Consider the following 144,179-nt stretch of genomic DNA (forward strand, 5'->3'; position numbering starts at 1 on the left):
GGACCAGAGAAAGCAAAGGAGAGAGCTGTCTGAGGAGATCAGAAAGAAAATAATAGACAAGCATGGTAAAGGTAAAGGCTACAAGACCATCTCCAAGCAGCTTGATGTTCCTGTGACAACAGTTGCAAATATTATTAAGAAGTTTAAGGTCCATGGAACTGTAGCCAACCTCCCTGGGCGCGGCCGCAAGAGGAAAATCGACCCCAAATTGAACAGAAGGATAGTGCGAATGGTAGAAAAAGAACCAAGGATAACTGCCAAAGAGATACAAGCTGAACTCCAAGGTGAAGGTACGTCAGTTTCTGATCGCACCATCCGTCGCTTTTTGAGCGAAAGTGGGCTCCATGGAAGAAGACCCAGGAGGACTCCACTTTTGAAAGAAAAACATAAAAAAGCCAGACTGGAATTTGCTAAAATGCATATTGACAAGCCACAATCCTTCTGGGAGAATGTCCTTTGGACAGATGAGTCAAAACTGGAGCTTTTTGGCAAGTCACATCAGCTCTATGTTCACAGACGAAAAAATGAAGCTTTCAAAGAAAAGAACACCATACCTACAGTGAAACATGGAGGAGGCTCGGTTATGTTTTGGGGCTGCTTTGCTGCGCCTGGCACAGGGTGCCTTGAATCTGTGCAGGGCACAATGAAATCTAAAGACTATCAAGGCATTCTGGAGCGAAACGTACTGCCCAGTGTCAGAAAGCTCTGTCTCAGTCGCAGGTCATGGGTCCTCCAACAGGATAATGACCCAAAACACACAGCTAAAAGCACCCAAGAATGGATAAGAACAAAACATTGGACTATTCTGAAGTGGCCTTCTATGAGTCCTGATCTGAATCCTATTGAACATCTGTGGAAAGAGCTGAAACTTGCAGTCTGGAGAAGGCACCCATCAAACCTGAGACAGCTGGAGCAGTTTGCTCAGGAAGAGTGGGCCAAACTACCTGTTAACAGGTGCAGAAGTCTCATTGAGAGCTACAGAAAACGTTTGATTGCAGTGATTGCCTCTAAAGGTTGTGCAACAAAATATTAGGTTAGCGGTCCCATCATTTTTGTCCATGCCATTTTCATTTGTTTTCTTATTTACAATATTATGTTGAATAAAAAATCAAAAGCAAAGTCTGATTTCTATTAAATATGGAATAAACAATGGTGGATGCCAATTACTTTTGTCAGTTTCAAGTTATTTCAGAGAAAATTGTGCATTCTTCGTTTTTTGTGGAGGGGTACCAACAAATTAGAGCACGTCTGTGTATATATATATATATATATATATATATATATATATATATATATATATATAGAGAGAGAGAGAGAGAGAGAGAGAGAGAGAGAGAGAGAGAGAGAGAGAGAGAGAGAGAGAGAGAGAGAGAGAGAGAGAGAGAGAGGAGAGAGAGAGAGAGAGAGAGAGAGAGAGAGAGAGAGAGAGAGAGAGAGAGAGAGAGACACACAGAGTACTGGTACAAATTATGGCAACACCAAATGATTTACAGCAGGGTGGGGATTGTTTTGCGTATCTTTCCTCACTCAGCCCATTTACTTACTAAATATCTTGGTATCCCTGGAGATAATCGTCTCTTCTTTAAAAATAGAAGTTGTACTGCTTGACCAGAAAAAGGAGAACATTTCGGGGTACCATTTTACTTGTAAAATGTCTTCCATTAAAATATGTAGCATATTTTCAAAAAGGAGACGATTATCTATTCAGGAGATACCAAGGTATTTAGTAAGGGGCCTGAGTGAGGAAAAATGGGCAATACAATCCCCACCCCTAGTCTTGCAGCAAATAATTTGTTGTTTCCATAATTTCTGTCAGTGTATATGTAACGGTAAAAGTCAGAATATTGGCAAATCTTAAGATTTGTTCAACATGAATGTTTGTTTTGTTAATTGACAATTTATATGCAGGAATAAATAAATTATTCTATGATATACCTGCATTTACCAATAAGCTTAGGTAAATCATAAGATTAACCAGTAAATATCTGAAAAGCAATCAATTTCTTCATAATTTCTGACATTTACCACCTTATTTGGTAACTGTTGACATTTACCTGTAAAATTTAAGATTGACCAGATTCTTTACCGTAACATACATACATACACATAGATAGATAGATAGATAGATAGATAGATAGATAGATAGATAGATAGATAGATAGACAGATAGACAGATAGCTAATTTTTCTATTATAACACATATATTAATAAAGATCTCGTCAAAACAGTTTTATTCACTACAGCTATATTCATAGATCTATAACAATAGACTTCTGAAATTACAAAATTATATTTTTTGTTATTGTCTTTAATTTTTTTAATTTTTTTTTTACTGAAGCTCTGTAGTAAACTACCACAACAACAAACAACGCTGCTATTTCTGAATGAGGTCTGCATGGCTCTGGATTTAAAACACATTATTTTAACATTCTATTTAAAACCATGGTTTACTGTGACAGCTTTTTTTACTACAAATGTTTCCAAGCCTTTCATTAATATTCCAAGTTTGAAAACAAAAAACTCAAACCAACTACAGTAAAACCTACAAATGATTTACACACCCAAGAACATGATTAACTTTGCCCATTCCAAAGGCTTAGTTTATTTATCTCTTCCCAGTCTCCAATATCGATTTCAGAGGTACAAATAATATAAAAAGAGGCAATAAAAACAGAACATCCCCAAAACCATATGCTGCACACTGCAGGAAGGCAAAAATGACAATAAACACTCACCAGAGCAGCATATTAATGAACAGCATCTGCTCCCACTCTGGCTATCTGCAATCTCCCGAAGCTTACACTATATGTATACACAGAATACTGACACCCTGATTTACTGCACTGGCTGTCTGAACAATGAAAGAGCTACCCTGCCCCTTCCACAGCGCCACCAAAATACATTCAAGTCTCCCTGAGAGAAAGGCAAGCCTTCGCCTCAAGATCTCACTCCCAGTCTCCCTTGTGTTGTGTGCTGACAGTGTACCGGACCACCTAGTGCCCCCTTTCTGCTGCTTCACCTCTCTTGCACGCTCTGAGCATGCTCGGTTGCCAATGGTGTCCTTGTGCATCAGCTGCTTCACATCAATTTGTCAGATCCTCAGAGGTCAGCGTTGCTCACAGAATGATTTGCTGCGACTCCATCCCTGCAGCCTCCCCTCCCCCTATACTCCCTTCCCCCGAGGGAGCCCGCAGGTTGAAATTAACACGATGACAACTCTCGCTTGCCTGCTCTCCGTCGCTTCTTCTCTCCCTTCTGAGTCTGCTGGCCCGGGCTGTGTAAGTTGCACCAGCAAGACATGCTTCCTTTTAGCTCACCTCACAGCCTAGCAGCAACGCTTTTAGCTACAAATGCGCTCATGCCAAAAGCTTTACATTCTGCAACAGGCAATCCACTTGCATCTTATAGAATTAAACAGGGCCTGTGCTTTTTTTATGGTGTATTGTTTTGTGTTTTATATAAAATTCTAAGTCACTATTCAAGTTTATAAAGTATTGTACAATACTGATCCTAGAATTTAAACCAATGTAATGCTAACAAACTCATGAATTATGAATTGAATAGTGGATGGTACAGAGAAGACACCAGGACTATGTACCATACCATCATAATGCATCATTTATTTCTCAAACTGTGGGTGGCACTGAATAATCTAGCTTTTTTTGTACCCATTATGTTTTTTTCCTGTCACTTTTGAAATTGCACAAGTGTTTATAGATGTAAGGCTCCCTCCTACTGCACTCCAACACTGTGCCATACTGTGTTGATTTTCTGCACTCCAGGGACCCGAATTGGAATCGGCATGGGGGACTAATACTTGAGTTGATAATTAAACAGCACAAGCTGCTAAATCAGGAGTAGCCAGAGATAGAAGATGCTGTTGCTGAACAAGCAGCCAGAACTATCTGCAAAAAAATATACATCTTAGTTAGTTAGTGCAGCAAGGAACAATAGTGCATAATACCCCTTTCTTTACAAGAGTATTCTTTTTACATTTTACAATGAACAAAAAACTAAGATTTCTGTAGTTAAAATAAATATAAAAAGAAATGTGCTGTTTGTTTATATTTTGTTTATAACTCCAAAATCTTTGGGTAAAACTACAAGTCACTTAAATACATATCTACCCTAAAATATGAATGATCCAACCATAAATGGTTACAAAAAGCTATCACAAGTCCATGTACGAAATATTTTATGGGAAGCAATCCTGGATACCACAGTCACTCGGTTTGGAGTCTCTGTGGTAGCTTCAGGCATGTTCTTTATGTAATTTAGGAAGCATGTTGTAAAAATACTTTCTGTGCATTCTACACTGGGTGGTTCGTAACGCAGAGGCCTTGCTACACAAGGGGAGCTGGGTATGACCACATTATAAAATGAAGGAACATAACAGGTTAATAGGATTCAGCATATAGGTCTAGAGGCAGATGGCATAGTCTCTATGACAACCAGAAAGATTATTTTTTGTGTTTTAAACTTATTTTCAATTGTACTGAATCTGCACAATTGTTATAAGAGGTAAAAGGGAGTGAGCCTAGCTCGGTAACCATAACTACACCGATAAGTGAGGCCCACAGGCTCAACCAAGTTTGACTCCCTAGAATTGCCAGGTGTTGCGGCTAATTCAATATAGTTATTGTGAGCAATGACAGATATTGTAAGTTTGGAAAAATTTAAGGGCAGCCAAAAGGCTGTGTGTTAGAGTGAGTTTGTACAGTCAGTCAGAGAAAGGAAAGAGCAATGCTACTTTTAACATCAAGCAAGCAAAGTCAGAAAAAAGGAGCTTGCATATATAATATCTTTAACCAACAGCTCCAAACATGAATGAATAAGTCAGAGAAAAGGGATTTTAATAACTGGATGGCAAGCTCTGAAGAACACCTAGAAATAATTAATAAACTTGAAGACTCAAAGATTGTTTAAATGACATTGAAATACAAATAACTTCACTACCTGGGATTGCCATTAAATAAGAGGACAACTAATGATTTAATGGACTGAATTGACCTACCAGGAATGGTCAATTTTACTGGAAGAATTTATGTTTTGTTAAACAAAGACTCTACAAGACGTCACGCATGCTCAACACTGCATCAACTCTGCGGAACAAACTGTGTATTCCCAATTAAACTAAAGAACAGAAAGGGTTACTCACCATGCAGCCACCCAAGAGCTACAGCTTGGAGGACAACGTAGCTCTCAGGCAGCTTACAGGCAAGCCCGCAGGCGCCCAGCCAAACTACAGGGGTCACTGGTGCGCGGTGAGCCGAGGACACCCTGGCCAACCTAACCCTCTCTCCCCCCGGGCGGCGCTCGGCAAATTGTGCACCGCCCCCTGGAAGCTCCCGTCCTCGGTCGGCAAAGGAATAGCCTGGACTCTAACTCGTGAGGTCCAGACTATAGGGCACATCCTACACTCCACACGGAGCGCCTTTACTGGATGCGCCACTAGGGAGCCCAGGGATTTGCTATATTTTATACTGCACATAATGATATGGTTTTGAAAATGCTACTTACCAAAACCGTGACTGCACGTGAACTGTATTATAATTGCCTTTATTCTGATTCCAGGGGTCTTTTCTCAATGCAAGATATATTGTAGGCATATACAGTGCTGTATAAAATCACATACACTTTATATATATATATTTTTTTATCATGCCGTAGGCTACTTTTTTTTTTTTTTTTTTTTAAATCAATGATGTGGTTTTTGTTTCACAAATCTACTGCACTTTGTCTATAAACTGTACTCTAGTACACAGAAGTACACATTTCTCCCATTCACATGCTAGGTCACTCCATATCTCCAAACATCAGAGAGATATTTTGTCTATCAAATAGATAGTTTACAGCGGATGAATTTCACAGTATTTTTAAGCACAAATATAACAGCCTACACTTCAACAGTCACTGCCGAAGCTGATTACTTATTCTTCCAGAAGTAATGGTCGGGTTTAACAGGGATACAAGGTTATATTTGCGCTGGGCCATGTTGTTAACAAGCCTGATGTTGTCGTCCAGGCTTTCCTGTGAAACTGACTGTAACCAGGGAGGTCTACTAGACTGGAGAATAATGGCACGTGGGTTTAATTATGAAAACAGTAGTGTAAACAAACAAGTAAAAAAGATTAGCCTGTCGTCAGACATGTCATGTTAATACAAAATGCATTCATTTACTGCGTATTGGTATTGTGTCTGGTCTGGGAAGGGGGACACATGGGTGTGTTAAGAGAAATTCGGCGGGACATGTTTTATTTCAGGGGCGCAATGGCGCGGCCTAGCGTGAACACTGAAGAGTGCTAAACTAATTGAAACCATTACACATTAATTATCTTCATTGGATATCTAAACACCCAATCTCCCCTACACTCTCTATCTATCTGTATATACACACACACACACACACACACACACACACATACACAGTGCTCCAGATAAGGTTTTTGGTCATTGACTGACCTACTCTTTCAATAAATACTGTACATACTTCAATACTAAATTATGGGGTATATATTAAATACAGCTTTACATTTTATCTGTAATTTTACTGTAAAAAAATGTCGCCTTACAATACAAACAAAAACAACAATTATTATTATTTGCTGCATATTAACACTGGATATGGAATATACAGTATTTAACAAAAAGACCTGCATGCACATAGTATATTTTTATTTATAAAGAAATGCCTTGCTATAGCAATATAAAGCATCCTGACTCTCCAAAAACAGAATATTGTATTTATTGTATAGACTAACCTTCCAAAAATTAAGTTGACAGAGAGGTAAACTGGTAAGTTAGGTTGACTAAGATGACACTGAGCATCAATAATCCAGTCGTTTATTCACCAGTCAGAAATACGCACTACAAGTGAGTGGACAAGTCCTCAAGAGCCCAATATGTTCATAATGTAATTAAACAGTTTAAACTATGAAGCACAGCTGGATATGTACAGTACCCTGCATTCAGCCCTGTTTCACAGAACTACCTTGAGATTTTTTTATGAAAATAATTAGGTGCCAGCAATATCTGCTCTAAACTGGTGAATATAAATTGTTCTTCCTTCCAGGTTATTGCCTGGATCCAACCCAGCAGGACCACAGACTTGTGAAATTTAATTTAAAGTTACATTAGAAAAACTGTAGATAGTAACCTTCCGACCCTTCATTAGCTTTAGTACTTTTTAGTGTTTTTTAAACATTACAAGTCCACAACAATATAGAAAGGGTTATATATAGAGTATGTCAATTCACCTTCTCCTAATCATTTTGAGATTATTTTTTTTAGACTTTTAGATTGTTATATTAAACATTTATAATAATAAAAAAGCACTGAAGGAGCATGTCCAAAGGGAAAACAAAACAAAGCTGCATTGTCAGTGAAACAAGAGTTTAATTCCAGTTTATTGAGCTTAAGAAAACCTGGAAGTGTACAGTCAGTACTTCTCCATTTCCCATACATTTCTCAAAAAAAAGAGAGATTATATGAAGTGCTGGGACAAATATCAGAATATTACAACGAATATTTTTTTTACATATATTCGGATACGAAAATCAGATGTTCATATTTGCTAGAAATGACAAAAATACATTGCACTTATTTACCGCCTCACCAGAAGTTGCGCGACAGTTTAAAAAATGGAAAATGAAAAACAGCTCCATGTGATATGCAAGATTAATATATTTAAACAAACAAAACAAACAAAAAAAACAGGATCAACACAGCAGCTCGAGCCTTTATTTAAGTTTTAGACAACAAAAAGTAAACAAATCAGATTATGCGCATGCATGCACAGTGATCTCTATGGAGGCCATCTGGATCAAAAAAGCGCTGTGCTGCTTTAGAGCGAGTCAGAATCTCATGGGACACAAAAAAGGCAAGCACGTCATTCTGAAATGCCTCACTTAAACAGTGCCCAGCTTGCTGAATATGATTTTTATATAGATTGTATATATTATCTATTTTTTGTTGCGACTTTGTTATGTGGAATGTAATAAACAAAAACCAAAATGGTGAGTTTTTTCCCCTTCGTTTTACAATGCCATTTCCACTTTTTATTTGAAGTGTTTTTTCATTTGCTTGTTCAGCTACAAAAGGGCACAAGTAAACCTTATGTTAGTATTAAATAAAAAAAACCTGTCTATGGCCACTGTTTACTGTGAAGAAACAGCAATGGCAAGGAAGGAAAAAAAAAAGTAAAAATTAAATAAAATGCTTTATGCTAAAATGCTTTTCAACTTTATGTACTATTTATTTCAAGAATAAACAAAACAATGTTCAACTTGAACTGCTTTTTGGCATCCTTTGTTTTGTAATTAATTCACTGGGGAAAAGTAAGGCATACACAATGTATTCTTTACTCCTGGGATATTTTTTTACTTTAACATGTTACATAGTGTAACGTCTTGCTGTAAAATAAAGGCACACACACACACAGGGGCCCCCTGGCCCTGCTTCTATGCTGTCTCTACCTGCGTTCTGAGCAATAATGCCTTTTATTACTTTTTGAAAACAAACGAATATCCGAACGAATATCCGAACATGAAAATCCTGTGTTCGTCCCAGCACTAATTATATATATATATATATAGTAATTGCATGTAATCATTGAAAGGGTGCACTGCATGGTTAATTTAATCTCACTGTATGTTTGCAAGAACAGAAAAATGAAACGAAATAACAAAAGAGGGTAAGGTGTTATCTGCATTCAAAAGGCGCTGCAGATCGATAGACCTTATTTGACTTTCTGATGCACAAGTCAGATAAGCTTACAAACTGTGGCACTTTCAAAGTGCTATGCTACTGAATGGAACGTAAAAGGCTCTTCAGTAATTTATCTCCCACTGTAAAACAATCAGACATGGAAAACCATACTTTAGAGTAGGCAGCATGAGAAAGTGGTATTGCCAAATGAATCCCTGTCTCATCCCCTGAAATACAGCAGCCTATTGTTTCTAGAGCCGCCTGTCAAAACAGAAGAAAAGCACTCATACCTGCACATAAAAGTGGTGCTGATGCCTAAATTACCCGTGACCCAATGAGCAGAATGACTACATTGAGTGACTTGTAAAAGCCAGTCTTCTACCGTACAGTATTAAAAGCCTTGGCTTCCCTGTATATATACGGTGGAAGTAATGGAACCTATAGCAAATGTTCTTACGGTGTTAACAGCTGACACCCCAATTTTCATTTATTTAAAGCAAATTTATTATACTGATATTGTAAAACTAGTAAGAATCACATTAGGTGGGCTTAAGGATCCTTGAATCAGTGTGCAGTATGTCAACCTGTCCAAGGCAGCAGGTTTCCAGTAATTATTGTACTTCCGGAGTAATGGCAGGAAGCAAAGCCTAGGACCAATCATGATTTAAATAGAATAAAGTATTTTCAATTTGAAGATAATTCATTTCTGGTATTTTTTTCCTTCTTGTTTTGTTTTCTACAGTACAGGTACCAGGATGCAGCAGCTTATATATAGTGTTAGAAAAATATCCTCATAATAAGAGGAAGGTCAGCAATACACTTAATGAGAGATAAGAAAGGGATAACGCTCGGTTAGTATCCCTTCAACCACCAGGCAACAGTCACAGTGATTACATAGTGGTAAACTTCATGTTACTACAGTTCAGTATCTCAATCGGATTATGCAGTGTCCCATGTATTATTGCTTTGCTTTCCTCAAGTCTGCAACACCATGCTTATTATTAGAAACAATACTATATTGTGAATAGATCTAATGCTATTATACAGGCTATTGCAATATTTACAGTATGTATCCCCACTGTTTCTAGACAAGCTGTTCTCAAGCTGGAAGGTTTAGAGTAGCTTTAGGATCTTACAACCATCATGCCAACTGTTAAGTCCTTAGGAAGACGGTGCCATCTAGTGACAATTCTGCCAAGTATCTGCTTTACACATAAATCAAACCCTGGTACTCGGTGGGATTTCCATCTGTCTCTGTCACCCTCACATGTTTTCATTTATTAGGAGAATCACTTGTCAAATTGTGATCAAGTATGTCATTGCTACACTATGTGCCACACAATTCTGGTTACACTGTTCATATAGTGATTAACTGTTTCGTCCTACTGATAACTAGGTGTATATGTTACTAACAAACTTGTTATTTTGTTGTATTTAAGCATACTTCGTAAATCTATAACAGCATGATATGATTTTTTTTCTTTTCATGAAAACTACTATGTAGATATTGCGCAAATCTATTTACTTATTTATTTTTGTTTATCATCAGGAGCCTTTGGACACCATACAGTCGCAGACAAAAGTATTAGCACCCTACCCTTATACCATAATTCACAATTTTACAAATGGCAAAATCATAGACGAAGAAAAAAAAATAGCAAATATATTAAATGATTACTTTTCACAAGTTTTTACAAAGGAGGATGCGGACAACATACCCCATATGTCAACCTATTCCTATCCAGTTTTAAATAACTTTAGCATAACAGAGGCTGAAGTGTTAAAGGGACTAGGAGCTCTTCAAATAAACAAATCCCCTGGGCCGGATGAGATCCTCCCAATAGTACTCCAAGAAATTATTTACAAACCGCTAACCAAGATCATGCAACAGTCTCTTGAGACAGGGGTTGTACTGACTGGAGAATTGCAAACGTAATACCGATCCACAAAAAGGGAGACAAAACCGAACCAGGTAACTGCAGACCAATAAGCCAGACTTCTATTATATGTAAATTTATGGAAACTATAAGAAGATCCAAAATGGAAAATTACCTATATGGTAACAGTATCCTGGGAGACAGTCCGCATTGCTTTAGGAAAGGGAGATCATGTCTAACTAACCTGCTTGATTTTTTTGAGGATGCAACATCGACAATGGATAATTGCAAAGCATCTGACAAGGTTTATTTAGATTTCCAGAAAGCTTTTGACAAAGTCCTGCATAAAAGGTTAATCCTCAAACTGAACGCAGTAGGGATTCAAGGAAATGCATGCACATAGATTAAGGAGTGGTTAACATGTAGAAAACAGAAAGTACTGAAAATGGATCGAGGTAACCAATTGAGTACCACAGGGATCAGTATTAGGTCCTCTGCTCTTCATAATCTGCATTAATGACTTAGATTCTGGTATAGTAAGCAAACTTGTTCAATTTGCAGATGACAAAAAAATAGGAGTGGCAAACACCGTTGCAGCAGCAAAGGTCATTCAAAATGATCGAGACAGCATTCAGAACTGAGACACATGGCAAATGACATTTAATAGAGAAAAGTGTAACGTACTGCACGCAGGCAATAAAAATGTGCATTATAAATATCATATGGGAGATACTGAAATTGAAGAAGGAATCTATGAAAAAGACCTAGGAGTTTATGTTGACTCCGAAATGTCTTCATCTAGACAATGTGGGGAAGCTATAAAAGGCCAACAAGATGCTCGGATATATTGTGAAAAGTGTTGAATTTAAATCGAGGGAAGTAATGTTAAAACTTTACAATGCATTAGTAAGACCTCATCTAGAATATTGTGTTCAGTTCTGGTCACCTCGTTACAAAAAGGATATTGCTGCTCTAGAAAGAGTGCAAAGAAGAGCGACCAGAATTATCCCGGGTTTAAAAGGCATGTCATATGCAGACAGGCTAAAATAATTGAATCTATTCAGTCTTGAACAAAGAAGACTACGCGGTGATCTGATTCAAGCAGTCAAAATTCTAAAAGGTATTGACAATGTCAACCCAGGGGACTTTTTTGACCTGAAAAAAGAAACAAGGACCAGGGATCAGAAAATAGGAGGCACTTTTTTACACAGAGAATTGTGAGGGTCTGGAACTAACTCCTCTGTAATGTTGTTGAAGCTGACACCCTGGGATCCTTCAAGAAGCTGCTTGATGAGATTATGGGATCAATAAGCTACTAACAACCAAACAAGCAAGATGGGCCAAATGGCCTCCTCTCGTTTGTAAACTTTCTTATGTTCTTAAAGTAACAGATTAAGCACTTACTACATTTTAACAACTTTTTAATAAAACAAAAATGCAAATTACACAATTTACTTCTAGCAATTTAACAAATAATCTTTATCAAAAAACAAACACACTTATTTAATTTAAAGTAACACAAAAGTACTGGCACCGCTGCTTTCATGTGTTCTCCTATTGCTTTTAATGAAATTTATAATTAAAGTTCGGGAGGAGGGTCAGACACCAATCTCCGCATCACCAAATTGAATCATTCAATTTACACATTAGCTCATTTAAATTGTTAGCACTATAAATACCCGCTTCACTTATCTCTCAGTTGATTTTTGATTTCATCGTAACCCACCACCTCCCCATCTCCACCTTTCTTAATAACAGTTTTTATGTTTTATCAAATGGGGGTCTCAGCCTCGTCCAGTCAGCCAGGCAGCGAACCCTCAAACCAAGTTAGGTTTGATGCCAAATGAATGTGTATATACAGCATACTTTTCTGTTAAATCGCATACTCCGCATTCTCTACAATAAATATTTGTACTAAAACATTTTGTGATTGGTGTTTGTCCAGAACTACTGAATTACGGGTTTCAGATGTTCATGATAACTTTTAACCAACATGTTAAAGATTGTTGGTGAAATCTAGACACATTCAATCTTTTTTTCTATTCAATTGAGATCTGCCCATTCCAGAACTTTTATCTTTGTTTTCTTTAAGAATTCCAGAGTTGACTTAGCCGTATGATTTGGGTCGTTATCGTGTTGGAAGATAAACTGTCTGCCAATCAGCCTACAAGCTGATGGTATCATTGTACTTTGTAGAATGTTTTGATACATGGACATCTTCAATCACACGTCTCCAGTCCCTGAACTGCTAAAACACCCCTATATGATGATCGAACCACCTCTATGTTTAATTGTAGGTACAAGGATTTCTTCGTTGAAGGCTTTCCCTTTTTTCTCCAAATAAACGAGATAATTTTGTTTAAGAATGCTTCATATTTCTTGATTTGCAGCGAGGTCTACATGCACACAGCTCTTCTGTTCAGATGCCTTTGTACAGTTCTTTCGTGCATATTTATGTCTGATGCTTCTAAATCTTTCTTTAAGTACTTGGCTGTTAATCTTGGATTTTTTTAGCTGCTCAGACCCGATTCTCCTACCTGCTGAACCCGTAATTTTCTTTGTACGTCAATTTCTTTCAAGCGTTTCAGTTGAATTTGTTCTGCGGTACTTCTTGATTATTACTCAGTGGATTTTGGTGTTCTGTATTTCTGCAGCCATTTCCTTTGTTGTAGATGACTAGGAGGCCTTTTCTCAAATGTGAATCCACCTCCTTTGTCTTTACCATCACGTCCTGTATTGCCAAAACATTGTTCTTCAACAGATGTTGGAAACAATTACCTTTTTTTCTGGCTATTGACTTAATAATGCAACTTAATTACTTTGTAGTGGTTTTCAATAAATGAGTGTATTTTTAAATTAGTTCTATTCAATTTTTACACACTTTCAAATTTTAATGATCTAAAAAGATCCCCCACATTAAATAAAAGATCATACTGTATACCGCTGGCATTAATAAAAATCACACTGTTGTCTGGAATGTTTGTACCGAAGGGCAGTGCAGCACTCTCACCACCCTCACTATACACACTTCCTATTACCTTCCTCAGCCCCTGTATTCCTTTCAATATAAAAAAATTATCATAATGCAGCTGTGTGCCAAAATAATCTAATGTCAGCCAAATTTGAGCCCTGCAAGCATTCCAGTTCAAAACACCTGAAAAAAGGAGACAGACATTGTTTGACCTCTAAAGTAGCAATGAAAAAAACTGCTTCATCCCTGGACACTTTGGCATACAGCATAATATGTGGAACTATATCACTGAAGTAAATTAAATGCACTGCATGTCAGTGGTGTACAGTACAACAGAACCACTGCACACACATGCTATCCTCATAACTGAATAGTAATCACACAGTACCTGAAAGGTTACAAATATTTGTATAAAATCGATAAGCATATCATGTTAAAACCAGTTGATAACCATAACCTACATCCCCTGTACTTAAAACAAACTCTAATGCTTGCAATAAAATAATATCCAAACCTTAAAATGAATTAACCTTCATTCCCCATATTTAACTCAATCAAGTGCGACTCCCAGTGCACATTTAATAAGCAGGAGGCTATCTAGCTATGTGCAAGTCTGTGGTGGACTCAGTTCCCTGTAATAACGATATAACTGCATTGTGATGTCCTTTCAATCAACTCTAGCAGTCTTGTTCAGAGACATCATTGTTTTAAATACACCTGTACCATTAATTCTCCAAAAGTGTGACACTACTTGGAGACTCCACTGGGACAAAATCAGAGCCCTTTACATCAAAGTAATGTCAAATGACCTGAGAGGTCTTCCTGGGATTGCAATTCCTGACAGGCGAACAAAGTCACCTAGCACAGACCGCAGGCACAACAGACCCACTGTAACGCGCCTGGCACACACAAGAGAACCGCTGTTAAGCGTAGGCTATAGTATTTGTTTAGAAAATATGTGTTAAGACACCGTTATAGTTGTTATTACCAGCAGAGGCTAACCGTAGCAAACAAATCTGTATGTTTTTAAATGTCACAATAAATAAGAATGCATGCAGTTAACTAAGATAACTTGCACCATGTTCTACTGAGTGTTTAAGTGTGTTTTAAATGACAACTCTCTGGTAATGTTAAATCTGGCTCCCAATACAGTAATATAATTGATTGCAGCAGAATAAAAAATAAAAATAAAAAAAACTTACAAAGTGGCCAGACAGCACACAGGCGACACGCTAGCGATACAAATAGCTAACGCTACAGCATGCATGGAAAAATAAGTGTTCTTACCTAGTTGTCAAACAGAAATGGTATCCTTGCAGACGAATACTGTTTCAGTGTCTCGATGTTAGTTGCAACGGAATCTCAGCGTGCAGAGGCAGTAACAGCAGTGCTAATGCAGCAGCTGCATCCTCCTCATTGTCAAAGCTGCTGAAAGAATTTGAAAAGTATTCATTTTAATAGTTTTAAAAACAGACAGTCGCTGTTATTATTACGATTATTTTGTGTGTTTTTTTGTTTTCTTACGTGCCCGCTGTAATCCTTTACCTCTTCAATTCTGTAGAATTCAAGCAAGCCTGATCGTTACAGTATCCCCGCCCACTGCTGGTACGGGTGCCCCGTCTGCATAATCAGGTTCAAACCACGCGAGAGCCCCTCCACTTTTTCACAGTGATGCAGAAAACTGCAACCCACTGTATGGTATGTATCTGACGTAGCGAGACGTTGTTTGAGTGCTTTACGTGGACATATCTTGTAGGTTATTGGCCTACCAATGTCCCAATTCTTCTTCTTCTTCTTCTTCTTCTTCTTCTTCTTCTTCTTCTTCTTCTTCTTCTTCTTCTTCTTCTTAGGGTTTGTTGGCACATGCCATCAAAATGGAGATGATGAGCGCCCTCTACCTTTGTATATATTTATATCCATTTACATTTCTCTTTCGCTATTTGTTTTTCTCACTTCTACCATCAGAATATAGTGTACTGTTGCTGCTTCAATTTCAATTTCCCTTTCTGTTTAATATGTTTCTTTGCTGAATATATGTGTTGCATTTCTTGAACATATGTTTCACTGTTTCTTGTTCCCCAAAATGACTACATTATTCCAATTCTTAACTGGGTTTGTTTCTTAAAAGTTGTAAAGGACTTCTTCGGTGTATAGTTGTCAATACTCACGATGAATAAAGAAAAGGTGTTTGTTTAATTAAAGTAATATTGTAGTCAGACTGGAACATACTTTGTCAGTTGTTGTCTTTCATGTTGATCTGCGTGTTCATGGATTTCGTACCCCAAATGTTGTAAAACTCAGGATGCATTTAGTCATGAAAAAGCAAGACATACAGTTGCAGAATTGTAAATGTATTTGAAAAATATCAGATCTTTTTGTTTTATCCGTACAACAGAAAAAGGAGATCTCTTTTTTAATTTAGGTTTTGCTCCCTAAATGTAACAGCAGTGATTAAAAATGCTTTTATAACCACCCACTGCTGGAACACGCCTATTAGGATTGGCTGAATTATGTTGTGGGCAGGCTGTAGGCCGTGGAAGTTGTGTTCCAAGTTCCAACTGCTTCTGTGTAATTGTACTCTTTGGAGAATTTAAACCCAGCTATAAAAGTAACATTTTCTGATTAAAAAAAAACCCCACATAGTATTTATGAGTGCACAAGGTAAGCTAGAGGAACATACAAATAAATAAGGTTTTAGAATAAAATTGAACATTGTAGCATAGTCGAGACTCCAAAGTTGCTTAAACAGACAAGTTCTAATTCCTTGGTTCAATTGTGTTAATTCCAGATTTTGGTCTGAATGAAAATAAGTAGTGCTTGAACAAAATCTTATTTTTCTTTATATTGAAAGAAATTAAAAGAATTTTGGAATATGTGCAGTTTTAATATCACATGTTTATCCTAACACTAAAATCAGGTAAAATAGACCTTCTTGGGAATACAATCGGACTCAACAATATATTGCTGCAAACTTGACATTGCAGTACCAGGCATTAAAGCACAATGTGATTACATGAAACAAATACAGAATGGGTAAATAAGACAGCCTACATCCATCTGATTGCATTTACAGATTTACATGAAATCTTGTTTGCAGCGTTGGCTCTGTGACGTTTTGTGCTATATCTAATGATTAGAGGCATTTTGTACTAATGGGAGGGACAGTCCAGGCAATTGGCTCCTAGTCTTGTTCTTACATGTTACAAGATGAATTCATACAGCAATGTGTAGGACGTTTCATTAATCATTGCTTGGAGCTTGTTGTCGGTGAAGCAGTAGGAGCACACTCCAGCATACATCATTTCCAATATATCCTTCATTTATTCAGCTTTTCTTTTTGTCAGGAGGTACCTTAACATGTACTAATTAATAAGATAAAAAAGGTCACAACAAACAAAGAACAGGTTCCATCACAAAAATATGATATTGCAGAGATACTAAAATCTATACCCATTTTAGCACCTCATTCTCTATTAAAAAAATAAAGCATTGTTTCCATTGGCAACGCGAGTAAGTAAAAAAAAAAAAAGCCTCTGACATTTTTGTGTACAATTATCCATCCCAGTACAGTATTGTTCAGTTGAAAATCATTTTTTTAAATTTTTTTATTAGGGAAGTTGGTTAATTCCCCAAGTATGAGACAGTATATCAATGTCACTGTGCTTAGTTGGCAGGTACCGTATCCAAGACTACAAAAATACAAACTCTATACCATTCAGACTTTGTAGCAAATTTTCACCCTCAACTTCCAGGACAAGTGATTTACCCTTCTGCAGTAATGGGAAATAACACGCAACCCCTCTTGTATGGTTCAAACTGTCCAGGCTTCTTGATGGCGGTGGCAGCAGTGTGGAGTAGTGGTTAGGGCTCTGGACTCTTGACCAGAGGGTCGTGGGTTCAATCCCAGCAGGGGGACACTGCTGCTGTACCTTTGAGCAAGGTACTTTACCTAGATTGCTCCAGTAAAAACCTAGCTGTATAAATGGGTAATTGTATGTAAAAATAATGTGATATCTCGTAACAATCTTGTAAGTTGCTCTGGATAAGGGCGTCGGCTAAAAATATAAATAAATAAATAAATGGTGTAGAGCATGTTCCCCTGGTATAACCTGCGTACATTATTACTATAGAAGGCTGAAAGTGTTAAGAACATAAGAACATAAGAAAGTTTACAGACGAGAGGAGGCCATTCGGCCCATCTTGCTCGTTTGGTTGTTAGTAGCTTATTGATCCCAGAATCTCATCAAGCAGCTTCTTGAAGGATCCCAGGGTGTCAGCTTCAACAACATTACTGGGGAGTTGGTTCCAGACCCTCACAATTCTCTATGTAAAAAAGTGCCTCCTATTTTCTGTTCTGAATGCCCCTTTATCTAATCTCCATTTATGACCCCTGGTCCTTTTTTCTTTTTTCAAGTCAAAGAAGTCCCCCGGGTTGACATTGTCTATACCTTTTAGGATTTTGAATGTTTGAATCAGATCGCCGCGTAGTCTTCTTTGTTCAAGACTGAATAGATTCAATTCTTTTAGCCTGTCTGCATACGACTTGCCTTTTAAACCTGGGATAATTCTGGTTGCTCTTCTTTGCACTCTTTCTAGAGCAGCAATATCCTTTTTGTAACGAGGTGAGGTCTTACTAATGCATTGTAGAGTTTTAACATTACTTCCCTTGATTTAAATTCAACACTTCTCACAATATATCCAAGCATCTTGTTAGCCTTTTTTATAGCTTCCCCACATTGTCTAGATGAAGACATTTCTGAGTCAACATAAACTCCTAGGTCTTTTTCATAGTTCCCTTCTTCAATTTCACTATCTCCCATATGATATTTATAATGAACATTTTTATTGCCCGCATGCAATACTTTACACTTTTCTCTATTAAATTTCATTTGCCATGTGTCTGCCCAATTTTGAATGCGGTCTAGATCATTTTGAATGACCTTTGCTGCTTCAACAGTGTCTGCCACTCCTCCTATTTTTGTGTCGTCTGCAGATTTAACGAGTTTGCTTACTATATCAGAGTCTAAATCATTAATGTAGATTAGGAATAGCAGAGGACCTAATACTGATCCCTGTGGTACACCACTGGTTACCTCACTCCATTTCGAGGTTTCTCCTCTAATCAGTACTTTCTGTTTTCTACATGTTAACCACTCCCTAATCCATGTGCATGCATTTCCTTGAATCCCTACTGCGTTCAGTTTGAGAATTAATCTGTAATTTACAGTACCATACTTAATCAGTGTGGATCAAATCCATCCAACAATACTCCTGATAATGCACCCATTGACCATGCCAGAATTGTACATGAATATTGTGTGACTTGACTGTTTCAGGGTTAGAATGAGCACACTGAGCACACTCTGCTGCCTATGATCACAGATCAAAAGTTCTTTGTCATCAAAAATGTCACGCTGGCAACTCACCCGTGGGATGCAGCTGTTCACTTCACTCTTGACAGCGACAGCTATTAAATACATTGAGATCCGAGGATGAAGTGGAAGGTACTTTGATTAAATACACCGTGATTCCAATTTACTGTAAAGAAAAGAAACTGAAAATTGCTCAGATAAAGGAGGTTTGTGTTATTCAGAGGGAAGAAAATGTGATATTTTGACAGGCTTTAAATGAAACGGCAGACATTGAACATTAAATGATGGCTCACGCCAGTGAAGGCTGTACCATCTGTTAGATGCCCTCGATAGAAGTTATTGTGGCTGAATGTCTAGTCGAGAGGGTACTGTAATAATTATACATTTAATTTTCTAACATTTAAAACCAGGATTAACCTTGGTGTTCTGTGATTTGTCGTGCACCTTCCTGATTAGACAAGTTTAATAATTTGAGGTGGCATTAGAAGGTACAAACCTCAGGAGAGATACCTAACATTATCTATTGTAGAGGTAATTGTTTTGAGGTAGTTCAGCAAACATTACAACCTTTTAACATTGTTCAAAGTAAACTTCTAAGATGCACTCAATGGCCTTGTCATGTACTGTACTGGAGTAAGTTCATACTTACAAATATGTGGGATCTTGGGCAAATAAAACAAATCTTGGGCAAATAAGACACGTACGGAAGCAGTTTCCACAAAAATAGGAGCTAAACTCTCCTTTTTCTTTAAGAACTATAAATGTTTTAATTATCCTGCTAGGCTAAGATAGACCCAGGCAGTATTGCTGTATTGATGATGTTGTTTAGGACTGCCTTCCAAACCTTATGACATTTGTTTGACACGTAAACTATGTAATGCATGAACTTGTCTTGTTTTAAAGACACATCATGGCAAATTGTAATTTAAATTGGTTACTTAGTGCTCGATGTGAACATAGATGGAAGCTTTCTATCAGTCAGGTTTTCTAACACCTACCTTTCTGACAGAGATTTTATTATTTATTTATTGCATCTATATAGTGCTTTTTATACAAAAGTATCACAAAGCACTGTATAGTACATAGCAGAAAAAAAAGAACAAACCACAATACATTTGTATAGCATGTCACACATACAACTGCCACAGTCAGACCATTTAAATAACATTATACACACAATAATACAAAAGCAGCAATTTTAAAGTTACATTAAAACCCACTAAGATAAGAAAGTAATTTTATAAAAGTGCGTTTTTAGTCTTGACTTGAAAACTGTAACGGTCCCAGCTTCCCTGACATAAAAAGGCAGAGCATTCCATAATTTAGGAGCTCCACAAGAAAAAGCCCTACCTCCCGTGTTGCTTTTGTTGACCCCAGGAATAACCAGCAGACCTGCATCCTGTGATCTCAGAGTGCGGTTTGGAAGATACAGGAACAGTATTTTCTGCAAATAACTAGGTGCTAATCCATTCAGCGCCTTGTTAGTTAACAGCAAAATCTTAAAATCTATTCTATAATGCACAAGGCGCCAGTCTAAAGAGGCCAAAACAGGGGTAATATGTTCACCTACAGTTCGGAAGTTTGTTTCTAGTTTGTTTGCAGAGCACTGTATGGCACAACTAAGTTTAGCTACACATCATGCACTAATGGTTACAGATGCCCCGATCGCCAATCAAGGATTTAATGTTGGAGGATGGGGAGGGACTAGGAGGAAAGAGAAGAGTGCGAGGGGTCTGAGAAAGAAGATGTAAGAGGAAACACGGTAAAGCAGCCATTAGGCAACCCCTAATAGTAGTATTATTAAATCGAAGATCAGGGAGAACGCGAAGAGGCGTCACAGCTGGCATGGGAGGACATGCTCTATAGTGACCTCCTGGGACGGGGTCTCCTTCTTCTCTGGCATGGAGGTAGGAGGGGAGCCTGAGCCCCATGCCAAGGCAGAACTCGGCTTCGAGGTTGCCTCAGAAGCCAGCGTACCACCGCTGTGTAGCTCAACCTTATGGGGTGCCCTGCAGCATTCTTGCAAGTCCCCTGGACACCAGCGGCAGAACCACGCCAGTCCGTATAACGGACGCAAGCAACAGCTTCTCGCCCTCAGAAACTCCCGGCCTTCCCGGACTTCATGGAGGAGGTACACTTCTCATGGGATTGGCTGGCCTCAGCTCCAAGTGTGCTGAAGCAGGCCGCACAGCTTATCTCCTTGGAAGGTGCAGAGAAACTGGGCCTGGCAGGGTTTCCCCCAGTAGACTCCACCATCGCGGCCTTGGTCAAGGCTCCGCTGGTGGGAGGATTGGCCAGAGACCCAGTGTGCCTGAACCAGCAAAGCAGGGTGATGGAGACACACCTCAAGAGGGCGTACGCAGCGAAGGCACAGGTAACTCGCCTGGCAAACACGGTGGGTATGCAGACGGCCTACATGGATGGCGTACTGCGTGAGACCCCGCTTCCAGAGCCGGTGGCCACCAAATTACGCCTCATGTCGAGCACGCTGCTCCAGATCTCCGGTCTCCAAGGGCAAGCCCTTGGCCGGAGCCTGGCTAGTTTGGTTGTGGCTCGCAGACAGCTGTGGCTGTCGCAAGCGAGGGTTCCCGATGTGGATAAGGCTGTGCTCCTAGATGCGCCAATATCCCCGAGACATACTTTTGGGCCAGCCGTGGAGGAGATCCTGCAGCGATCCCACCTGGCAGGTGGCCGCGTTACTCCCTCCCTGCGCTCCTGCATGGGGCAGGTCGAACCGCTGGCAAGCTCCTCCGACGCGGACTGTCACCAGGACAGTTCCGGTTCCCATGGCTCCGCTGGCACAACTACAGCGAACAACCAGGCCCTCCCAAGAGGCAGAGGGAACGCAGGTCATGGCCAGCCCACACACCAGTGTCCCAGGTTCCAGGGCTACCGCCCTACCAAACTGCCCCGCCACAACCTCAGCAGCCCCAGCAGGGACCCTTTTCAGCACACCAGCTGCATTACTGGCCCGCTTGCTCCTTGGACACCTGGGTGCTCGTCACTGTGCACAACGGTTACGCACTTCAGTTCTGCTTGGGACCTCCTCTCTTTCGAGGAATCACAAATATTTTCGTGACAGACCCTCTCCTGGCCTCGGTACTTCAGAAGGAAGTGGCTGCCTTGTTGTGCAAGCGAGCCATTTGGTCTTGTAGACCCCACCTCCCACGGAGAGGGGTACTACTCAAGCTACTTTCTGGTGCCCAAAAAAGATGCCGGCTTTTGCCCCATCCTAGACCTGAGACTTCTCAATGGGTTCTTAAAAGAAGGAGGTTCCAGATACTGAGTCACCGTCACATTCTTCAGTCAGTCCGGCCAGGTGACTGGTTCACCACCGTGAACTTACGGGACACGTATTTTCACGTTCCCATTCATCCAGAGCACAGGACGTATCTCTGCTTCGCCTTTCAGAGAAGCGTTTACGAGTTCACTGTGCTGCCGTTCGGTCTCTCCCTAGCTCCACGTACGTTTTCAAAGTGTATAGACGCTATCCTGGCCCCCTTGCGGTTGCAGGGGATCAGAGTAATGAACTATCTCAATGACTGGTTGATCTGTTCCTAGTTCCCCGAGGGTGCAGTGGCCCACACAGCAGTCGTGACAGAGCATCTGGCGAGGTGCAGTGCATGACATACTTGGGGCTCCGGCTGGACTCCAGTATGATGTGCGCATACCTGTTGGACAACAGAGTAGCAGCTATCCAAGGTTGTCTCTCAGTGTTTCAACAGGGATCGCAGGTCACACTGGTATTGTGCCGCAGCCATATCAGCCATGCAGCTGGGTTTACTCCGCATGCGCCTGCTGCAAGCGTGACTCAATGCGTTTCACCTACATCCCAAGCGCGACAGACATCATCGGCTGATGGTGTCTCGTACGTGCTCGGCAGCCCTACGCTGGTGGAGGACGACCTCTCACCTGCGCGAGGGTGTGCAGATGGGAGTGGTGTTAAACCACTAACTTGGGTAGGGGGGCAGTCTGGGAAGGCAGAGGAGTCCGCGGATCCTGGTCGGACCGCTGGGCGTCCCTGCACGTGAACATGCTGGAGTTGCAGGCAGTCTCCCTTGCTCTCCACCACTTCCTCCCAGTGCTGAGGGGTACACATGTGTTGATCTGGACGGACAACATGACAGTGGTGGCGTATGTCAACCACCAGGGTGGCCTACGGTCCCCGGGGTTACATCGCATTGCCTTCAGGCTGTTGACATGGGCTCACAGGAACTTGCTGTCCCTACAGGTGACACACATCCCTGGAGTGGTGAATTGGGCAGCGGAACCTCCTCTCGAGGGAAGGTCCACATCCGTCGGAGTGGCAATTCCACCTGCAGGTGGTGGAGCGCATTTGGGAACGATTCGGGAAGGCGCAGGTCAATCTCTTCGCCTCGGCGGACCCAACACACTGCCCCCTATAGTACTCTCTCCACTGGTTAGGCGGTCCACTCGGTGTCGACGCCCTAGACCACGGTCTTTTTCGAAAAGGTCCGGTTAGAGAAGGCGTCAGTTCTCCTAGTGGTCCCCAGGTGGCCCAGAAGAATCTGGTTTATATATTTGTAGTGAGAGGCAAATTACTATTGGGTAGCCCACAGCTAGGTGGAAGCACCACATTAATTACTACCAGTGATTCTGAAAATATATAGACTGAGGCAATAAGCTCGCTTCGGCCCATGGATAAACCCGGACCCAGGGCCCCTCAGTAATTGGTGACAGAGTTAAGCGCAAAGCACACCTTTGAATAGGCTGGTAGGGGCGTTACACCAATATCACCAGTACTTTTATTAGGCATATTAGTGAAAATATTGTTTTAAATCATTTATACATGTTTTATAACACTGCCTTGCTACATATCATAATACTTACATATTATTCTTTTTAATAACACAATTATAGATATTTCATAAATTATTAACAAATGAACTTTAAACTGCTTTTCATTTCCATATATTTCAAGTAATTGGCTAATCTCCATTTAGGTGGTGAACCTTAAAGAAATTCAAGATAGCCAGCAGCTAAAAATGTCATAATCACATTTCTCAATGAACTTTCTGTGTGCCCATGCAGTTATGTTGCTATGGATACACACATTGCAGCTTAGCCTGAGAGTAGCACCAGAGCAGAATTGCAGTGGGAATAAATATAGTAAATCTTTGATTTAGCTTTGACCTAATTATTGATTGTACATCCATATGTATGCTTTAGTTTTTGTAACCAGTGAAGACAGTTTTTTAAAAGGCTTTGGCTTCAGTAAAAAATAAATAAATAAATAAATAAATAAATAAATAAATAAATAAATAAAACCTTTCCAACAACATTTACAAACACCTTGTAGTTTGTAATATATATTTCTTGTAGTCACATTTCACTGTAGGACAAGGTTCTAAATAATTCTGTCCCCAAGTGATGGACAAAAATGAAAGCTTTACTGTAGAAGTTGTTTCACCTTTAATCAAAATACCATAGAAATGAACTTGTCTATTGGAATATATATATATATATATATATATATATATATATATATATATATATATATATATATATATATATTTCCATGTGTACAGAATCCTGCGTGAGCCTACTTTTGCAATTTTTCTCATGTTAAGGTAATTTTTACTACTTTGTGTCCATTTTTAAGGTGAGTGCCATCCTGAAAGAATATCACTGAGTATTTGTTACATGTCATAATTCAGAACAACATACTGAACATAATGAGGATGACAACACAATGAAGACTTGATGACAGGACTCAAAAGTTATGTGGTGTAGACATAGAACACAATAGCTACAAGGGATTGTACAAGTCCATATTTATTATTCATATTACAGTTACACACACGGTGGTGCTGTTATAATAATCATGAATGCTGACTGCTTTACTTCATAGAACACATGTACTGAAATTCACAACCTTGCACCAACTTCAGGCACATGATCATGTTGCATTTATTTAATAAGCATCTGGTGTTTTTTTTTTTAACCTTTTACTGAAAAATGATTCAGGGCCTTTTGTGTCATCAGCCTTTTGATGACACTAATTAAATGTAATGTGATATAGAGTTGTGTCTTGAATTTACCACCAGGGGGCAAAATTAGATGGGGAGTAACAGAGATATTGTTATATATTATTAGGTCACCATTAATACATGTTAGCATGAGTCTAAGGGGTTAAGTTGATCAACCCTTTGATTAGTGTATTGTACAGCACAGGGGGCTCACCCTGGATTGCATCAAGCACTTATGTGTGGTTAACCAAGGATCAGTCCTTACAAACAGTGTTGAAGCGATCCAGGTAGATTCCCTGGTTCTGTAAAATGCTGCTAAAACACTTTTAATAGTAAAAGTAAAAGTTGATAAAGTGTTCTGATTTTACAGAGCCATCCTACTGGGGGTTACACAGATAAATTGATAACCCTGTAATATCTCTTTATAACTGTCATTTAGTATATTTGTGTTTCAAGGGGAATTATTCTGTTTTTGTCTTTTGACTTTGTTTTTTCTTGTGTGCATTATAGCTGCAGGTATAACGGTATATTTGGGAACTGGGTTCTTTGTTATGGTTTCACACAATGATGCAACAGCACTCTGAAAAAACTTTGATATGAAAAAATGTATGTGTCACCAACTAATGAAAAAAGGAGAACATATTTATGTATATGAAGTAATTATATCAAGTAGGGGACCAATTGATTATAATAGCAGTTGCATGTCACAAGTAAGAGGTTTAAATTTAATTTGACATTTTCAGTAAATTGTGAGATACCATATTGGTAAAAAAAAAAATGCAAGGGCTGATTGCAAGGGCTAGATAAGGAGGAATTCACTTTTAAAAAATGAATACAAGGCTTGTACAAGTTACTCTTCTATCCCTATACCTTTTGCATTAATGACTCTTGCATCTCTTGTTGCTAGGAAGACACAGGGAAAGGGAAGATTTTCAAGCTTGTCTTACACATTACTTGTGTATGGGCTTTGTTGTGTGATGCTTGTCTTACACATCACTTGTGTAATGGGCAGTGCTGTGTGATGCTTGTCTTACACATCACTTGTGTAATGGGCAGTGCTGTGTGATGCTTGTCTTACACATTACTTGTGTAATGGGCAGAGCTGTGTGATGCTTGTCTTACACATCACTTGTGTAATGGGCATTGTTGTGTGATGCTTGTCTTACACATCACTTGTGTATGGGCATTGTTGTGTGATGCTTGTCTTACACATCACTTGTGTAATGGGCAGTGCTGTGTGATGCTTGTCTTACACATCACTTGTGTAATGGGCAGTGCTGTGTGATGCTTGTCTTACACATCACTTGTGTAATGGGCAGTGCTGTGTGATGCTTGTCTTACACATCACTTGTGTATGGGCATTGTTGTGTGATGCTTGTCTTACACATCACTTGTGTAATGGGCAGTGCTGTGTGATGCTTGTCTTACACATCACTTGTGTAATGGGCAGAGCTGTGTGGTGCTTGTCTTACACATCACTTGTGTAATGGGCAGAGCTGTGTGATGCTTGTCTTACACATCACTTGTGTAATGGGCAGAGCTGTGTGATGCTTGTCTTACACATCACTTGTGTAATGGGCAGTGCTGTGTGATGCTTGTCTTACACATCACTTGTGTAATGGGCAGAGCTGTGTGGTGCTTGTCTTACACATCACTTGTGTAATGGGCAGAGCTGTGTGGTGCTTGTCTTACACATCACTTGTGTAATGGGCAGAGCTGTGTGATGCTTGTCTTTTTTTTTATTTTTCTAATTTCAAAGTCTAGAAAATTCATTATGTGGCCCTTGCTTCTCTTCCATTATTCAAGCATAGCCCTTTTATATTTACTGGTACAATATGCTTTCTGGCCCAGATTCAATTAACTGTTTACCTTAAGGGAATATGGAGGAAAACTGATCAAAGTGAAGCCTATCACAGTAAGTGCCACCAGTTCTCTGGAAACACTTTCTTTAATACTTCAGCATTAATATCCACTGGGTCAGCCATTACATGCTACAAAATTCACCTTGAGAATGACCTAGAAGTCATTGCCTTCTATTGTATCTAACAGGCAATGTATTATTGCTATTATAAAACAATGTTTCAGGATTCTAAAGCCATGTTAGCTTTAGGGCAGTTATTGGTGGAGATCTGATTGGCTGAGAAGCTGCTGAAAAAAGCATATAACGGGGAACTTGTCACAGTAAAACAAATCTATCATGTAAACATATTTTATCCTGATAAACACATTCCAAATTAGATTGGTGCAGGTGTTATGCCTGCAGTATAGACTGTTATACCACTGCTTGTCACTAGTGGCCTCACTAGTCTAAGCTTCTGCATTGAAGTCCTGTAAATCTGATCTTGTATTTTCATTGAAGTTAATTACTAAGACATACTACTGAGGACAGAAGTAGGGCAAGTGAACATGATCTGATTTGTTCAGACTTTATTGACTAAAATAAACTAGAAAAACTTTGCATTAGTCCTCTTTTTGTGAAAATGTGAAGCCTAATGCTTCCATGCTTTACCATGAAGTAGATGGAGTCAACAGAGTTGAAAGATCACAATATCACATGGTGGCAAAAAAATGACATTTGTAGCAATGTGTACTAATAATAATACATATATCATAAAAACAGCCTCCTTCTGAAACTTCTCTATGTTAATGCCTGTGACAGACAGGTACCCCATAGCTATGTTACAGCCCACAGTACACTGTCTCCTTGCTGGCAAGCAGGCAGTAGTAATGTTGTTAACTTTTATTTTTCCCTCCAGTCCTTCTACAAAAGACATTAATACACGTTGTTAAAACCCCTCATTTTCACTGGCCTCCATCTCTGATTGAGACAGGAATTATCGTTATTTTATACAGTGCTGTTTGGCAGAGCTTACAGCCTGCAGCTGGACGGTGGTAATGGGACAGAGCTCAGTGTTGCCAGGGATACAAAGGCCTTCAGTATTTCTACATGAAAATTGTGTGATTTATCTTCTATAGCAGAGCTGGTCCTCAGCATATGGGCTGTGAGTAAAGGTAGTGATGCTGCCTGAAAAAAGACCAAATCTAGGTTGTTTTCTTTATTTATTTCCCCACACCCACACTATGCCATCTTCTCAACAAATAAGCAAATAGGTATCCCGGGCTACTATTTATTCCAATGGTTATGAAGAATCTTTTTGTGATGTATTTATTTTTCCTGTTTTTGACATGTTCTGTGTTTAGCTTCTCTTCTGTTCTGGTTGCCTGCCAATCACGTATGTAGCCCTGGCTAGGTTAGCAAGTGCCTTCTTGGAAGTAAGATCCAGTGCCATCCAAGACACTGGCTGATCTAGCCCATGGCAGGCAACTATAGTGATTAATCTGGGGTTTTGGGTGTAACTTATTTTAAAATAAACAATATTAGATAATGTGTCATCCAGCCCCTCCCCCCCCCCCCTCCCCCGCTACACCCTCACCCATGGACCTCCGATTTAAATTGAATGTTGAATGCTGCCTGGAAACAGTTTTTGACCTTTTACCTTTGGTAGTCCTTAAAAAAATAGGCCAGGACAGCGCATTACAGACTTGTAAAGAAGTCCCATTAGGGAGACAGAATATTTGACAGGCGGTAGTGTTTCTGTGTATTTGAGCTGTATTGACGAAAAACCCTGCAGTATGGAAGGCCATCCAGGTCAAAAACACGTTATTTAGTACATGTTTCAAATCATTGAAAATTCACTGAAAATTAAATGAGAACCAATGAATTTAAAGAAAATAGTATGCATAATAAATTATCCAATTAAAAGTCGCTGCCATTCCCGCCCAGTTCGTGGCAGTATATGGACTGGCATTGGGTAAAGTTTAGTGAAAGATGGACAGACTTGGACCCTCCGAGACGAGCATCAACCGGAAGCTTCAGAGCTTTAGAATTCGCTTTAATTCAGTAGTAACCCCCAGTGTAACTAATATGTAATTTTAAGTTTTGAAAGACCTGGCATTTAATCTAATATTAGCTATGGTAACTCAATAAAACTGAAATAAATACAATTAGAAAATAAAAAAAAACAATTGTGTACATTTTTAATACAAACTGAACCATCAGCACTCAGCAAATCTATATTTGCACCGTAGAAGAAAATCTGTCGCCGCCATGGTTTGTAGTTTCCCTTATTCTCGATTTTTTTTAAGCGTCTAAATTAAAACAATATGTCATACCGAAGGTGATTGGCTACTCTTGTAATTACACTGCATGACTGTAAAATGACCAGCCTCTACATATGTACTACTGTAAAATGACCAGTCCCTATGTAGGTACTACTGTAAAATGACCAGCCTCTGCATAGGTACTACTGTAAAATGATCAGCCACTACGTAGAAAATGTGTAAGTAATTTATACTTATTTAGAACACGTACTATTTTATGTATTCTGATTGGTCCAAATCAATATTTGTCCTAAATATTTGAAACGTGTAGTAAATAAAGCATTTTTGACCCGGATGGTCTTTCATACTACAACCTGTTCAGTAACACTTTAAGTGGATGGCAGCTTGGGTATTTTGAATGTTAGCATATGTTATTTTTCTTTAGTGACAGCTACATATTTTGTTGTACAGGCACAATCAACAAGGTCTATTTCCAGTTTGGTTTGTATTTAACAAAGTGCCACATTCTGCAGAGTACTTATTATTATTATTATTATTATTATTATTATTATTATTATTATTATTATTATTAATAATCCAAAAGTTTGTGAGTTACCTAGACATTGTGTTACTTTTTAAATTTCAGATAGATGTGTTGTTAATAGATTGTGGTCCATTTGTTTTAAAATGTACAGTACCAACACAAATTACAAAAAAAAAAAAAAAAAAAAGATTTACAGCAAGACTAGGGATGTGGATTTTATTGCCCATTTTTCTCAGACCCCTTGCTTAGTAAATATCATGGTATCACTGAATAGAGAATCGTCTCCTCTTTAAGAATATACACCTGTGTCTGCTGGTTTTCATTCCGAGTTCTCAATTACTTAATCAACCCCTTAATTGAACTAATAATGTGCTTAATTAAACCTTTTTAATTGTTCTCAGTTCCTATAAAGTTACTTATAAAATAGAACATTTAACATGAAATCTCCAACTGTTTAAAAGCTGAAAACAATTAAAAAGATATAATTAAGCTAATGAATAGTTCAATTAAGGGTTCAATTAAGTAATCGAGAACTCAGTTGGAAAGCAGCAGACACAGGGGTCTCCCAGGACCAGGATTGGGAAACCCTGGACTAGAACACCTGACGGAGTTTGTACTTGGTGAAATAAAACTACTTCTTTGTTAATCACATCAGTGTTCAAGCTTGGTCAATATATAACAGCCACGTCATTTTAATTAAAAGATAGACCATCCATTTCATTAAGTATGTGTAATTTAATTAAGCATTTCAAGATCCTTAACAATTATTCAATAAACTTGATCAATAATGTTGATTTAAGTAAGGTTTATGAGCCAAATTGAATTGTACAGCATCATTCTTTACAAAGAGCTCTAATGACTATACATAGATGTGTGTTTGTCCTAAGAATCTGGTTTAGCAAACAATACTGCACTAATATTAGTATTGTAATAATCTACAGTATTTGGATCAACTAACCTAGACTAATGTGTATCTGAGGTGTTTTATTTTTTCAGATGGAGATTTATTTTGGTAGCACTTTAGATTACATGTACGAGTAGTTGAGTTTTACCTTGTAACAGCTGAGTAATTACAAATGGTTTGTAGTTTGCTGACATTCAAGTGAATTTCATTATTTGTTTATTGCTAGATAATGCTGCATCCAGTAACTCTGATTTTCAGGTGAAATGCAGATTTCACCTGATTTAAATGTGATGTGCCTATGTTTACCCCAATACCTTTACATCAGTGTTGTTGACCAGGGCATGCTTAGAGTATAGTCATACTAAAATAAACTGTACTATAAGTCTTTCTCGTGTCTTCAGTGTTAGTTATTTCAGCATTTCTAAATTTACCACAATTGTCTCATAGTAAGCTGCTTGAAGTAGCCTTACCAAATTTTTCACTGGCCACAAAAAATACTCCTCCCCACTGTGTCAGCACATGTAAGCAAGACCCTGGGGAAACAGAAATGTGTTACTCAAGCTTCAGGACTTTCTTGCTTCTAAGTGTTGTTTTTTTTTTTTTAGAATTGGAGGAATTTAATGTGTTGACATTTTTGTGCTTGAAATTCCCTCACCTTCCCCTACCCTACACCAGTCTTGACTGCCACAAAGTTCAGATGTTGTTTTTGCAATTTGAAAAATCTGATCACGCATATGACATTGCTGGTTTCTTCACAGGTCTTGATATATACCAGTTGGTGAATAAAATAATGTAGAATCTCTGTATCTGTCTCTGGAAAATGATGATCTGGTTGTGAGATTAATAACTTCTAGAAAATTAGGTATTGTTTTTATTTATCAGCATTAGAACGTTCCAGAATTCTAATGAATTATATAGGCTGTTAAATTGGCTTGGATAAATTAAGTGTTGTGATTGGCTGAACAAGATCACATGACTGTGCGGTAATAATTATCTTACCACACGGCTATGACATCACAGACCAACTTACTTACCTGATCTATTAATATTACTACGTCTTAATAGTAACAATTATCTAAACTGCATTTAAATCACTCAACAATCTGTTTTTTTCATCTCCGTCACTAAGAACTACAGAAAAACTGGCAAACATACTGTGGTATTTATTTAGTCAGAGAACAGAACAAAGAAAACTCTGAGGCAAGAAGCAGTAATACTATTCAAAAGCCATCTGAGAAATCACCACGCAAGTCTCACTCAGCGGCATCTACTTATTAAACTAAATATCGCCTTATAAAACTGACTAGCGAGTACGCAATGTTTAAACTCGACACGACAGATACATCTCACCACTACCCTCCAATTTCAGAAACATATTTAAAACAAAATTAAAATCTCTCCTGCTGTCTGCTGACACAACCGTGAAATAACCCACTCCAGGGCGTGCGGTAAGAATTGTCTTACTGCACACCCGGTCGTGGGTTATTTCTTACTTATTAAAATTAGTAAGTTACAATGCTTTGTTTGTTTTTATTAAACTAGAAACTTGTGCCTGTCTGTCTGTATTGAAAACCACCTAACGCAATGCACACCCTAAAAACATCAAAGTAACATTATTGTAACTACAGGGCAAAGCAAAGGTTCAAGACGAAACCCAAGTACACTTGATATGCCCTCTTTCCTTCTTTCCTTGTATTAAAGTCTTGTTTTTTTCCACCTCAATTGACTGAGTCATTCAGCTTGGCCACAAGCTGCTGTTCAGTCTTAGTTTTTATGATTCACCAGACAAGCTCAAAGCAAGTTGAAAGCCAGGGAAAGGATGACAAATGTTAATACATCAATAAAGAAGCAACATCTTTCAAAATAATTAACATTTTACTGGTAGAGAGACAGTATGTGTTCTTATTTGTAAGCATTGTCTAAATGATACAAAGACAACCAGTGCTGACTCACAAGTGGGATAGTCAATAGACATTGCTCTATGATAGCATATGTGACAGCATAGAGATACGTATTAGACTTTCATGGCATATTTTAGATTTTTTTCTTCTATTAAATACAGAAAGAATTTGATGAATGAGGCAAGGTAAATATTTATACTGCAATTGATTTTAATTTTACATGCCCCACGTGTCGACCTGTTCCTATCCAGTTTTAAATAACTTTAGCATAACAGAGGCTCTTAAAATAAACAAATCCCCTGGGCTGGATGAGATCCTCCCAATAGTACTCAAAGAAATGAAAGAAGTTATTTACAAACCGCTAACTAAGATCATGCAACAGTCTCATAAGACAGGGGATGTACTGACAGACTGGAGAATTGCAAACGTAATACTGATCCACAAAAAGGGAGACAAAACCGAACCAGGTAACTACAGACCAATAAGCCTGACTTCAATTATATGGAAACTTATGAAAACTATAATATGATCCGAAATGGAAAATGCCTATATGGTGACAGTATCCTGGGAGACAGTCAGCATGGTTTTAGGAAAGGGAGATCGTGTCTAACTAACCTGCTCGATTTTTTTGAGGATGCAACATCGACAATGGATAATTGCAAAGCATATGACATGGTTTATTTAGATTTCCAGAAAACTTTTGACAAAGTCCCGCATAAAAGATTAATTCTCAAACTGAACACAGTAGGGATTCAAGGAAATGCATGCACATGGATTAGGGAGTGGTTAACATGTAGAAAACATAAAATACTCATTAGAGGAGTGTGAACAGGATGGCTCGTGTGGTGATGTCAGACCAGGAACTGAATGGACACAGTCTCTTTAGTGAATGTAAATACTCTGCTTGCACCGGTTTATTACAAAATAAAAGGTTTAAACTAAACAGAAACACACTGAACAAGCAAAACAAAATGAACACTCAATCAAACAAGTATTGTGCTGGTGTTTCCAGCATGAATAGCAATTGTTATTATTATTATTTTGTTTATCTCCTCTCTCTCCTGTACCTCCCCACTGTACACCCAACCCCGTGTGTGTAAAACACTGGATCTTTTATGAAGCTTGTACCGAGACTGAATTGCTAATCATTCATTCAATTGGAATCTCGGTACATCTGCATGTGAACCAATTGTGCTCCCCATGCTTCCATCCTAATACCCACTTTAATCTGCACGTGGAGTGATTGTGCAATCCCTGTGCCTAAATACAACTATATACAGTATTTTAAATCACTTGTGATAACCCACACACCGTGTACCAATACATACTGTATACCCCAACATTAACACGCCACATACAACATAAAACACATAAATACGCACAGGGGCGGGGCACCCGGCCACAAGGAGAAACCTCAAAATGGAGCGAGGTAACCAGTGGAGTACCACAGGGATCAGTATTAGGTCCTCAGCTCTTCCTAATCTACATTAACGACTTAGATTCTGGTATAGTAAGCAAACTTGTTAAATTTGCAGATGACACAAAAATAGGAGGAGTGGCAAACAAGGCTGCAGCAGCAAAGGTCATTCAAAATGATCGAGACAGCATTCAGAACTGGGCAGACACATGGCAAATGACATTTAATATAGAAAAGTGTAAGGTACTACACACAGGCAATACAAATGTCCATTATAAATACGATATGAGAGATACTCAGATTGAAGAAGGAATCTATGAAAAAGATCTAGGAGTTTATGTTGACTCAGAAATGTCTTCATCTAGACAATGTGGGGAAGCTATAAAAAAAAGGCCAACAAAATGCTCGGATATATAGTTAAAAGTGTTGAATTTAAATCAAGGGTAGTAATGTTAAAACTCTACAATTAATTAGTAAGACCTTGTCTAGAATATTGTGTTCAGTTCTGGTCACCTCGCTACAAAAAGGATATTGCTGCTTTAGAAAGGGTGCAAAGAAGAGCGACCAGAATTATTCTTGATAATAACTGAATCTATCCAGTCTTGAACAAAGAAGACTATGCGGCGATCTGATTCAAACATTCAAAATTCTAAAAGGTATTGACAATGTCGACCCAGGGGACTTTTTCAACCTGAAAAAAGAAACAAGGACCAGGGGTCACAAATGGAGATTAGATAAAGGGGCATTCAGAACAGAAAATAAGAGGCACTTTTTTACAGAGAATTGTGGGAGTCTAGAACCAACTCCCCAGTAATGTTGTTGAAGCTGACACCCTAGGATCCTTCAAGAAGCTGCTTGATGAGATTCTGGGATCAATAAGCTACTAACAACCAAATGAGCAAGATGGGCCAAATGGCCTCCTCTCGTTTGTAAGCTTTCTTATGTTCTTATTTATTTATAGTTAAAATGACTATTTGTTTTTGTGGGGCATGGCAAGAACACATTATTCAGTTTATTCTAAAGTAATGCTACATTCCTCTCACCTGAAAGGCAGTTATCTAGCATTCCTGCATGTTTCCAATCATGTCAGGTATGACTGTGATGCTGACATTGTGAGATCCAGTATGACTTGTTTGATTTGAGCCTCAGCCTGCACATCACCAAAAGCACACTTGAAAGCTGGAAGATAGTAAAACTCCTACATGTTTCTGGGCATTGGCACGTTTACTTTTAAGAATGATCTTTTTACTTCTGTACCGATCAATCTCACCAGAACTAAACCTGTTCATTAAAACAGTTTTATTCGTTGTTTTAATGTTTTTAATATATTGTAGTGTTCTGCGCAGTCATAGACACAGAGACAGGGTTATACAAGCAAATGGCAGGAACTACAGAGCGGAAAGGGAACACAATACAGCGGGAATTACAGTATGCAAACACAGTAGGAATACAGTACAAAACATAATTGCACGGATCGCTACATTGCCCCCACCTTAGTCTTTTTTTCCCAAAAAGTTCAACAGGGTGCAATACCCAAGAGTCCAGCTCCACAGTTGGAGCGATCCAGCACAGGTTTTCCTTGCTGCCACTGTCGGTCCACAACAGCGGCGGTGGCAGTCAGGGCGCACCTGGCAAGATGAAATGAACTTCCATGCCCATGCTTCCATGTCTGGCGTCTGACGCTCGGTCGCTGCCTTGCTCTTGGTGCTCGCTGTTGGTAGCGATGGCGATCGCTCTGGCTTTCCACTGGTGTTTCAACCCTGGCTGATGCCTTTTGCAGGAGCCCTTGAAAGGGCTGGCATGTACCAGGGTTCCCCATGAAGCCTGTTGCGCTGGGTGGGGTGGCTGGCTCCTCTAGAAGGAGTGGTGGGCCTGCTCCATAGGTCGTCCCTTTTGCCAGATCCAGCCTCCCTCTCGCCTGTTGAAGGAAATCCAACCCCGTGATGCACTGGCCATGGTCGAAGGCGGTCCCCCACAGACGCAGTTGCAGTGGCCCTCTCCCTCGCATCGGGGATAGTTGTCCCGTCACTGTCCGCAGTTGCACCGTCGTGGTTGCCACTTTAGCCCGGCTGGTCTTGCCAGCCTGCTGAAGGACGTCAGGTCTGACTAGGGTGACGGTGGATCCGGTGTCTATCAGCGCGGTGCAGGGCACGCCTTCCACCCTGCAGTTCAGATGGAGATGCGCCCCGATACTGGTTCACCCCATGATAACTGGTGTGCTGGTGGTTTGTTTGGGGTTGGAGACGCGGGTCGAAGCTTCCCCTTCTACTTCGGCCCTCTTCCATTTCCTGTTGGTGATTAGTCAGGTCTTGGCCGTGGTGCTTTCCGGACTGCTCTACTATGGCCTGTTGAACGGCCACGATCTACCGCAGGGCCTCTGCCAATGAGGCGATGCTCTGGGCTGCGTTGCCTTCCTCTTGTTCGGCCCGTCGGACGGTGGGTTGCGGTCGACCACCTCTACTTCTCCACTTTGTGGGGAAAGTAATTGCAAACAGAAAATAAATAGCGATGTTAACTTATTAGTGACTCAAATATATAAAAAGAATAACAATAATACAAATAAAAATACATTTTATTCATTATTATTGTTATTATTACAGAAGTGGTTGCTGTGCATGGTAGCCTATGTAAGCACCAATATTCATTTTAGCAAATTTATTTTAGCTCTGTCGCGCTTCACTGGCTTGCGACCATGCGACAAATGTTGGATTTTTTCAAAATCACCCGACCCTGTGTGTTTTGTGGTTGTAGACATACAAGAAAAGCCTGTACGACTTTTCAAAAAAGACGCAGCTCGCGGCAATGCGGATGATGTCATTCCAACCGTCGGAGACCACTGACTGAGACCAAAAACTGTGTCGCAGTCGGACTCGGCAGTATAAACCAGCTTTTATACACACAGGGTTATACAAGCAAACGGCGGGAACTACAGAGCGGAAAGGGAACACAATACAGCGGGAATAACAGTCCGCAAACACAGTAGGAACACAGTACAAAACATAATTGCACGGATCGCTACAATATGTTGTCATTATTGTTTTCAGCTTGCCCCATGCAAAAGCTCTCTTTTGAACTCCATTCCAATTGCTGAATCTAAGAAATCATGGTGAGTCAGCCTAAAACAAAATTGACTTAAAAAACAATAATCTAATACTGTTGCTTGAACTCTTGAAAAAAAAAAAAAGATGCCAGTTTCAACAGGTTGCTTGAAAAGTTGCCAGTTAATTCTTCATGGAATTGCCTTCTGTTTCATGGACTCAACTCTTCTTTAAGGTGGTCTTTTAACAGGTTTACAGCTGTACAGCAAAACATGCATTATTATATAGTTTAAACTATTCCAATTTGTAACAATAATGAAACATGTATTATTATTATTATTATTATTATTATTATTATTATTATTATTATTATTATTATGGTGGGTATGTTCTGTCAACTATATGGTAAATACGTGGAAATTATACTTGAGATAATAGAACATAAGAACATAAGAAAGTTTACAAACGAGAGGAGGCCATTCAGCCCATCTTGCTCGTTTGGTTGTTAGTAGCTTATTGATCCCAGAATCTCATCAAGCAGCTTCTTGAAGGATCCCAGGGTGTCAGATTCTACAACATTACTGGGGAGTTGGTTCCAGACCCTCACAATTCTCTGTGTAAAAAAGTGCCTCCTATTTTCTGTTTTGAATGCTCCTTTATCTAGTAATCTCCATTTGTGACCCCTGGTCCTTGTTTCTTTTTTCAGTCAAAAAAGTCCCCTGTGTCGACCATTGTCTTTACCTTTTAGGATTTTGAATGTCTATGTAGGGTAGTAAAATGTCAGTGAAGACAGTTGCAAGAGCGTGTGTAACTTCTCTCTCTGTTGGTCTTTAAAAAAAATACAAATAGCATTTACCAGCAACTCTTCATCAGATGGCCGGCGGTATTATAGTGACGACAGCAATGACGTGAACAGTTTTAAGGCGCAGCCGCAGTAGCTGGAGGGAGGAGGGTGATTTCGGTGAGAGTTGCAGTTCTTAGTAACGCTTCCAGGGACAGTGCGGTCTGAAAATATACTCACATTCACACGGAAGGCATAGACTTACTGTACTACTCTCCATTGAATTTAAATATACACAACTCACGTTGTTGCAAACGGAGCTCTGCTGGCTTTCAAGGAACTGGTTTCACGTTGTTATAGGACTAGGGGGTTCAGTGTTGGAGTTGCTGGGATCAGGGGTAAGTTGCTATTTTCTGTTTATCTACTATGCAGTTGCATTTACATTTAAAATGCACGGCTCGTCTTCAGCCTTTTGTCAGGCTGCTTGGTGTGTTGCTAACCGAGACCAGCTCAAGCCTCGCTGCTCATTGCTGAGACGGTAAAGTCAAAGAGGCTGAGCCGTGATCGTCAAACCTGGGCCTCGAATTGGCTTTACTCATAACTAATGGACCTGATCGCAACCTAAAAAACCTCGCTCACTTTACCCCAAAACGGACGGGTATCCAATTAAAAATAAACTGTTGTATTTGGGGTATTGTACTAGTATCTTGGTCTCAGGCACAAAGTTCTCAAGGCCATAATAACGGAGGGATTAGACTCTGGTACAGAAACCCACGGTGTTAGGCATACATTTATAAACTGCTATATTTTTTTTCAACCGATGTTTTCAGTATGGTTAGACTAGACCCTAAATATTTAATAATATTAAATGGTACTAGAGTAGTATTGTATGGTATACAACGTAATGTTTTGGACTGTTTAAATTGCCAGGAAATATAGGACTGCCTGCCTGTGTATCAGTATATTATTATTAGTTAAAATTACAGCTGGGATATATATCGGAAGTATAAACCAGCTTTTATATTTATTATTTTTTTTGAAATACCAGAGCAGAGGTTTGAATAAGTTACCTTTTTTAATGAAACATGTTCTCTTTGGTATGTATGTTGTGTGAGATCTAGCCCTGTAAGTAATGACATGTGCTCATCACATCAGCAACAGCAGTATGCACAGTAGTAGTAGTACCTAAAGATCCGATGCAGTGGATATATTTGTATTCTTTTAAAGTTAGTTTTGACGGAGTAGTCGGTCGGGTAGATTATCTTGTCTTCTGCTGCCATGGGTTTGCATGCATTGACAGCTCGTCTAGATTATAATGGGAAGTAATAGTAAAAAGACAGGGGCACTGTTTCGTGGGAAGTAATAGTAAAAAGACACGGAACTGTTTCGCAAGTATGAAAGGTAGAGCACTTTGTGGAAGCCTACATTAATCGATAGAACAAGATAGAGGGTGACATTTACATATCTGTAAACCTACCTCTGTCAATTTATTAACGCGCCACTTGGATTACATAAAATATAACCAGCGTTATTGCTCGCTGTCATGTCTCTGGTGAACTGATCTGTACAACCCACCTTCATATCTGGGTGGGAGGTGAAAAAAGTGATCCTCTTTCTTTTAGTAACATGCATATTTTTTAGTGACATAGGGGAAAACAGGTTTTAATGGAGTTGGTTGGCTTCTGTCCCTCCAGCAGAAACTATAATCTGCAATGTAAGCAAACTGGGAATTGCCTTTTGATAAATCAAGCCATAAAACACTGGCAATGCAAACATATTTAGGTACAATTAGACATTGCTGTTGGACACTGCAGAGTTGATTAGAGAAAAGCCTACTTATTTCACTACTGAAATTTCCAAGATTTCTGTCTTTCTGTACTCTGAAAGTATGAAGAATTGCCTAAACCTAAAGAAAGCACCATATGTTTATTGCTTTATCCATTAGCAGTATGTGAAGTTTAAAAAAAAAAAAAAAAGGAAAACAAACCCTCCAAAGTAAATTTTCAGACTGGGCAAGGTCCACGCCGGTCTGCAATAGAGTGCAGTAAAGGACACATCATGCAATTCGAGTTATTCATCTGTGTGGTATTCTGTTTGTGCAATTGTTTAACAACATTCCTTTCTTATTATTGAAAGATAAGCCCCTGTCACACTGGCATGATCTACCCAGGTCAGAACCTACCCGGGGAGGACCTGGTGTCATGCGGATCATGTACACGATTTCACACTGCTTTTGATAAAGCAGGGTTGACCTGGGTGACAGATGCACGTAAATAATGCACGTATCAATGCCCCGGAAGCAGCTTGTTACAGACGCTTCCATCCAAGCTTCTCTGGATTGAACCGTTGTAATTAGAACAATGTTTCATCATCTCTGCTGCAATCTGGCTTATGGTGTGTCTCAAGCAACAAAAATATGGCTAAACAGTAGCATTCCTTGCGGAAGTGAAACCTTCACGCAGGCGTGGCTGTTTGTTATTGCGTCCGCTCACGAATGGCTGTCAAGAATTTTGTCTCGCTCAACCCACATCCTGAGGTGGGTCACTGGGACCCGGGTTAACCCAGGTATGTGGTTTCACACTACGCAGGATTGTGACCTGGTTAGGAGTGCCAGTGTGAAAGTGGCGATAGATGTAAATACCACCAAATATAACTGTCCAGCAGCAACTGGTGCTTACACTGAAGCTACACATTCTCATTCAGTAATCTGCATGCAGGCAGGCCATCAGTGTTATAAATGACATTTGAGTGGCTAGGTAAGTGGATGTCTTATTAAAGGAAATGGACTTGGAGCGGAGGTATTTTTTTATTACAAGGTTGCTGACGATTTCAAAACCCATCGAGCCCTTGCTGTTGGATTGAATGGGAACATGATTGATAAGGGATAGACTGTATGTAGGGTATCTGTATGTGTGCATCAGGCATTTCAAGTAGTACATTATTACATTTTTGAGTTACCATGGAGTATGTCAATCTACTTTTTTTTCTTTTTACCTTATTCCCAATATGCAAGTTTTGTTCATTTTAATATAAACAGGGTTTCTTCATACTGCATAAAGATCATAGTGTAGATTTATACTAGGGATACATTTTTATGAACATTTAAATGCTATGCAGGTGTCAGCGTTTAAACCATATCTACATACACACACACACACACTCATTATATTACAGTATGATGTATACTGACAGCCCTGGTTAGTATTGTCCAAGCAAAGAACCCCTAAATAAGCAAATAATATTTTAACATCGGAAAGACTAACAACAAAAAGTGGGGAAAAAAAAAAAAACCACGTACACACCAAAGTATATATTGAAATTAGTGCTGTCACTCGATTCAAATTTTTGATTAGTTAATTTATGGGCATTAGTTGATTAACTGGTAGATTCATCTGTGCACATTTAATAAAGGTAACTATCTTATAGCGGCTAACCTGCATGTAATACTAAAAAATCAATAGAATGTAAAAAAAAAAAAAACCCCAATGGGAATTTTGGTCTTTTTAAAAGCATTTGTATTATTTTTAGCTTGGTAAATGTCTCTCTTTGTACGGCACTATTGAGATGTACTTGTGCTGGCCCTGTGGGCACAAAGTGAATAAAATAAACTAAAACCTTTATTTATTTATTTATTTATTTTTTTACATTCTATTCATATCAAAGAATAAACGAAAACCAATGATAAATACAGCAGCATATGTTACAGAATCTATCAAATGCACAGACTCCAATACATTGTTATATTAACGCTACTGTTCAGGGATCGGTGCCACAAACGGGAAATCCACATCTATATCCCCTTCTGTTGAGAAATTACATAGATAGCGAGGACATTTTTATTTATTTATTTATTTATTTATTTATTTATTTATTTATTTTTAAACAAACGATTTGCCTCAAAGTGTACTGGTAAATTAAAACCGATACATCATTTATTTACACGTATGTGTTCTTTGAATTTAATATTGGGGGAGAGGAACCCTTGTGCTATACGTATACACAGGGATGTAAGGGCTAAATAAATGTCAGTCGCCATCTGGAGTGTTCTGTTTATTATGGATGTTTGCTTTTTACTGCATTCAGTAACTCGATCTAGTCATTTCTGAGTGTTTTCATGTCAAATGATGAAGCATTAGGGGTGAGACGATACACAAGGTCACGATACGATTCGTATCACGATACACAAGCCACGATACGATTCGTATCGCGATACTTATGGAAAACTCATCTCTGCTTGACGGACTTTCAGATCTATACACAGATTCAGTTGAAAATCAGTTTGTATTTACCACTAAGTAGTATAGCACTTGTTTGAGTTTAAAGACAAAGCAGTATGCCAGCTAGAGTTTCAGGGATATCAGATTTAACTTAATTAACCAAATCTCCTTACCACATTTCTGAGAGGAAAAAAAAAATAGCAATGTGTTTGATAACTATTAAAGTACAAAATTTGTTCATTTTGTTTCTTTAGAAAAATCTAAATATCAAGTCTTTCAGCATTATTTATATTTTTTAAATCGGCGTTTTTGATTGCATCATACTTAACTTTAACTAAATAGTTGTTATTATTGTTGTTATTATTATTATTATTATTATTATTATTATTATTATTATACCTTACATTTTATCACTACATATTTGTATTTTTCAAGGTAGAGTATATCATTTTTATTTTGTATACTGTTCTGTTTTTTAAATGTGGTTAGAAATAATTTGAATGATTAGATTTAAATTAATGATAACATTAATATTAAATAAGTAATTTTCATCATGATTAACACTTCTTTAAAGTAACATTCAATCAAATCAAAGTTTAAGGATCATTCAACCAAATAAAAACATTATTGGGGAGCACTGGAAGGTTGTCGCTCAAACCTCCCCTACTTTTTGTAAGTTTAGATGACTGTTGGTTCATGTTGCTGTATGTTTCAAAGCTATCACCTCACTGCTACAACAGGAGTTTCTGTTTATGTGCTAAACCCCTGCAGCTTTATAACACTTTCTTAATTTTCTGTCTCCAATTTCTCAAGGCTTTGCACTCTGCTGTCAAATTGTGAACATCAAAAGGGAACTGTTTTATTGAATATTTTTGAATTTGAGTTTTTGAAGTTTTATGGGCTTGTGTTTTATAAATTGATTCTCGCAGTGGAATGTCCCAAAGGCAAAATTAGGCTAAATCCCAATAATCAGGCCTATTCAGCAGCAGAAACAATGCAGTTGTTTTATCTGTAGTAGGGTTGTTAATAGAGCAGTGTGATATTGCGCTTCAGCAGCTGGTTGAGAGAATTCATGCCACAGGCTAGATGAACTTCAACAATACCCTGGCCACCAGCCCATGTTTGGGTCATCAAAATGCATTAGCTGCCGGGCATAAGGAATACTTGGAGTAGTATTCGGAGGGGAGGTAGGATATGATCAGGCTTACTGGTTGTGTTGTATGTCTTCCGTGGAGCTATTTCTCTACCTTCACATTTTATGTGGTTTGTTTATTTTGCAGGCGCCTGTGAAACATCCATAATAATAATAATAATAATAATAATAATAATAATAATAATAATAATAATAAAAAATCTCTGTACCAGTGGTGACATTTTCTTTCCCCAGGTGTGTAAAAAACAACACATGACATAAAGCTGAGTAGCATGAACTAAGCTGCAATAGATATTATTAATATCAAAATATCTTGCATGGTCAATCCTGAAATGGTATCTTGAATGAGGAACTGTAATTATAAAGCCCAATTGTTGTTAGTTTGGCAGAACATCTTTTGGACAAAGACATTTTGAATCACTCTCTCAGTATATGATATTGAACACATTTGTGCTGCACAAGATTTTGCAGATTTGCAGATTTTTCTTTTACACTATAAACATGCTGCTTGATTAATTATGCTAATAAACAACAGATATCCATCTCGGAATGATGTCGTAGTTTATGACCCCAGGCAACACAGAGATATGTTTCTACTAGACATTAATAAGGATAATGATTAAGGATATGATTATATCATGGTGGTCATGACTCGCAAAACCCATGGACTCTGCCATTTATTTCCACTCAGCGTGAAAATAGGAAGTGAGCAGTACAGTTCTTTGGTAGTGCAACGTTAAATTGGTTAGCAAATATCAAATTAAAGGTGAATGCTTACACAGAAAGTGGCAAAGTCTAAGCAACTAGCAGAGAAATATCCCAAACAATTTCATGAAAGTGGAGGGAGCAGCTTTAAAGGAGAAACAAAACTTTCCAAATTAACCAAAGCCTTTTGTGCAGACAATATACCTCTGCATACCCTTGACAATGCAAAACCGAAAGGGAGGATGGTTTACAGTTTTGGAGACGCATGAAACTCTGATTTGCATCACTAGCAGTAGTTGCCATGTGGTGCTACAACAGTGTAGATGCAAAATAATCCTTCTAATCTTTTAACAATGTGTCGAGGGATTACAGACGTCGCATCAAAAGTGAATTTAAATGTACATCTTGTAAGAACAAAACCACAGACATTAAAGAGTAAGCAGCGTCCATTTTGAAAAGAGCTTTGAAACAGACTTTAAAGTTATAAGTGTAAAGGGTGTTAACAATGAAAAGAAAAATGACAGGTACGTTATTTAGCCTAAACAGTTGTAGCAACATGTGGGGATGTATAAGGCTTTTTTTCGGAGCCCCGTTACTTGCGTACTTGAAATTCCATGGAGGTGTAAATACTACCAATAGTACTGTGATACAGCTTTAAATCTCGCGAGCAAGAACATCTCGTTTTAAGTCTCGCAAGTGTGTTACAATCCTCCAATAGAAATGTAGGAATTTGCTGCTACTCTGTAGCTGGGGTGGGTTTAAAGTATTCAAAACTAATCAATGCGAGATACATGTCAGGAACAGGGGACATTGCCCAACTGCACTGGGATTTTTTAAATTTATTTTCCAAGGGGAAAGGGGTACAGTCAACTTGAAATGAGTAACCCTTTCCCGTGTTTTTCTGGTGTTTATTGCATGTACACCGATTTTCTTTTTTTTTTTGTATCGGTTAAAACCGAAAATCAGAAGTCCTCATTATGATCCAACAATGTAGACCATTTGTGTCCTGCATTATCTGTGTCATGATAAAATGTAAAAACTTGATTGGATAGAAATGGAGCGAACATGTCGCTTGATATTATTATTATTATTATTATTATTATTTATTTCTTAGCAGACGCCCTTATCCAGGGCGACTTACAATTCTTACAAGATATCACATTATTTTTACACACAATTACTTTTTTTTTTTTTTTTTTTTTACACATTATTTTTACATACAATTACCCATTTATACAGTTGGGTTTTTACTGGAGCAATCTAGGTAAAGTACCTTGCTCAAGGGTACAACAGCAGTGTCCTCCAGCTGGGATTGAACCCACGACCCTCCAATCAAGAGTCCAGAGCCCTAACCACTACTCCACACTGCTGCCCACTGCTGATATTGATTCCTATAACAAATAAACTTGATTCATTACATTTATTTTTGCATTAATTTATTTTATGATAATCCTGGACTCTACATTTCCTAACTCAGTGTCATCAGTAGTGATGCAATAGCATAGCAGGGACGCTGGATAGTAAACTTCAGGATTTGACGTGAGCTGGTTTCGTGTTATAGTGATAATGTACTTGACAGTTGAATTTAAGAACTATATAGGACATTTTAAAGGGGATTTATTTATCTTTTGATTCTGATACTCGTGTTTTTCTGATAAGTGAACTGTGATACAGTATTGGAAGACATTTTCTACTAAACATTGCAGTTCTGGATGCTATGATGAAATCTGCCTTCACCTCTGTTTAGCACAGCAGGCATTTATTTCAAAGCTGGTTTGCTATCATTGTTTTTGTTAGCTGTCATAACAATGTTCCACCTTTCATGGGACTTTTCTGTGATGCTACTGAATAAAAACTCAAAAGTAGGTCAGCTACAGTATCGGGTACTGACAGTCGTTTTCACTGAGCTGAAGAGCTTCAAATGGCTACCAGAAAATGATGTGTTACTGCAAAAAAAAAAAATGTCGATCACAACTTGCCTGTCTGTGTGACAAAAAATCCAAATACATTTTGTATTGCACAAACCTATAATTCGTCCCAGAACTACTGTAGGTTTTTACAGCTGAAGCTGAGTGTTGAGATATTTAGCATCAAATAACTTTTTCATATTTGATGGTTCTGAGTGAATCATTTTTCTACTTGCATAAGAAGAACATAAGAAAGTTTACAAACGAGAGGAGGCCATTCAGCCCATCTTGCTCGTTTTGGTTGTTAGTAGCTTATTGATCCCAGAATCTCATCAAGCAGCTTCTTGAAGGATCCCAGGGTGTCGGCTTCAAAAACATTACTGGGGAGTTGGTTCCAGACCCTCGCAATTCTCCGTGTAGGAAATAGGAAGCACTTTTTTATTCTGAATGCCCCTTTATCTAATCTCCATTTGTGACCCCTGGTCCTTGTTTCTTTTTTCAGGTCAAAAAAGTCCCCTGGGTCGACATTGTCTATACCTTTTAGGATTTTGAATGCTTGAATCAGATCACCGCGTAGTCTTCTTTGTTCAAGACTGAATAGATTAAATTATTTTAGCCTCTCTGCATACGACATGCCTTTTAAACACGGGATAATTCTGGTTGCTTTTCTTTGCACTCTTTCTAGAGCAGCAATATCCTTTTTGTAACGAGGTGACCAGAACTGAACACAGTATTCTAGGTGAGGTCTTACTAATGCAGATTTGCCAGATTTCATTTTGGAATCTATCTTGTATTTGTTCAAATCCAATGACAAAATGCCTGAGTGATTCCCCCTGTTCTAAATTACGATGCATTGCTAAGCAGATGAGGAGCTTGATATAAGGAAAGTAATTATTTGATATCCGCTACTAAATCGAGTCCTGTGGTTATTTCATTAACAAGTATAGCCATAAACAACATACTCTACCTCCTTTGGAGGCTCATGGGCTGTTCATTCGTCCAATAACTACAGTACTCTATGAACATTCATGGTGTATCCTCTGAATTCTCAAGCTTTCATAGAAAAATCCCATTATATAAAACATTTATATACAGTCAATGTTCTTGCAGTGCAGCATGTCTTGTGAACAGCTAGTGGTTCTCAAGACAGCCATAGGGAGTACTAGATATTATCATCCCACCATCAAGTAACTGTTTCTGTGTCCTTTCTGCCACACCAACTGATTTGACAATGCTTTCCTGCATGTAATAGTATTTTACTGAAATGGTGCTCTTTTGTATAAAAAAAAAAAGAAAAAAAAATCTTGTATTTGTGATTAGACTTTAAAAAACTATTTGCAACATCACGTTTTTAGCCTATTTAAAAAGAAGGCATAACAAGAGAAAAAATGTTAAGTGATTTAAAGCAAATGTCACTTAAATCTATGTATTTGATCCTAGTAACACATACAGAACAGTTTAATATAATGTAAGAATGACATTTGAAGTAAAAGTACTACAGGTTACAGTAAAACAAGCTTGCATACTGTACCTCAGTTAGTAACTAACAATCTAAGAAAAAGCGAATAGAAAACCACATTGTTAATGTTACACACAAGCATTTAGAAGAACTGTGCAGGAGTTTAATATTTCTGTACTCTCTCAATTTGCAGTTAGCAAAGCATAACAATACAAGATTATTCGGAAACTAATAATAAGAAATCTGTATTTTCATGTGCCAGAACAATAAGTTCCACAATCTATCCCGTGAACTCTTCCTACTGTAAGCAGCCTATTCTTGGTTCACTTTGTAGCTTCCTGCAATGAGAGAGTAGCCTAACAGTAATGGTGAAACTTAGAGTTGGAGACAGGTTGGTTGGGCTTAGTTTTCATGAATTTAAACTATGGTACTCTCCTTGTTTCTGATACATCTAACAGTACTACAGTATGTACCCAAGGTCCAACCGAACATATTTAAAAAATAAAAACAGTAAAAATTAGGGGTGGGTATTGGGACTGAGGATCTGTATTGCAATACTGAAGACAATATTGCGATATGCATTGCGATTCATATTGGAATTCAGTGCTGAGCGATGCTGATGATTTTATTGCTTCCAAAATGAGAACTGAACAGTTATTAATCAAATTTGTATGCATATTGCAATTTTGCATATTTCAAAAACACTGAATTAGCTATTTAAGTCTCAACATTGATTTTAAAATGTAAACTTAATTTCTTATTATTCTTGTAAATAATATCTATTTTCATTTTATATTAAACATGTTTTTTTTCTGAACTCAACATGTTTTTGTAAATGCTAGTCATTATCAGTTAACACTTGTTTAGCAGTCTGCAATTCAGCTTTCACTTCAGCCTTGACTTTGTGGTATTATAACCTCTGAATTGTTTCCTGCTGGGTACTTGGTATCGTGGGTCCAGGATGTACACGAAGCCTCTGAAGTCTGCAGAATCAACCATTCTGTATGGCCTGAGTTCTTTAATTAAAAAAAAAAAAAAAAAACTAACAAAAAAAACACACTTGCACTTTTCCATGATCATTTTTGCCCAAGCTGAATTAGTTGGATAATTCGCCCCGAGCATAGGTGTGATTGTTTGCTGACCTGAAATCGATGTACTAACCTTTACTTGTTCACTGGGACTCAAATTTCCTTCTGCAAGTAAGACCCCCGGGTGATACTGGCGAATGTGATATGTAAGGTTGGTGGTACCGCTGTCATGGCAAAGTTTGTATATAATATAGATAGATAGATGGATATAGTGCTCCAGAATTTTTTTTTCAATCGCTCCCAGAATTTTGTCAGCAGGAGTAATTTTGAATTTCCCACAAACTGCAGCAGTACAGTTTTGTGATAATAAAATAAGTCAGGGTTACCCTGGCTTTTATATTTTTGTAGTCTTTTGTAGACGAATCCTTTGAATGAACTTTAGTCACTACTGGTATAGAATCCTCAAGGGGCTTTACACCCGGTTTTTATTCTGTAGGTTAAATTTCAAATGTATTTATTTAGTTTGTTTATTTTTCAACTTGTGTAGTGGTTTTGCAATATAAAACATTGCACTAAAACAGAAAATATCAGTACAATTTTTATAGCACTATAGTGATTTTCATGAAAATAATAATAAAAAATAATCACATACGTTTTCAGGTTTCCCTTCCTAAAGTCCATTACAGTTGTTACAAGGGAGGAACTAAAATCTTTTTTTTTTTTTAATGGAGTGTGTGGTATTGACTAGTAGTGTAACAATTCCATTACTTTCTTATCATACATGGTTGTGTACTGGCAAAATCTACATTTCTTTAGACTCTTCCACAGGTAAAATACATTTCTAATTTGTATACTTGTATACCATTATTTACTCTGAGCAATACACTTGCACTTTTTTTTTTTTGAAAGTGCGAACTACCTGCTTCATCTTATTTTGGCTTCTGCTCGACCCGTGTGAGAGAGACAGAGAGAATGAATTGTAACCATTAAGTGTGTGCACCGCAGCACCAATAGAAACTTCTGACGGTTGCAAAGCGCACATTTCTGCAGTTCTGTTGTGTGAACTGCACAGGTCTGTGCAGAACTTAGGAAATCTGCTCTACAAGAGCACGCTCATTAATTTCAGGGGTCGTATTTATTTTTCCACGGCTGTAAAACAAATCCTCAATATTTTTGGGAGGTCGTAATTGGCTGTTTTTTAGTCGGGAATTTCGACGGTACGCCCCTTATCTGGAGCACTGTAGACAGTAATTAACCCTATTTTATGTTTTATTTTTTTTTACTGTAAAGGTTATGAATTTAATCACACGCAGATCAATATAATGTAAAACATCCAGAGATGATAAAGAAGCAAAGTATCACCATTACGATTTAAATACCAATAAAAAACGCACAGATATATTTTTGTTTTTGCTCTGTTCACTCTGACTCTTTTAGGACTAAAGGGGAGGGCGAAATTTGCCAGCATATTTTACTTCAGCCTTGTATAAACAACATATCACTATGATTGATGCGATACAGCCAGTCTTTTTCGATTTTTATTTTATTAGGAAATTTATTCCAGACATGACTCTTTGCTTTGCTAAATTTAAGCAGCTTGAAATCCCCATGTATTTCTGCCATATTTTCTTTTTTGTTTAGCACTGCTCGCATTAGGAGTTCTCGCAGGAAGTGATTATCTTGCAAGGTAATGGCAGACTTTTTCCAGCTTCCCTGAATCGGTTTAACCAAAGATACTGGTGTTGTTCAAATACCGGTTATTGTATTGCCTGATGAATATCACAATATACCGGTATATCGGTATTATCGCACACCCCTAGTCAAAATGCATTGTGTTTTTAAAACAAACAATACAGTTTAAAGTGGCAGGTCAGAAGCAGAGGCCAGCAGTAATGTGATGGACAGATAACTAGAGCTCATTGCTGTGTCATTATGATGTTTGAAAAATCAAACCTGCTTATGTGGCATTTTCCTTTCACTGTGAGAAACTTTACAGTATGTAAGCGGGATACTAAGTAATATTAAAAAAGCAAATCTAGTCTTGACTGACTGCCACAGTATAGAGATTCTTGTGGTTTAAACAACTTAAGCATTTTAACATACTGTACCATACAACACCTTTTCCAGTTCAGTGCAATCATTGGGTTGTATAAGTATGCACGGTGTGTTTCAAATAGCCTTGTTGCCAAGATTGTACTTTCACAGGGCCATGTAATTAGGTTAAGTGTTCTGGACAGACAGAGAATTCTGTCAAAGTAATTTATTCCCTTGTAAATTGACAAGGTCATGTAGACCTTGAGTACTGTGAGTTTGCTTTGTACAGTATAAACAAGCTTGCACTTGTGTGATTCTTTGTGTGTAAAGAGACTCGAGGTGGAGAAACATTTTTCCCCGGCATTGAACTTTGACTGCTATTGATCTTACGCCCGATTCGTATGGGATTATAAATCGCCACATCAACAGGTGGTTTGGGAATTTTTACCGACATCATTGAAATGTAGTCCATTTCTTCTTTTTATCCCAGATAATTCTCAGAGGTTGTCCTGATTTATTATTATTATTTTTTACAGGACATTGGGACCTTCTGTAAAATTTCAAACTCAAGCATCCTGTGTCCCTTTTTTTAATTTTTTTTACTCCCGTGCGAATGGACCATGTCAGTTTTATATTCGAATCGATGCAGCATTTCCGGGGTATTCGGCTCAAAGCAATACCATTCATAATATAATATTACAGTTGGTACGATCTCTCCTAAGATTCTCCAGTTCAGTAAAACGCTACAATTGTGCATAACCAAATTGGGGGCGGCCGAAAATACAAAACATAATTGGCAAGTCTTAAAAAAATCGATGCTTTGAATAGTGCATGTGAAGATATGTTTAGAAATACATCTCAAAGGACAAAATTGTTATTCTAACCTTTGGAAAAGAAAGTACAACGAAATGTAATTGTTTACAACCAGTTTGTCGTTTTACAAGTCATGCACAAAAGGGCCTTCTGGCCACAACGTTGCATTTTATTTTTAGTTTACCGACTTTCCTTGATGAAAACAAATCCATGTCTGGGTGGTTACTACCTCTACTTTTGACCAACTCTGAGGACATCTGGTTTTTAGTCCCGTGAGAATCATGCCTTTTAATATGAACATTTATTATTATTATTATTATTATTATTATTATTATTATTATTATTTATTTCTTAGCAGACGCCCTTATCCAGGGCGACTTACAATTGTTACAAGATATCACATTATACATTATACAGATATCACATTATTTTACATACAATTACCCATTTATACAATTGTTTTTTTTACTGGAGCAATTTAGGTAAAGTACCTTGCTCTAGGGTACAACAGCAGTGTCCCCCACTGGGGATTGAACCCACAACCTTCTGGTCAAGAGTCCAGAGCCTTAACCACTACTCCACACTGCTGCCCGTCATGCATATTGTAGTACCGTGAAATCTGATGTGTGCACAGCAGAAGGAATCGGACCCTCTGGTTTGGATTAGTATTTGAGTGCTGCATCTCCAGTCATAAATGTAAACCGGTTATTCTTTTGGTTTACAATTTTTATTGTAGGATATTGTCAATTTCTGTTCTTGTACAAAATACAGCTGGAATAAGTGATGCAGTACAATTACAGTTCTTTATTACTATTGTCAGCCATACAATTGGAGGTTTCTTCTTGTTAGTTTCCTAATAATCTTGTATTGTCAATGCTTTGCTATAACTGCAAATTTAAATGTGTGTAACATTAGCATTGTTTGTTTATTTGCTTTATCCGAGATGTATTTATTGATTGAGGTACAGTATGCAAGCTTGTTTCACTGTAGTGGTTATTAGCAAGTGCTCACCTTCTGTGTCGTCTTTTAATAATGGATTATTTTATCATACAATAAAGTTACATGATTAATTAAATGGCCAATCAGAAAAGTACAGAAGGTGGTAAAAGATAGGACTAGTAGTTTTAATTGAACTAGCATTTAGATTACCATTATTTAGATTAATGTAAAATACAGATGATGATAATTGTATGAAAACACTGCTGAAGTACAACCATGCAGTTGCAATTTTGGAACAGACAAATGCTTTGTGTATTTTTTTATTTTCCCTGGATAATGCGCATGTCTAAACTTTGTTTGAGCGATGGGATAAGAATTGGCTTTGAAACACTTGATGTGTGTTTTGGGGTGAGGAAGGTTTGAAATGCCAAAAGAAATACAGGCTTATTGTTATCAATTAACCTTTTTTTTTTTTTTTTTTTTCTTTCTTTCCTTTCTCCTGTTTCAGGTCTGTTTGAAACCTAGCAACATGGTCTCTTCACTCGCAGATGTGCTTAAGTAAGCCGGAGACTCCCAACACTATAAACGTTTCTTCGGACCCTTCGTCTGACACTTCATCGTGGGGAACCGGCATGGCAGGTTTCAAACGCGGATACGATGGGAAGATCGCCGGACTGTATGACCTGGATAAAACCTTGGGCCGGGGCCACTTTGCAGTTGTCAAGCTGGCCCGGCATGTGTTCACAGGGGAGAAGGTGGCAGTGAAGGTCATCGATAAGACCAAACTGGACTCTGTGGCGACCGGTCACCTGTTCCAGGAGGTGCGCTGCATGAAGCTGGTGCAGCATCCCAACATTGTGAGGCTGTACGAGGTCATCGACACACAGACCAAGCTCTACCTAATCCTGGAGCTGGGTGACGGTGGAGACATGTTTGACTACATCATGAAGCATGAGGAGGGGCTCAGCGAGCAGCTGGCCAAGAAATACTTTGCGCAGATAGTCCACGCCATCTCCTACTGTCACCGGCTCCACGTAGTGCACAGGGATCTCAAGCCTGAGAACGTGGTCTTCTTTGAGAAACAGGGGCTGGTCAAGCTCACAGACTTTGGCTTCAGTAACAAGTTCCAGCCTGGCAAGAAGCTGACCACAAGCTGCGGCTCGCTGGCTTATTCAGCACCTGAAATCCTGCTGGGGGACGAGTATGATGCTCCTGCAGTTGGTAAGTGTCACCCATGAGGTTTATTTTAAAGAGAACTGGATAGCCACAATTTGAACCAACCTTCAGAGTCATTTATTCCGTGACAGCTGTTGATTTAACAGTTGTTTCCATTTATTAAGCTGTTTATGTATCTACAGATTATATAGGCCTACTTGGATACAACCACAAAGCTTGAAATCAGCTGCTGTAAGCCCTGAAGTGAGGAATTAGTTACCAAGTGCAGTACAGCCCCAGTTTGTAAAATGCATTCTTTGGCTGAACGATGTAAATAGCAAATATAATTTCCCAAATAATCGATTGTAGCAGCAGATTACTGGTGTTGGCAGTAATAAGCAAAATGTGAGCTGTTTACAAGAGCTGTAGGACAACCTATTGGGGTTAGTGTTGCCATGTGTATTCTGTCACAACCTGCGAGGTGTAAGGATGAGGAACTTTGAGCACAAACAGGATGCAAGACCAAAAATAGGCTATTAAGACAATAAGATGTTTTTTCTACCGCATGTATAAAGATCAGTCACAATATCTGAACACTTTAAAAAATAATTTGATCTTTTATTAATTGCAATTTTATACACAAACACCCCTTTGAACGATTGCTTGGTTACTACAATATAATTCTTCTAGAATGAAGGTGATCCTCTTGATTTCAATGTATTGTGACCTAATAATATAACAATTGTCCAGCCCTGAATGTTAATATGTGCCTGTTTGCATTTGGACAGTACCGTGCCACTTCCAGTTACATTTAAGGATACCTTTTCACATTTTAAAGACAGAAGCCGTCTTTGCCAGCTGGTCTGCAGAAGGTTGGTTCATTGTTAAAAGGGCCAACTTGATGACAATAAGAGTCACTTGAAGGGCAAAAATAAAGATAAAACAGGGGATATTCATGAGTTGCCCAACTTGCCCTACATTATAGCAAAGTAATGTTCCTATTTATTAGCAAAATTATTTAGTCTAACTGAATTTGTCAGTATCAGTACAAGGGTGGTTCAAAGCAGCTCGTCCAGTCGCCAAATACGACCTTCAATTTTAATATGGCCAGTTGATTTTACCGTAAAGTCACCACGTTGTCGACTAAGCATTTACAGGATGTACTGTACAACAGAACTTCGGTTCTGAAATAAAGGCTTTCTGCTTAACTGTCAGAATCTGCACCGCCCCGGTTGATCTCGCAGAGGCATTCGTTTCGTGGAACCAGACTCCTTTTCTTGTTTCCATAGTAACTCGCACCAGCCAGTCAAGTTATAAGAAACTAAAAAACTTTAAAAGCAAGTAGATTCCCCTCACCCCAACAACAACATGGGATGAAAGCAGTGTTGAGGTGTCTGTGCTGCCTTACAACACAGACGGGGTTAAAATAACTACACAGCTTTTTAAAAATTCTCTGTGTTGCAGGAGTGCTGCAGCGCCTCAGGACATTTAAGCTTTCCCTGACTCGCTCATACTGTCTCTTACTTACCATAAATAAAATGTCAAAGAAACTGAAGCAACAGTCAAATCTATTTGCATTTTGCATTTGGAAAGTCCACATCTGGCCGACTCCATGAAAATGAGAATGTAACAGAAGATGAGGAGGAGGAGCTAACAGGATGTTAGTATTTTAGCCAGCTTGTCTATGACAGTGACTGAAGAAAAGTCTTCATTTCCCTAGATTTTTTATATAGTTATCTTCCCTGGCATTTGATTAATGTAGTTATTTCCTGACATTTAATGTATATAGTTCCCTGGCATTTTATGCACAGAATGTAGTTCTTAGGAATTGTATGTAGTTAGTTCTCTGGCACATCGATTATATACAGTTCCCCTCCCACAATTTAAACACCAATTACATGAAAACAAAGCATGCAAAAGCAATGTGTGTGCAACATATACACGTCTCCTCATATTGTCCCCATTAGAGAATGTTGGCCACCATAAAAGTTCACTTGGCCACCAGAAAGCTAGTGGCAAAGTGGCCGCCAGCATACAAAGTGATTTGTCCCACCCTGATCAGTACCAATAATAATAATAGGAAATGGTGGGGAAAATGGGCATGTAGGTGGAACTTGCATTTTTATACAAAATCTGGGTGGAGTGGTGTGAATTGAAACCACATTTGCAGCTAGTTCTGTAGTGCTTCCTTTATTTTAAGTGTAGAAGATCCTGTTTCTCATGTGTGATTGTGTATTGCAGACTGGGGTTTGTTTTGCACAGATGGAAAATTTGCCTTCCTATTCTCAGTAGTCATGGTAACCATCCATGCCATCACTGAGGTTTTCATTGGATATACTTGTAAGTCAAAACAGGAAATGTTGTATTTGTGTATAAAAACTAAAAACTAACTCTTTAGTGTGGGATTGTCTTGACGTGTGGAAAATATCTGCAGACTAAAAAGGACTGCCAATGCGACTAAACATTTTGGCAGCTGTTTTTTTTTTTTTAAGACAAAAAATGCTGCCTCCCTTTAAAAATGTGTATTTATGAATGTGCTATGTCGATCTGTAAAGAAAAGAAGAAAAAAAGCCTGTATATCACATGTTTTAAACTGTGAGAAGAACTGTAACAATCTGATGGAATACAAATGCCTGGAAATACAGAGGTGTTGTATTGACACTAGCAGAATATGGTAACCCCAGTTTCATAAAGCAGTTGTGATGGTGATCAAATGTGCGTGAGTAGTGTTTAAATTTAGCTTAAAATGAATAGTTGCATTCAACAAATTTAGAACGAAAGGTTTGTGTGTTGCACTCGTGCTACTGTTAACAAAATGCCCTGAAAACCTAAAATAAAAAAATAAAAAATAAGGGCAGAAATGCTGCAAAAAGGTAAATCTATTTTTTTTAAAACCCGTAGTGAAAAGGTTATTGTCAAGCTGAAAAAAGTTTTCTTTGTGAACTCCAATAAACCAATGTTGTCTTTCAACAGTTAAATCATAGGGTGTCTAAATAACACAAACACATTTTTATAGTTTTTTGCATATTCTTTAGCAGCCGCATAGATCCCAGATATAACAGATTTGGTTGCATTGTTTACCGTCAGGAGTTTGTGGGTGATTTAATTGCGCACTATCTTCCTTAGTTAAAAGATCATGAGCTGATATTCTTAAACCAGTGGTTTTTAAAACTACCCCTTCTGTCTGGAGTACCCCTTTTAAAATGTTCACTCTACTGAAGGGTACCACAGTTGCAATAGAAGGCAGAATAATCTAATTAACAAATACATTTTTTCCCCTGTTTTTATTTAACATATAATTTATATCAACAGTTTGGGACTGACAAACTGCTAGTTTAGGACAGAATACCAAACAGTAGGACTGCTTTCTAAAACTTTTAATTAATCTTTGGATGCACAGAATCAAGACAGTATTTGGGAATCTCTTCTGCAAAATTATAAATAATCCAAAGTAGTCTACACTGTAAATATTTATCACGTTGCCATTTGCGTACAAGTGGATGATCATTTTGAAACTATTCCTTTGAGCTGATTTAAAAACAAAACAAAACAAAAAAAACGAAAATATTTATTCTCAGTGGTCTAGAGATAATATATAATACTGCAGGGGTGTGCAATTCGTATCGCCCGACGCCTGGGACAACAACATTTGTGTGAGGGACAACAAGTTTTGCCGTTCTACTTTGCCCGTCAGACAAGTAGTTTTTATTTATTTATACTTCCTAACTTCGTTCTGTTGCTAGAAAGACACTCTGGGTATATTAATATAGTCACGCAAGTTTCTGAAAACTGAATTGCGGAAGTCCCATCCCTATCACTTCTAACTGCCTAGCGGTGGAAGAAGCAGATCTTCTATTGGTTACAAAGAAACCCAGAGATGGCTGCCTGAGAGCTTCTGGCAAGGCACAGACTAATCTTTTAAACTTCAGGTATTACTGGTATTTACGTTTTTAGCAAAGAAGTGATACTGCTTTCTTAATACATTAACCTGACATTTAAATGCAGTAATCTATTAAAGTTACAAAAGCAGCCTAATGTGTGTACTTGTTGGGATGTTTAAAAAAACATGAAGTTTACTGTTTAGAAGCATTTCAAGAAGATTATTCTATCTGAAATAATAAAATATGTTACAAACAAGTATAACAAAACATTACACCCCTTCTATATCTAATGTAAAAGATCCAAAGACATTCCTGCTGCAGTGATTCAAATAAATAGATTTTTGGCACAATGTTGTCATGAGTGATGAGTGTGGCAAATAGGTGTATTATTCAGTCACTTCTGAGTCATGGAATAAGAAGCCATGGCTTTAGTCTTCGAAGAGCACTGAAGCTGTGCTCAGATCGGAGCTTAGCCCCTGCTCAACGCTGTGAGTGTGGCATAATGCAGATTTAATGAGAATTGTTCTTGAAATATATTTCTAGAAAAGTTGAGAAGTTGAAATACAGTTGTGCTATTAAAATGATGCTCATCCTGTACTGGTATAAGAAAAGGTGTTTTTTAAAGTGTTTTCAGCTTCCGTCCACTTAAAATGTGCAGATGTAGCTTGAACCTCAAACCACAGTTTATAGACGATAATGTAAGTAACACCAAGCGCCTGACAATGAGTTTTAAACGTGTTCCTGTTTACAGGTTAGAACTTTACGATGATGAATAAATACGATGATGTTCGTTATGGTAATTGTTTGTTTATTAGTTTAAAAATGTTTAGTAAAATATGACCAAGAGTGAGTTTTTGGAACATTGATAAATCGAAATGCGAGAGTCTGTGTGATGTATTTAAACATGCAAAACAATTTAGAATCGGTAATATATCGTGATTTCATTTGGTGTAAAAAAATTCTTGGTAATTGTATTCAGCTTTTATTGATATCCTATATTTATTTGCACAAAGGTCATTTTGCTGTTTTAAATGTATTGTTTCAATTTAAAATGAAAAGTTAAACTGAGTAGACAGAAAACTCAGTGTGATAACATTGGTAAATAATACAAGCTATGGTGAATCCCTTGGACAAGTTCTTTTTTAAAAAATTGCACATCCCTGTACCATTATAAAAAATCTATTCAAGATCATTACTTTTACTTTTTTTTTTTTTTTGCATTTCTGAGTTGTTCTGCGTACCCCCTATGATCCATAGAAGTGCCCCCACGGTTCACGTACCCTCGGTTGAAAAGCCCCGTCTTAAAACAAAGAAACGGGCACAGTAATTTAAGACATTACCATAATGAAAAACAGTGTCATTAAGAACTGTGAAAACAGAACACACATTTAGGGAATTAAATGAAATGTATTGCAGCTTACTTGATTGCAGTAGAAAAAATTGCCATTCTCTAAATTAAGCCTAGCTCTCCGGTTGTGCGAATGTACAAGAATGGTTTGGAAATATCTAAAATATGACAGTGGGCTTGCTGTGGTATATTTTTAATATCGTAAATAACAGAATGAACTGAAACTTAAACTTGTGTTTTAATGAAAAAATAAACGGTAACATGTAAGAGCTGTGTTGCAGTACATGCTCTCAGATCAGGACTTCACTAACTAACACTGAACATTGGAGCTGCAATATTTCCCATATTGCCATTGTACACAGTTGAAGGTGTAGACACCAAAATATTAAAAAAATTAACCTGCTGAGTTAATTGCATTTATCAGCTGCATAGATTGACCGTTCAGCAGAATGAAGCAACAAACATGTGAGCACAAACATTAAGTTTCTGTTTTCGTATCACTTTAGTGTTTTAGCAAGTTGTTGTAGTGTAAGCAGTTTAATATGGCAGCAACCACCTTACTCCTAAAGTGGCATCCAAAAATTGGATTTGGCTCCTAAGGCAAAAAGTTTGTCTGGAGTTCTGTATCTGGGTGATTTTTATATGTTTCGTAGTGTTGGCAAAAAATTGTTAAATACATGCAAAATTGAGTGACCCTACACTGCTGAAAGCTCCTTTTGCTTATAGTTTTTTGTGCGCACTCATTTGTACATTCATAAAGCTATTATCGGTACTCTTGCAGTTGTTTGCATTTTTGTCTCTATTTATTTATTTATTTATTTATTTATTTATTTATTTAATAAAATGTCTCTGAAATTCCCCATGCTCATACAGTAGAGCTTGCAGTAGGTGAGCAAAAGGAAATTAAGGTAGTTAGATGTAAAAATACAGGAAATATAAATTGCACAAAAAGTGAAATGGTAAATTTAAAAAATAAAATGCTGAGGGTTGGGGGATTTAAACTAAAAAAAGGTCTGTATTTCACCTGCTGCACCCCATTCTTGCACCATATAACCTGCCCAGTGCTTAATTTAGGCTATTCATGTTTGTGATTTCCATTTGTATTTTTATAAGTGGTGCAGTTGTAATTCATAGGGTTTACCACAAATACAGAACTTACTGTATTATAGAGCACTTTGTTTAAAAATGAGTGTCACTTTTAAAACAAGATCTCCTATTGCTATTCACTGCATGAACCTTTGTATAGTACATCTTGCACACTGGAAAAATATAATCCTGTAACTTAATAACAAACCACTTACTGCTATCACTGTGCTTTAGGTCTGCTAAACAGCTGCCTTTTTCAATTACTCAGAGCTGGGCATCTCTAGTCTAGTGTGACCCTGTTCTCTGAAACAAGCTCCCACTTACAATCGGCTTTGCTGCTGCTGATTCATTCATTCACTATTGGGTTTTAAACACCTACTAAATATGTTCAAGCATGTTACTTATTCCCCTAGTATTTTATCATATTTAAATGATCAATTATGTGAGCTTAAGCTTTGTGTGTGTGTGATTTTATTTATTTTATATATAGACACACACACACACACACAGTGCCTATAGAAAGTCTACACCCCCTTTCAAAATATTCACCTTTTGTTGCCTTATAGCCTGGAATTAAAATTCATTATTATAATTTTTTTTCATTTATCTACACATCCTACCCCACAACATCCAAGTGAAAAAAAGATTCTCGAAATTTGTAGAAAATTTATTAAAAAGAAAAACTGAAATAGCTTGGTTGGATTAGTGTTCAACCCCTTGTAACAGCAATCCTAAATTAGCTCAGGTGTAACCAGTCGTCTTCAAAATCACACACCAAGTTAAGTGGCCTCCACCGGTGTTAAATTGTAGGGATTCACATGATTTCAGGATAAATTCAGCAGTTCCTGTAGGTTCCTTCTGCTGGGTAGTACATTTCAAAGCAAAGACTTAACCATGAGCACCAAGAACTCTGGGACAAAGTTGTTCAAAGGCACAGATCAGGGGGTGGGTATAAAAAAAATAAAATAAATCAAAGACCTTGAATATCCCTTGGAGCACGGTCAAGACGATTAAGACGTGGAAGGTGTATGGCACCACCAAGACCCTGCCTAGATCAGGCCGTCCCTCCAAACTGGATAACCGAGCAAGAAGGAGACTGATCAGAGAGCCTACCAAGAGGCCAATGGCAACTTTGCAAGAGCTACAGGCTTTTATGGCCAAGACTGGTCAAAGTGTGCATGTGACAACAATATCCCAAGCACTCAAATCTGGTCTGTATGGTAGGGTGGCAAGAAGGAAGCCATTACTCAAGAATGGTTGCTGAACAAGCCAAAAAAAGTGTCACACAGAGCGCATATTTTTTATCAAGACACAAGAGTTGACTTCACGGCGGAGGTGGCATTCCGTGCATACAGACCGGGATATATATATATGTATACAGCTGGCTCTTTGAGCTAATATATATATATATATATATATATAATATATATATATATATATATATATATATATATATATATATATATATATATATATATATATATACAGTACCAGTCCAAAGTTTGAGTACACCTGCTTGAAACCAGGTTTTTCATGATTATCTATGCTTTTAACTGTATAAACTTGTCTATACACACTTAATATTTCATTATATGATACGTGTACTTATATAAGCTGAATCATAAGTGAATTGCATTCAAAAATTTTATTTTTAAATGTAAATCTTGTCAATTTCAATGAAATGGTCACCCAGAGCAAGGGGATTTCAGTCTGAAGCCCAAGTCAGTTAAAAGTCTGAAATGTGTATAACACGGTGTTAGAACACTGGCCTAAGTATAAAAGTGCCTTTGTTAGATGGTCTCTGAGTTAAGTAGCATGTTACCTAATTAACATTTTCTCACCAATTATTAACAGGTGAGGGTCCATGATTGCTATAAATATAGGTAGCATAGGCACAAGTTTGTCATTCCTGAATGTAAGGGAGCAGAAAATGGCAAAATACGCTCAGTTAAGCAAAGAAAAAAGTCTGTAATTACTTAGAAATGAAGGTCAATCTTTAAGACAAATCGCAAGAACTTTGCAAGTGTCTGTAACTGCTGTGGCCAAGACCATCAAACGATTTGAAGAAACCGGGCACTGATGAGGACCAAACAAGTTCAGGCAGGCCAAGGGTGACCTCAGAATCAGAGAACAAGTTCATTCGAGTCACAAGTCTGCGAAACCGGTGATTAACTGCCCCTGAAATACAAGCTCAGCTAAATGCTACTAGAAGTAGAGATGTTTCAACATCAACTGTTCAGAGGAGATTGCGTGAAGCTGGCCTAACTGGAAGAATTGCTGCAAAGAAACAATTTTTGAGAGTGCAGAATAAGAGGAAGATACTTGCCTGGGCCAAAAAACACAGAAACTGGACGTTTGAGGGATGGAGGTTGGTCTTATGGACCAATGAGTCAAAATCTGAAATATTTGGGTCCAACCGCTGAGTATTTGTAAGACGCAGAGAGGGTGAGCGCATGAGTTGTGCATGTGTGGTTCCCACTGTCAAGCATGGAGGAGGCAGTGTCGTGGTCTGGGGTTGCTTTGCTGGTGACAAAGTTGGTGATCTTTACCAAGTCCATGGCAAGCTCAACCAGCATGGCTATCATAGCATACTTCAGAGGCATGCCATTCCATCAGGATTACGGCTAGTTGGGCAGTCCTTCATTCTTCAGCAAGATAATGACCCGAAACACTCCTCAAAGTTGTGAAAGAACTATCTGCGAAGAAGGAAAGTGAAGGACAACTCAATCTAATTACCTGGCCTGCCCAGTCTCCAGACCTCAATCCCATAGAAGAGTCAAAGCAAAGCTACCCACAAGTGCCCTACATCTCTGGGAATTGCTGCAGAAGAGCTGGGAAGACATGTCGGGTGATTTCCTGCTGAAACTTGTTAACCGAATGCCTCGTGTTTGTGAGGCTGTTATTAAGGCAAAGGGTGGCTATTTTGAGGAATCCAAGATTTAGAGACAATTTTCAATTTTCTTGAACATTGCTTTGATACTCCTTATGTTTTGTTTTTTCAAACAGAACGAAATTTCAATGTACCATTTGTAATTCAGTAATATGAGAGAATTGGTCGGCGGTCTGAATACTTTTGCAAGGCACTGTGTATATATATGTGTGTGTGTGTGTATATATATATATATATATATATGTGTGTGTGTGTGTGTGTATATATATATATGTATGTGTGTGTGTATATGTATGTATATATATATATATATATATATATATATATATATATATATATATATATATATAAAAATAAAAAATTCTTACATTTTGACGTCTCATACTGTATGGCTAATGTTCTGGGTCAAACATGTTCATACCTAACTTTCGACAGCTGGCTTAATGTACTTTGGAGCACTACCCCATAGCATGTATGGAGCGACCCACATTCTTGTACAGCAAGTCATGTAAATAACACCTACATTACCACAGTAATTACAGGAATGGCTGTTGCTCAGCTAAGCCATCGGTGTGCAAAAGGTTTGTCTAACTGTAAATACTACATTATCTGCAGAAGGAAATTCCTTTCACTTCACAAAGGTGTGTTGGTTTCAACACTTTGCATGTGTGGCCAGTAGTGTGGAGTAGTGGTCAGGGCTTTGGACTCTTGACTGGAGGGCCGTGGGTTCAATCCCAGGTGGGGACACTGCTTGAGCAAGGTACTTTACCTAGATTGCTCCAGTAAAAACCCAACTGTATAAATGGGTAATTGTATGTAAAAAAAAAAAAAAATGTGTAAAAAAAATGTGATATAAATGTAACAATTGTAAGTTGCCCTGGATAAGGGTGTCTGCTAAGAAATAAATAATAGTAATGCACGTTCCTGATTCAGTGGGTGGGATCTGATGGAAGGGCTTGCCACAAACATGCTTGTGGAATGTGAGTGTGTGGTTTGTTGCTGCCTTGTCCTGGAAGTTGGCTTCCAATGAACTAGTACTGGTTATGCACCAAGGGTTTTCTTTGTTTTCTACAGTAGGTAGATTAAAAGAGTGGGTGGAAGGGACATGTAGTGCTTGACTTGTACAGCCTTGTATCATGTAAAGGGAAAAGGAGATGCTAAGTACAGCAGTTTAATGAAGTAATGTGATGTCAAAAATATTTTAAGAATTTCGTAGAAGAATTTCCTTGCTTTGTATTAATAAAGCAGTACAAGGCTCGTGGGATACAGTGGTTGAATGGTATAGTAAGCCTTCAAGACAGTGCGACTGGTTGCTTCCTGTAAGATACAATATTATGGACCTTCCAGTATGATGATAACACTTAACTACAGTTCAATGCTCATAATTATTGTTTTTGGTTTTTTGTGACAGCAACTTTAATGGTTCACAGGTGGAGGCCAATGGTAAGGTAATTGTGTCCTTGTTAGGGCAATTTCTTTCATTGGTGTAAACTGGGAGCTTCCACAGCACAGGGGTTGAATACTTATGCAAGCAAGATATTTCAGTTTTTTATTTTTCTTAAATATTTCCCAACATAAAACCAATGTCACCTTACAATAATTGATTTTGAGTTTCAGTGTTTTAAAATAAAATATCAAACAGAATGAAATTTCAATGTACCATTTGTAATTCAGTAAAATGAGAGAATTGGTCAGGGGTCTGAATACTTTTGCAAGGCACTGTATGTGTCTGGCTGTGGCTGTCCTGCTGCTGTACAGTACCAATGTGTTGAAGTTTATCCTTATTCTTTAACTCCTATTTGAATTACAGGCCCTACACAGTAGCTGGTTCAATATTGACTTGTGGGCTTTAATGATTATTTATTATTTATTGTTGTTATTATTAGATCTTCACCTACTGTATGAGCCTTATACAGAATGAATTGCTCCAGATCCTGTGGACTGTACTGTAGCAATATTAAGAGAGCTCTAGCATTGTGCGCAGTGATCAAAGGGCTGTATCTCTGTTGCTAAGCTACAGTAGAACTATAAATAGTAGTCATCCAAATGCTTGCGTCTGGTTAGTCAATAATAAAAAAGCAAGATGTTGAAAGCCAGAAAACCAATAGTATTATCTCGATTTAGATGCTACTGAAGAAAAGGTTGGTAATCGTACAGACTCCTCCTATTAGTGTCCACAGACTGTATCCACAGATGTCTTATACAGTATGTAGCCACGTAGACCATTCAGACAGTATTGTAGTCCGATTTATTGCATAACTGTAGCTTTTTATTTTATGAAATATTTGATATTGAAAACCAGCTTTATAGCCGGTGTCTGTTTTGCTGGTTGAGCACAAGATGAACTTTCTGAAAATTTCTCTTTTCCTTTGTACTCTGTTGTGTTGAAAAGGCCCTTCATTTTAATATGGTATAAAAAAAATAAATAAGTTAAGAGTAGAATGAACATATGAAGCAGGTGTTGTTAAAATGTATTGAGTTGAACAGTTGCTTTTCATTACTGCATGGTAGAACTTGAACTGCAGTAAATGGACATCCATCAGAACTGATAATGTACAGTATCTTGCAGTACACAACTGAAATCAAAGAGCAATCCATTCAGGCTACAACAAAGCACTTCTAATAATACTGCAAATACAAAAACAGTACAATCCAATCTAACCTTTTAGAAGTGTAACTTGAATTACTCATTTATCAACATACCTGGTTAAAACCTTCTCCTTTTTTGTTGTGTTTAAGGCACAAACTGTAATATGTAGTTTAATGAAAGACCATAAAAAGGGGTTTGTGTGTCTTAAACAACTTTTTTAGTATACATCTTCAATACAGTACATGTTGTACTCTCACTTTGAGTCACCATATGGCAATTGGGTCATTCCACAGCATTTGTCTGGCTGGAATGTGCACTGTTGTATCATGTAAAATGTTATGGAATAAAAACTTGAGTTGCCCTGTAGGAGTAGTTTTTTAATCCCAAGCTTTTGGTATACTTGCAGTACATTTTACATTGGAGAGATCCACTGTTACATAATTCGGTGAAATTACCGAATTACAACATTGGAGTTTATTTTGTGCTGTACATCAGCATCTTATCTTTTAGATGTGGGTAAACACAGAAACCTGGGTCTGGCTGAAATATTTCCCCAGATATTACGATAAAGTCAACAAATCCTGTAAGTCTTCCCTCATGTTTTTTTGGTTCGTAAGACTATGACCCCGTTCACATTACTGTGCTGGCCCAGGGCCGCCGCATATTAAGGTCTGCAACCCCATTCACATTTGCAGTTAAGGCGCCTTTTGTGTGTTCACATATGTGACTGAAAAGTAGGCCTAAAATGTGGCAAATTGCTTGTATGGGTATTTTTTAAATTTTTTTTTAAATGGAACGATAGTCTGCACTCAGAATGGAAGAGCTACCACGATGTACAGTAATCAATTGATTTGTAGCAGAAGTTTCTTATTAATATATATGTTTTCAATGCAGCACAGTAACAATATTATGGTATTATATATATATATATATATATATATATATATATATATATATATATTGTAACGTAGCGGGTTGTGAGAGACAGCAGGGAGGGGGTTAAGACCTCCCTGCGAAAGAAATACACCTTTTTGTTTGATTGTTCTGTTTTTTCAGTTAATTAGTTTAGTTTATTGTCTTATTGTTTAATTGTTTTATTATTAATTATCATCCGCACCTGGGCGTTATTGGAAATTAGGCCCAGGTGCGGGGTTTAAAAGGAGAGCAGGCAGTCTGCTTGGGGCTGCTAAGGAGAAGGAGGCAGAAAGGAGTGCTCTGCTTCCTGGCAGTCCCGAGGTAAAAGGTATAGTGCAAACCTGTGTGGTTAAGTTTTGGGACCGGGAAACGGCTTAGCCGTCCTGTGGTAGTTAGGTTCCTGCGTGTGTAGTTAGTGCTCAGAAAGAGCTAGGTGTTTATTTTGTATTTTGTTTTATTGTGTGTTATTAAAAAAAAAACAGAACAATCAAACAAAAAGGTGTATTTCTTTCGCAGGGAGGTCTTAACCCCCTCCCTGCTGTCTCTCACAACCCGCTACGTTACTATATATATATATATATATATATATATATATATATATATAATATATAATATATATATATATATATAATATGACTATTTTGACTTCTGGTGTGTAATGCTGTGACGGTCCGAGTTTACCCCAACCCACAAACACATTATTCTCTCAAGAACACAGAGGTATTTAGGATGTGATTGTTCAATAACCGGTTACACCTGAAATATTTGTATACAAAAATAAACTCATTATTTAACATTCATTCCATTTACAATAAACATTAATGTATTTTACATTACACGTTTCTTCTCATTTATACATATTTGTTTAACCTTTACAAACACGATCGTTAAATGATTCTAAACTATTCTATTGTTTACTCGTTGTTATTATTACATTGTCATTATTATTCTCTAGTCCCTAACCAGTAAAGACTGAACATTAGCAACTTCATTAAGGGAAGCGCCCTAATCCTAAATACAGCAATACACCACCATATATCAAATACACTTTGCTCAACAACATGCACAATACATAATAAACCACTGCTCTGTCGCCAGTAGAATAACAATGATAGTCACAATAACAGGCACTGAAATATTAGCGAGGGTCTCGCCCTCACATTGTGCATCAACTGTCTTAGATGAACAGTATTTTGTATGTGTGTAAAAGCAAGCAGCTAAAACAAATGATCGGTATTTTAATGTAAAGACGCACACTTCTGTAGCTATGTATGTCGTTGCGTGCAAAATTAAACAGTGATGGCTGAGTATGCCAAGTCGCCAGCATTATCGATCATTATTGAGATCCACAATCTTGCAGTTTATATTTATCGCTTAGTTACAAAATAACACGAAGAAAAGGTAATTGTGACAAATAAAGCTTAATTATGAATGCGCTGCAGCTCATATATTATGTGAAAGAAACAACCTGAATGTTAACCCGCTAGATTTTTTTAAATGGTTTTAATTTAATATTTTTATAATTTAGTTGTAAAATTAAAGTTGTGTGATGTAGAAATAATTACCATTCAATATTGATCCACTGCTATTGTACAAGTAGCTTTGTTTATAAATCCTTTCTTGCCTTTGTGTCTTAAAATATGCAAACGACAGGAGAGCCGGCAAGGCTAACTGAGGACAGACGGTTCGCCAAGTGGAAAATTTGGCCTGTGGTGCTGTCAGATTTCATCTCTCGTGATTTATTGTTCATATGTGTTAAAATGAATATCCATGGGTTTGGTTAATTTTTTTAATTTATTTTTTTTGTTTTATTTTATTTTATTTTTATTTATAGAGGAGTTTTTATACTGAATTTGGTTCTTGGAGTGTCAGGATTCCAAAGCGACAGCAGCAGTGGAGGGACAGAATAGGAAATGTTGGAGCAAGCCAGTAATCTGCAAAGTAAAAAATTACTAGATAAAAAAAGTTAAATTCTGCAATAATTGAATGTGTTGAATGCTATAGAGTGAATTTATTATTATTTTTATAACTGGATCTCATTTTCGAATCGTGTCTTGCATTTATTTAAGTCCAGTGACAGATTGACTGGGAGAATGAGTCACGAATTGTATTGCATTACTAATAAGGTATGGGGCTTTATGTAAGGGATAAACAATGCTAAGTGTTAAATCTGTAAATATAATTCACTGTTTCAAGTACCGATTTAACAGTTTCTTTATTTATTCGCGCCAATTAAAACATTTCTTCTTAATTTGATACTTGTTCGATTTATAATCAGATTCAATTGATCGTTTAATTTGGTAACTGGATTTATTTTTTGCTCTTTTTGTTCAGGTTAGTTCAAAAAGTGAAAATGTTTGTCTCATGTTTGAGTATGAAATCCCACAAACTGTCTTGTAAGTGAAGATAGTAGTGAATACTATGCTTTAGATGTAGAACATGAAAGTGGCAATAAAAAAAATTTAAAAACAAATGGATGTGAACCGGGAACAGAGAGTAAAGTTATTTATCGTTTTGCTGAACATAAAACAGATGAAAACCTAAATATCATTGCCAGCGATCGGTTTTCGAGAAGTACGGCCTACTTCGGCAAAATGTGGGCTGTAAGCTTGTTTGAACACTGGTTAAACAAAATAAATGCAAAAGCTGAGTTTACATCTAATGTCCTTTTGATAGAGATGTACCAAGTGATGATGAAAGTGCCGTTGTTCCTGAGCCTGTCCAGAAAAAATGTGAAAGGGAATTAATTTAATTATGCAAACTTTTGTTTTACATTGTTAATGCATAATTGCATTACTTTTGTATGAAACCGCAAGCCCTTTTTGTAAGTGTTACATTTGAAACGTGTAATAATATGAACTAATTGTGGATTTGTAACACAAACGGTGGATTCCTTAATCAACCATATATCTGCCCCGCATTCCTCTTCTCTTCAAAGCCACACATACTTGATCTCTTCGGAGTGCTTCAGAGCATGAGTTTCTATAGTTTTCTAACAACCTAAAATGGTAGGAGGCTGTGTGGTCCAGCGGTTAAAGAAAAGGGCTTGTAACTAGGAGGTCCCCGGTTCAAATCCCACCTCAGCCACTGACTCATTGTGTGACCCTGAGCAAGTCACTTAACCTCCTTGTGCTCGTAATTGTAAGTGATTCTGCAGTTGATGCATAGTTCACACTCCCTAGTCTCTGTAAGTCGCCTTGGATAAAGGCGTCTGCTAAATAAACAAATAATAATTATAAAGTTGTCAGTGAGAACACAGAAGTTATTGTTTTCTCAATGATTGAAAACACTTAATTACACTTAATCTTGTAATTGTTTACAAGATCTTCAATGTGACAGTGAAGATCTTGTAAACAATTCATTCGTGGAAAATGTAATACTGATAGTACTATTATTAACTGATCATTATGCAGGTGTGCCGTTTTAAATGGCTTTTTCTTAGACCGATATAACAGATTTTCTTTTATTTCATATTTTTGTTACATGAGTCTAATACTACTGTAATTACTACTGCTGATCTTCAGTTTGATTTAACTGAGCCATTTTGAAAGGGAAAGATCAAAGGGTGACATCACAGAAATGTTTTTTAAATCAAGAAAGTAATGGTCTCAATTCAGCTGTTGAAATTTGCTTTTAAACATACCGTAAAAATCGTTTTATAGATCACACTGGCGTAAAAAGTTGCTCCCCCCCCCCCCCCCCCCCCTTTTTTTGAGACTTCTTCAATTTTAGGAAAACTGTTTTTTTGTGTTTTTACTTTTTTTTACAATTTCATTTTTTTCCTACATGCTCAACACCGATTTAAATAAAGTAAGATACACAGGTTTAGTTTCGAAATAACCCTTGTTTGCAACATTTTATTCCATGAATAATTTTACAGCATTTTTCATTTTTAGCTAACCTGGTAGAAATCTATTCCTTTTTTCACAATTTTTAAAATTTAAAAAGTAATAATTAAGAGCGTAAAATCAAGTTACGCATCCCACATCACGTCTGTATTAACCTACCGGTATTTTATTTTAGCTTATCAAGTACCCAAACAACTTCAGGAACTTATCATCTTTTCTTTACTGAATATTTTGTTCCAAAATCATACTTGGACAATAGTTCCACTGACTTTTACAAATGTGTTGTATTAATTCAAATTTAAAAGAAAAGTATTAAACAGTGCTGCTAGCATCAACTAAAAAAGCAACAATAAAAGTAAATAAACTAAACCGTGCACCATCTAATACCAGTAAACAAAACACCTTGGTGTTGCATACAGTGCAGTACAATTGCATTACATTTACAGCTGTAAAAATACATTTGTTTTGTTTTGTTAATCAGAACCATAACCATACACATACTTTACAAGTGTGCCACTGTGTTGCACTGGCATGTAGAACAAGTTACAGTATGTATTAAAGTCATTCAGAGTCATTGTATTAAAGTAATTTAAACAAAATGTTTTCTACATCATAAACGCTTTCCTCCTATTAGCTTGTTCTTCTTTCACCATTTTAAGTTTGTCTTTGTTTCGCCTCGTTAATTGCAATTTAACATGTATTTCGGCAAATTCAACAATGTGCAATTTCAAACCTGTTGAGTAGCATTTAGCATAGGTAGTATCTCTGTAGGAGGAGAGGGGAGCAAGGTGGCATTTTCAATTATGGCAGTCCAGTTATGTTTTGGGCAACAACAGTAGTAACAGGCTTATTTGTGAGAAATCATGCACTCTGGGATGCTGTAAATTGTGATTTTGTAACCTAGATGTTGTATCATTTAGATGAAGATGCCCATTTTCTTTGGACCTGTTATTTTGTACAGATTGTTCTCCGTGTTGGTGTGCAGTGTAGCATGTTACTTTTTTTGAGATAGATCCTTTGGCTTCCATGTATTATCGCAGGTGTTCTTAAAAAAAATAAATAAATAAAATAGAAAAAATTAATAAATATGTACATGACAAGCTGCAGGTTCCTACTGTATGCTCTTCTACTGATTTTGCAAGCAAACTGATGATACTTTCACTCAAGCTTAATGTGGCCCATTCGCACCACTTGTCTGTTGCAGTTCTACAGTAAATTAGTACTAGGAAGTTACAAAGCTGTCTCCCCTTTTTGTTTTTGTTTTTTTCTTCAGATTTTAAAAGTGAGAGAAATGCCTTCTGGGTTTGATCATTAGTAATTAGTGTGCAGATGAATTCTGTTATGGAGTGCAGCAGGGTGTAGTCCAGGGGAAACAGACAAAGTTGCCTCCTGCAAGATTTGCTTTTGCAGGTACCAGGTTGAAGAGAGCAGACTGTATCTGCTGCTGTCTCTCCTGCTCTCCAGCTCTGATTTCTCACCATCTCCTCTCAATAGACACTCCAGCTCTTCCAAGCAGGCTGTCTGATGTACTGCTGCTACAGAGCTAAGATTGAAGCTGTCCTTCTGACAGGTTCCGTGTTCTGGCTGTGTGAGCTAGCAGCAACCAATTAATTGAAACCTGCATGAGCATTCAGCAATCAGCTGTGTGTGGGGGCAAAATATGGACCTCTCCCACCCCAGCTGTTCAGCAATAGAAAACACAGACTTAAGTAACAGAATTGTCTAGCAAGTAATCAATCATTTAACAAAAACAAATTCACTACCATTATCAGAGCGCATTGCTTAGTGTTTAACACTTGTTTGCATGTTTAGCATGGCTTCTTTGTCTGTTAGGATGAGATGTGCAATAATAATATTTAGGAATTGGATCCCATTCTATTCCTGTTGCATACATAGTATAGTTAATGTAAATATTACAGACTAGCTTATAACAAATCATGGAGTGAGACTAAAATTAGGTCTCAACTGAAGTAATTGAATCAAAAGTGCATCTGGCACAACACAAAATACTGTGCATATGGCTGTTTTGGAAAGATGACACACACTGAGCTGGTATTCTTTAGTGGAGTCCTCTGTTTTGTCTTTTCTGGATTGACAAAGTCAATTTTGCTATTCTGTATATAACATAGTACAGGTATTTTAGATTCAGTTTACTGGTCAGTTGTATTGGGTGGAGTTACAGTATACTTCCTGTTGTACTAGTGTTCTGCAGTCTGGAGTGGAGTTATCGTTCCTAGGCCTGCAGTGTAACAGTATATCATGGTGTGTCATTCTTCTTTATTGAAACTGTTGGACAGAACACATTACATATTTCATTAGAAACATAGGGGCATTACGGCTCACAATCTGCTCTTTAGTGTTTTCTCAAAGACATTTCAAAGTCAAATTTTAAAAGGCTACTCAGTATAATGATCAATGGTGGTAAAATGCCTTTAAAGACTTGTCCTGGTAGTATAGAGCACCATGGCTACAGTAGCATTATGAAGTACATTACTGTACTGTGTTTCATCTCCAGTATCAATCCTTGGAAGCTGGTGAAGAGCTGAGGTGTACAGCAGTTCACGTGATGTAGGATGGAATAGACTTTGCCGCAGTTACCAAGGCAGAGGGAAATGTCTGAAGAAAACAGCAGTTGGAAGTAATTAGTAGGTTTATTTTTGCTGTTAGACTGTAACCCAGCATGTGTGCTTTTATGTGCTCCAATAGCTGCTTGCTTTAAACTTCTGTACAGAGGCTGATATGGGGGCAGCGTGTAAACCTGCTGTTCACATGGAGACAGCAACTGTTTAACTTATCAGCAGGAGGGGCAATGACATGAGGACAGTATGATATGAACCTTGATTGAGTTTACACAAGTTCATAAGCTTTGTGAAGACAACATAGTGTTTTGTGCAAGGACCTACGATCGGGAGATGTCATACTGATACAGTAGTATAACATTGCTCCTCCTGTTGCCTCAAACGATTATACAGTACATTAGCCCAAAAGCCAGACCCTTTGCAATGTTATTTAAATGTTTAAACTGAACTCCTCTAACAGCAGTTAAATTAGTTTGGTAAGCTGTACATTCCCTTAAGGTTTATCATAGTAAAAGCATAGCAAAGTGTAATAACGCATATTGTACTGTAGGTGAGCTTTGTAAAGTCCAAAAAGATATGGTGAAGTATATCATATGTTTAGCCAAGAATAGGAAAATGGCAAATTTACTGGTCAAGGGTTGTTACTTTGTTTTTGTATATTATGTATTGCAGTGCAATTTCAGAATGTTGGTTGTATTTTTTTCATTGATTTGGGCTCTTGATTATGTTTGTGTGTGTGTTCTGTAAATGTAAACTTTAGTTTACTACTGTTAATGTGTGTTATGTATGTATGTATGTATGTATGTATGTATGTACAGTATCAGTGGCAAGAAGGGGTTAAATTTTGTTGTCGGTTAACTTTAAATAAATAAAATGACTGGAAGTTCTCTGGGGAAAGTGTAGCTAAATAATACAAAGTATTTATTCCCAGAAGCTGTTACGCTACAGTAGAACACCTTTATGTCCAATTTCTGTGTTCTGTTTTTGTCTGTGAATGTGTCTGGATATAATTGCAATTTTAAGTGCAAAAATTAACTTTCAGAGTACGTACTGTATACATACGGTATTACAGTAATTAATCCTACCATAGTTCTAGCTACAGTAAACCTGATCTGACCACTCTTTCTAACTTGCTGTACAGTATTTTTTTTCCACTTTCTTTTGACAAATACTGTAAATGTAAACTTGTGGAAGAGCGACTTGTTGTTCAGGGCTGTATTTACATTTAGTATGCAGCCCTGTAAAGAAGGTCTTGTGAACCGTGTTGCATGCTTGCTCTTGCACTGCTGAACTTTTGAGTCATTAACTTCCAGTTTTATAGGTAAACTACAAGACACTATTGTAGAAAGTACTGTTTTTTCCTCTTCTACATTTTGTCGTTAGTTAAATAGGAATGATTAGGTTGGTTAGTTCTACAGGAAAGTGGTACAAGCTTATGTTTGTATTTTTTTCTTCTGCAGATATTTGGAGCTTGGGAGTAATTCTTTTCATGTTGGTTTGCGGACAGCCACCTTTTCAGGAAGCCAACGACAGCGAGACTCTCACCATGATCATGGACTGCAAATACACAGTGCCAACACACGTCTCGCAAGACTGCAAAGAGTAAGTGCCATGGAGCTCTCTTTGGACAGATACTGTTAATTAGAAAAAATATAACACATTTCTTTTTCAGTCAGTTTCAGCTGCTCAAGAAGTACATAGAACACAAGACAAGATGCATAGTATAATTAATATTAAAGCAAACAAAACTACATTTTAGCGTAGACTACTTTGTGAAGTAGGATGGCAAGCATATAAGCATACAACACAAATATGCTTCCCCACCTCACTTTCTGCAAATCAGCTTGAGTTTTTATATGTTGCAATGAGGCAGCTTTTTCTGTAAACTTGTGCAAACTTCAATGCATGCTAAAAGATCTACAGAAGTTCAACAAAAATACTATACACACAGTAAGTTATTTATTATAATAGTTGAAATGTAAAGATGTATTTGTAACCTAATGTATAAATTGCCACATTTACAATCCTAGAAATGCTGAATTTTAGTAATTATTGAGCCTACGGTTAATATTGTGCCATTTTATAGCACCTTCTACAACTGTCTCTTTTTGCTTCCAGATGGAAAATTGTGCATCCAACAATCAATACAGAGGGAATTAAGTCATACAATCCATATACGTGGGTTGTCACCGAATCAAACACTGAGCAGTGGGTGTTGACACACCGCACAGGCCAGACCCTAGGGTACCAACAATGGTAATCCTACCGCCAGATTTAATAAAGAAACAAAACAAAGTTAAAAATGTTTGCCACACAAGGCAAGCGTTAGTCTCACCTAAAAGAGACGTCCTGCTCCAGGAACCTACTATACTACGAAACCCTCTCCCTATTTAGTTTGAGATCAGATCCCCTAAACTAACTTACTGCTGTTGCCCCCAAAGTCCTGGCCTCCTTGCTACTCCGGGTTTCCTCACAGTCCTGGCTGGGCAGAGCCTTCACAGACACAGTCTTGCAGTTGAAGGTTTCCGTAGTAGTTATCCTGCGGAGCGGACGCGTTCCTCCTCAATATAAACGCAAAACGTTTTTGCTCGGCACCCAACTGTATGGCTGTGGCCATGCAGTAGCCTCAAACATTGATGCTTCTGCCTTCTTAAATAGGTGAAAGCTCCCCGGCCAATGAGGACCTCTCAATCAGCTCAGCTTTGGGTACGCCTTCCTGTTTACCAAAGCAGCTTCGCAGCTGAACCAGCAACAGAGTCCTCCCTGTCACAGGGACATTTATTTGCAGTTAAGGAGACATTTCTTTTGAAAAGGAGCCAACACTAATAGTCAACCAAGAAGAGCATCCCAAATATCCACCACAACCGATGTCCTTCGGTATGATAGGAACTGCCTCTGAGCCCTAGGAGTCCCCCAGTTGGGTTAAATAATAGAACACTAGAGACTTGGAGATAAGAGGCCAAAGAGGAGGGAAAGGAAACATTCTTTCGCTGTGTAAAAGTCTATTTTCAGATCATCAGTAGATAAGAGCTGGAAGTAATCAGTCAGAAATATAAATATTTATTTCCAGTTAATCTGTGTTACCCTTTGAAATTGAAAAAGCTTGGATGTAGTGTCACATTTACATTTTTGACAATATTGCGTTTAACATAATACAAATTTAAATAAATCAATACACCAAACTTTTAACAAAGTAATGAAAGACAGCTACACACCAAGCATACACTTGAGCTGTTTGTCTTGATTCAGCATAAAAAGAAACCATTAGAGCTGTTCAACTGTTAGCATGAGATCTGATGGCATTATTCTAGAGGCTGTCATTATGCAGGTACATGGTTTAGTGTCCTCATTATGCAGGATCTCAACTAAACACCGTAAACCCTGCCAAAATACTGTGTTATTTAAATGGTTCTCATAAATGGCCGTTGACTCGATTTCAGGATGATTTGCTAATTTTGGTGACTAGCCATGTTTTCTTTGTTACTTCCCAGTAACAAAAGATAAGGGAAGTTAATGTGTTTTTGGGGTATGTGTGTGGTTGTGTTTTTTTTTTGGCTTTTTTTTGGTTCCTCAATGGGAAGCTGGATGACATCAGTTTTGTATGTTGTTCTGGATTGAGTTGCTAATGCAGACAAGACCCTTTCTTGACAAGTGTTCTCTGCACTATGTGTCTCTGCTGTAAGTATTACATGTTGACAGCCAGATACCCTCCCTCTCTGTGCAGCTGGTAGGAAAGTCACTTTCGAGCCAACCTAGGTCCTAGGGGAGATCTTGACATATCTGGAACTAAATAAGAGCAAGAACGCTGTAATACAGCTTCAGAATTGGAAACTTTCAGTTATGAAGACCATTGATAATAGCAACCTCGTTGATGAGTTAAACTCTTATTGCTGTAGGGATCTGATTTGTCCTAACTGCACAGTGACAGCATACAGCAGCATACTATTTTTTGTCTGCCCTAAAGATGGCTATATGCACAAATGTCAGTTATTTGGTTAACCGTATAACCGCTGTAATTCATGGAATTGCCTGTATTACGTATTGATAATAAACCAAACCAATACATTTGTTCTTGCACATACCCCAGGCAATAAATGCTGTGTATTCTATGAATAGTTTCCTACAGTACGTCATTCATACACATGCTGTGAATTTCATTAGCTTACTTTCCATTGTCTTCTAAGCATAAGCATGTTAGTCTGTTTCTTTTTAATCTACTATTGCTGGATGTTTACCTAAAACTTTTATGATAATATCGGTAGAAGACATGATGGTGCGCTTAACCAGATGTACCGTAGTATCTCAAAACAACACCAGATTAAATGTATAGCACTCGCATATCCAACCCTATAAAACTTTGACTTCAGTGATGGTTAAACACGTGTGACGCATATCTGATTATTTCATTTTGTCCCGTTCCAACCCTTGTCCTTTTTTCAGGGAACACAAAAAAGATACAATGTCAAAAATGCATAGCAGAAAGCACTGTGCAACAATAAATAGGCTTCCATTTAGATGTACTGTAGTTGGTTTTGTTGGTACAGGACTATATTTTCAACAGAATTTAATTCAGAGCGATATGATTCTGAAAATATCAATTGCCAAAAGAGACGACATGTGGACTGTAATACAGTATATACTTTTAAATCCGGTACGTATTGTAGCAGCATGTAAAATTCCCCATTAACGACCCAACAGCAAAATGAAATCAATATGTTACCCATGCACAGAAGTGTGTAAAATGTAAAAGGCAATGCAATTTAGCAAAAGATTTAATAAAAAAGTTTCTAGAATTAAAACAGTATCCAAAGTCAGTATTCAAAATTGCAGAATATTGTGCTTGATAAGGCCCTAAGGTCACAGTTCCCTTGCAAATGAAAATTCACAAAAGCAACTAAAGATCACAGATTTAAAAAAAAAACACACAAAAAAAAAACTGCACAGTATCTAAAACTGTTTGAGCTGTTTTTGCTGCATTTTCATCTGGTGAAATTGAAGGCAGCGCTGTGTAACTGCGCAACAAAAACAGACTTGATTTGGTATGGGAGAAAAAAAAAAAAAAAACCCAGGCTGTGACGAATAATCAAATAAATTGTAACATTGAAGAGATGGGCTTTGTATTAGAAAACTGGTGACAGTCGGAAATCGTATGTGACGGGTAAGTGCATTAATTTGTTATATATATATAGCAAATTAATGTTTAAATCTCTGTTTAAATCTCCATCCAAACTGGTGTGTATGATGTGCAGTGTATGATAATGAGAAAGCAGTGTATAATCTGTACATTGCCACCAGAGATTTTGGGTTCTCTTAAATGGCTTCTTTTATAGACAATGTCACGCAGCTCAGAGTGACGTTCTGTTGGCAAGATTTGAAATGTGCCCAGTTTCACTTTTAAATTGTCGACCCTTTCAATGTCTCATTTACAGATTAACCTGTTTTATATCACCTCGCATAATATCATGCCACGTTTTATTGTCATGATTTTTCAAAAACCACTCGCCATGCATCATAGGTTCTTTGAAAAATTACCTCTCTTAATATCATCTCACAAACCCGCTTATTGTCACCTTTTGTGCAGCCTGTCAAATGCTGTGTGGCATTTAATAATTAATTTCCATCGCAACTAACAACCAATAATCCATCTCGGACGATAAACTGACATTTTGTGCAGCCTGTTAAATGCTGCGTGGGCGGTCTTAATGGGATACAGTTCAGTTACAAAACACCAACATCACCAAATTTTTCTAATTGATCTCTCATCAGTCGACAATTCATGCCTTTTTTAGATAATGACACAAACTGTTCGTTCCAGTTAATAATACAAAGCGTATTTGTCCTGTAGTAAACTATATGCTTTTGTTTAAATGTAAAGAATGACTAAATGTACAGTATTAAAACACTGCTCTTTAATTCATCATTGCTTTTTCTTTCTTTTTTTTTTCTCACAATCGTAATGTGCTCTCATAGGCAGGTGTGAAACTTAGTTTATAGCACGAATTATGCCTGCATTGCAATCGTAATATAAATCGTAATATTACATTTCATGCTGTGGAAATTTAGGGCCTTATAATCCAATAGTTCTCCATTATATTACAATTATTAATAAATTAGTGTTCCGGCATATCAGGTGCATATTTTTATGAATAGTGCCTGAGGAAACAGTAGAACCTTTCAAATGATTTGGCAATTTGGTACATAAAAACAGAACTGTACCACTTTTTTTTCTGTTTTATTTTTCGCTTTAGTTGTCTTTTGAGTGGCATATTCTGCTAGTGTGTAATTACATGCAAATTAAACTGACATGAAGCTGCAGATTTACGTAGAGGGATTTGGTGGAATCAGATGCTGACTGGCACATACAGTATTCATTATGCATGTACATGCATATGAGAGGGCTTTGAATGTAAAGCTTGTCCAGAGATGAAATATTACAAAGGAATTTATTCTACATATCTGAATGCTACCGTAAATACCCAACTGATCAAATGTCACAACTGAATTCTGCAACCTATCACATTTATAATTGCGCTTTTAGTTAGAACTGTGTGACCCGAGGATGGCATCTTACGGCCTTTTCATACTGCACTGGGAAAAACTCTGTGTGCACGAGCGAACCGAGACCTCTTCCTGATCACTTTAATTAAAACAAGCCCTTCAGCTCTTAAAACTATGTGTTAATGGTTGCCTTTTTTGCTGTCCAGACTGAAGTGAGGTGTTGATACAATTACTTTGAGGCCAGCATGTACAGTATACAGTAGTTGTCACAGGCTTGAGAATGCAGTGTTTAGAGAAATTGAGAATCTCAAGTGTGACTAGAACTGTAATTGCCAGGAGCAAAGCTAAATGAAGCAGCTGGGGTCAGGAGAGGTCTGAGCCAACAAATATACCCAGCAACCAAAATAGTTGTTTTGGATAATTTTCTTTGAAAAGGACCAGTCTATTGATATAAATGTATGAAGTTGGAAAAATAACTTAATTAAATGATGGAATGTCCTTTAGGTGATATTTTTCTTGAACATCTAGGAGCTTTCTAAGAGGTACAAGCTTAGGTCCTTCTAATCAAAAAAGAAAGTACCAGAAAGGAGATTGTAATGTTTTTTACTTTGTTATGAAAGTTAGCATATAGTTGCATACTGTACACTAATACTGTGTTTAATACCAAGTAAACTAATTTACAAAATATTTGGTTGTATTGTGTTTGGTCAAATGAAGTGCTGACTAGTAGAAATTGTATGTAACAATTAGATGAATACCTGTATCTATTTTAAACGGCGTGCATTTGTTGTAAAAATGCACCAATTTCTCATCTGACTGCTGTGCAACTCAGTTAACAGTAATGCAGTTTCCAGCTGTGGAGTACTCACAGGAGGTTTAAAATGGGTTTATTGTCATCACTCTGATTCATATTAAAAATAAACAGATGGGTTCAATCTTGCACTTTGTTCTTTTTATTCAGATCAGGCCAGCTTGCCTTTTAAGGTGCTCATAATATTATGGTAGGCAGAAAATCTGATGTAATGAAAACAAACTGTGGTTCCCAAGAGAGAGTCTTGGAAGGAATTTAATCTTTTAAATGGCTTAAACAACTTGCAGCATAATAAATGGTCACAGGGCTTCTGCAAGTTCAAATGTTTGAGTGGGCGGTGAAGGACGTGGGTTTTAGTAAATTACTGGGGAAGTGGTCAAAGAATAGAGGTTATTTAAAGTGTGTTCTCTGTACTTATGCAGTTTCTGGTACTGTTAACATATCAGCAGTTCAAAAATGTTACTTTCATACTGTATTAATTAACACCTTATTCTCTCCTGGCACGGATTTTAAGGAGGTACGAGTCATAGAAGCTACTCCAAAGCCGTGCATGCTTCAATGCAGCAGGAATATAGACTGGCCTGGCTGATGCAAGGAACTTGGTTAGCTTTATCCTTTTCAGTCAGTGCAAGGTACTCAAACTTGTATTGATGCTATCAGCTGCCCTTGGGCTTCATCAGCAATCGTCCGAGGGATACATATCTTGCTGCCTGAAAGGATAGGTCTTTGTTTGTTTGTTTGTTTGTTTGTTTGTTTTTTAATCCTGGCTGTGTATGGTATTGTAGTACCTATTATGACATCACAGACTTAATAGAAATGTCTGTGAGCTCCCGCTCTGCTCCGTTCTGAATAGTTTTTGTAAGTTACTGACATGTTGCAGAGGATAACGCAGATGAGAGGCGACAGGAGAATGGGAAGAGCTCTTAAAGCCTGCGTTACTTTAATTATAGAATCTCCTGAAGAGAGTCAGGTGCAGCACATAGGCAGGTCGAGTTGTCAGGCTGGGCAAAACTCAAGTACTGGCAGTACATTAAGAATTAAAACAAGGAGGAAGACAATACAAAGAAAGGTTACTCAATCTAAAAATAGCTTGCTGAAGTTACAGTGCAAGTCTCTAGGATAGGTACATGGGGGACTTGAACCTGTAACATGTCAAACACTTGAAGTCAATTTCACGCATTTCTGATATGGGTCATTTCCAGCTCTGTGAAATGTCCTAGTGCAGCACAGTACTGGGTTTAACCAAGTCTTTGACATACTACTTTTTATTGGAATTTGATCTTTTTAGTTGCATTTTTGAAGGTTCTGTTTTAATCGCTGAAGGAATTGAGATAATATAAAAAGATTGTCCTGACATTTTTCAACATGTAATACATTTAAATGCAACAAGTTTGGCTGTACTGGTGTGGTTTTACTCATTCATAAGCTGTGTTCCTTACAGTACATATACAGCTGCTTGTTCACAGAAGCTAAAGGTTTTGTTAATTTTAGTCTATTTGTATTGCCGACAATGGCCAGTAAGTAGTACAAGATTCAGCTTTGTGTTGTAATAATTCACTGACATACATCATTAAGCAAAGCAAGTCGCATCCTGTTAATGTGAGGCTTTTTTCAACGACAATTGATGGAACTATTCAGCCACATATATAAAGGAGCTATCTCCCAGCGCACTCAGTAACTGCTATCCCCAGCAGGGAAACCATGTTGATTCATCAACTTTACCCAGCAGTGTTTGAACCCAATATGATTGTCTGTGCGGTGGGGATCTTGGCTAATTAATAGCATTCTTTTGATCTCTTGGCAGTCTAATTAACCGGATGTTGCAGAGAGACCCTAAAAGGAGAGCCTCTTTAGAAGAGATAGAGAACCATGCCTGGCTCCAGGGAGTGGACCCCTCTCCAGCAACCAAATACAACATCCCCCTGGTCTCCTACAAGAACCTCTCGGAGGAGGAGCACAACGGGATTATCCAGCGCATGGTGCTGGGGGACATTGCTGACCGTGATACCATTGTTGAGTAAGTCATGCTTAGGCAGAAAAATATTTATTAACGCCCTTTCCTGAGACTATAAATGGAGTACATGATATTTCGTAGATGTCAGAAAAAAGGGGTACCAACAACCACATACCTGATGTGACTAATGGAAGTTATTCAGAAAATCTGCGTATTCACTATATTAACCCGTCAGTCACATTATGGCAATGTCAGGAATACGCTTGGTAATGCAAAACTGTAAAATTTAAACAAAGGAAATTTGATTCAAAACAGCCCTTTTGAGTGCCCCCTCCTTTCAGATAATAGAAAATAAACAGCCAGACCCTGTTGCATTGTTGTATACATACAAATGATTTATATTCTTTTTGTTAAAAGGCAAACGCATAACCCCCCATTTTACAGGTAATTCCTGCTTGGTGTGTGCTGCCACTGTTAAAACTTCTCATATTGGCAGTGTCACAAGTACAATAGGTAGTAGAGGTTAGCCTATATAATAAGGTTGTGATAAATATTGTATCCCGTCATCACCCGAGAGGTATAATTGAAAAGTGATTAAAGAACACTTTTAGCTCTCTGTTAACATGTTATTGGATTTACTTCAACCCTATTGGTACATCTGACTGTTTTGTGTTATTTGGGGAAATTTTTACACAATAACATATGGATTCATTTGAAATATTTTTATTTTGTAATCTGCATGGAAAATAAGATACCCTTCTTTCTTGTAGCCATTTGTGAGTGTCAGGAGCACTTTTCAGAAGTGTTAACTTGATAGAGGGATGGAGAACATGCAAAAACCTTGTTGGTCCAATGTCCTTTTTGCCTAGAAAAGTCTGATTTGGTCTCACCTTGTTCTCTTCCTTAGGGCTTTGGAAACCAACAAGTACAATCACATCACCGCCACTTACTTTCTACTTGCTGAGAGGATTCTGAGAGAGAAGCAAGAGAAAGAAATCCAGAACCGCTCTGCCAGCCCCAGTAATATCAAAGCGCAGTTCAGGTAAAAGTCAATATCCTCTTTTGAACATTCTGCATCTGAAATCAAGTGCAGAAATGTCCTAATGATGTGGTTGGAATAAAATATGGGTAAATATTAGAGGCATCACCGGGTAAACTTATTATTTATTTTATTTGAAAACAAAGAAACAGGTTTGTTAACTTGGCAGAGTAAATTCCACATTCTACTGTTGGCAGTCGACCTCCTAAAGGATTTCTAGACAGCCTCCACAATTTACAGAGCGTCAGAGGGCCTAATGTAACGTCAACTTCTCTCAAAATAAATGAAGGGGAACAATTGCCAGAAGGGATCTGTTTAAAGAAAACCTGTGGTTCCCTTTCAATTCGAAGATGACCACCGACAATACCTTTTGGGATATGCCTGCCACAGGTCAGGTATTCACTGAGCATTTTATATCAGAGCTGCTGATAGGCCCCTCCAGGGAGTGACGTCCTCAGTCCCACCTTCCGTCAGAACAAATAGTCACTCCACGGAGCTTGCATCCTCTTTTGTTTCTCACCGCGGTAAGGTACTAACCTGCCCAGCTGCTGTGATTGAGTCTGTATAAAAGAGCCGTCACTCGAGTTTACTGGAGTTGCGCTGCTTTATTTTAAGAAATTATTGCTGGAAGTCAGCTTGCCACTTACCTGGAATCTGTAACTCTGCTTCTGTGAACTGAGCTATAATCGTTGTGCAACTGCGCTTCTTTAAATCTTTCTTTCTTTCTTTCTTTCTTTCTTTCTTTCTTTCTTTCTTCGTTGGGCCTTCAAAAAAATAAATAAATAAATAAAATAAAACCAGAGTACCCTGTTTTTTCTTAACTGTCTCTTAGCAGTTCAGTTTGCTACCACAGCTCTTTGAGCCTGTGCTCCACTCCTGTGTACGCTGCGTGCTGCTCTGGTTGTGTGACTGCACGCTGTCAAGGGCAGGCTATCGCCCACGCTGCACCCCAGTGCAGCACCATGCACTTCTTGATCCTGCTGTCCCATTGCCTAACCGCAGTGACTCGAGCCTGTGTATCCACCCCGGCGTATGCTACGTGTCCGTACTCCGGGTTGTGTGACTGAACGCGGTTAGGGCTAGGTGCCTGTCCCCAGTACCCTTGTTGCTTGCACACTTTGTACTCTGCGTCCTCTGTGCCTTGGTGCTTCAACGCCCCGGAACTTCAGTACTCAGATGTTAGGTGCCCCTCGGTGTTTCGCCGCCTACAGGACTTCGGTGTCCCGGTGTTGCTCGCGCCCTCTGTGCTTCGGGGCCTCAGAGCCTCGTTGCACACGGTGCTTCAATGCCTCGGTGCTCCAAAGTTTAAATGCCCTCGGGTCCTCAGAGCCTCGGTGCACAGGGTGCCCTCGGTGCTTCGGCGCTCTAAAGTTCAGCGCTCCAGAGATTAGACTGCCTCGGTGCTTCGCGTCCTCGGAGCCTTGGTGCACACGGTGCCCTCAGTGCCTCGGTACTCCATTATTTAGACACTCCTCTGTGTTTCAGCACCTTTTCGGAGCCTCAGTGCTTCAGTGCCCTCGCGCCCTTTGATGCCTCAGTGCCTTGCTTCCTTGAAGCCCTCGGAAGTTCGGTGCCTCAGAGCCTTGGTGCCCTCGCTGCTTCGGTGCTTCGACGCTCCACTGATTAATGCCCCGCAGTGTAGAAATTAACATATTAAAACATTAGTTAATGTTGTTTATTTCTCTGTGCATCCATAATGTGATTCCAAAACTTAGTTGCAGCTTCAGCAAGGATATTTTTTTATGAACATAGTAATGGTGCTGGGGACTCCCCTCCCCAAGCACAGGTTGAAGAGAGTCCAAAGATACAATACAATGTTTGGATTAATATAGGTTTCCCTTATGACATCACTCCTTTAGTGTGGTGAGACGTGCGTGGATGCCGTCCTGGCCCCCTTGCAGCTGCAAGGGATCAGGGTGTTGAACTACCTGGACGACTGGTTGATCTGTTCCCAGTCGCAGGAAGGAGCAGTGGTCCACACGGCGATCGTGACAGAGCATCTGTCGAGGCTTTCCCAAGTAAACTCTGTCGGTTTACTTGGGACTCCGGCTTGACTCCCTTGCAATGGGGGCCTACCTGTCAGATGACCTAGAGGTTAAATTGCTGATTTTTAGTTTTGTGTCTGTCTCCTTGTTTCTGAACTTCATAGGCATGCAGTCCTGCTGAAAATTTTGTTCTTGAAAAACATCATCTCAGGTTTTGATAGTAAGTGCTGTGCAGTATTATAGTATTTCACCTTGTACAGATCTGTTTAACCCTTCCCTGCTCAAATCTTAACAGATGCAGACTCTTCTATTTATAAAATGAAATCTAGCCCCATTCAGCAGTACTGATATATGCAAGCCACTAAGCTATAGAGTGTGACTGAATTGATTTGTGCAGCACAAAACAGACAAAAGAGACAGCTATTGTACCAGAAAATGGTCCGTTATAATGGAAGATGAAGATGAATTCAGTCAGCAGTGCCATTATGATTGTCTGTTTTGTACAGAGCTGATGGAATGGGACTCGTCTGTTGACTTTGTAACAGACACCCATTCTGAAATGATTTAGAATAGCATTATGGCTTCAATTTAAACAAGCAAAAAAAACTATTTTTCTATTGGTGAACTGACAGAAAATATTTTCACAGCTGCTTTTACGTTTGACTATTAGTCTGGGCTGGGACAGCATGCATGGGCAGCACAGACAGTGCTATGCAAAGATGAATTGTGCTGCTGATGATCATACAACTGATACATATTCAAGGTTTTTAATTATCTGATGACTTGGTAAAGCTGTGATACAAACTTAGACAGTTGATCATTTATTTTGCTTGCATGTGTTCTGGTTTTGAACCTGGCACCGCACATGATTGTCTCTTTCCCTCTGGAATGATCTGTTTCTTGACTGGTTACAGCACTTTTCTGTTTTTTAAAGCTGCTTCCAATTGGGCCTACCTGCAGTAACTAACTATAAACTAATCCAAGATGTAATTACTCTGTACAAAGCAGCAACATTTTACTATTGTAGCTGCTGTTCCATTAAAAAAAAAAAATGGATTGGGTTAATTTAAATTTGTCTTTTTTTTTTTTTAATTCTCGCACCTAGGCAATCTTGGCCAACAAAGATTGATATGCACCAAGATCTTGAGGACAGCCTAGCAGCTTCTTCTATCTCTCACTCAAGCATCCCACAGTCACCAGCCCGCAGCACTGAGAATCTGCTCAATGGGCACCGTACCAAAACACTGCTGGAACTGGGGAGACGGGAAGAGGTGGCACAGTCCTTGCCGTTGTCCTTGGTCTCCGCAGGCAATTCCTCAGTACTCTCCTCCTTAACCACCACCACTTCCCTGAAACCTGCTGCTGCTGCCGCCGCAGCCACCAGCAAAAGCCGCACATGTCTCTTTCGGGTGGAGGAGGATGAGGAAGAGGAGGAGGAAGAGCAGCATCTGGCCCAGCTTCCCACCCAGGTGGTCCTACGGCGCAAGCCCTCCATCACCAACCGGCTGACATCCCGCAAAAGTGCGCCAGTCCTCAACCAGATATTTGAGGAGGAGGGCGAGTCTGATGATGACTTCGATATGGACGAAAGCCTGCCGCCCAAGCTGAGCCGTCTCAAGATGAACGTTGCCTCGCCGGGCACTGTCCACAAGCGCTACCACCGCCGGAAAAGCCAGGGCCGTGGCTCGAGCTGCAGCAGCTCCGAGACCAGCGATGATGATTCGGAGAGCCACCGCCGCCGACTGGATAAGGAAACTGGCTTTGCCTATTCCTGGAACCGGCGGGATAGCAGTGAGGGCCCGCCTGGCAACCCAGGAGGGAATGGAGGTGGTGGAGGAGGAAGTGGACAGAGCAAACCTCCTGGGGAGGGCAACCCAGGGCCAGATAGGGGTAGCCCACCTGCAGGTGGGGGCAGCAAAGGTGGGGAGGGCAGCCCTTCTGGCAGTTCCAGCGGCGGCAGTACAAACAACACTTCGGGCTCCACCCGCAGCTGCTCGCATTCCTCCCCTTCGCACAAGACCGCTGGTGAGCTGGTGGAGAGCCTGAAGCTCATGAGTCTCTGTCTGAGCTCCCAGTTTCATGTTGGTGGCAGTAGTGGTCTTGGGGCCAGCAAGTACATCATAGACCCTCAGAACAACCTGACCTTCCCCAGTATCAAGGTGCAGGAGAAGTCCACCTGGAAGATGTGCATTGGCTCCAATGGGAGCCTGGACAAGACTCTGTCTCCCACTACCACAGCCCTTTGTGTCGGCCTGGGTGGCCCTAAATCTTATCACGACCAAACGATTGCAACCCTCAATGAGCTGGAACTGGCTAAGGAGAACAACATGAACTTGAATAACAACATCCTGCAGCTACCTCTCTGTGAAAAGACCATCTCTGTGAACATTCAGCGGAACCCTAAGGACGGGCTGCTTTGTACCTCAAGTCAAACCAGCTGCTGTCAAGTGATATGACAACCATCTCTGTAGCATACTCTTACTTGACAGTACCACTTCTTAGTTCAGAACTATGAGTAACCTCTCTGTAAACATCCCTTTTTATTTTTGTCAAGCTTTTATACAGGCTTCAAGAGTTATTTATTGTGTATATTTTGCTGAGTAGATCGACAATGCATGAAGAGGTGCATGCTGCTAGTGTTTGTTTTCTCGCTTTCAAGTAACGACCCCCCTACCCCTCCCCCCCTTTTTTTAAGCTTTTTGTTTAGTTTGTAGGGTTCCCAACCAAAGGGGTGGAATTAAACCTGGGCTCGAAAGTTTTGTAGTTGAAATACAAAATAAAAAAATAAAACTGCACTTGATAGCTTTGAGCAAGTTTAGAAAATGCTAATTGGGAACTGATCAGACCCTGGTTTTGCCACCCATGCTTTGTGGAATATATGTGGTAAGAGCTGTTAGGATGGAGAACCAAAGCAATAAAGCAAGACTTTGACAAGCCCTTGAGAGGGCTTCTGATATTCCAAGGCTTTTACAAGTCAAACATGCAAAGAAAGTCAGTACTGTAATCTTAATATTGATTTGCTCTCCACACTGATGAGTCTTAAATTGCCATTTTGGGCAATTGACCAATAGATTTAAAGAAAAAAAAAACGGCCTTCGTGATAAGAGCTGAAATATTGCATTTTACCATGACAGACGAGAATAATCGTGCTGTTACTTGAAATTGCACACAGACAATCTTTGTTTTAAACATGATCTAAATTAAAGTTTGATTTTTAGTTGCTGATGAAATAAGGATATACCAATTTTATTTCTCTTAGCAGTAATAATTACCGAATTCCCCTATAACCTGACTCGCTCATACTTCACAGATTCAGGAAGTGCATTTTTAACCATATCAATTGGTTAAAAATGCCTTTTTTTTCTCTACATTCGATATTTATTATATAACAAGAACCGTATGTGTGGTGAAATAATATTATAAAAACATTTAAAGAAACTGTGGCTATGTTTTGACCCATAATGTAAATCGTTACACAGTAAGGTATCCCATACAGTGATCAGATCTGTGCACCAAAAAACAGTACTGTCATTTTTTTTTTTTTAATGATTGCCATATTGTAGAAACACTTCTACTATTGTTGTGCAGATGTGCTAAACAATCCCCTTATATATTTATGATCATGTCTTTATCTTTCTTCAATTCTATTTTAATTTAATTGTAATTCTGTGGGGAAACCAGTTGCAGTATTAGAGAATTGTCTCAGATGCACTGTTTTGAATGAGAGGACAGTAGCAGGAGTCAGTGTTACAGATTTAGGTGAAGGTGAGAAATATAGCAATGGTCAGTTGCATTTAAAAATGCATACTCGTGGCTATTTATTGTAGATGTATCCCTGTTCCTATTGTATACAACACCACTGACCTTGGTGTCTGCTGGGAGAGAGCAGAGGTTACCAACAGCCGCTACCAATCACTGAATTCTCCTGTTCGGATATCTAAAGTTTTAGTTTCCTTCCACATCAGCCCAAGCCACTGCTGTAAAACTATATATAGCTCAGTACAGTCTCGCAGTCCTCTTTGACAAAGGTATTGAGTTGATAAGCTGCAATGAACAGACTTGGTACAAAGACCACTGATGGCAGAACCATTCTTCCGATAAAATGCTTGCATTTCAGTGCCTACATCGGATTCTACAGTACAGGAAGGGTTGATAAGCTATGAGTAGGAGGGTGTTCCCACTTGTTCTGTTTTCCATTTGCACACTCTCCAGCTGTGACAAAATAAATAAATAATCTGTATTATCACTAGTGGTGTGTCGTTGCATCAGATGTGTCTTGTGGCAGTTTGTGTAGGAAAACGATTGAACTGTCTGCCTGTGTATACTGTGCCAGAATGTTTCTTTGAAAGTGTGCCAATGAACATGGGTTCAGGGAGCCTTCAGCTACTGTTACCTGCTTATCCTAGCTGGAGTACCTCCAGGGAAAGCTGAGGAAATGTTTAAGTTTCAAGAAACCCAAGACAAATTGGGAAGGAGACAGCAAACACATTTTTAAATGATATTCTCAGAATGAGACTCAATGTAGTAAATGGTGACTCAAGATCCCTTTTAGTACTACACACGCTGATTTATAACCATTACTCGGTGTGTGTGCTGTTTTTTGGGGTTTTCATTTTTTTTAAACTAATTTTAGCCTTTTTCCAGCAGTCGTAAAGTATCAGTATCTAATATATATTGCACCTCAATTATTTTTTTAACACAATATTTGTTAGACTAGTTTTAAAATAAGAGTGTTAATATGTAGATTCCAGCCTTTTTTTAATTACAAAGTTAATTAACTTGTTTTCACAGGTCTGCTGAATAATGGTTTTAGCATGGAGTTTTGTTTTTTGTTTGTTTGTTTAAGAGCCAAAAAGTAGCATGTTTCTCTAGGCAACAATATGGCTATAGTGGTGCTATCATTTTGATTTAATTTCAGGTCTTGGTTTAGTGCACAAGTGCAAGCTTAGAGTTAACTTGAATAGCTTGGTGTGGAAGGGGAAGGAAGACCTTTCAGTGATGGCACATGGCACCTGTTTGGCAGTGTTCAATAGCCGTATAAAAGATAATTACAATAATGCCTTCATTAAATGGGCTGCTCACAATTCTTGTGAGCGTTACTTAATTTAAATGCTTAAAGAATAAAAATAGAGATTGTTATATTAAAAGGGCATTGGCAATAATCTATATGTTGCAGCTATCTGTAAAAATATATTTTTTTGGTTTTATATTTAACATGTACAGCCTTTGAATGGCACCTTTTGAAAAAAGAAAAAAAAAATCCTGTGTTTTTGTTTTTTTAAACAAAGGTCTGTAAATACAGATGTATATATGGTGCATTACATTTAGAACTATAGTGTTGGCCATATGGTGCATAGTTGTAATATAGCCTTATTAGTTAAATGAGTGTACAAAACAATGTTGGTCTGTGGCTATTGTCTTACCCAGTTGTGAATGACTGCATGTGTTTTATGTTGTACATTATCTTTATAGGTACAAGAAAGGGAGAGAATAACCACTATTGTGTGTGTATATATGTGGGTGATTTTATATATATATATATATATATATATATAAAATGACCAAACAATGTACTGGCTTAAAAATGTAATGTATTATTCTGTACCTAAAATCTGTCTTCAGAGTTACATATAGCTACGGTCTAAATTAAATGTTGTGAAAAAATGTTCTTTAAACTGTGCTTATTGTGTCCATATTATGTTGCCATCAGAGTGACTGCTGCAATATTTACAGCTATGCTGCTGTTGTGGATTACTCAGAAGTCAAGGCCATGTCGGAGGGTTGTGGGTTCAATCCCCAGTGGGGGACACTGCTGCTGTACCATTGAGCAAAGGTACTTTACCTAGATTGCTCCAGTAAAAACCCAACTGTATAAATGGGTAATTGTATGAAAAAAATAATGTGATATCTTGTAGCAATTGTAAGTCGCCCTGGATAAGGGCGTCTGCTAAGAAATAAATAATAATAATAATAATAATAATAATAATTCCATATTAACTGGTATTCTGCTGAGAGACCACTGAACTTACCACAGGTGACAAATTTATTTTCAAAAGTATTGAGAAAATGTGTATGACATCGAAATGGACTGGATGAAATAATTCTTTATCTTGTGATCATGAAAAAAACATTCCATTATAACAGTTTTTTCTTTTTTTTTTTTTTTATGGCCAACAGTAAAAAAGAAATCACACATGTTGTATAAATAGGGGATGCTCCGTAAACATTCATACTGTATTTATTCCACAAATGAGGATGGCCAAGTAACCAACAGTAGTGTTAATAGTTAATAGTTTATTTATTTATTTATTTATTTATTTATTTATTTATTAATTTCTTAGCAGATGCCCTTATCCAGGGCGACTTACAGTCGTAAACAAAAATACATTTCTAATGAGGTGTTATTTTAAAAGTTTGTGTGATGACTCGCTGATCACAAAATCTTGATCAGCATACATTTTTGACAGCTGTTTTCACATACCCTGATTTAGCACTACACTGTATTTCCTGTGATAAAGGAAGACCTCAAACACCTGAAGGAAGCAAAAAATAAAATAAAACAGAAACTATCTATGTTTCTTTATTTTGGCTATAATTTGCTAAAATAGAATTAAATATTCTTCAATTAAAACATGTATGTTTACTTTGTAGTATATCGAGAGGAACAGTAGTTTCTCGCGCAAAGTTACAGCGCGAATTAGCTATGGATAGACAATATTTGGAAAAAGTAAAACCCTAATAAATAAATACATTAATATAAATATTGAAATAAATGAGTACATAAATTAATACATAGACATTTATGTATTTATCTTTATTTATTTTTCACTATCATATAAACAATGACATTTACTATATGAAATGAAAATAAATATTCAACAGTTCTTGTTCAATTGTATATTAGTGAATATTTTTGTACATAAAGGTCGTCATGCTTTCATATATTTTTACTTTCAAATTGAAAAATATATTGTAACGACCCAGACAATTGCTTTGTTGCAGGACTTGTCTGTTCAGCTTGTCTTGTCTGTCTATGTTACATGTATTGTAAGGGATATGGGATGGGTCACGCCGTTAGTTAATGGGGAGGATGTGTGTTGTTTATGGGGTTGCAGAGCATTTGAGAATTCAACACCGTCTCCTTTTCTTTGACATACATTAGTTGCTTAAACGATTTCCACTATCTTTATTTAGAAACATGTACTTTTTAGTACTGATCTGTGCATTCTACTTTGTCCCCAACATGTGAATAATTGTTTGTTACAAAATACAGTACTAATATGAATTGTATACAGTATTTCTATGTATATAAACGTGTAACATCTTTCGTTAAACAGACTCACAATTAAAACAATGTATATGACATATTTGGTATAAGAGTAACATAACTTTGTACAGGGATAAAAAAAAAAAAAACTTTTGTTCTACAAAGCGTCAGTAACTAGAATCTATATTTCCTGTAAAATCAGATTCAGCAAGTGACAGCTAAACGGTTAAGATACGGGTAAGCCAAGGAGACTTCTGTTCAGTTTTCAAGTTGCCTAAAATTACAGGTAGATGGATGCTGTTTGCAATTATTGTACTTTTAATAAGTTATAAATTGTTTCCGTGATTTCATATTAGTTCATAAAATGTAGCATAATGCATTCTGTTAACGGTAAAGGGAATCACCAACCTGCTTAATTGTGTTAAACTGTATTACAGTATACTGCAGTTTTGATAGACCAAGGCTGACTGAGAAATATGTCTGGGTTTGGTCTGTGGAAAAAATGGCAGCCCTATCCTGAGTACTACTTCCTAAACATGAACATGTTACAATATACTAGATTAACGGATCAAGCTTATTATGATAGTTTACAAAATTAGATGAAAACATTCAATACAATCAGGATAATACAAAATCATTATTTACAAAATCTTGTTCATCTCGTTACTTGTTATAAAAACTGTAACTTTACTGCTATACTACTTGCATACTACTTTGTGATGTGAAAGCTACAGCACCTGCACTGCAACCTGCATTAGAAGCATGTCTTGGGTTCGATTCCCACACGGTTTATATTGCAAACTTTAAAAAAATTAAATTTATTTTATTTATGTGTAACACACATTTTTAATGTGAAAAAATGTAGTTGATATGAATGACACTTTCATTGAACATACATACTTTTGCACACACGTGTGTCTCTCTGTAGTATTTCTATGTTCGTATGTTGTACATATTGTACATGTTCATATATACATACACACACACACACACACAGTGCCTATAGAAAGTCTACACCCCCTTTCAAAATGTTCACCTTTGTTGGCTTATAGCCTGGAATTAAAATGCATTAAAATTGTTTTTTTTTTTTTCATTTATCTACACATCCTACCCCACAACTTCCAAGTGAAAAAAATATTCTAGAAATTTGTAGAAAATTTATTAAAAATAAAAACTGAAATTGCTTGGTTGGATAAGTGTCCACCACCTTGTAACAGCAATCCTAAATTAACTGAGGTGTAACCAATTGCCTTCAAAATCACACACCAAGTTAAGTGGCCTCCACCTCTGTTAAATTATAGTGATTCACATGATTTCAGGATAAATTCAGCAGTTCCTGTTGGTTCCCTCTGCTTGGTAGTGCATTTCAAAGCAAAGACTCAACCATGAGCACCAAGGCGCTTTCAAAAGAACTCTGGGGCAAAGTTATTGAAAGGCACAGATCAGGGGATGGGTATAAAAAATATCAAAGGCTTTGAATATCCCTTGGAGCAAGGTCAAGACTATTATTAAGAAGTGGAAGGTGTATGGCACCACCAAGACCCTACCTAGATCAGGCCGTCCTTCCAAACTTGATGACCGAGCAAGGAGGAGACTGATCAGAGAGGCCACCAAGAGGCCAATGGCAACTTTGCAAGAGCTACAGGCTTTTATGGCCAAGACTGGTCAAAGTGTGCATGTGACAACAATATCTCAAGCACTCCACAAATCTGGCCTGTATGGTAGGGTGGCAAGAAGGAAGCCATTACTCAAGAAAGCCCACCTTGAATCCCTTTTTGAAGTATGCAAAAAAACACTTGGGAGATTCTGTAGCCATGTGGCAAAACGTTTTGTGGTCTGATGAAACTAAAATGGAACTTTTTGGCCTAAATGCAAAGCGTTATGTTTGGCGCAAACCCAACACAGCTCATCACCCAAAGAACACCATTCCTACTGTGAAGCATGGTGGTGGCAGCATCATGTTATGGGGATGTTTCTCATCGGCAGGGCCTGGGGCACTTGTCAGGATAGAAGGGAAAATGAATGGAGCAAAGTACAGAGAAGTCCTTGAGGAAAACCTGCTGCCCTCTGCAAGAAAGCTGAAACTGGGACAGAAGTTCACCTTTCAGAATGACAACGACCCAAAGTACACAGCCAAAGCTACACTGGAGTGGCTAAGAAGCAAAAAGGTAAATGTCCTTGAGTGGCCCAGTCAAAGCCCTGACCTAAATCCAATCAAAAATGTGTGGCATGACTTGAAGATTGCTGTCCATCAACTCTCCCCAAGGAACGTGACAGAACTTGAACAGTTTTGTAAAGAAGAATGGTCAAATATTGCCAAATCTAGGTGTGCAACAGACTCACAGCTGTAATTGCTGCCAAAGGTGTTTCCACCAAGTATTAACTCAGGGGGGTGGAACCTTATCCAATTATAATCTTTTCAATTTTGTATTTTGAATTTATAATTTTTTTCAATAAAAACTTTTTTCCCCTTAACAGTGTGGAGTATGGTGTGTAGATAAGTGGAAAAAATCCTCATTTAAATGCATTAAACTCTGAAGAACTGACGCAACAAAATGTGAAAGAATTTCAGGTGGGTGTAGACTTTCTATAGGCACTGTATGTATGTATGTATGTGTGTATATATATATTGTGAGATAGCAGGTTGAGTGAGACCGCAGGGAGGGGGTTAAAACCTCCCTGAAGAGTAAAATGGGAAAAAAATGCACCTTTTTGTGTAATTGTTTTATTATTAATGATCATCCGCACCTGGGCGTTATTGGGAATTAGACCCAGGTGCGGGCAGTTTAAAAGGAGAGCAGGCAGTCTGCTCGAGTCTGCTGAGGAGAAGGAGGCAGACGAGGTGCTCTGCTTCCGTGCAGTCAGAGTGTAAGTGCTGTGTTAAACCGGTGTGGTTTTGGGTTTATATTAGCAGGTAAACGGCTTAGCCGTCCTGCAAGTTAGTGAGGGAAAAACCTTGTGTAGTAAGTGCTCCAAGAGGAGCTAGGTGTTTATTTTGTGTGTGTTTGTTTTATTTTGTGTTCATTAAAATATAGCGCGTCAGCGCTTCAAAACGCCATTTCTGAGTCCTGGGTCGTATTCTTAAAGGGGCAACGAACCCGAGTGAGTGGCAATCGTTTTTACATATGGTACCAGAAGTGTGGGTGCCCCTACGACCCAGTAAAAGAAAAAATGGATTTTAAGGAATTGATCGAGGAGATCAAAAGAAACACCGCTGCTCAAGTGGAGCAGAACGAGAGGTGGAGACAGGAGTTGGGGCTACCGGATCCGGAGCCGACGGAGCTGGACCTGCTGCTCCAAAGGTGGGAGCAGGCAGGGGGTGCCCGACTGACTCAAGTTCCAGAGCCCAGAGGGGAGGAGCCGCCGCTTCCGGAGCCCAGAGGGGAGGAGCCGCCGCTTCCGGAGCCCAGAGGGGAGGCGAAGAGCATACCTCCGCCACAGCCCCGACCACCACCCCTACAGTCCAGTTCGGCGCCGCTGCGTCCAGTCCCTCACCCCTTGCTCCGGGACACCCTGCCGGTCTTCCTGGACCTCCCTGTGCTGGACCTGGAGCCCAGGGGTCTGCAGCACTGGCCACAGCTCTGCCCCTGGTTACCTGCTCCGCTCTCCCCGAGCACCCAGACGTCGCTGTTGCTCCCCCTGTTAGCTGCTTCGCTTCCCCTGGGTGGTCGGACATCACTGCGCCAGTCCCCAGGGGAAGACCTGTGTCCACTGCGGCATCCTCCAGTGCCCCGGCCTACGCTTCGGTCGGCCCTGTTAGCCCGGTGGGGTCCCGTGTCGCCGGTTCGCGGTCCCTCCCTGGCAGCGGCGGAAGGACCGACCCATCCTCAAGCCCGCCCATGGAAGAGGGCGGCAATGGACATTGCTGGACTCGAGGGTGGGTGGTTGTGTTTTAGGGGAGGAGGTGGCCGTCTCGTGGCCTGTGTCTTGTAAAGACAAGGGGGGGGATGTGTGAGATAGCAGGTTGAGTGAGACCGCAGGGAGGGGGTTAAAACCTCCCTGAAGAGTAAAATGGGAAAAAAATGCACCTTTTTGTGTAATTGTTTTATTATTAATGATCATCCGCACCTGGGCGTTATTGGGAATTAGACCCAGGTGCGGGCAGTTTAAAAGGAGAGCAGGCAGTCTGCTCGAGGCTGCTGAGGAGAAGGAGGCAGACGAGGTGCTCTGCTTCCGTGCAGTCAGAGTGTAAGTGCTGTGTTAAACCGGTGTGGTTTTGGGTTTATGTTAGCAGGTAAACGGCTTAGCCGTCCTGCAAGTTAGTGAGGGAAAAACCTTGTGTAGTAAGTGCTCCAAGAGGAGCTAGGTGTTTATTTTGTGTGTGTTTGTTTTATTTTGTGTTCATTAAAATATAGCGCGTCAGCGCTTCAAAACGCCATTTCTGAGTCCTGGGTCGTATTCTTAAAGGGGCAACGAACCCGAGTGAGTGGCAATCGTTTTACATAATATATAGTTGATGGTTTCTATTGTATACTGATCATGAAATCATGATCGAATTTGGATATGTCAATTGCATTATGTAGAATCAGGGAGGTTCTTTCTGATCAGGGTGGGATCAGCCAGGCAGAATACCAAAAGGAAAATATAAACTAAAAACTATTATGTTGTGCAATGAATATCATTTTATTAAATACAGGTGGTAAACTATACTTAACAAACAGGGCATATGTAGAATACAGAGTCACGGCAAGCAGTTTGCACTGCCCATCAATTTAAAAAATAACTAAACACAGAATTCTAATTTAAAACTAAAGGGTAGTGTGTCTCAATATCTGCACGGAGATGGGGCTCATGGGGGGGGGGGACAGCAATAAAAACAATACAGACAGTCTCCAGCACTCCTCTAAAACCCCAGTGCCTTTTAAAATACTAGTTTAAAAACATACATGACAAAATGGAGATCAAAAGTGCAGGCAGGGATTTCGGCGGCTCTTTCCTATTTGTCTTTCTACCACCCGCCGAATCACAGAACCCCGCACCGGACGAGAGGGAGAGAGCACAGCTGGGGATGTGGCGCCAGGAGAAGCAGTGGCGCTCAGAGAGGGAGTGAGCCCCAGAGAGAGAGCAACATGCTGCCAGAGGCCCAGAGAGAGAGCCCCGTGCCGCCAGATTCCCAGAGAGGGAGCCCAGCACTGCCAGAGCCCCAGAGAGAGAGCAACGTCTCAACAATACATTAATTGGGCAAACAATGAAGATCTATGAATACAGCAGTTATATGTTTTCAGAACATTATGAAGATTTTGGAGAGAAAAAAGGATGAGGGGTGACCTACAAAGAGAGCTGAACTGACAAAAACACAAGCAAGATATCAGCTTTTGTGAGCTTTGGTTTTAGGTTCAATGTTGTATATTTCTACATATCTGATTGGATATGTAAAAAGTTACAGATTGGATGGATCAGATTTTTTTAAAATTTTATTTGAATCCTTAAATCCATTCTTTACACAACATTTTCAGGCCTTTTGGCCTGCACAGGACACGCATCTTTTTTTTTTTTTTTTTTCACAGAGGGGGAAAAGTAATTATACTTATCAGTAGAAAACACAGCATGCTACCCAGTCTATGAAAATAAAGAAATCCATGTGGGCATGTTCCATCCAGCTGTCTCTTTCTGTAGCCATCGTATGAATTGAAGGCTCCAGCTGCATGGAAACACACTTATCTAGTTTAATAAGGATTCTCTGACTGAGGAAGAAAGAACTAATGGCTGGTGTTGGAGGAGCAACCTACTCTGAGACTGCGTTGTTTACCGCACAGTTGCAGAAGAAGCAGCTGTCACAGATGGGTCAGCTAATTAAGGATTGTTTTAAGTAGTTTGAAATCCGCTTTGACTGGTGTCATTAGCTAAGGGAAGTGGGTGAATTTGCTGTGACATTCAGTTGCAAGTGAGACTAATGGGGGAGCTATCTTTGGTGTCCAAATGTGCTGAAGGATCATTCGATCTTTGTTATTATTATTATTATTATTATTATTATTATTATTATTATTATTATTTATTTCTTAGCAGACGCCCTACTCTGTTAGGGTAATTTAATAATTGACCTGCTTTCATAACACAGATCAAGTATGTAGATTATTCTTTATACCTGTATGCTATGAGATTATTGAAGATAAAGGATAATGTGACCTATGGGCAATACCTACTCTTTGAGAATAGACTGTAGAACATCCATAAATGTAATCATTTTTTATAACATATTTAGTAGCAATAAAATAAGCTTGGCTGCAATGGATTGGTAACAATAAGCCCTGAATTTTACCTCGGTTCTGCCTCGCTACTCAAAATGTTTCAGTCTCTCTGGGATCTCAGCATCTATTCAGCAACCTTGGGTATGTGAATCTGAATAAGAAGTGGAGCTGGTTGCTATATCGAAGTAGTAAAGCTCTGTGAGAACTAGTCCTGCATCCAATGTATACAGGTCTGTGAAGATAAATATGATGTGTTATTTAAATCCAACCTGCATGCACTATGTCAGGGGTGCCCAATCCTGGTCCTGGAGGGCCGATGCCCTCCTGGTTTCTGTTCAAACTGTACACTAAATTGATTAATTGGACCAATTAAGCTTCTAATAAGGGCTTGATTGGTCCAATTAAGTAATTTAGGGCACAGTTGCAGCAAAAGCCAGGAGGGACATTGGCCCTCCAGGACCAGGATTGGGCACCCCTGCACTATGTGATGCTTTCCAGCAATTTGAATAAGGACTCGAGAGCGACTTCAAGGGGTTCCTTCTAGGTCTCAGTACAGATTTTAACATCGGGAGTAAATCCCTGATATACTTAAAGTCTATCAGACATGTGATCTCTTTAGTTACATATACTCAGTGTGCAATGTTTCTGTACCCCATATCCAGCATATTGTTACACTATTACAGATACAATACACTGCTATTGTGCAAATCTGCTTTCCCACTTGAGCTATGGGCCTAGTACGTTAACGGACACATATTACTCAACATAGTATTTTTTTGGCAACTACATTGAAATTAATATAACAGACTCGGTCAGTTTCTTTAGCACTACGTTGTTGGTATCTGGCACAGCATTTTGTCATGTATCAGTATGAATAATGTTCCTCTCCAAATCACCAACGCTAGGGATTTAAATAAATATTTAAAATGTAAACCTATACCAATCCACAATACATATAATTATGAATACACATTGTGCCAGTAGAACAAGTTAGGATTGGCAATTTTTTTTTTATGATACCGATGCAAGATGCAACTCAAAAATACCTACAAAATAACCAGTTGGTATCGAAGGGCCTGTTTCAGTTTGAAGTCCTCCCTGTCTTCCTTCTGGGGCTCGTTGCATTTGCTGAAAGAAAACAAAATATGGATTTATAGTATATAAGTATATAACAAACAGGGGAAGTGCCTTGGCCTGTGTTACAGCAGGCTCAGCGAACGGTAACAAATGCAATTGATAATGACAAGTTTCAGGCAGGAGGCCTCTTTAAATATACTGCTGGAGGAGTCTAGGCCAATGTCCTAAAAAAAAAAACTTATTGCAGCAGACAGGAAAATAGTTTATGGACATAGTTAAGTTTTTACTGGGCACATTAACATGTTTTTCTTACTTGGTATACATAAATAAGAGAGCCACCTATAAATCCTAGAAACCAAATAACATCTGCAGCAAGTGCAAGGACTTGAAGGAAAGAAGTTACAGGGCACTAAAGGATTTCGAATTATGCAGGCCTCCCACTGCCAAACTGATTTTGTAAACAAAGTGCCATTCTTCCCGACTGTCGCCGCTATATCTAGGGATGTGTGTCTGAGTTACAGACACATTGTTCAACTATACGTCAGGCAATGGGAAATTTCAGCTTTTAGACTGACACTTTTGGTCTGGCTGCTGTACACACAGGTACAGTTTTTGTAAAAGCAAGAAGAAAAATATTTAATAACAGATGTGAAGAAGAAATATTACATTTTGATCAACACTACTGTTATACATTGTGTACTTTTAAATGTGTTACCCCAAACCACAATAGAATAAGCCTTTACAAACTGCAGAGAACAGGTCTGCCACATTTAAAACCCTTGTAATAGTACAATTGTTAGCAGTGATCACATTTCTCATTATTAATGCATCATAATACATTACATAATGAAAAAAGGGTATCAATTTACATATCCTTGAAAGGATTCTTTAAAGCCCCATGGGGACTACACAAATCATGGTAAAAAAAGGTATCTGTCACAGAGCACTGCAACTCCATACAGGGCACTGTTTTGAATTCATACATTGATCATTATCATTTTTTATTTTCTTACATGAATTCATCAGTTCTTGGCAATGGAATTCCATAAAGACCATGTTAATAGTTATCGTTCTTTTGGTGTACTGTTACACCTTTAACAAGGACCAGGGTAGAGAAACTGCAGATACCTTCACTTCTGTGTCCTGTCCCCCCAACGAGTTTTCTGGTGCGCTAATGAAAGTCATTGTGTAAAGTGCAATTGACATTTTGCTGAAATAAAACAAATGATCTAGGGCACTGCTCAAAGCTACACAAACATAAACCACTGTTGTCAAAGGCTAATTGACACAAAAACGAGGCACAGTTTCCTTGGCCATGACAGTTTAGTTAAACTAATTGCCTTAATAAAAATATAGGACACTCATCCATCATGCACAGAGGTAGCTGCCCTGCATTAAAAGGGCACCAAGACTAAACAGCCAGTTCCACCATTAGCAGAATGACTTCTTAATCAACCACAAGCCCATTTGTTACAGGACCATTGTCTCAGTTTTGCCAGGTAAATGGTAAGCATTATTTTATTTATGGCACATGATTAACTACTATTTTCTGCTGCATGTGCTAGGACTTGATTCATTTTGTTCTAGAAATTGTAGTGATGGGAAAAGTGAAGCCTCCTGAACCACTGAACCCTCTGAATCATTTGGTTCGCAAAAAGATACACTGAGCCAAAGCACATGAAGCACTTCATGCTCTTTAGTGCCATCGCTTGGTAGATCTGCACAACTCAATACATTAAGAGTAAAGACAGCCCCCTGTCTCCTGAGAGAAGGCATTTAGTAAAGTGGACAATTGCACTGATATTTCATACATGTTTGACATATAATATCAAGCAATTTCATTTTTAAGTTTCAGCGAAAAGCAACATTTCAGTGCTTTACACTCGGTCGTTGCTTTTATTGAAATTGCCTGGAATATGTATTTTACATATCTAATTGCTCCTTATTTAAACACTATAACCCCGATTAGAAGGCATCACTGTTGGGAAGGTAAGATTTCGAGCCATAGCCAGGCACAGGGGCTGCCTGGTAATCAGGGTTGTATTTCTAATGTGCATGTTTATGTGCCTTTTACATTATTTGGCTTTTCTTCTGTTTCTAGCTGAATGTTCCGCAGTCAAGGTGTGGTAGTGTCCTGCATCGGAGCTTCCTGATTGGTGAATGAAAGTTCTGAGGTTTTTAATAAGGCTCCGCATATACACATTCGACTCCAGAATCCCTTTTGACTTATGGTTTGGTGAGATGTCTTGGTCTTGTTGTAGGTCTTACCCTGACTCTGTTCTTATCAGGAGACACTCCTGTACTGTACAGTGTGTCATAAATGGCAGACTTCATAATAATTCTGAGTGGGTAACATGTATCTTGAGGACCACTTATTTAATTGTGCTGGAACTTGTTGAGGACCTTATGTGAGTGTCAGTATCTGGGAAGGTGCCTGTATTTCTTGGATTGTGTGAGATTGAATATGCAGTATAACATACCAGCAGATGATTTTTCAATTGTATCTTGCTATATTATCTGACCAGTCAGTTACAGTTATGTGGCAATCTCACTTCTAACAAATTACAAATGTTACAAATAAATAAATAATTAAAAAGCAGATGTGGGGAAGAGCTCACAAAGAAACACTGGGAATGGCAATATACTGTATTCCTTTAGCGAATCTTAGACTTCAGAAATTGAAAATGATCTGCACCTGAGGCACACAATAACAGCAGTGTGGAGTAGTGGTTAGGGCTCTGGATTCTTGACCAGAGGGTCGTGGGTTCTATCCCAGGTTGGAGACACAGCTGCTGTACCCTTGAGCAAGGTACTTTACCTCGATTGCTCCAGTAAAAACCCAACTGTATAAATGGGTAATTGTATGTAAAAAAAAAAAATGTGTAAAAAATAATGTAATTGAATGTAAAAATAATGAGATATCTTGTAACAATTGTAAGTTGCCCTGGATAAGGGCGTCTGCTAAGAAATAAATAATAATAATAATATTATGTTGTCATATTAACATGTTGTCAGAGCACGCAGTTATTCTGAAACCACAAACAATCCCAGTTGCAGGCAATAGCTCCAATGTCCCTTTACAATCAATGAACTGGCACACAATCAATACTGATGCTCCTGGGCCTAAAACTGAACCTGTGAACAGGTGACTCTGAAGCACAACACCGTTAATCCATTGATTACACAGGGTCTGCAGTGTTTATGGATACTTTTAGCCGGTTATATTTTAATTGCAAATTAGGCTTCCTGTGATCAAGCTTGCATAGGCCTGACACCTGGACAGGCCAAACAACAATATGTCCTGATCCATTTCCTGTTAAATTACTTTATAATGGTGAATGTGAGCAGTATCTTAGGATAACAATACATCAACGTACAGTATTGTCCAAAATGTCACAAAAAACAATAACAAAAAAATAATTTAAAAACACATTAGGGCAAGGGAAAAAACAATATATAATACTAGCAAGAAACAACTAGGTAGGAGAAGTTAAAATATTGCTTAAATAGCCTATGCAGTAAGTGCTGTTGCCTTATCTACTCAAAATTAAAACCATTACAATTGTGGAGCTTTCATCCTTGGGATAAAAATAAAAAAGGAGAACTCAGCTTTTCCACAGGAACACTGTTGACAGGTGGTGTCCTTCAATTTTGAGTTCAATGCTTTTTTTCCCCACAGCATGTGTAGCTGTGCAGGAACGATAAAGAAAAAAAGAGGAACACATTTAATTGGAACTGATTTATTGTTAACGGAATTTCGCTTTAAAAAAAAACCCAATTAATTTAACCAATTATCCACTCCCTGATACCTGCCACCGTTTAAACATTTGCATTCTGACAGGATGGTTATATAGTATGAGGCTATGCTTAGCTGTTCTGACCTACAGTCAGGCTCTGTGACTGTATGATTATAGGAGCATACATGATCAAATATGTCACAAACAAGTATAATAAAAACATTGCATCCCTCGTATGTCTAATTAAATACATTGTTGGCACAATGTTGAAGCAAATAACTATATTATTCAGTCACTTCTGAGTCGTGGAATTACGAAGCCATGACTTTGGTTTTCGAAGAGCACTGAAGCTCTGCTCAGATCAGAGTCTGGATCCAAGATCAGATCCCTTTAGTACAACCGGCCCCTGAGGCAGCGTTGAGCACTACAGTGAGTGTGGCATAATGCAGATTTAATGAGAGGGATGAGAATTACCCTTGCAATATATTTCTAGAAATGTTGAGGTTTTCCCACAATTGAAATACTTAAGATAAATACAGTTGTGTTCTTAACATGATCCTAGTACTGTATTTGTATAAGAAAAGGGTGTTTTTAAAAAGCATTTTCAGCTCCAGACAATGAGTTTCAAACTTTAAACGTGTTCCTGTTTATAGGTAAGAACTCTACTATGATGAATACGATAATGTTCGTTATGGTATAGCAGCAGTGTGGAGTAGTAGTTAGGACTCTTAACCAGAGGGTCGTGGGTTCAATCCCAGGTGGGGGACACTGCTGCTGTACCCTTGAGCAAGGTACTTTACCTAGATTGCTCCCGTAAAAACCCAACTGTATAAATGGGTAATTGTATGTAAAAATAATGTGTAAAAAAATAATGTAATTGTATGTAAAAATAATGTAATATCTTGTTTACAATTGTAAGTCACCCTGGATAAGGGCGTCTGCTAAGAAATAAATAATGGTAATTGTGTATTTATTAGTTAAAGAATGTTTAGGAAAATGTGACCAAGAGTGAGTTTTTGGAACATTGATAAATCGAAATGTGAGAGTCTGTGCGATGTATTTAAACACGCAAAATAATTTAGAATCAGTAATATATTGTGATTCATTTGGTATAATAATTGTGTAAAAAGTTATTGGTATTTAGTTTTTATTGATGTCTATATTTATTTGCACAAGGCACAGTGGTAATTTTGCTGTTTTAAGTTTACTGTTTCAATTTAAAATGAGAAGTTACACTGTAAGTAGACAGAAACCTCAGTGTGATAACATTAGTAAATAACACGAGCTATGGTGAATTACAAACTTAAACCATTTCCCTGTGTTTTGGATACAGCAGCGTAGTGCATCCTCCTCTATCTTTATCCATCTGTTTGCCATTTTCCCAACATTACTGTGATCTCAGGCTGTATACAAATGTGTCAGCCGGGGCCTTTAAACTCTGCGCCATGTATGTTCACTTCTCATTGGTCAGTTTCCCTAGTTAAGGTGTGTGCAGCTCCAGGATCGGATCAACATTATGGATCAGTGGAGCCTGATCCAGATCCTCGTAGTAAAACACCATCTCATGATCCGGCTCCAGTGATCCCAGATCCGATCCCATTTTTCTTCCCATTGACTTCTATATTGACTAGTTTTAATACTCCTGCAATGTGAGGGGGACACTTCCCCATAATTGAAAAAGTGAGGGGGACATGTCCCCCGCGTCCCCCTGTCGCCTGTGGTTGCTTGTATATTTTTTGTTTCCAAACCAAACCTCATCCGACTGGGACGATGTCCAAAACCTTAGGCATTCTCCTCCAGTATTAGCACTAGGGATATATTTCATGCCTAACCGAACACTAACAATTGTTTTTAATTATCCCTTAGTATATGCAATTTAATTTACAAAGAACTGCTGCTTTTATAGGCTTAACATTGAAAGGCTTTCATAAATTGTTTTTACATTCCATTGAAAGATTGAACATTTAGATTGATGGCAAAAATGTAATATTCAGCCACCAATGGCACTCTTACAAATTGTTTTTGTTCAGTCCTTAGTAAAATGTTTGTCATTTACTATTATTTACATTAGGCTCTTGAATGTCAAATCTGAATCCTGGGTTTAACTGTGAACTCATGTTGGAGGGTATATGGAAGGAATGGTCACACATTAGGCTATGTGAAGTCTGAGTGGGTACAGTTCTAATGGTCTCAGTCCAGTAGACCTTGAAAAACTGATGAACCTAATTAATCAGATTAACCATAAGCAATGCAAGTATGGAGAAGACATTTGCAGTGCACCCGTCCTTGAAAATCATCTATAGCTCTTCTGTCCTTCTGGACTCAAGGTGCCATTAATACATATACAGTCACAAACACAAGTATTTGGGCAGTTAAAATAAAAAAAAAACCAGTAAAACCACAAAGAAAGTGATTTCTGATTGTTCTATTGAAAGACATAAATTAAAGTACAGATTCAGCTTATAATAAAACAACACATTATTACATCATGTGCATAACATGAAAAATAACATGCACAAACTAATTTCATACTTTGACAAAAGTACTTGCGCAATCAACAAACCCATTTGTTGCTAATTATTGGCAATTATGAATGAAAACCAACAGCTGATGATAATTATAGAATAAATAAATACATAATCATCAAGTGCTGAAAAATAAATTGGAAATGTATGATTAAAAAAAGCAACAAAAATGGTTAAAACTGAAGAGTACAGGAACAATCTCAAAATGGCAGTGATACAACTAAACGAAAAAGTAAAAAAAAATAGCATAAAGACTTGGTTTACTGAAAAGCACAGTGACAAACACAGGAGAACAGGAACCTGTTGAAGGCTGTTGTTGCAAAAAGGAAACCAAAGTCGATTGCAGAACTCCAGCTGTATGTGTTGAAGAATGGGCAAAAATATCCCCAGAAAGATGCCAGGAATTGGTTTCAAAATACAAAAGAAGACTGCAAGCTGTAAAGGAAGCAATCGGTAAGGCACACAACTTACTAATGTAAGGGTGCCCAAATACTTTGTCAAAGTATGAAATTAGTTTTTGCATGTTATTTTTCATTGTATACATGTTATGTAATACTTTGATGTTTTATTATAAAGAGGAACCTCATCTACTTTATATATTTCAATAGAACAATTAGAAATGTATAGAAACATTGATTTAAACAAATCAAAAGTGCATGTCATAGGATATCACAAAGAACGTTATCTTTTGTAACAAAGTCAGAATTAATTTTCTGATTCAGGGTGACAAAATTCATGTTCACATCCTTCGAACAGGGAAAACGACCTTTCTCCACAATAACCACTCAATTTACACATTCAAAAAACAGCTTGTTGTGTGAGAGGATATAGAAGTGAACTCTCTTTAAATATGTGATTAGCATCCTGCTGTGCCATTGGCATAAAGATCAGATGAGCAGCTGCACCTGCTACACAGGGTTACAGCATATGATCTCAGTGAAGCAATTCAACACCCACAGCATCACTGTGTAGTCATGTATAACAAACACAAACGCTTACTCAAGTAATGAGATCTAGAACACACCATTTCCAGCTACTTTCTCAACTGAACAGGTGATACATAAAGGTATTGTGTCTTGAGGAAAATCACGGTTTAAAAATAAAGAAAAACATCCTCTGCCACACCTTGCATACAGTTTGGAACACATTTGCTAGTAAATGTAAGTAACATACAAAGAATACAACTATAATAAACAATACTTGGAGTTATAAAAATAGCTTCGGTCTGGCTGTTTTTTTCCACTCTTTCTCTATAAGCTGAATCCAACTCCTGATGTACAGGTGTTTTAGTTTGTTGCATCACAGATACAAAATCATTGCCAACTATTACTGCTGCTTTCTGGTTTTTGTAACTGTTGAACCTCAGATTTTAAAAAGCACTTGTGTATAACCTGTCATGTTTCTCTGATTTTTTTTTTTTCTCCATCAAATTCTGCTTAGACAAAATGTTTTTTATTTTTATTTCTATTATATACATTTTAGTTTTTTAAAAAAATATGGTAAATGGCAAACTAGGTTAGCAATCTAAAAAATTTTGCCGGAGAAAGTTTGTCTTGAAATGCTTCTAAACAGTAGACTTCAAGTAGGGTTACCATATGGCTCCAGATTAACCGGACGCTTTGAGACAGACCGGGATTTCAAAATTCCCCCTAAACTGAAAGTAATTCACGTATAAATGAGCTCCTCCTTTGCTGAGATTAATCCTGCTGTGGTGGAATTGCTTGGGCGCAGCAAACAAGTCGCACTGATCAGCTGCTTCTGATCAGATCTTAATGAACGAATAGCTAATCTATCGATAGAGCAACGAGATGATGATGCTTTGATTGTATTTGCAGAATAATATGGGCGATTGAATTTTAACAAACAATAGTGACTGACTGCAATTCATTCTTAGTACAATACAATTTTTTGACGTGCGTGCGGGTATTTAAGCACCATTATTAATTGTAGCTAAGGATGGTTCATTTACACATTCATTTATTTCAATTTAGGGGCAAGTTTGAAATCCTGTTCTGTCTCACAGCGTCCGGTGAGCGAGAGGGTTCAACTGGCTCCTCAAAACAGCAAAAATGCAGAGATATTAGCCTGCCAATTGCAGATGTGATCGACAAAATAGCAAGCTTACCTTATCTTGCAAAATAATGAACCACAAGGCTTTTTGTAGCTCTCAAAGCTTAGGGGAACAGCCACTGTTATACCTGCCTTAGTAACCAGCCAGCACTACCTCCTCCCACCTTGTGAATTAGAATTTCCAATGAGTCCCATTTGACAGCAGTTCCACAGACAGAAGGCTCATGAGACCCATTATTGTCTTTCACAAACTGTGTCCATTGTGAAGCAAGACATGCACATTATGTTTATTAAGCCAGAGTTTTCCCTGAGAATTCTATATAGAACAGATTACACAGTCACGGTGCGTTACCTGAGTTTTATCCATTTGTTTAATTTATTAAAAGCTATCATACATATGATTGTTTAATAATTAGTTGTGTAATATTCAGTGCCTAAATGTCTTCTGAGATGCAAATGCACCAGTTTTCTGTGCTAAAAAGCAAAAACACCCTGGAGGTGTTGATAATTAAACATAATTGGAATTTGTGTAAAAATAAGCACCGCTACATGGCTTATATGCAGGTATTCTCTCTGGTTAACATTTGCCTAGCAAGTAACAAACATTATACATTTTTTTTGAAGACATAAAAACTTTTTTATTAGTCACTCTTTACAGTAAAATGTGTCCAGAGCAACTGAACGTATAATGGGATAAACAACTACAATACAATTTCACAACTTTAGGTACACTTCACTAATGACACTGGTGCATATAATTATTTTTTTCACGTATTCGAGGCAGTAATGTTACCAGTCATTAAAGAAAAGTTGTTAGATATTATCACAGTTACCTCAATTACATATTTTTAAAACATGCTCTATTGCAGCGACGGCGAACCTATGGCACGCGTGCCCAGAGTGGCACGCAGAGTGGTATTTGTTGGCACGCCGAGTGAGCAGCTATCTGCTTTTTTTTTTTTGTTTGTTTTTTTTTTTGTTTTTTTGCACGCCCTGAGTGGCACTTTGGAAAGCCAGTCAGTTTGATTTGCAAGGACGGCCCCGCCCCCAGTAATTAAGCAGTGCAAACTGTAGGCGTTATAATCTACACGTTCATGGTTGGCTGTTTATGCTGCTGAGCTGCATTATTCAAAAACAGTAAGTCTGTCCCATGGAGGATCAAATGTAATTGTGGTCAGCTATGGATGTGTCAGCGGGGAGGAAGGGAACGTTAGCCTGATGCTCGTAGCATTTTACTGACCGTCATCTGCTGTACTAAATGGAGAAATGGCCACAATCTTTCATACTTTACACTCGGGGTCGGGGGTCTGCGAGCCTAAAATAGGTTGAAATTACATAACAAAGCACTTTCGGCTTACGTCTTTTTTAAAAAGATGTACAGCTTTTCGCACACGTGTTAATGTGCAGTGCAAGGTCTTTTGCAGGTGTCACTGGCGGCAACACGTGCATTGAACTTTAAAGCAAATGTCCCACTCAGTTTTGATTGTCAAACCTTTCCCTTGTCATAAATACCGAAAATATATTTCACTGTCACATACTCGTATCTCAAACTATGTATTCTTTGTTTGATGCACTGTTTTTTTTTGTTTGTTTTTTAATACTATTTTAATCTTAATTACGAGTCATACTGTGGTATGTTACCCCTCTTCATACAGTGGGGAAAAGCAGGTTGTAAATTCTCAAAAAACAATCGTCTCAAAATAAATTATGCCTCTGATATGTAGAGTACATTTGTGGATACTCCTTTTTTTTCAAGGTAGTTTGACACCACAGAAATCTTTTTCTAATAAGTATGTTACCTGCTACTCATCTTTTAAATAGTTATTTTACAAAATGTAAAATCAGTAGATATGTTTTATGTAAGTAAATATACAGTTGGAAAAAAAATGACGGTACAGCGGTAATGGCTGCCACTGTGTGCAACTGCAAACAAAAAAACAAAACAATTATGGCCAGGGTTACTGGTGCAGCGCGCCAATTGAGCAAACGTATTATATTTATTGTATGATGCACTGTGATTGTTGCTTTTACTGATGTTTAGCATTATAATTCTAAACTTAATGCGTCATGAAATGTGATTTATGTATTTTACGGTAGTTTAGCAATATAATATTCAAATTATGTATTTATTGTATGATGCACTGTTATTCTTTTACATGCTGTGAAGTGCTTTGAGATGATGTTCTACTATGAAAGGTGCTATATAAAATTAAGATTGATTGATCTTACTTGAATAAGGATTAAAGAGTCATTGTCCAAAATATATAGAGGGGCATATGCAAAGGTTGATGGGTCCCTATTGCTTTTTATGTCTGTAAATTTACAAAAAAAGAATGTGCAGTGTACTTAGGGACAGGGAATGGGGAATGTAAGAGAATTGCTTAGGACAGATTGCGAGTTCTCAGGGACAAGCGGAAATTATGGGAGGTGAGGGGAGACCAGCATTAAGTGCCCAGTGAAGTATACAGGGGAACAGGAGTGGGATGGGGTTGAAGAGAGAGAGAGTGTATGTTTGGTCTGGCAGTTATGATGGGGATGGGGATATGGATGGGATGGGGGGAGGGGATGTGGTGGGCAATATTAACTGTGGCCATTTTTTGTTAGGTATGGCACCCAGCAAATATCTGCAATAGTGGGATAGCTGTTCATGCTGAAAGCTGCTGTTGTATAGAGACCTCTTCTGGGGAGATAGTAAGACAACCTGTTTCAGTGTGCTTCTATGAACCACGGGTTGAAAAAATGTCAGCGGATATTCAGCAGCAGAAGTCCCATTAGTCATAGGAATGTAAATATTGTTCCCCCACACCTGCTCTCCAGACAAGAGAGGGGGAGGGGGGTTCAGGGTTTGGGGAGGTTGCGAGGGGATGAGGGCTGATGGAAGGGTTCTGTCCTAGTTCATGTAATGTTCTTGATTATTTTGTATTGTGGATTGCTGTTTTTTTGGTATGTTTGCTTAATAAAAACTTAATTACAAAAAAAGGAAAGTAAATATTATTTTAAAAAGTTACCGTTTAGCCGCCGGATAACCTTTTACACCCCTAATTAATCATTGGCACCCTTGGCACTTAGCGATGTATATTTAAAAAAAAAAATCCAACTTTGGGCACTCCAGCTAAAAAAGGTTCGCCATCCCTGCTCTATTGTATGTATCATTTTTAAAAGACGCACAGCAGTCTCATTTTAGCTTGCATGTATGTTTTCAAAAGTCCTTTTCCAGGCTGGGGTGCAGACACACATTGCTGTCTGTTTGTGGATCATTTTGCACACATTCTGTGTGGGATCACTGTGTAAACAGTTGCTATCTACACCTATATCCTATACTGTACTGGTCAGGGATCTCATACGGTCCCCTCTCCATTTAAATAACAAGATTTAAAAAAAAAAAAAAAAAAAAGCTTTAGATTTCAGACATTTCTCTCCAACATAGACCCCCAGACTCACAATAATGTCACTATACAGTACTGGGGAGCACATATAAGGCCATTGCTTGCTAATGCATGTAATGGTCAATTATAGTGGTGGTCTTGCATTCCGTGTTCTTTGTTGAACCGGATCCCTACTGCTCTCAACAGGAACTGCCAATGGTAGTGACAGGGAGACATTATTTACCATATGGCAGCCCAGTGTGAACCTGCCACTTCACATTGCACGGTCACAGGGCAGTTTCTCCTTGCTGACCCACATTAAAAGTCTTGTATGCAAATACTCTGTAGCATTTAACAGCTTGACCTTAGTCCTGAACCTCGTCACTTAAATACCAGCCAGAGGTGATAACAGGGGGTTTCCATCACTGTGCGTATGTTTTCAGGAAACCTACTGCAGCTAGATATTTTTACTTAGGGGAACTTTTCTTTTTTTATTTTGGTGAGTGCTGAACACATGGGGAAAAAAATACATTCTTGAGCTTGCCAGTCTTGGTGATTGACAGGGTCAGATGCTGATGCTGATGAATGGCAAACTGGCCACAAGTCATTTTTGAAACACTGATGAAATGATGAAGAGCGCTCTGCTGATGTAATATTCAGCTCCAATATTTCATCTGGCGAGATGCAACACATTTTTTTTTCCAAAACCACACCTCATTGCACAGTATTGGAGTAAAATCAAAACACCACAACCAGATTTATCAAGGCTCTAAATGTGGAAAATCAAAAGGTAACTCATTACTGCGGTATTATGTGGTAAAAGCATAGCAAAGGGCAGTAAAGAATAAATAAAAAAGCCCTTTGAAATCAAGGTAAAGCATAGACAAGCAAGTTAATTCACAATGTAATATTTATTTCATTCACATACTGACTGAATAACATTCTGATCCATTATTAAACAACCTATCCCTGTTTGCACAAAAAACATCATCCAATAAAAAGGTTTTGTAGTCATGTAAACCTTTTGTGTACATCCAAGAAATGTATCATATATATATATCATATGATATATCAAACATGAAAGTTCACTTCTGGCTATTGACTGTTTCTTTACTTAAAAACATTCTAATTCGGATGCATAGTATTCCACACCCAGCTCCAAACACATTCTCCACCACAGGTTCTTTCACATAACAGAACCCTGCTGATGTGAGAGTGAATATGTATGAGAACATGTTCATATTTCTGCATATAAAAAAAAAGAAAACTCTCTTAAATGTTAACACTTTATTTTCAAAGGAGCCATGTCAACGAATAAAGATGTTAGGTTTTTTCTGTTTGTTTTTGAGGAAATGGATTACCATTGTAGAATACTGATTTACGCTTGAAGAGCACTAAAAAAATAAGTCACAGTGATTTTAGCTCCAGTGATTTTGAGATAGATGACTGTTTTTTTAAGGACTGATTTTTTGATGAGTGTTTATAAATATTTACAGGTTATATCCTATGTTAAACAGTACTTTAACAAACAGTTACTAAAGGTTTCATTATTCAAAATGGGCTTTGAAAAGCAGACTGGCCCTTAATGACCTATTCAAAGGGCTTTATCTGCCATTTAAATGGTATTTTTCCTGTCTGTTTTAATGGATTAAATTAAGCTTTGTAGGACTTAAACTGTTACAGACAAACATTAAAAGAACCTGCAACAGTGCAGAACCGTTTCATAGCCTTGTGCAGCCTCAATGCTGCCACTTGCACCTCTATTTTTCAATATTTTTAAATTCAGCACTTTTCCCCCAATACAGTTAGCCTCGTTGTCAATGTTATGTTCAAGTTATTGTATTCTCTGCCATGCACTTCCATTTACTTTATAGGTCTCAAATGTGCAGTTTTGAAAGGAACACAATTCTTAGCAAACATGTAGTATTTTACTTTTAAAACATGACTTCTGGCATGACACTAAGGAAAAGCCATGCTTTTAAACTGCACGTGAAGCTAATGGAAGTGTAAAATGTATGGAATTATTTTGTTAGTTACAATAACTTCAACTGTTATAAAAGTGATTCTTAATGTGTTTGTGCTTTTTCCTTTGCAAAATACATCCAATCAAGAAATCTAATTGAAATAATAAGCCTTTTTAGTTTATTCGGTCTGTAGAAATCTGAAAAGCTCAAAGTTTCATATTTTAATAATTTAAATGACAGCTGTATTAAGATCTGTTTAGGCGTGTACAATTCCACTCCAACAGGTACAATGAAATAATGAATACTTCAGGGTCTTAACGGAGGATTCATTCAATTATTGTTTATTATTATTTATTTCTTAGCAGACGCCCTTATCCAGGGCGACTTACAATTGTTACAAGGTATCACATCATTAACTAAATAATTTGGAACAGGGTTGAACCAAAGACCACCCTTGGTTTAGACTCATTGAGTAGACTTAGAATGTAGAATGTACAACTGCATTGAAATGCATCTTTGCAAACTTTATTAACAATGCAGGAAAAACTTGTCAACATCCATTGTGTAAAGCAGTGAGGTAAAGTCAGTTGCTGCTGTCTGCATAACCTTTTGTGATTAAATGCATCTACCAGCTTTGACACAAATAAATGAGACATTTTCTTATTACATTTTTGGGGGCTGACAGTAATTATTTACCAGACAACCATTCCGTCACTGAACCCATTTTTGGTTTTGTAGAATCAATAATAGCACCCCTCTTTGGTAGTTATGGTAATTGCCAATCTGAGCTCATGGTGTATTTTTGTGTATCCTGGTACCCTCACATAGGCCTTGGAACATGTGCAAAAGCACAGCAGGTATGGACTAAAGAACTCCTACACATTCCAGCATACTGCATCAGAAATGAGACAGCAGTCCTTATCCTATCCTATTCTAGTACTGTGACAGTCTGGCTCGCAGTGGTGTGGTGGATGACGTCACGGACCAGGAAGTAACTGACTCCAAAACAGTGGATGGGCGGGTGAAACTGAGTGCAAAAGCACTCAGCGTATTTAATAATAAACAAACAAGTAAGTGCCGTGCTGGATAATCCAGCACGTATTAGCAATTGTTTTTTAAATGTTATACCTTCTCTCTGCTCCCCGTACTCTCTACTCCAACACCCCAACATCAAGTGCAGAGAACTGCAGGTTTATATACTCTGGCCGAGGGATTAACTAGTTGGTAATTATCTTATTATCCCCCGGCCAGAGTCTGCACGCGTTTGGTAAGGATGCATGACTGTCAGCTATTTAAGTAATCAGTAGCTGATCAGCCATGCATCCTCACGGGGTTTTTAAATAATAATAAAAGACGCGGCGCTTTTACCCGCGCCGCAAACAAAAATACAAATAATAATAAATAGGGGCTGGACACTCCGCCACACATGCCCCCCCTTGTGCGCAGCACACATGGCCCCAACGGCCACCTCCCCCCTCAGTCTTAAAGTCCCGGAAGAGGGGGAAGCAAGTTACTTCTGGGGGGTGGCCATGGTGGAATCTCTGGCACCCCCCCATTCTTCGTGGCCGGCAGCTCCCTCTTCCGGGGCTCCCGCCACACTCTATCCTGCCGCGAAAGTGCGGCTGGGGAAGCTGGTCTCCTGACCTCTCCCCCCTTCTTCATGGCCGGCAGTTCCCCTCCGTGGGGCTCCGACCACATGATCTCCAGCCGCGAAAGTGCGGCTGGGGGAGCTGGTCTCCTGACCTCCCCCCCTTTCTTCATTTCTGGCAGCTCCCTTTCATGGAGCTCCGGCCATCGTGTAGCGACCCCAGGCGAAGCAGGATCCCTGGCGACCCCAGGTGAAGCCGGACCCTCGACGACCCCAGGCGAAGCAGGATCCCTGGCGACCCCAGGCAAAGCCGGACCCTCGACGACCCCAGGCGAAGCAGGATCCCTGGCGACCCCAGGCAAAGCCGGACCCTCGACGACCCCAGGCGAAGCAGGATCCCTGGCGACCCCAGGCGACGGCAGCAGCAGCGGACCCTCGGAAGGCGACGGCAGCAGCAGCGGACCCTCGGAAGGCGACGGCAGCAGCAGCGGACCCTCGGAAGGCGACGGCAGCAGCAGCGGACCCTCGGAAGGCGACGGCAGCCGCAGCGGACCCTCGGAAGGCGACGGCAGCCGCAGCGGACCCTCGGAAGGCGACGACAGCCGCAGCGGACCCTCGGGAGGCGAACTCGGGAGGGGAGCCCCTGGCCATGGAGGCGGCAGCGGGAGCTCCACTTCTCCCTCGTACCCTGTGTCCTGTGGAGAACAAAAGGCAGCCCCAGGCGATGCAGAACAGCCATCCCCAGGCAATGGCGATGGTGGGAGGGGAAAGCAGTCCTCCCACAGCGGCCGAGACGGAACCAGCAGGTATTTACCCTCTGCTGGTGGAGCTGGGAGTGGCAAGCAGTCCTCCCACGGCGGCTGAGGCGGAACCAGCAGGTATTCACCCTCTGCTGGTGGAGGTGGGAGGGGCAAGCAGTCCTCCCACGACGGTTGAGGCAGAACCAGCAGGCATTCACCCTCTGCTGGTGGAGGTGGGAGGGGCAAGCAGTCCTCCCACGACGGTTGAGGCAGAACCAGCAGGCATTCACCCTCTGCTGGTGGAGGTGGGAGGGGCAAGCAGTCCTCCCACGACGGTGGAGGCGGAACCAGCAGGCATTCACCCTCTGCTGGTGGAGGTGGGAGGGGCAAGCAGTCCTCCCACGACGGTGGAGGCGGAACCAGCAGGCATTCACCCTCTGCTGGTGGAGGTGGGAGGGGCAAGCAGTCCTCCCACGACGGTGGATGTGGAACCAGCAGGCATTCTCCCTCTGCTGGTGGAGACGGTAGCGATGGCTCCTCTCCCTCTGATGCTGGAGACGGCAGCGATGGCTCCTCTCCCTCTGGCGCTGGAGACGGCAGCGATGGCTCCTCTCCCTCTGATGCTGGAGACGGCAGCGATGGCTCCTCTCCCTCTGATGCTGGAGACGGCAGCGATGGCTCCTCTCCCTCTGGCGCTGGAGACGGCAGCGATGGCTCCTCTCCCTCTGGCGCTGGAGACGGCAGCGATGGCTCCTCTCCCTCTGGCGCTGGAGACGGCAGCGATGGCTCCTCTCCCTCTGGCGCTGGAGACGGCAGCGATGGCTCCTCTCCCTCTGCTGGTGGAGACGGTAGCGATGGCTCCTCTCCCTTTTGTGCTGGAGATGGCAGCAGCAGGGTCTCTCCCATATCCGCAGCCAGGTAGTTGAACACCATGGCTGCGATGTCTGGGAGGGAAGCTGGGTGGTGTTGCTGTTCCCAGGCCTCCCAGCGCTCCCCATCTCTTGCCCACAGGAGGTTGATCACTGCAGGGAGGGCTTCCTCATAATCCCTCCCCGGCTCCACCAGCCAGTCCCAGACTCCCTCAGAGGAGAGTGCATTCGTCCTCTTTGGAGGATGCAGGTCCTCCCTCACTGGACGCTCTGGCTCCTCTTTCTCCTGCCATGGAGGGGGTTGGTCGGGTGCTATGTGACCCACCTCCCCAACAGCGAAGCACCACTCCTCACCTTTCAAGCAGGTGGGGCAGACGTCCAGCATGGTTGAGCTACAGTGGGACCTGCGACCGGCCCCACGCTGCTGTAGCTGCTGCTTCCTCCGTCCGCTTCTTCCCATATTTTTTTTTTTTTTTTTTTTTTTTCCCCCAAAAAACACACAAAAAACACTTTGAAAAAAAAACGAACAAAAAAACGAGCTTTTCTTTCCTGGTCCGGCTATTGGAGGCGTTTGTTTTGTCCCACGCAGGACACCATATGTGACAGTCTGGCTCGCAGTGGTGTGGTGGATGACGTCACGGACCAGGAAGTAACTGACTCCAAAACAGTGGATGGGCGGGTGAAACTGAGTGCAAAAGCACTCAGCGTATTTAATAATAAACAAACAAGTAAGTGCCGTGCTGGATAATCCAGCACGTATTAGCAATTGTTTTTTAAATGTTATACCTTCTCTCCGCTCCCCGTACTCTCTACTCCAACACCCCAACATCAAGTGCAGAGAGCTGCAGGTTTATATACTCTGGCCGAGGGATTAACTAGTTGGTAATTATCTTATTATCCCCCGGCCAGAGTCTGCACGCGTTTGGTAAGGATGCATGACTGTCAGCTATTTAAGTAATCAGTAGCTGATCAGCCATGCATCCTCACGGGGTTTTTAAATAATAATAAAAGACGCGGCGCTTTTACCCGCGCCGCAAACAAAAATACAAATAATAATAAATAGGGGCTGGACACTCCGCCACAAGTACATATTTCACTGTTAGTGTCAGGCTGCCACAGCTCATAAAAATGTCATTTTACAGTACAGCAGTACTGACAGAAAAAATGGAAAATTGCTCATCCAGCCTTTTTCAATCATTGACCTCTTCTGTGACTGTACTGTATTTCCAAATTTTACTATTTTATGAAATGATATAATCTGGCTCTCAGCGTGAGATTTTATCTTAAAGCTAGCCAACAGACACTCAATTATAATTTCTGATTCACAGTCTGCTACCTATTTCCATTGCGACAACCAGCGCTCCAAAGTAATTTACTCTCCAATTTAGACACTATGGGCGAAATTCACTAAGCATTAGCCCAGCTAAGCATTTGCATTATCAATGCCCAACTTTGCCCATCTTTATTATTCATGAATATTATTAGCATATGTGTTAATGGCATGAGCAATCATTTGCCCATTTTTTTAAGATTTGGGCGTTCCCTTCTAATTGCACAGTATTCACTAAACACATTTTTTACACTAATGACCCATTAGCTCACGTTTTATTAAGACATGAAAAAGGTAGTCTTAATGCTTTCTTACTCCTCTTTTATTTGATTTGAATTACAATTGTATTTGTGAATCCCGCCCTGTCCATGGTTATGATTGGAAAGTCATTGCTGAAAGGTACTGGTTTCGTTCAAACACATTCATTCCTATTATTGGCAATAAAATACTCATTAGCAATCATTTTTGTGGTTTTCCAACATGGCTCTTGTTCACTACTTCAGAGAAAGGATACATAGAAATGCTAGAATCCCATCTCCTATGGTTTTTAATACTTGTAAAGATTATTTGGGATTTTCTGACCAATTACAGAGGTTCAGAATGGATAGGCAAGCAATCCTAGAACTCTTTGATTTGATAAGAGAAGATGTAGAATGTACTACTTCAAGAAGCCATGCATTGCCTTTGGAGACAAAAGTTACTTCTGCACTGAAGCTCTATGCATCTGGGACTTTTCAGATCACTGTGGGGGAAATGTCAGGTATCAGTCAATCATCGATGTCTAGGATTATAGCTCAAGTCACTGCTGCTTTGGCTAATAAAGCTAACCACTACATAACTTTTCCCACTGAGGACCAATTGCAATACGTTAAGCAGCAATTTTATAACATTGTCTTAGGTGCAATTGACTGTACGCACGTTCAGTTAGACCACCTTCTTTAACACAAGCTGTGTTCCGGAACAGAAAACAAACACATTACATTAATGCAGATGTGATGCTGACATGTTTTGGTGAATTTCCCGGGGTCATGCCACGATTCATTTATTTTAAGCCAGTCATCTCTCTTTTTGAGTCGGCTCACGCTCCTAAAGGTTGGCTCTAGGGTGAGTACATTTACATATTCTATAAAAAAAAAATGTTAAAAAATACAATATAACTGTTTAATTAATTATGTCTTTCTTTTTTTGCAATATTTTAAAAGTCTTGTTTCTTTTCCTATGTTAAGGTGACAGTGGATATGCATTGAAGCCATGGCTAATGACCCCAATTGCAAACTCTGCAACACCACCACAAAGAAAGTACAACAAAGCACACTGCTCTACTCGCTCAGCTATTGAAAGGACCTTTAGCATTTTAAGAGCTCGATTTAGGTGCCTCGACCTGACAGTTGGGACACTACAATATAGCTTACAAAGAGTATGTCAGCTAACAGCAGTGTGCTGTATGCTAGGCAGCAGTGTGGAGTAGTGGTTAGGGCTCTGGACTCCTGACCAGAGGGTTGTGGGTTCAATCCCCAGTGGGGGACACTGCTGTTGTTGTACCCTTGAGCAAGGTACTTTACCTAGATTGCTCCAGTAAAAACCCAACTGTATAAATGGGTAATTGTATGTAAAAATAATGTGATCTGTATAAAGTGAAATAATGTATAATCTTGTAATAATTGTAAGTCGCCCTGGATAAGGGCGTCTGCTAAGAAATAAAAAAATAAAAAAATAAAAAATAATAATACATAATACTGCAATTGCTGGACATTTGCCAGTTTATAATGAAACAAATTATACACCTAATGATGATGGTGGTGATGAAGAGAAACAACAGTTAGATCAAAATCTTCCAAGTGGTCGTGGCATCAGGGAAAATTTAATTCTAAATGTCTTTGCCTAAACAAGGTAATTTACTTAAATACCAAAATAAAGAGAATAACATATTTATTCGTGGTAATTCTAGCTATCAAACATACGCATGCAGTGCATTTGTAATTTTATGTATTTATTTTTTCAATATGTACAATTTGTAAATGTAATCACATCTTTTGTAGTTTACAAGCAATGGCAAAACATTTTTGAATGTAAATGAAAATTAAATTTATAGCCGATATTGATAATCAATCAATAAAAAGTGAACTAGTATGCTTAGAGGTTTACCGCCTTTTATTAATGAACATTAAAAAGAGAGAAAAAAGTCATGCTGTCGTAGCAGGTGCTACCTGTTAAGTGAGTTTAATCACTTGAGAGAATGTGGCAGGTGTAATTGATTAACTAAATTCAATTGGATAAATAGTTTCACCTCATTACCATTTAAAAGGCAGTGCAAACTGAGACACGAGAAACGCAAGGCTGCGGGAATGTCGGCTCCACACATTTGTTTGCGAGTATGTCCTGTTAAGCAGTCTGTGGTTTAATCAACCCGTACATGCTATGTGAAAAGTTTGCGCTAATGTGGTATTTGGCACTCCCTATGGGAATTAAGATTATAAACCTTCTGTTTTGAGTTGTGTGTGTTTGTATTCCTGGAGCCTTGCACGCTGCTTTTTAGGAAGGAAAATGTGCATGCTTCTTTAGCTTCGATTACTAAAATGGATTGATTTGTGTAATATTGGGTTAGAGTGAACTCGGGTAATTCAGTGCTTACTATGTTAATATGTTTAATATGCTTACTATGTTAAGATGTATTCTCATTGAATAAGAGTAATACTGGTAACAAGGTTATTGAAGAGTGATTTGCTGTATTTTTGTTCTTGAGTTTTGGTGGATTATTATTATTATTATTATTATTATTATTATTATTATTATTATTACTACTTTGTGTGATATTCACTTGGTTTAGAGTGTACTAATTACTTGGTTGTATTATCATGTTTTATTGTTTAATGTAGTGACTTCTTGTTTTACCACTATTGTCCTGATTCTATGAGCTGCCTGTTTAATTGTACAATTATTTGTATTTAATTTAATCTTTAACTACTTCATTGATATTAATTTTGCTTGCACTGAATTCAATTTCTAATTATCCCATTGCTGTTAATTGTAGTTTACCTGTATTGAAACCTGATGGTGGATTATTTCATGGATGTTAATTGTAATCTACTCGTGTTATTTGTCTGCTATTGTGAGTTCGGTATTTTATAATGTATGTGATCTTTTAACAGAAGCTGCGTTTCATAAATTGTCATACTTTTATTTCTTGGTTGTTGTTTCTTGTCTTTGCCCAGTATAATGTTTTAATTGCCATATATAACGAATCTGTGTGTTGAGTGATATGGTAAATTAAAACTCAATTCTGAAGGTGTAATACCTTCAGTGGCGTAGTCTGGCTTCAGGATTAATTGGTATAATCTTCAGAAAATAGGCTACAATTATACTATATTTTTTGTTTCTTTGTTCTCACACTTTTACAAATTTGAAAGCACTCGTCTGACACATTACTGGGTCTTGACGTGCCTCTCATAATCTCACCTGCCTTTAGGTCTTGTGGGACACTTACTGCTTTGTCCAACTGTGCACAACCAGCGTATTGTGAGAAACATGCACTAGTCAACTTATCAATATTACTGCAGAGGCAGACACAATTATTTCTGATTCCTTTTATATCATCTTTTTAAATTGTGCATTACATCAATCAGTTTCATATTTTTCTCCAGAATTGTTACAAGTTCTGACATTGTATTATTTTTAACAAACAGCAATCAAAATCCACAGACCTCATTTTCATCTTCTGTTTTACAGAATCCTTGATGAAATGCGAGTCTACGTGAGACTGTGCTAGCTTTATTTGAGGCAACTCAGAATCTGATGGCACTGATGGTGAATCATTCAATTATTTTACATTGTCAAAAATGATTAATGTGTCCATATATTCGTTACTTAGATTTTTGTTGACAGTCTTGATTTTGTGTTCTTTAGTGCTGCTTTGTTCTGCATTGTTGTCATCACTGTCACTGGAGCTCCTAGTTTCTACTATTTTTTTTTTTTTTGTAAAAATGTTTTTTTTAAATTTTTATTTAATAAAGACGCAGGCAGAAGACTGCAAACAAGAATCCAAACATACAGGTACATATTTTATTATTTAAAATACTGCAGCAAAGTAAGAGACATCTGGACACAGCATTGCTAACCTAAGGTTTATTTCAACCAAATGATGAAAAAAAAAAAAAAAACAGATCCATAAAAATGCAAAATACATTAAAGTGAATGTATGCTCTAGTTCACATACAAGAAAACACCTGTATATCACTTGTCACATACTGTACTGCAAAGCAGAACACAGGAATTACAAGTTTTCCATCCGAAACGGCAGCGGTATCAATCCCCTCTCTAACTCATACAGTGCTGCTTATGTTTTGATGGACTGAACTCTTTTCGCCAGTTTTTTTCCTGCTTTTCACAATCTTCACTTTGGTCCGGTGTTTGATGTCATTCCAGCATTTTTTGATACGGTCAGGTTTTCATTTTATTGAAGCGATTGCATTTACTTTACCAAATTTTGTTTTGTTGACTTATTTTGCTACTTAATTTTCCCGTTCCAAACAACTTTTCATATACTTCGTAACCTCAGTAGTGTCCATCTCCTCTAATGTAACCCTTTAATGTCTCGGTCTGATTTTTCCTCTCTTTGTCTTGTTGCCAGGGGAAGAGTTTGGCGTGCTTACAGAAGCAGGTCTTATGGATCCCCAGCCATTGACACATATCTGCTAAGACCCTGGCATCCCAAACCGACAAACAAACCCCTCCAGCAGGGCTTCTACCACGGTCCCTGCATCTTGATCAGGGATATTATTATTATTATTATTAGTTTATTTAGCAGATGCCTTTATCCAAGGCGACTTACAGAGACTAGGGTGTGCGAACAATGCATCAGCTGCAGAGTCACTTACAACTACGTCTCACCTGAAAGACGGAGCACAAGGAGGTTAAGTGACTTGCTCAGGGTCACACAATGAGTCAGTGGCTGAGGTGTGATTTGAACCGGGGACCTCCTGGTTACAAGCCCTTTTCTTAAACCACTGGACCACACAGCCTCCTATAGCGTAGGCTTCTGGCCACTTTGTAAAGTAATCCATTGTCACTAGGATGTAGTGGTTCCCTCGATCCAAGCGAGGAAGGGGCCCCAGAATATCGACTCCCACTTGCTCCATGGGCCCCCTGACTAAGAATTGTTGGAGTGGGACTAGCCTGGGGGCCCTTTCCCTGCCATGCATTCATCGCAGCGTCAGCGCCCCCAATAAAACCCCTGCTGGATCTGCCGGAGGGTCTTCGTGGCCCAAAGTGTCCTGCAGCCGGGGTGCCGTGGTGGGCTTGAAGCACTCCTGGCTTAAGCGAGTCCGGTACCACTACATGCCACCTCACCTTCCAGTCCGCCAGCTCTCATCACTGCCGCTGTAGGTGGCACCCTGTCTGGTCCCCGATGCAGGCCGGGCTGGCTGGAGACTGAAGACAGGTGGAGCTGGCCGGCCTCTGCAGCATCACCTGGTTACCCCGGTTTGCCCACTGCAGAAGCCGAGCCCTTCTGCCGGCAACAAAATTGTTATGCTTTTTCTTTACGCATTAAATTTAAATGTCATGAGTATTTCATAAGAACATAAGAACATAAGAAAGTTTACAAACGAGAGGAGGCCATTCAGCCCATCTTGCTCGTTTGGTTGTTAGTAGCTTATTGATCCCAGAATCTCATCAAGCAGCTTTTTGAAGGATTCCAGGGTGTCAGCTTCAACAACATTACTGGGGAGTTGGTTCCAGACCCTCACAATTCTCTGTGTAAAAAAGTGCCTCCTATTTTCTGTTCTGAATGCCCCTTTATCTAATCTCCATCTGTGACCCCTGGTCCTTGTTTCTTTTTTCAGGTCAAAGAAGTCCCCTGGGTTGACATTTTCTATACCTTTTAGGATTTTGAATGTTTGAATCAGATCGCCGCGTAGTCTTCTTTGTTCAAGACTGAATAGATTCAATTCTTTTAGCCTGTCTGTATACGACATGCCTTTTAAACCTGGGATAATTCTGGTTGCTCTTCTTTGCACTCTTTCTAGAGCAGCAATATCCTTTTTGTAACGAGGTGACCAGAACTGAACACAATATTCTAGGTGAGGTCTTACTAATGCATTGTAGAGTTTTAACATTACTTCCCTTGATTTAAATTCAACACTTCTCACAATATATCCGAGCATCTTGTTAGCTTTTTTTATAGCTTCCCCACATTGTCTAGATGAAGACATTTCTGAGTCAACATAAACTCCTAGGTCTTTTTCATAGTTCCCTTCTTCAATTTCACTATCTCCCATATTTATAATGCACATTTTTATTGCCCGCATGCAATACTTTACACTTTTCTCTATTAAATTTCATTTACCATGTGTCTGCCCAATTCTGAATGATGTCTAGATCATTTTGAATGACCTTTGCTGCTTCAACAGTGTTTGCCGCCACTCCTATTTTTGTGTCGTCTGCAAAGTACTTTCTGTTTTCTACCTGTTAACCACTCCCTAATCCATGTGCATGCATTTCCTTGAATCCCTACTGTGTTCAGTTTGAGAATTAATCTTTTATGCGGGACTTTGTCAAAAGCTTTCTGGAAATCTAAATAGACCATGTCGTATGCTCTGCAGTTATCCATTTTCAATGTTGCATCCTCAAAAAAGTCAAGTAGGTTAGTTAGACACGATCTCCCTTTCCTAAAACCATGCTGGCTGTCTCCCAGGATATTGTTACCATATAGGTAATTTTCCATTTTGAATCTTATTATAGTTTCCATAAGTTTATATATAATAGAAGTCAGGCTTATTGGTCTGTAGTTTCGTTTTTTTCTCCCTTTTTGTGGATCGGTGTTACGTTTGCTATTTTCCAGTCTGTCGGTACAACCCCTGTGTCAAGAGACTGTTGCATGATCTTGGTTAGCGGTTTGTAAATAACTTCTTTCATTTCTGTGAGTACTATTGGGAGGATCTCATCTGGCCCAGGGGATTTGTTTATTTTAAGAGATCCTAGTCCCTTTAACACTTCTGCCTCTGTTATGCTAAAGTAATTTAAAATTGGATAGGAACAGGTCGACATGTCAGGCATGCTGTCTGTGTCCTCCTTTGTAAAAACCTGTGAAAAGTAATCATTTAATATATTTGCTATTTTTTTTTCTTCATCTATGATTTTGCCATTTGTGTCTCTTAGACATTTAACCTCCTCTTTGAATGTTCTCTTGCTGTCATAATATTGGAAAAATATTTTGGAATTGGTTTTAGCCCCCCTAAGCAATATTTATTTCTATCTCTCTCTTGACCTTTCTAACTTCCTTTTTGACTTGTGTTTGCAGTTCCAAGTACTCTTTCTGTGTACTTTGTTTTTGGTCCCTTTTAAACGCTCTGTAAAGTGCCTTTCTTCGCTGAATATTTTTTTAAATTGATCTATTAAACCATTTTGGCCATTTTGTTTTAGATTTAGATTTGTCTACTTTTGGGATGTAATTGTTTTGTGCCTCTAGTACTACATTTTTAAAAAACAGCCATCCTTTTTCTGTGGATGTTTTCTCTATTTTACTCCAATCTGCTTCTGTTAGTCTCTGTTTCATACCTTCGTAGTTTGCTTTTCTTAGCTTTAGTCATTACTTTTGGGGTTTTAAAAAATATTTCAAATGAGACCATGTTGTGGTCTGAGTTTGCCAATGGCTCTCTGACCTCTGTTTTAGTTATTCTGTCTTCATTATTTGAAAAGACTAAGTCAAGGCATGCCTCCCCTCTAGTCGGTGCCTTGACAAATTGCGTTAGGAAGCAGTCATTTGTCATTTCCACCATTTCAATTTCGTCTGTCGTGCCCCCCATCGGGTTTTCCCATTTTATATAGGGGAAGTTGAAATCCCCCATTAGTATGGCTTCTCCTTTTCTACACGCATTTCTAATGTCATTGTACAACAGATTATTTTGCTCAGCGTCTGAATTTGGCGGTCTATAGCATGCTCCTATTATTATGCCCTTTGAATTTGTGTCCATTATTCTGACCCATATTGATTCTGCATTGTTTTCTTTGTCCTGATTTAACACCTGGGCTTGAAGACTATTTCTTATGTATAGCGCTACCCCTCCGCCTCTTCTGTCCTGCCTGTCTTTCCTATATAGTGTGTACCCACTAATATTATATTCGTCTCCATCACTCTCATATTCATATTTTTTCAAAGCGTAAAACACCCAACGCAGCGTATCTGGAGCTCTGGTGACAACAATATGTTTTTAGCTTTAAATGGCACTTCCCGGTGGTATTTTGTTTGCCTTTTACTTTGAATATGATTTGCTATTAGCACAGTTACTTTTTGTTGTTTTGTAACAACTTAGCATACATAATGGTTTGGTTTACATGAGGCTTAGAAGCTCACTCCATTGTGAAGAGAATGTGATATAGCACACACAGGTCATGTACATTCCTCACGCTATAGGAAGTGAACAAAATATAATATGTCAAAAAAGTGTGGGTAAATCGCCTTTACAAAGTTGAGCAAATTGCCTAAAAACTAAGGCTTATTGCATGTACTATATTTTCATGAGACTTCTGCGGTGAATATCTCATTATTATCTTGCCCAACTTTCCAGTAATAAAAAGGCTGTTCCTCATGGGTTTGATGAGTTAATCAAGAATGCCCAATTAAATCAAGTGGAGTTTGCTCACCCTGTAGAAAGGTGGCCATTCTTCCCCGTCCAGTAGAATTCAGACCTGGCTCCAAGCCAAAGCAAACTCATCAAGGACTGGACCATTGTTCTCATTTTCTGAAGGCAACCTTCACTTTTTTTGTTGGTTTGTGATTCACACAAACAAGCATGCACACACTACAGCTAGCAGCAATTACCCCTGACCTTAATTCTGAGCAGCTATCACAACTCTGTAAACACACAAACGAAGGAAACCCGGGGGAGGGGGAGAGAATTACATCCCAAGGGAAGTTTTGACTGCACTTTTAGCAAGAGAAACAATCAAAACTGACATGCCTACTTGGAAAAACACAAAATCTGCTTCAGAAGCATTATTGTAGCAAAACTCACAGATTCAGCTCATAGAAATATTGTAATGATCATAGAGAGTACAGTTTTAAAGGGTAAGTAATTTCAAATGTCCTGGATTTAAAAGTATATAGTCATCAAAATAGTATTTAAAAACTAACTTTATACTGCTTGTGAAAGAAAGACAATGATTCTTGGTGCTAAGTAATGGGAACAGAGTACTCTGAGCTACTTGGCCTGATACTTCGTTCCGAGGGGTAAAAGGAAGTTGGTCATGTAGAAAAGAGACGGAGCTTCGGTACACTAACTCATTGACCCGGAGGGGAAATGATGTGGCAGCTGCAGATCATAAAAAGCAGCTGCAATCGTTTACCAAGAGGTCATGAGTGACGGTATAAATAGGGGTCGAAGCAATGTTATCTGTTCCTTTGTTTTGGTTATTATAAAGTAGCTCTCCTCACCCTGGCTAATTGCATACCTCATTGAGTCCTTCCAGTGGTGTGCCACTCTTCCACACAGCTAGAGGAAACATCACATTCTCCATAAGGCACACAGAATGTTTGCAGCACATGTCTTTGCAATGGACTTGTCAAACCCTTCATATTATGAGATGCAACCTCCATGCTTCTATGCATATTCCTCTGCATTTATTAAAACAGACACAGACGGCATTCAGTTTGTTTTCTCAGCTAGTGGAATGGAATGGAAGAAATGTCTTCAATTAGAAATCAAGCTATTTTTTTAAGAGTATGGGAGCCACAATCTGGCTGAATGTATTTAATGTCATTTCAGAGATATATATATTCAATACTTGTATTACTCGAAGTAATCTGTAAGATTGATATATGGCACAGGTCAGGTTCTTGCTGTTAGGCTTCAAATTCAAAAGAACATGTTTTTCCATCCTGGGATATCCACAATGCAAACAGATTTGATTTGAGTTTATAATTTAATTTCAGACACAACAGTACACTACCTGAAAGGCTGTGTCATCTTGCATTAGCATAAAAGACAATAAGGAATAAAGGAACTAGTCAAAGGCTGGCAGTTTCAGAAAAACCTGCTTGCCTCCAGATTACAACATTATAACTGAAATAAATCAACAGTGTACATAATTTAAACGAATGCTAAACCTAGGTCTCAAAATCAATGTTCCCCTGTAATGAGGCCATGAGATAACAAGATAACAGGGTATTTTTTTAATCTACACATTCTATTCTCAAATTAAAAGTATTAAAAAAATATATAAAATAACAAAAGTCTTCAACTCAATAAAGTGGTGACAAGTGATAATGTTAATGCAAATGCTAGAACTACACCTTTGATATTAAAAATCTGTGTTAATGTACACTGGAGCAAGTTGTTCACGTTGTTGCAGACATGGGCACCAAGCTTCAGAGGAGACTGGAGTTAACCTCAGTTATCAATAATTCTGAAAAATGTACCGAAAGGTGAACTGGGAAGTTAAGAAAACAACATAAAGGTCTAATACATCTACAGACGTTAACTGACAAATAAACAAGATCTTTAATTTTACTGCAGGATTAATTTGTGATTGAATTAGTAACACGAACAGCACACACTACTAAGTGTGTACACATGCTTCTCTTTTCTGCTATCTATCATCTGAATACTAGCTCACCCTCCTATCTACCTTAACCTGTTCTGGTGTCAGCTGACATACCAACACTTGTCAATTCATGTTTTCATGCCAATTAACTCTATTGAAGAGTAAGCAATCTGCAGATATTTGAAAAACGCCCATCTTAAGATGACTATGGTATATATATATTTTTTGTTAATGATGGCATTTACAAAATGAGTTCCTTTTATTTTTTCCACATCTGGGTCAGTGAGTGTGCTTAGTATACAGTATGTCAGTAAAACAGCTGCATCCTTATCTAGCATAAAAATAAAAAAGCAGCAACTGAGGAATGTAACCCCAGTTTACTTCGGCCATACATTTGTGGCTTGTACTTGTTCCTGATGAGATGGTCATTTAACAGAGAGAGTCTTTGAAGGCATGCCAGGTTCAGAATTAGCTGATGCTGTGGCGAATGAAGAGTCAAGCTGCCGCTGTGCTGAGAAACAGACTCTGTATTAAAGGCTGGAGGGGGGAACACTGGCCATGGAGTTGGGCTTAGCACTGTGATTAATATCAGGCATTACAAAATGCCTCTTAGCCGATTACTTACAGATTCCGTATCAAAACACATACATCTATGGCCAAAAGTTTTGCATCGCCTAGAGTTTTAGGAATGAGATTTATTTAACATCATGTAATCAAAGGAACTACAAGATGATATCACAAAAGTTACTGGAAGCCATAACAGTAGTACAGATTTTCAAAATGTCACATTTTTTAATTTGTCCGTTTTTCATTAAGTATATGGAAAACTACAAAGCGGTATGTAATTCAATATGTTAACGTAACATTATTCAGCATGTTTCATTCGACGTTATGAAGCAAAATTAGTTTATTCTATAGGGTGATGCAAAACCTTCGGGCATAGCTGTAGGCAAAGCCTTGAATGACTAGGAACGGGGTGAGGTCTGTTGTAAGCCTCTAGTGGTAAATTACCAGCTACTGTTCTACTGTACAATGTCATTTCTTTGCTGCTTTTGTCTCTCAAAGCTAACAGATTTGCAAGGCTAATTTAGATAGTCACTTTTAAGTGGTAACTGAATATTTGTTGAAATATGTAATTCTACATGGGACCTTAGATAAATATTAACATCAGATCTCTCAACACTTCTTGTACTTTTGCGATGTAGTTACTTCACATTACAAGAATTGCAGTACTCAGCAGCACTTCTCCACCAGTCACATGAAAAGTGCATGGGATAATAAGGGCACAGTAAAGAACTTAGTTACAAAAGCCATTCTACTGTACCATCAAATACATTCCTGGTTGACAATTTGCTTTTTGAAGGAAAGATGGTGAATCTGGAGCCTGTTTGCGCTCTTTGCACTAGATTCTCAAAACCTTTTACCCCAAATTGTTATTAATGGATCCTCTCCTACCCATAGATTAATATATATATATATATACTGTATTACTTCAAGTTGGCGCCGCCGCGTTTATTTTAAATTGATCAAAATGACTGTGGCCCTTAAATGAGGGCGGCGATTATACGAGGGCGGCCTTTATTAATAATATTATGCTTAACAAATGCTGCAATATTTTATTAAATGATTTAAAGCATTTTAGAAACGGCGCCATGAGAGGCTCCGATCTGCAGCACTATACTCTTGTGTGTTTTTGGGGCTTGAATACAGTACACTTACTGACAGTTAACGAGAGCCTATTAAGTGGTCAGGGGAGTACTGTACCAGCGAATCAGGAGTGTGTATTGGTTGCTGTGGGGCAGGACAAAAAGAGGAGTATTTTTGTTAACGAAAAATATTACCTCTGAATATCTGTTTGATTTCTGTTAAAACTAAAATATATCCTACTCGTTTTTTTCTCACTGTAATTTACCTGCTTGTTTGTAATTTCTCTGTAAGAGAAACCGAAACTAAACTTTTTGACCAGGGGTAGAAAAAAAATACCTTTACGTTTCTTTATTGAGAGCAGCGTTTATTCGAGGGAGGCGTCTATTAAAAAGCTGATATCTGAGTGAGGCGTTAATTCGAGGGCGGTATTAATTCGAAGTAATACGATATATATATATATATATATATACACACAGTGCCTATAGTAAGTATTCACCCCCCTTGGACACCCCCCTTTCACAGTTTGTTGTGTTACAACCTGAAATCTTGATGTTGATGCATTTAAATGGGATTTTGTTTTCCTTTGATTTACACAATCTACTCAACACTTTGAAGAGGAAAGAGAATTTTTATTGTGAAACAACAGTTAATGAAAAATAAAAAAAACTGAAATGTCTTGGTTAGATAAGTATTCACCCCCCTGAGTCAATACTTGGTAGAACCACCTTTGACAGCAATTACAGCTGTGAGTCTTTTGGGGTAAGTCTCTACCAGGTTTGCACATCTGGATCGTGCAATATTCGCCCATTCTTCTTGGCAAAATTGTTCAAGCTCTGTCAAGTTGGATGGGGATTGTTGGTGGACAGCAATCTTCAAGTCTTGCCACAGATTCTCAATCAGATTCAAGTCCGGGCTTTGACTGGGCCACTTTAGGACATTCACTTTCTTGTTTTTAAGCCACTCCAGTGTCGCTTTGGCTGTGTGCTTGGGGTCATTGTCCTGCTGAAAGGTGAATCTCCGTCCTAGTCTTAGGTCTTTTGCAGACTGAAGCAGGTTTTCCTCAAGGATTTGCCTGTATTTTGCTCCATCCATTATGCCCTCTACCCTGACAAGCTTCCCAGTCCCTGCTGATGAAAAGCATCCCCATAGCATGATGCTGCCAACACCATGCTTCACAGTAGAGATGGTGTTACCTGGGTGATGTGCTGCGTTGGGTTTGCGCGAGACATAACGCTTTGCATTTAGGCCAAATAGTTCAATTTTTGTTTCATCAGACCACAGAATCTTTTGCCACATCTTTTCAGAATCTCCCACATGCCTTTTTGCAAATTTCAAGCGGGACTTTACATGGGCTTTTTTTCAGAAATGGCTTTCTTCTTGCCACTCTTCCATACAGGCCAGATTTGTGGAGTACCTGAGCTATTGTTGACATATGGACAGTTTCTTCCATCTCAGCCATGGAACGCTGTAGGTCTTTCAGAGTTGTCATTAGCCTCTTGCTGGCTTCTCTGACCAATGCCCTTCTTACCCGGCTGCTCAGTATGGAAGGACGGCCTGCTCTAAGCAGATTCTGGGTGGTGCCGTATACCTTCCACTTCTTAATGATCAACTTGACTGTGCTCCAAGGGATATTCAATGCCTTTGAAATCTTTTTATACCCCTCCCCTGATCTGTGCCTTTCCACAACTTTATCCCGGAGTTGTTTTGAAAGCTCCTTGGTCTTCATGGTAGTGTCTTTGCTTTGAATGCACTACCCAACTGTGGGACCTTACAGAGACAGGTGTATTTAATCTGAAATCATGTGAACCACTTTTATTGCACACAGATGGACTCCATTTAACTTATTGTGTGAATTATTATTATTATTTGTTTATTTAGCAGACGCCTTTATCCAAGGCGACTTACAGAGGCTAGGGTGTGTGAACTATGCATCAGCTGCAGAGTCACTTACAATTACGTCTTACCCGAAAGACGGAGCACAAGGAGGTTAAGTGACTTGCTCAGGGTCACACAATGAGTCAGTGGATGAGGTGGGATTTGAACTGGGGACCTCTGGGTTACAAGCCCGTTTTCTTTAACCACTGGACCACACAGCCTGAAGGCAATTGGTCATAGGTAAGGGGGTGAATATTTATCTAATGAAGACTTTTCAGGTTTTTATTTTTAATTGGTTTGTCCCCCCACCCCCATTCTTTCACACATTGAAAGTGTTGAATAGGTTGTGTAAACCAAAGGAAAAAAAATTCCATTTAAATGCATCAAGATTTCAGGTTGTAACACAACAAACTGTGAAAACGTCCAAGGGGGGTGAATACTTACTATAGGCACTGTATATATATATATATATATATATATATATATATATATATATATATATATATATATATATATATATATATATATATATACCGTATATTGTATATATATATATATAGTAATGATGCAGAAATGGACAAACTGAAAAACGAAGTGGTCCCTCAAACACACAATCCCATGGCAGCCCCTGTAATAAATAGAAATGTAAACATCTGAGTACCGCTTCATTACCTTGATTGTTCTAACTGCAGATGGTGTGCAAACTCTTTAATATGGAGCAGGAATAACTCTGCCAGCCCAAGGGGCACAGCCTCCTCTTGAACAAATTTAAAAAAAGAATTCTCTTCTAGGAATGAAAAAAAATAATCAAGTCATTATTACCAAAGCATTAAGAGTAAATATGTATGTGCTTCAAAGCTGTTTTTTTAAATGTATTTGTTTTTTCTGCTGTTTTGTTGCCAAATGAAAAAATTCTAATCTTTGACTGTACAACTAAAACCCGCCAAATCCATCAAATAATTATTGTCTAAAATCAATAAGGAGTAAGGGCTCCCGAGTGGCGCATCCAGTAAAGGCGCTCCGCACGGAGTGCAGGTTGTGCCCTACAGCCTGGAGATCGCAGGTTCGAATCCAGGCTATGTCACAGCCGACTGTGACCGGGAGTTCCTAGGGGGCGGCGCACAATTGGCTGAGCGCTGCCCGGGTAGGGAGGGCTTAGGTCGGCAGGGGAATCCATGGCTCACCGCGCATCAGCGACCCCTGTGGCCGATAGGGCGCATGTGGTTCTGCAGTGGAGCCGCCAGATCTGTGTTGTCCTCCGGCACGATAGGTCTGGTGGCATTGCTGTGGATCCGCAGTGCGAAAAATGACGGCTTGGCAGGAGGACGTTTCGGAGGACGCGTGTTCCAGCCGCCATTTCTCATGTCGGCGGGGGGGTTGCGAGCGGTGAGCCGAGGATACAGATAATAATTGGGCATACTAAATTGGGGAGAAAACTGGGGTAAAAAATTGGCGACGACTAAATTAAAAAAAAAATAAAAAATCAATAAGGAGTTACTCCTGATCGATGTAAGCCCCAGAGAAGTAATTTCAAAGTGTTTCCTCCCAACCATCTCTGCTTTGTGTGTCAGTGGCAGGTGCTCAATGTATCTTGGTGTATGTAATCTAGCCCTCATTAATTCCTTGTGTTATTATTTTTAAAAAAAGCAAACTACATTATTTAGAGGAGTTATTTTTATTTTTATTTCAGTAAGCACCTTCCCTGTATATTTTACAGTTTCTAAAAGCGTTTGGTGAAATAATAAACAAGAACTCATTATTTACAAATTAAGCCTATGCCAATATTCATTTCTTGTCACTTGTTCCCAGTGCTTATTATGGTTCATAGTTCATAGACAATGGAGTCCACAATAAACAGGTTCTCAGCTTCTTAGGTGGATAAAGCATCCATTCACAAAATTGTTTAACTCGTTCTATAGTTCCAATATTACCCCCCAAAAAATACTACCATTGAAAGGCATCTTGATATTAAGATGCGATACAGACTACACTGGATGCAGCAAAGGTAAACCATCAATTTTTTCCAGGATACTTAAATATCTGAAAAAATGTTTGGTGCACTACACGTATAAGTTCCGGAAAATAATATTTCATTGATGCGAGCAGAACAAATCACACTATATTTTATCTGGTTGTAACCATGACGAGCACAAGTTAATTTTCAATATAAACCCCAATGCTTGTGGCTATCTCTTTTAAGTAATGATTAAAGTAGAAAAGGACAGTCATTTTTCTGTCAGATTTCTTCATTATAGTTAACCCAGGAAGAAAAATGAACACTCTTTCATCGTTATTCAGTACAGAGTAATGCCTAAAACCAGAAGCTTGGCTTGCCTGATATCCAATACATACCTCTGTATTATTGTTTTTAAATCTATTACAAACCATCAGGACCAGGCTGAATATCAGGGATCAGAGAGTAGGCCAACAAATGCCCAAAAACCAAGCAGCTGTAAATGTAATCATCAGTCAATACCTATACCCTATGATGAATAAATACCACATTAAATTACAGAGTGACCCCCCAATTCTTTATTTCTGTGCTATGATCTGCAGGTGTGTAGTAACAGCTGTTTCATCAGCCTATAAATCACCATCACCTGGATTCTGTGTAGGACAACACACACACACACACAAAGATTTCTAAAAATAATAGTACAGATTTTAAAAAGTGGCTTGAAAATACAACAGAATTCAATCTGAACAATAGTGTTTGCACCAGGGAAGACAATTTGTTATTCTTTAGAAGCCTGTGTTTTTTGGTTTTCCTAGCGGCCCCATATTGTAGTTACAGCTGGATAGCCATTTAAAGTTCACAGGAGAGGGTGTTGCATGATTCAAAATGTTTAATGGTTCAGTTCTGTCAAAATCCTGCACTACTGACACGGAACACTTTCAGCTGCTCAGACATGTTCTGAGCTCCACGCCTCTAAGCCAATCACAGGGTCTTCAATCATATACTATTTTACTATGACCCTAAAACTAGTAGCCCTACACTATTGCTGAAACTGACCTCTTTCAACTCTGTTTAGGGTCAATAGATCAGCTCCAGGGAATAAAAAAATACACACAATGCAGAATTAATTATAGGGTTTTTAAATGTTTAGGTTATTAAAATAACTGCACAGTGTGTTTAGTTCCAGGTAACTGAAATATAAAAAAACTTTAGTGAGATTTTTTAGTATTATTACAATCCATGGTCTGTGATATGAAGGGATAACCTCTGCCTTACAATGAAACACTGAACATCACAACTGTAGGATGTATATAACTGGGTAACAGATAACACTTTAAATAGACATAACTAAATGTAACCTGAATGCTGCATAAGGTCACAAGCGAATCAATATCCTGTATATCATTTCTTATCAAACATAGCCACGCTCAGAATAGCTCTTGCCAGTGCATAACATCACGCAGAATGGCTCTTACCAGTACAGTCACACGCAGAATACTGTAGCTCTTACCAGTACATAGCCACACGCAAAATAGCTCTTACCAGTGCATAGCCACATACAGAATAGCTCTTACCAGTGCATAGCCACACTCAGAATAACTCTTATTTATTGGGGGCTCCAGGCAAAAATTAGAACTCATCTGAAAACAAACTAAAGTCTATGGTTAGCCTTAGAGAAGTCTTTAGTAATACATCATGATTAAATATATCAGAGGAGTAATATATCTGAAAATGTGCATTAATACCATTGTAAAAAAGAAACCCTCACACCATTAAGAAACAATCCTTTCCTGTTTAAACAGTAGTGCTGAGACAAACATGTGTATTTCATGTTTGAACTTTCTATCAAAGTTTAAATGGATATTTGAATGTTGTTTAATTCTGAATTAACTGGAAAATAAAAAGTACAACAATTGAAACTGAACACTGTCATGCATTTTTAAAACTGTCTTTCCCTAATGTTTGCAGGAGGCGTTATTAAATGTATTTATCACAAAGGTACTCTGTAAAAAAAGCAGGGAGGTTAATATACTGTAGAAAATAATCATAATATCACAATAAATAGCAAGTAGAAATATACAGTATATTATTCTCCTTTTAAAAAAATAAATCAATAACTCTATGCTGAAGTGCAAAATTATCCTTAATACATTTTTTTAAATAGGTTGTCACTCTAATCCTGTTTTACAGGATTAATTATGCATATATAGTTGAAATGATGTGCCCGCCAATCAGCAGATTAGCATTGCCATGACAACCATGACTGCAAATTACTGAAACCACTGAAGAATTTTTTACAAATATATTGAACTAAACTGAAAACTGAGCAAGCCAAATGTAAAACTGACAGTGTGGGAAATGGGTTCATGCAGTCATAAAAGAGTAAAAAGGCACTTTATATAAAATGAATATACCTAATTAATTAAATAGGTTTTCAGTAATGGGTTTGAATTGTGGGACCTTTTCACAAATCTTTAACTCAATGAGTTATTTAACCTTTTTGGTGATTTACTGCCAACGATGAAAGGTCTTGACATGAAAATATTATCAAACATAAAGGTATAACAGTTATGCCGCCTACAAATAATGCGCTTTATCTCTTTAAAAAACACACTGTCTCTAATGACACTTTTTGACTGTGACAGATTCTGTCGTGGGTGTACATGGTGGAGTGGTAAAAACTCTAAGAATTGGTAACATGCTGGTTCATTAGTTTAGAAAACTTTAGAGGTAGCACGGGTGTAGTAAAGGTTTTAGATAATCACGTATCAATTAATCAAGGTATCAAGTACCAGTAAACTCCTGTTAAAGGCAAATGCTGGGAGTTTGGGGCTCATAGTGAGAGAGGTATCCTGATCGGAAGGAGTGTCATTTCGAGGCTAGGATTGACTAGTCAGGGTGTAGTAATTGAACATTGTATATAAATTGGTAAATTTGCATCAGATTGGCACTATCCAGTAAGGTTGGACTGTAAATCCCTGCTGGAATGAGAGGATTAAAACCTGCGTTGATAATAAGGGGAGCCCCTCTCTCATTAAAAGGACAGTGCACAGGAATATAAGTGTACTAAAAACACTTAACTGCATATTTGTGTCCATTGTGTTCCTTTCCACACTGCAGAACGGCTATTCCTATTACACTGACCAAAACAGATCCCCTTTTGATCTTGTGAGGAATCTTGTGAGATGTCATAGCAAATCACCATAAAACATTAACTGTAACCCTTACAAATGTATAAAACACATATTTTAAATAATGTTTTACAATTTAATTTACTATGTACTTATTTGTAAGCAATGGGGATTTGACTGCGCTGTTTCTGAAAACATACTGTGCAGTCATAAACTCCCCAGTTGCAACAGATTTCTGATTTTCCGTCCGAATCTATATGTTTTTACATCTTGCTTCCTCTTAGATGACATTAATAATTTAATGTTTTAACAAAGATTTTATTACAACATTGTAAAAGTTTTATTTATATATAAATATATATTTATATATTAATATATTGTATTAAGACAGCAGCGAGGGGGTTAAATCCTCCCTGCAGAAAACATGTGCGTGTGCACATTTGTTTAGTTTAATTGTCTATTGTTTAATTGTTTAATTTTCAGTTGTTAATTATCTGATTGTTAATTATCCTCTGCACCTGGTGGTAATTGTAAATTAGAACCAGGTGCAGGGTATTTAAGAGAGGTAGTCAGTCTGCTCAGGGCTGCTGTGGAGAAGGAAGCAGAAGGCAGTGTGCGCTGTTTCCAGGCAGTCACCCTTGTGAGTTCGAAGTGGTTAGAGTGTATTCTGTTTATGACAGGTAAACGGCTTAGCCGTCCTGCGGGATAGTCAGGGACCTGCATATTGTTTAGTTAGTTAAGTATTTTACTTGGGTAGGAGTACTGTTTGTATGAATAGAAAAGGCTGTGATGGCTTCTTTATGCCCAGTATGGATTGGGTTTGTGCTTTATACTACTCACACCTGTAGAGATTAATACGCTTGTCTACTATGGTATGACACTTGCAACATCCCCCCCAAATGCACTCCAAGACTTGATATTGCCGAAAAATTGAATCTGCATACAATGATATACAGATAGTTGTTGCTATGTATATAAAAGTAAATAAGCACAGAAGCTTCTAAAAACACCTTCAAAAGGACACACACTTCTTTATATATCAAGCTCAATATGCTACAGAGTAATAACATTGGTTAATTTTTCAAATGTACAATCATGATGACACACTGTCGCAGTTGTGCTGGTTGACCGTGGAACCTTGAGAGGTGACTTCAGCTGAGGACAGTATCCTAATCACCCACCCTGGGGCCACACCTACCCTGCATACACATCTCTTCATGATGTTAACATTTACTGCAGAGAATCATTACAGACTTTCTGCTCCTCCTCAAAGCACAAAAATAAGCCCACAAACAATGACACCTGCGATTCTGTTACCTAATGAGGGCTCCCAGGCTAGTTGGTGTGCTTTCCACTGGATAATAAAACACATTTTTTAAAGGTTACACTGTCAGGACAGATGAGGAGAATTCCACTGACTTTCAGATCACAAAGACAGTCCTACGTATTTAAAAGTCTGCCCTGAGAACATAACTTTATGAACTCGGATTATCTAAAAACACACTGGAACAAACTGGAATGAAGTGACACGGGGCACATTTACTTCTGAAGCCTGACCTTCTTTTATGGAAAACGTATTCACGCAGATTAATGGTGTTTTCTTTGCTGCGACAAACAGGTTCTCTATTAAAAACAACAGGTCTTTTTAATTTCATTTAATTTCATAATGTGACCTACTGCAATACTGATTTACTGGTAGGGGAACTGAAGTCTTTACAATCTACTACTATTATGCTGTAAACCTGTGATTTTGTGTCATCTGTATTTTAATTGATTTCAGATTTTGCAACACTCAGTTAGTTAAATATTGGAAAGAGAGAAATATTATCATTCCCTCAACCTTATGACACTGTCATACATACCCTAATAACAGTGTTCTGGCAAGTGCTCCTAATTGTTTGTCCAATCTCCCAGTAACAGGCAGGCACATGACAGCCCCTGTACTGACGTCAGCCCTGGTGAAGACATGCAATTTACTGAGTGTTACTGAACCGAGGTTCAGTACTCCTCTCTGCTTTGCTTCAATATCTGCCAAGAAATGTTGAATTGCATTTCTCACGCTGAACAATGGGACCTCTGGCAGTACATTTCCATGTCTCACTGCCACACTAGTGAGCTTGTGTCTGGTATACGTCAGACAGAAAGTGGCATGTCAGCTCCTAACTCCCCACCTGAATTATGAAGATACTTTTATGACAGCTTCTAGGGGTGTTTTTACTAGGTCTGTAAAATGTATTCTTTTTCCAGTCACTGTTCAGAATAACACTGTGAAATGTACCAACAGCAGACAAGATCATCTTGACAGAACATGTTTCTATTACCACATTTAACTGAATCAGTTTACACAGCACACATAATATTCTATCTGTTTTGTATTAAACCATACTATGTCAAGTAATGTATAGAACTAGTGTGGTCAATCAGACCTGAATCCCATAGAGTTAAACCAAACAACTTGTTCCTGTTTGAATTTTACAACAGATGTTGCAGGGTTAAGCTGAATTAGAGATGCTACAATGTGCTGTAAACACTGGTCTTCTGCGCCTCAGGAATGTTTTTTTAAGGCTAAGGAAGGTACATTTCAAAATTATTATTATTATTATTATTATCTGCTTCCCTTTGTGTCACTTTTGGTGGGCACTTTGAATCAATATTAGTATATCGATGTGTTACACATCAGAACATGTGAGTCAGGAAAATAACTCACAAAGGATTTTCTTTGCATTCATTAAGGATATAAAAAAAACATATGGAGGTATATGGAGGTGAAGACTTGTAGGTTGCACACAATTATTAAATGGAGTCTAATGCAGAATCACATGAGCCCTCAGCTTTATCCACTATAGTAAATTACTGTACATCTACAAGATCAGGTGGGAGCTGTGGCTAACAAACCACGCAGCCCTGAAATTCACTAACTCACATTTTAAATGGAGCCTGGGTAACAGTGACCAAGCTAATTCACAGGGGTGATTGATGTTAAATGAGATTAGGAGGGTGCTTAATACCAATATGTATTTAACCCAAGGCAAGTTTGCGTGTTTGCAAACAAAAACAAAACACCCTCTTGGGTGTTAGGTAGATTAAGGCCAATGGCATCTCTGACAAATGGCTTGTAAACATGAAGTAAAATGCATATGTGAAAATGCTGGTATGAAACTGTATTTAGAGAATCATAGAATACAGATCTGTTCAAACTGTAAAATAAGTGAGTGTACTGTATTTATACCCTAGAAACTTGAAAAGTGCAGGTTCTTGCTAAATGTGTTCTTGACTTGGAACTCAAACTCAGACCTAATATGGTTTCTTTTTTTAGGTCATTTGACTTTTCAAGTTTCTAGGGTATACATACAGTACACTGACTGATCTTGTAGATGTACAATAATTTGCTATAGTGGATAAAGCTGAGGGCTCATGTGATTCTGCATTACCTCCATATACCTTGGACTCCATTTTTTTTATATCCTTAATGAATACATATGACAATCCTTTGTGAGTTATTTTGCTGACTCACATGTTCTGACTGGTAACACATTTACACAGAAAGGATCTGTTTTAAAAATGAGTTATACATGTCCTCACTTTGTGAATTTTGTATTAGTGTTTAATGTTTACTATCAATTACATTTAAAATACAGAAGAGGTATAACTTTAATTACTTTGTTATTGATTCAATGTGGAATAAAGCATCACCAAATTTACCCACATATATTCTACTACAAGGCTAGTACACTATACTGGAATTATCAACTTCATTTACTTCAGCAGCCAGACTGTCACTATTTTTAGCCACTAACCTCAGGAGGCATTGAAAACACTAGCACCTGACTATCGCCTGCAGGGCTGATTCATTTGTCAGGAGATAAGCTAAATATGTCAATCAGTATCTCTTCATATGGATTGATTCATAAAGCAAACATCTAATAGCTATGGTATTAGAGTAGCTACACAGTGCCAGAAACATAATCCTTTAGCTTCTTACATTATCAGTAAACTACAGTATAGTGCATTTACAAAGAACCTGCTCAATACTGCAGAGGAGATGCATATCAGTGATGTCATTTGTGGTGGACACTTTGAACAGTATTCATTATGTGCTAAATGCAAAACATGAAGCTTAAAACAAAATAATGTACGTAGGAGGTGATGGTGGTTAAAAATATATATTCTGCAGCTACAAATGTATTTTTGTGTACGACTGTAGGTCACCCTGGATAAGGGCGTCTGCTAAGAAATAAATAATAATAACTGAATCGCCCAGCAGCAAATCTCATGCACCTGCCAATGGCTTTCGCAGTGGGGCTCCTTATTATCTTCAGGTCCCGTTGACTGCCACAATAGGCTAGATCAGCCAAGTGTCTTTATAGAGGCATCATCATTGTTATGCAGGCAATACACACAGCTGAGCAATAAATGATGCTTGTGCTTACTGATCTAGCTTACTTAATATATGTTTATGACAGGCAAGTGAAATAGAAGAGCAGTTCTTGAACTTGGGCAGAAGCACCTGACATAAAAAGAAACTCAGTATTGGAGTAATTGGAATAAGAACCGTCCAGGATGCATTCTGGTGCTCCATCATGACCCTGTTGACAGTATAAAACCCAGCACAGTTTAGGTGCAATTTGTTTTCATTTCTGTGCCGTGTGACTGCAATGGAATCCCAAATGAGACAACCTGGGCAACATGTAACTTATTGTATTACTCTTGCTCTTATTGTATTACTCTTGCTCTTATTGTATTACTTGTATTGTAACACTTGAAATGTACTTGCTTAAGATTGTAAGTCGCCCTGGATAAGGGCGTCTGCTAAGAAATAAATAATAATAATAATATAAGAGTCATTGTTAAAATGTATACGGTTTCTACCACATCGAATCCTGTTATTTCTTAATAAAAAAAAAAGATTAAACCTGGACTCTCAGGAGGAAATTTTAAATCAACAATACAGTGCTTGTTAGTTACCTGACCTCAGTTTCAGAGAACAGTTACATGACAGCCTGAGACAAGCTAGAAAAGAGAGATGTCTTTTATCCCCAAGACAGGATTTAGCAGCCAATTAAGAATGAACTCAAACACACAAGTAGGTTACTGTACCAATTAAAGTTCAAACATATGTTATTACACTGTAAGGTTCTATAAAGGTATTTGTTTCCTTTTGCCATTCATTTTCTGTGTTACGGGTAAAATGACCAGAATGTGAGTGTAAAGCTCAGCTAGGATAAAACTAACTCTAACACTCAGAAAGTCATCTTATGGCTTTGTGGCAGATTATTATTTTTTTGTTTAAAGGTCACGGTTATTACAAGTTTAAGTGTCTTATCAACCAGCGCAATTACAGTTAATAAAAGAATACTGTATGTACCGCCCATTATTATACAACAATAAATCTTTATTAATTCTTGAACACTGATTAAATTAAGTCTTTAGAACAGGCCAAATGCAATTCAACTTTAATTGGAGTGCATTACAAACTAGGGAAACTATTATTAAATAATAACTAGAATGGTAATGATACTTGACATTTAAGAGAAAACTTAAATAGAAAAAGATACCAACTGAAGAATGGATCCTAATCATTGCTTGTTATGCCCTCTTGTGGTAACAGCCAGGTCATTTAACAAAGTCCTTACTGAATATAGTATGCACCCTGAAAGGTCTGCCTCAGACACATCAGACTAACAAATGTTTTGCATTATTAATGAAACCTAGGAGTCCCTTTCTACTGACTATCCCACTGTAGTTCTCTGTTTGGCACCACTTTTATGTAACTTAAATTAAACAATATTTTCATATTTGCCAATCCATAACAAAAATAGATTTCTATTTAACCAACTGAGAGAATCCTATGTATTATTAATACTAAACATGGCATGATTTTTTTATAACAGGTTTAGCAAAAATAATAAAAAAATATTATTATTATTATTATTATTATTATTATTTTAATACCAAATTCATATATGCAATATGTATTTTTCCCAAACAGAACAAGGCTGCAATTTATTTAAATGTCAGATTTTATTTCAGTTCCTATATATATATATATATATATATATATATATATATATATATATATATATATATATATATATATATATATATATATATATATATATATATATATATATATATATATATATATATATATAGTCTTATTTATCAAGCTAAACTCCAAACTACCCTCTGGCACTAAAGATATCAGAAACCACATGTGCCAACCAGTATCTCTTCACGGTTTGATTCATATAGCAAACATATGAACATATCCCCTGCTAAGGATATAAGCAACATGGTATGATAAGTGTCATAAAGTAAGTTACTATGACCTACATCTATGCCATTGTAGAGTATGAAAAACATTCTGAATGCAAGGGGAGATCAAGCATTTCAGGTGCCAGGCATCATGCATTCTTGTCACAAATTTCCATCCTTTACCAAGTTACAATACAATTGGTTGAGTGGGTCTCAGGATATAGGTTAGAGTGTCATACATACAGGGGCCCACTTTATCCTTACCACTACTGGACAATTCACTGCCAGGAATCAGAAAAAAATAATAAACATAATAAAAGGCAAACTGGCACAGTATATGAATAAAAAAAAATGTTTGTCATCTGGATCAACAGCAACTTCTCGACATTCAGAATGAATTTATCAGAAAGAGAATGTAATCCTTTACCCTCAGACACAGTAAAAGAGGTCCCAAGGTGAAGCAAGCCTATGAAGCCATTATGAATGGAAGATTATTGACACACTATGCTGACAGAGCAAAAACTGAACACACAGAACTTGATGTTTAAGTATTGGTTTCAGGGCAGCAGATACAGGGGGTCATTTTTTTGTTTTGTTTTTGTTTGCCTTGATAAATTACCACAGTACCTTTCTAAAGATGCCTGTATAAGACATGTAGAAATAATAAAGTGATTTAAGATAATGAATGTCTTCTGGAAAAGGGAATATTGGTATTAGCAGATAATACTCGACCAAGACTGCTTTACTTTAACCTTGTCCAAATGTGGTTCACTGTTGCCACTCACCAACAGAAAGTGTGCCTGAAAGTGCAACATACATTTGTTCATGTTGTAGACATCACATAATATGTAAAAATCAATAAAAACATAAAAATTAGGGTAGCATTCCAAGGTTGAACGCCATCAAGTGGCAATATAACTTATAAACTTTCTTCAGACTTAGTTACTGCCTTGTTGCTTGGAAACCAATCTCTGCAGCTCTGCATAATGCAATTTCCAATCTCTAATCATGTCATCATGTGTCATGTAAGCTAGTGAGAAAAGGTAACATCTCAGTCAAGCATGGTCTAAAATAAATGTAGCCACATTAATTCAAACAATAATGAAAGCTCTTTAGTGGTGCTGGCCAATGCTCTTGGCTTCCTGTCTCATCCATACGAACAGACTGAAGTAGGTGCCTGTTATGAATGTAGAGCAGACAGTTTTCATGGTGCTGAGTCATCCATAACACCATTAATAAGCACCAAGAGATAGTCCCCACTGGGAACTGCAAGTAAAGGCACAGCCAATTACGAAATTAAATACAAAAGAGAAACATTGCGTAAAGCATACTTGTAAATGAGTACCTATCAATTTGTATTTAATTTATTAATTATTATGACCGATAACTATAAAAAAAGATAATAATAATAAATAAAAACACAAACAAATGGCACTATCAATTCACCTCCCATAGGCACTCATTTCATTACTTCAAGATATTAATTTAAGCTACTTTAATTCACAGTCTCCAGTTTAATTATTTTCCTTTCAAATGATTAAGGTGCCTGTAGCAGGGCGGTAGAAAGCCCTGCTGTTTAAATGTGTTATTTATTTATTTATTTTTAGAACGGGGTCTCC

At 38.5% G+C, this 144,179-nt stretch overlaps 2 protein-coding genes and 1 long non-coding RNA gene across 8 annotated transcripts in view; 2 read left to right on the forward strand and 1 right to left on the reverse strand.

Moving 5' to 3' along the window:
• LOC117399418 (protein O-linked-mannose beta-1,4-N-acetylglucosaminyltransferase 2-like) overlaps positions 1 to 15,380 on the reverse strand; it is a 23,719-nt gene extending 8,339 nt beyond the window's left edge. Inside the window, exons 1-2 of one of the 5 annotated variants that reach the window (XM_059022294.1) lie at positions 15,100 to 15,380; positions 14,842 to 14,979 (exon numbers count right to left, since the gene is read on the reverse strand). The gene's annotated coding sequence lies outside the window, so the exon portion shown is untranslated. Of the gene's footprint in view, positions 1 to 2,735; positions 3,148 to 14,841; positions 14,983 to 15,078 lie in introns of those variants that run through there. The other 4 variants (XM_059022293.1, XM_033998547.2, XM_033998548.2 and 1 more) reach the window with 4 other exon arrangements.
• Positions 15,381 to 37,763: 22,383 nt separating this feature from the next.
• On the forward strand, positions 37,764 to 92,319 carry LOC117399211 (SNF-related serine/threonine-protein kinase-like). The gene is made up of 6 exons (XM_033998258.3): positions 37,764 to 38,000; positions 52,366 to 53,078; positions 73,610 to 73,751; positions 81,263 to 81,475; positions 82,320 to 82,454; positions 85,542 to 92,319. Exons 2-6 carry the CDS (start codon positions 52,406 to 52,408, stop codon positions 86,890 to 86,892), a joined length of 2,514 nt encoding a protein of 837 aa, XP_033854149.1. The 5' UTR covers positions 37,764 to 38,000; positions 52,366 to 52,405; the 3' UTR covers positions 86,893 to 92,319.
• A 27,152-nt stretch (positions 92,320 to 119,471) lies between these two features.
• On the forward strand, positions 119,472 to 122,659 carry LOC131737037 (uncharacterized). Of its 2 annotated transcripts, XR_009328613.1 has the most exons (4): positions 119,472 to 119,528; positions 120,883 to 120,960; positions 121,167 to 121,206; positions 121,784 to 122,659. It is a non-coding gene; the product is annotated as an uncharacterized LOC131737037 (long non-coding RNA). The 2 variants fall into 2 exon arrangements; XR_009328612.1 differs by lacking the exon at positions 121,167 to 121,206.
• The last annotated feature ends 21,520 nt before the right edge of the window (positions 122,660 to 144,179 follow it).

The sequence above is a fragment of the Acipenser ruthenus genome, chromosome 4, assembly GCF_902713425.1.
Source record: "Acipenser ruthenus chromosome 4, fAciRut3.2 maternal haplotype, whole genome shotgun sequence".
NCBI lineage: Eukaryota > Metazoa > Chordata > Actinopteri > Acipenseriformes > Acipenseridae > Acipenser > Acipenser ruthenus.

Coding starts and splice junctions, on each gene's coding strand:
- LOC117399211 (XM_033998258.3), top strand. CDS start 52,406: ATGTGCTTAAGTAAGCCGGAGACTCCCAACACTATAAACGTTTCTTCG. Junction 73,752..81,262: donor GTCTCGCAAGACTGCAAAGA/GTAAGTGCCATG, acceptor ATCTCTTGGCAG/TCTAATTAACCGGATGTTGC. Junction 81,476..82,319: donor GACCGTGATACCATTGTTGA/GTAAGTCATGCT, acceptor TCTCTTCCTTAG/GGCTTTGGAAACCAACAAGT.